Source organism: Talpa occidentalis, unplaced genomic scaffold (assembly GCF_014898055.3).
Source record: "Talpa occidentalis isolate TD23 unplaced genomic scaffold, MPIMG_talOcc4v2.1 talOcc4.7, whole genome shotgun sequence".
Classification (NCBI taxonomy): domain Eukaryota; kingdom Metazoa; phylum Chordata; class Mammalia; order Eulipotyphla; family Talpidae; genus Talpa; species Talpa occidentalis.
The window spans coordinates 48,070,055-48,214,233 of NW_023605083.1; the positions used below are offsets into that span (position 1 = coordinate 48,070,055).

The following is a 144,179-nucleotide window of genomic DNA, read 5'->3' on the forward strand; positions in this document are numbered from 1 at the left end:
CCAATATCAACATCTTTCATGGGATTGGGATTTGATTGATTTTATTTAAAGTCTGGGTAGGTTTCTGACCACTAAATATTTGCTTAATTACCCTAGCAATGAAGAGTGATGCTCTCATTAGCAGGGGTTAGAAGCCCACCTGTGCTCTCTGTTGGGTTTTTTTGTTTTTTTTTTTTTTTTTTTTTTTGGTACAGGATTGTAAACCTGCAAATTGCATGTACAGTTAGGGAGTTGGAAAATTGTAATTGCAGCTCTGATATTCATTATCCCATGAACTTGTGTAAAGCATTTTTTTTCTCTGAGACTTGGCCTATTTGTGCATAATTTGTAGTAATTGGTACTCTACTCCAATACACAATTTCCATATTATATGCTAAGCCAAAAAGTCTTGCCTCATATGCTACTCATTGGCAAAAAGTGATGCTCTCCCAGGTCCTGACACTGAGCATCTTACACAGGGTCCAAAGCAATTGCTGCATGATTAGAAAGCAAGAGAAATCGTATCACTTTGGAATTTGCAAACTCAGAAATCATAAATATGCCACATCTTTTATCCCTGAAGAAAACTACAAGTGACTGCTTTCTCCAGAAGATGGGAAACACCCTGAGTAGAATTTCATGAGTGTTTAGGGAAATGACTATACTATTTGATAGTCTCTACAAGGATAAATCCAGATTTTGAAGGATTTGGAGCTTTTACATTTTCATCAGGGAGAGGGAGGTGCTCTTTAGTGAAAGGCATACTTAGTATTTCTTTAGAATAAAAAAAGTCACCACATGAATAAGGAGAATAACCACAAAAGTTACAAAATGTGTGGAAATACTGACATTTGTAGCTAGTTGATCCACCTCCTTAATATTCTTTCTAAAATTTTTGTCTGCCTCCTTGACCACCTCTTCAAGCAACAAATTTGGAAAACATTTTCAGAGACAGATTTACCATGAAGTAGATGACTTTTCAGCTTCAGGGTCCCTCACTCCCTTGGGTTTCTTGTAAGGCTCTTTACCAACTTTGTATTTTCCTCAATCCCTATCATGAAAGTGAAAATGTAGTGTCTTTATAACTGTGCATGTTGCATTATCAGGATAATTCCTGAGAGGAAAGAACTTCCATGTATCAGGCTTCAATGACAACCAAATTTTCTACTCAGAGCTGATGAATGAATAACTTTTTCCCACCAGCTTCTGATTCTATACATTTCAAACTTGTTTTACTTCAATATTCACATCCTTACCATGCTGGGTTCTGAAAGACATGTACAATCTGCAAGACAACTCCTTCCCTGCATCTTCATGGCACAGCACACGATCAGTTAACACAATGAGAGAATGCCAAAAGCATTTCTGGCAGCTATTCTCACAACAGGTCCCTCCCAAACCATGTTTCATTCTAAATATTCACTATGTACTTCAGGAAGCAACTTGGAACCACATAAACACAACTCACTAAACTCAAACTACATGTATCCCCAATCCAGCTTCCTCTTAGCAAGATTCCCAGCATGACCAGTCCAATACCATCCTATACAAGATAAAAACAGTGGAGGAAGTTGGAATGGAGAGAGACCATGTCCCTAAATGATATGTTTTAAATACTCTACTTTTGGGGCCTCCCTGGTAGCGCAAGGTGTTAAGTTGCAGCACTATGAAGCTCTCTGAAGTCACTGCAGCATGAGTTCAATCCCTGGCCAGGGAGGTGACACACATGGCACAGCAGACCTTTCCTGTCTTGCCCACTGCTCCCCTCAGCAGTGTATTTCAGTCAATCTGCCTGTTCTGCTCCCCATTCAGTCTCTGGTGAATCCTCTTACCCCTGCACCTCCGGCCTGTACCCCAGCTCTTGTATGCATAAACAAATCTTTAAAAATAAATAAATATATACTTTACTTTTGCAAATTTTATACATAGGAACTTGTAAGTGAGAAGTCTTGGGATAGACCTCATTTATTTAATGTTATTTGTTAATTCTGACTCCTAATGGCTCTATAAATGCCCCTTGGTGACACCTCAGAAGAAATAGATGACTGTGTAAGTATATCATATTTTGAGCTTTAGAAATAGCATTTTGGTATTTTTAGTTCCTTTGAATCTGGAAATGTGAATTATGGTTTGGAATTCAAAGAACAAAAATTATTCACTCACCTATCAAATCATCAAAAAAAATACTTATTGAATTCTATCATCATTAAAAGACAATGTTAGATGTTGTGACTGGTTGAAGTTAGGTCTTGCCCTTAAAGAACACAGAGTTTGACAAAAGAATACATAAATCATTATGCAAGACAGACTGCATTGGGAGAAAAAAGGAAATGACAAAGTTGAAGTCCAAGTGGTCCAAGTGGGCTACTTCGTCTGAATAACTTTATAACCTCTGACCCTCAGTTTCCCCTTCTATAAAATGCAGGTAGTAATACTTATATAATTCTATAGGATAAGATATAAAAGTGTTCAACTTTTAGGGGGGTGGGGGTGGGAGGGGAGGGATTGGGGTCAGAATGGGGGGGCTGCAATTGTATGGGGAATATAAAAATAAAATTTATTATTTAAAAAAAAAGATATAAAAGTGTTCAAACTTACCTAAATATAAGGTTTTCTGGAAATAACACTCCTGAGATGCAAAAACAAACTTACTCTTTTATAAAGCTGTTCCTATTCTTATGTTTAATAAATCTCTGTTGAAAGTAGAATAACAAATAATAAAGATAAGTGAATTAAGAAAAAATAAGAAGAAATGCAGGGGTTTCCCAGAAAACTTTTGATGTTATACCTTGAAAGATATTTTGGACACAGTTCAGAGATGTCAGGAATGTATCCGACAGGAAAATTTCAATGAGAAGTGGCAGAAACCCAACTCAAACTGGCTTCAGCAAAAGAGAGAACAGTTGGCTCATGAAACAGACAAATGCAGGGGCAAATTTGGTTCCAGGCTGGCAGAACCCTGGTATCCAAACAATATTTCCAGAACCAGTCTCTCTCCATACTCTGCTCTGCTTTTCTTCCTGTTGGCCTTTCTCCCAGGCAAACTCTTTCCATGCCATGGCAAATGGTCACCTTCAACTCCAGGTTTATGTGGCCAAATCTGCAATCTCTGTGGAAAGAATCTCAGGTTTGGAATATGCTGATGCACCCACCCAGAGGGATGGCATACAGACAGAGAGGCGCTCCGCCCAACCTGAATTTTAGGGACAGAATGGGCGAGGGGCAGCTCCTTAAAAAAAACAAAAAAAAAAAGTAGCTAAGTGAAAGGAGGAAAAAGACTGCTGTGGAATTCTATAAAGCACATTTCAGGTAAAGAAGAAAACAAGAGCAAAGACACAAATGTTTACTGAGTACATACTGCCCTGGTGTCTGGGAGGATACAAAGGTGAACATGATGTGATTCTGGCCCCAAGTAGGAGAGGGAAGGCACGTCTGAAAAATAAACAATCATAAGCCAAGATAGGAAGCAAGTAAAGCCCTACAAAGGTCAATAAATGTCATTTATTCAGCGAAGGCAGAGATCTCTTTCAGCTGGAAGGATTGGACATGTTTTCAGAAAAGATATCTAAATTGAGTTTCAAAGAAATTTGTAGGAAAATATTACGAATACTATTATAGTATTCGTAAGTCATCAAGAAATTGAAATATCTCAAAATCAGTCCTCATTTGGCTTTTGGAGCAGTGGAATTATTTAGAGTTCCAGTACATCCAAATTTCCAGTCACTGCTCAAATCATCATCAAAGGCATGTGAAAAAGGTTGCAGGGCGGTTTGGATAGTGGCTACAGTTACACTGGCCAGGCTAAATCTCCATTTTAAATTTAAGTAATCATTTCCTCTTGCATTCGTTCTTTTATTCATCAATTTAGCTAGATTGCTTTCTTTACTGAGATAAAATTCTCATAACATGAAGTCAACCATTTTAAAGCGTGCAGTTTAGTGCCTTTTGTACATTCACAATGTTGTTTAGAAATCAAACCTATCTAGTTCCAAATCTTTTTTCCCTAAAAGAAAATCAGTACCTACTAAGCAGGCACTCATTACCCCATCCTCAGCAACCTTGTCCATGGCAACAACTAATCTGCATCTGTCTCTGTGGATTTACCTATTCTGGTTATTTTATATGAGTAGAGTTATATAATAGGTGAGCTTTGATCTACTTTTTTTTAACTTAATGTTTCAAGGCTAACTGGTCTCTTGATATTCTTGCCCATTTCTATTTCATCACATGGCTATTTATGTATGGACTTAATATCTAAATCCCACTTCCTAGCAGTCCTCACATGATGGGCCTTGAACCACCTAGTGTCCTCTCACCCTGGTGGTCTATGTCCCCCAGGATCATGTCTTTAGAATTCCTAGGGGCTCTTCTGTATTCATGGCAAATACAGGTACCTTCTGCTTTTTTTTCTTTTTAAAGATTTATTTATTTATGCATACAAGAACTGGGGCACAGGCCAGAGATGTGGGGGGCTGGAGGAGGGGGTAAGGGCGGGGAGATGATCCACCAAAGACAGCGTAGGGAACAGAACAGCCAGATTGACTGAAATACACTGCTGAGGGGAGCAGTGGGCGAAACAGGAGAGGTCTGCCTCGCCATGTGGGTTTGTCCCTGGCCGGCCAGGGATCAAACTTGTGCTGCAGAGGCTGCGGATTGCTTCATAGGGCTGTGCTTATTATTAACCCCTTGCGCCACCAGGCAGGCCCACCTTCTGCTTTTATACAAGTTCTCCTTATGCCACTTTGCTTTTACAAAAGACATACACCAGAACTTGTTTTCACCAAACAGAAGAAATCCAAAGAGATTACTGAGATAAAATTCTCATAACATGAAGTCAACCATTTTAAAGCGTGCAGTTTAGTGCCTTTTGTACATTCACAATGTTGTTTAGAAATCAAACCTATCTAGTTCCAAATCTTTTTTCCCTAAAAGAAAACCAGTACCTACTAAGCAGGCACTCATTACCCCATCCTCAGCAACCTTGTCCATAGCAACAACTAATCTGCGTCTGTCTCTGTGGATTTCTGGTTATTTTATATAAATAGAGTTATATAACAGGTGAGGAAAAAGGTACAAATGGCATTCACATGGGTTTGACCACAGCTGTAATAGATAGCAAGCAACTGGAGCATCAAGAAAACCTCCTGCCCCGCACCTTCCCCAGAACTGCTTCCTACAGCTGTGTATGTTCTTGTCATCCCTGCTTTTACTATATGTGAGTGTTATTTTATTTTCATGTTAGTTTATTTTCATGTTATTTGGTATTATTTGGTAGGTGATTTTGGGGGTCTGGGAACGCTCAAAAATTTTCCCATGTAGGGGCCTCCCCCGTGGCGCAGCGGTTGAGCACTGGGTTGCTAAGCTGCCCGCAGCCTCTGCAGCGCCAGTTTGATCCCCGGCTGCTCCCCCACCACTGGAGGAGGGTCCCACATGGCGGTGAGGGTCCCACATGGCGTGCAGACCTCTCCTGCCACCCGCTGCTCCCCTCAGCAGTGTACTTCGTCAGTCTGCCTGTTCTGTTCTCCTCTCTGGCTCTGGTGAATTCTCTCACCTTCCCGTGCTTCTAACTGTACAAAGTGCTTGTATAAATAAATAAATAAATCTTAAAAAAAAAAACAAAAAAACTTTCCCATGTAAATGAATGGTGATTGCTTCTTTGCTTCCTGCCTTTTTTTTTTTTTTTGGTTTATGAAAGGCTTTATGGGAACACTACCCTCAGATAGTGGGGGGCACATACATTCACTTGATGTGTAATCCTCGGTCAATTAACTGGTGGCACAGTGTGTACTTAAAGACTCCGAAAGACATTCTTTGGCCAAATGGAAGCCCTTCTCCAGAGAAAATCAGGCGAGAAGGATTGCAGATTCACCTCCGATTCTAGCCCCATCTTCTTACCCATTATCACAGAATTTAAACCCTGAAACCTGGAGCCTTAACAACCTGAAAGGGTCCTTAGAAAACATCTATTGTTTTAGATAATGAAATTGAAGCCTTAAGCACTGTTTAAATAATACCCAAGATCACACAAGTAGAGTATCAGAGCTGATATAAAAGCTCAGAAATTCTCAGGCTATTTTCCCTACTCTCTGATATGACATGGTGTCCAATTCTCTCTCTAGAAACAAGAACCAAATGTAAGAAGGCAGCAGGTCTAAAGAAAACCTCTCAACTCTGAAAAAAGCTGACAGGACTCTCCTTTTGCTGTTTTTTCATCTGTGCAAATAATAGAAAGGGTAACACTGCTTTCACGAGAGGAGAGAAGCTGCTGTATGAAAACTGAGAGCAGTTTTGATCTTAAATTATGAGCATATGAATGGACAGACAATGCTTTCTATCATGTATAAATTTGGAGCTTAACCATTGGAGTTATTTTTCCCCGAGTGGGGTTTCTCTTTGTCAATATGATTTATATCTTACTGTTTTATAGCCCTGATGATCTGCATCCCACCATCTCATTTCAGATTGGCTCCCAAGGGCACTGAATGTGAATAACCACAATTGGGGAGGGAACAGGGCCAGAAGACAATGTTTAGGATTCAAGGCATCGAGGGCATCTAATTCAGGAGCAGCTAAAGTGCTGTTCTCTCTCTCCAGAAATATCACTTATAAATGGGAGCTCAGATCTTCTTGGTAGAAATGCAAGCCTGTAAATACCATGTCAGGATCTTGATTTTTTTGTAACATAAAGTTAATGATGCTGAAAATATGCACAATATGTACCCCTGTGGAACACTGAATTATCTTGATGTCTGAACTTCTGGGGATGGTCTATAAAGAAAATAACTCAGAAGTGAGTAGAAAGAGCTGAAATTGTAAAATGCAATTAGGGAGGGGGGCAGGGAAGCCCAAAGGGGAAACAAAACAAAGCTCCGGTGTGCTCATCTGTGTTTTTAAATCTCATCTCTGAAAGATTTACTTCCTAGATTTTCGCCTGAGAGATTCATGAGCATTTTCTTGAGACAATTTATTTTATTCTTTTCAACTTGGGGGAAGGTGGTTTCCAAAGCAGGCCCACTGGACCCTTTTCTCCCTGCAGAGCCACAGCACTCAAACCCTCTCTACCCAAAACAAACAAATAAACCCCCCTCCTCAAAAAAAACCTCTTCTAACTAATATTTAAGCTTCCAAAAGCAGGTTGGCTGCGAGCCTCGCCAGGATAATCATTTGCTCCCTCCTTCAGCCACACATAATACAGTCTTTATTCAGCAAATAGCAAAGTCGTTTCCCCGAAAGTCAAAGGTCACTTTTTGCTGTATTAATAGCTGCTCTGGGAGGGTCAGTGTTGTGCTATCCTACATTTTTTCCAGGGCCTGGAGATGCAATTTCCTACAATCTGCAGGCAATTTCCCACCAATTTTCTTGGGGAGCTAATAGGCTGTGACAGGAGATGGAGCTAGCAAGCAGCAGGCGGCTTCAGAAAAGACAAATTGCATCTCTGCCACCTAACTGGGCAATCTAGATCGACAGAGTTTATAGCTTTGTAGTGTTATTGGGCCCCATGCTAACAGCAAATCATTCACGCTGTTCGCTGAATTTCATATTCCCTTCCTTCTGAATTTGTTATTGCCACATATCACTTTGTAGCACTTTCCCTGGAAATTGCCGTGAAAAGGGGATCACATATATATTAGTGACTTAAATGTCTCCTAAATTGCTTACCAGAAATTATTAGCATTCCATAATTTCTGCTTACGGAGTTAGGGCTAAGCTGGTAATTTTTAAGTGATGCAGGGGGAAGGCTGGAAAGACGAGTCAAAATGGAATGAAGAAGGCGCCATGGCGTGCTGCAGCCCTTCGGCCCCCTCTCTTCTGTGGCAGGTCATGTGCTGTGCACAGTCAAATGCGTTTCAAAAAATGACATGAACGTTTGCAAAACATGCTCGCAACACTGGTTTGTGCTCTGCCTAGACTGCTTTGAAAAAGTTATCAGTTTACTACAACAATGGAAACACTTTCCTAGAATTAAATGGAAACACCACTTGTTATTTAAATCTCTCCTTCCTATTATGTAAATAGTCTCTCTTCCTGTTATGTAAATATGCCTTTAACATAAATCATTTTAAAAGGATAGGTAAGAGAAGGGGGGAAGGGAGGTCTGATCAAAGAAATATCTAATTCCTGCATCAATTCAAACATTTTTTAAATCAATTTATAAAAGACCTACTTTGTGCCACACACAGCACAAAAATGCGTGAGACAAGGGATTTCACAGTCTAGTGGAGGAGACAGGTGTGCAAACAGATAAACTGCAGGACATTATGTCCAGTCGCCAACTTGCTACTTTGAAAGACAGGAGAACAGACTGCCTTTAAGAGTAAACTGAGGTGCGAAGCAGAGCAGCTCAGATGGAGTTAAATAGAGCAGGTCAATAAACAGCAGCACGTCTGTTGGCTCAGCTTTCCTAAAGTGGTTATATTTGAGGGGATCAATATGGAAATAGTGACCGACCGATGTACTCTGTCATTTGCTTGCATCTTGAGACCATCATTTGAAAGTGTATAAACAGTAATATTTTGGAGGACGTGATCTAGGATGTAATGACTCTGCTGTTACTATTAGGGTAATTGCACCCTCACCCTGGTATAAGAAGTCTGGTTAGAGCCTCAGGGTTACAGCCTTGAAGGGAGAGAGGGTGTCAAAGAGCATATGTAACAGAGAGAAGTGCAAAATTCCCTAGTAACACTGTGGACCTCATTCCTAAAACACATCTATCCCCCAAATTCGAGAAAACTAGAATGGTTTTAAGAGAAAATAAAAAGACTTCAGGAAGGTGAATCACTTCTTAAAGATTAGGATACACCTGGTCTTTACAAATTAATGAATAATTGAAGTAGTACCATCTCCCATTTCTCTGGTGTAGCTTCTGAAGGATGGTGTAGTCGCTGCATTTGCTGATACCTCCATAAAGAGTAGATTTTTGACATTTTTGTTTCAGCTCATCATACCAGGTATACAAAAGGTAAACAAAAGATCATCTCAAAGGTGAAAGGAAGAAATTTCAGTGTGAAATCTTTTTAGAACTTGGGATTTATGGGACTGACTTAAGCAGATCATCCTGTATTGCAGGTTTTGAGGACAAGGCAGAGAAGATTCGCCCAAACAATGGAAATTTGAAGCCTTTTGGCAAGATCTCAGCTCTAAGTGATCTTTTCTACTTGCTGGTAGTAAGATCTGAATCATCAACACTTACAATTTGTTCCTATCCTGAGGGTTATTTAGATGACTACAATCTTTAAATCTTTAAACTTTCAATCTCAAGGTGTCTAGAGTTAGACCCATAATAACCCTCCATATACATTGATTGACATAACCAACTAGAGAGAACACTCCCTTAATTAAAATGCAAATACTATAGGGGAACCAAATAAGACATCAGTGTAAAAAAAAAAAAAAAGTAACAGTACAAAACACAACAAAGCAAAAACAGACAATTATAAACCAGAGACATCCTGCAGGGGAGGAGGAGGGAGAGGGATCAGAGGGAGGGAGGGAGGAGCACAGGGGACTGAGGTGATGGTGCACGGGTGCCTTGGGGAAGGAAATTCTATGAGGACTCAACCTGAGGGGGTGGGGGGAAGCAAATATTGTTTAAAAAAATATTTTTTTAAAAAAATGCAAATACTCTCAGCATAAACCAGTCACCAGGTATGTGCCCCACCCAAGGAGGTTCCAATTGAGTAGGTCTGGGTCAAGGTCCCAGGATCTGCATGCTGGATTCTACTGCAGAGCTAGCTTTGAAAACCCCTGGGAAATATATGGGGTGAGAGGAGAGGGAATGAGTACATGCAATCTCTAATCAGGGCAACGGTATGTTATGGGGAAAACATGGGAATAGCCCTCAGTTCAAAACCCCACTTTAAATCTTACCAGCTTTGTGACCTCACAAGGACTTTTTGTTTACTTATCTGTTAGCAAGTGGGTGGTTCTAAGGGTCACAGGAGGTGATGCTGGTGAAGTTCAGCACAGGATGGCCAGAACTTGTCAGGGCACCTTGCGAAAGGGATGCTAAAAAGAAATGGCAGCTTCTTCTCCACTTCTTCCTCCCCTTCACCCACCTCTCCTCCTTTTCTACTTTTCATCCTCTTCCTTCTCCTTCTCCCAAGTCAGCAATGGGTGTGCCACTCCCCCAGTCCAAGGCACCGTTGACACATGAAATGCAAAACCACTCCCAGTGGTTCAGCTCAGACACCACTGGGTATGGTGTTTTCTCTCTGTCCTCCCTCTTCTCTCTCTATCCTTGCACTTCTCTTGAGCATAACTTCCAAATAGGAGAACCATTACAGAATAATCTTATTCCAGGAGCGCATGCCTCAGTTCTCTCGTCATTCCTACATATAATGGCTTTTGATAAGATTCCATACCACTTCTTGTATGCTACACTCACTCCTCTCTTTCCATAAGTATCACAAAAGTGAATCCTAAAGTTAATACCTCTGGAACCATAGGACACAAAATGGCATCACGGAGCATTTTAAGAACTTAATTCAAACTTCAAGAGAAAGAATTAGGTAAGGGCGACAATTTAGCTCATCTTGTTTCTGTCAGAGGTGAGGACAGCTTAAGGACTTGCTCCAAATCACACAGCATTTCATGCTTCTCAGTCTCAAAGTTTAAAGGAAAATGCATGGGTGCATTTTCAAGGCCTCCCATGGACTTAGATGCAAAGTGTTCACACATCATGACTTTTCTGGGGGCACCCAAGAACTAGGATTGAACTAGTAAAGGTCATCAGTGAGACAAAACATACTCTTTCATTTCTGTTTAACTTTTCCATGTATGTCAGTGCCTGAATCTAAGAATATTTAGAAAGAAATTAAGTTGAATAAAATTAGTAAGGCTTGCAATTTTTCATAATATGAATAAATGAGATAAAATTAAAAATATTTCCTACTTAAATTAGCACTGTCCAGTGGGAAAGAAAATTAGTTTATCCTTAGTAGAAAGATACATAAAATTTTACTATAATTCAGCCCTAAGGAATTTTTTAATTACCTCAGTAATGAAAAATGTAAAATTACTGTGAGTGCGTGTGCTGGGATCTTTCAACACCCATTCCTCAGCTTTAAGCCGCTTGCTATTTTAATATCTAATTTCATAAATATTATATTTCCATAATGTTTGGCCCGTCAGAAGACAGGAGAGAATGCAAGATAATATCTAGCAATAATTTATCCTCAACAAGGAAAAAATGGCAATAGCCATGAATTGTACAGATCCAAGTGAGCTTAAATACCAGCCAATCATTTCTTAATCAGGAGCAGTGACAAAAATCACAAATTCCATTGCTGCTGCTCTGTCTTCAGAATTAGGTCCAACAAATCAAAACTAACGACCTTCACTAGTTTGTGTGGTCTGGCAAAGGATTAAGCCAAAAAATAAAATATTTTCCCAATCAGCAAATGTTCCTAAGAATGGATTGGCCAACAACCCCAACTGCATTTCTTTGAATTATATCTTGCATGCAATTCCATTTTTCCAATGATCCATTAGTTAACCAGAAATACTGTACATATTTTAATGGGTTAGGAGACCTTAAGGGAATTGATGCATCTCCAATGAATGCCTCAGGAGACTCTGGTTTATTGCATAAAAGATAATTCTTTCCTGAAAAGGAGCAAGCTTCATTTGAAATTAAGATTTGGAGATCATAAATGGGATCAATTGAGCCAAGAAGTCTTTTGTAACGTATGGCACATGGGAGGCAAATGAGCATTTGCAGGTTATGGGTTGAGTAAGGGGAAAGTCTATGGGGAGACAGAGAACGTCCTCCCTACCTATGTCACTGCAGAGCCTGGACACAGGATGTTTTGTGAAGGAAACTTAAATTTTCCTGATCAACGTGCCACACTAATGAAGTTCACTTTTGAGAGACAGAGAGTGGACAAATGCTGGTCATGTTCCAGAATATCTTGACATAGCTAACCACCAAAAGTTATTAGCTTATTGTAAGCATAGCCAGTTTTTAAAGTAATGGAGTAATCCACTGTGGATTGCAGCAAGGAAGAGGAACAAAGGGTGTGAAATGAACAGATGGATTTGATTTTAAACAAATTAGACCCATGACAAGGGAGGTAACAAGTCATTTTTCAGTTTTCCATGCTGTGGGTTAACTTTCCTTTGTGACCTTTCCAGTCTGCTCGCTCCTTTTTCCCTTTACCAGGATCTCGGGCCTTATTCATTATAAACTACTGTCTCTTGCTTCTACTAAACTGATCAAAAGAGAGAGAACAGGGATTATTTTACCTCCGAACTCTTCTCCTAAACACAAGAACAAATGTTTAGATGTCGCAGCATTTGTAGCTCAAATTCTGACAGGACGCAGCCGCCCATGCTGGCACCCACCCAGGCTGGCGCATGACGTGGGGCATCTGCATCCCTTCCACTCTTTCTGAATCCCACCCCTGCCTCCCTGTCCCAACTTTGAGCAGTCAGTGGCCGAAAACTGCAGGAGGCAGCCCCTCTGCCAAGCCTGAGCTCTCTAGTTGTATTCAAGGCCTCAAAATGCCCTGCTGCTTACACCTGACTCCAGCAATGCCCATCCCCACACTGCTAACATCAACTAGAGCTTGGGAGGGGAACAGTGGGGGCGCAGAAATTCACAGGGAGGTGAATAACTGACCCCTTTGACCTAAAAGACAAGTCTCCTAATGAATGCTTCCCTCTAGTCCCACCACAGCATTACCAGTGCGATCTGTCCATAATAAAAACCCCACCAGGTTCACACAAAACATTAAAGTCCCCACTCTGACTCTGTCTGCATGATCACTGAACCCAAACACCCACTATTTTTTTTTATAGAGGCATGTTTATTTATTTGTTTGTTTGTTTGTTTATACATGCACTGGATACAGTCAGAAGCACGGGAGGGTGAGAGAATTCACCAGAGCCAGAGCGGGGAGCAGAGCAGGCAGAAGGACTGAAGTACACTGCTGAGGTCTGCGCACCATGCGGGACCCTCCTCCAGTGGCTGGGGAGCAGCCGGGGATAGCACCTGCGCTGCAGAGGCTGCAGGCAGCTTCGCAACCCAGCGCTCAACCGCTGCACCACAGGGGAGGCCCCAAACACCCACTATTTTTGTCCAGGACTCACACTTTGCTCTTTTCTCTTCCCATTATTGAAATATTACCTCTGAATTTGCTTAACTCAGTCACAATCATTTAGCAAAATCTGGAAAAGTCCCTGATTCACACCCATTGGAGCAAAAGTCATGGTTTACCCCTTGTCAAAATTTCACCTACTTCATGGCAATGACTTCCACCCACTTCCACACGATTTCTGCTAAATCTATCCTATCTGACCTGTTCCATTTATCAGTTATAAGATATGACTGGCATGACACTTGTGTATTAAGTATAGAAAAACAAAATAATCCAGTGTGTGAACAAATATCAAAAAAAAAAAAAATGAGTGTTATAGTAGAGAGGAGGCTTGTAGCTTGTTTTTATCCTCAGAATGAGGGACATCGAGGCCCTGTCTTTTGTGCTGTCCTATAGTTAGATGCAAGGCAAAAGGCCTAGTTGTGCTGAGGTAGGAGGATGCTCCTACGGTTTCAGAAATGATGTCAGCCCCGCTGATGAATTGATGAAGATGGTCTGTCTTCCACATCTCCCAGCTATGCCTTCCTCTTCCCTACACAGAAGAAAACTGTCAGTCTGATGCTCAGTTTCATGGTGATGCAGAATCCAGAAAAGATGTAGCAAAAAAGACAAAGGGAATGTGGAATACTGTCTGCTTGCAGATCAGTTCTCGGCACATGTTTTTGACAGTTTGGAGGAAAAGTTACAAGGCAGAAAGGGCTGAACATGGGGTTGACAGAGGACAGGAGGAAGGAAAAAGAAATGGTACATAGGTGGGGTCAAGGAGATTTTTCAAGTTGAGCAAGTCACAGGCTTTGAGAGCATTCAGGGGAGGTTAAATTTGGACAACCAGAAGCCGTTGTTGAGAAATGTTGTGGATCTTGAGAGCACAAATTGACTTCATTCAAAATGGTGTGTGCTTTGGGGTGTGGGTCTCTGGAAACACTCAGTATTTTCATCTGGGTGGTAGTGTAACCTTAAGAATCAAATGTATGGGCCTCTCCAGTGGCGCAGCGGTTGAGTGCTAGGTTGAGAGGCTGCCTGCAGCCTCTGCAGCGCCAGTTCGATCATCGGCTGCTCCCCGGCCACCAGAGGAGGGTCCCACATGGTGCGCAGGCCTCTCCTGCCGCCCGCTGCTCCCCTCAGCAGTGTACTTCGGTCCTTCTGCCTGCTTTGCATCCCGCTCTGGCTCTGGTGAATTCTCTCACCCTCCCGCGCTTCTGACTGTACCCAGTGCTTGTATAAATAAATAAAATAAATCTTTAAAAAAAAGAAAAGAATCAAATGTATACCATCCCCCCTCCCCAGTTAAATATTTAGAATAAACTAATACATTAAATTATTTGATGTTTATCTGAAATCAAATTTAACTTGTTGCCTTGGATGTGTGTTTGCTAAATCTGGCAACCTGAGAGTGGTGGTTACCTAGGTGTAGACCAGGACCTGTGGGATTGAGTTTGTCCCAGTACATAATAGAGATGACTGGGGGAATTTTTTGGTAGTCATGGCTTGGGGGCTAGGGAGGTGCTACTGGTTAGAGCATGGCAGGGATGGGCCTCCCCTGATGGCACAGGCGGTTGAGCACCGCGCTGGGAAGCCATCCACAGCCTCTGCAGCACCGGTTCGATCCCAGCCGGCCAGTGAGGGTCCCACATGGCGCAGCAGACCTCTCCTGTCTCGCCCACAGCTCCCCTCAGCAGTGTATTTTGTCAGTCTGCCTATCCTGTTCCCCACTCTGTCTCTGGTGAATCCTCTCACCCTCCCGCACATCTGGCCTGTACCCCAGTTCTTGTGTAAATAAATAAATCTTTAAAAAAAAAAAGAGCATGGCAGGGATGCATCCTATATGACACAAGACAGTCCCCACAACAAAAAAATTGTCAAGCCTAAATGTAAAGCCTAGGTGTAAAAATTCGTCAAGCTGACACTGATATGTTTTTACTGTATGTATCTCAATCGACTTGACAAAAAATAATCTGAACCAATAATAAAATTATATACCCTGCAACATTAGTAACCTTAAAATGAACAAACATTTTAATTACATGGGAGAACATATCTCAACAATATCAGAGGAAAATAATTTGACTTTTTATACTACACTTGTTTGCTGAAACTTCCTACATTTGAGTTCATGAGGAGGTTGGGCACTATGAAGAAACAGTATTTTGGGGGTTGCATATTTTCCCAACATTTACATAAAACCTATGGCCATAGTCCCCAGACACCCCAGCAAACTCATAAAGACATCATGAGATATTTTTCTTTTAAAGGAAAACATGGAGGTACTCAAACCTGCCAGACATTTTACAATCAACTAGCTTGAGATACTAAATAGTTTTAACCTGAGATTGAAACTGGGCCCCACAGCGTGGACTTCAGGACAAGACTGGCATTTTCCCACCGCCCCCAAAGCAGCCGGAGCCTTGGAAAAACATGGTGGTTTTCCCGCCTGCACCAAAAGTTGCTGCCTCTGGGGAGCCCCTCCCTCAAGCACCAGCCATTTTCACACAGTTGGGGTGAGCTAGTCAATCAGGCAGATATCAAGTGGGGTGGAAGGATGAGGCCTGAAAGAGGATATAAGGCAGGGCAGGAGCCCTCTTGGGGGCTCCCAGAGGCCTTGACTCCTCCTTCTGTACCCAGCCTCTGAAAGAAGGAAGGAGCAGTTAAGGCCAAGAAAAGCCAAACAGCTTTGCAAGGACAGGGCGGCTGCACCTGCCTCCAGGGCATGGGGGGTCTCAAAAAAGCTGTTGGTGGAGATGTGGGCCAATTACTCACAAAAACTGTTTACCTGATGCTCTGGCACTGCCATCCAGCGTTGCTGCCTCTGTTGCTGTCTGGTCCCGCATCCAGGGTAATCCATCCCCACCTTCAGGCTGTGGCTGAGACTGTGACTGTGGCTGTGGCTGCTGCAGCATCATCTCAACGGCCCCGCCTCTGAGCACCTCCAGCTGCTGTGAGTTGCATCCTGGCCTGTGGGCGTGCCAGGAGTTCCAGGCCCTCCTGGAGGGACAGCGCCATCTTGAAGGAGCAAGATGTTTGGGACCTATATGGGGACACTATCTGGGGTGAATTAGTCCACCTGTGGCCCTAGAAACTCTGTTTCCTGCTTGTTAAATAAACCCCATTGCTGTTCCCCGAGCCCGAGTGGTCTTACAATTGTACACAGGGGTGAAAACCCACAGCGGCCTGTCCTCTATTGGGCACCAGCCTTGAGGGGTTATAGCACCCCTGCAGCCTTGTTTCAAGATCACAAAAATCAGTATGAGACAGGAAATGAGCAGTGGTGGTATTTAATCTGCTTCCAAAATTTAAGAAATTGTGAAGGTCCCAACTGGTGCCCATATCGCTTTAGTAAGAGTGGTCATCTAAAAATTTTTTTCAATTTATGTGTATTTGTTTAAATTATTACTAAATTTATGGGATACAAGTATGATTAAGTTGTTTGGAGCTAACTAATAAGCAGAACTCAGGTATTTCTCTTGGCCTGGGGTCCTGGGAAAACATTATAGGGGGCCATATACAGAGAAAGTAAGGGAAAGTCTGCTTCAGAGAAATGAATTATTATATAAATTCAGCAGTACTTATACAGCCTATATCATACTATTTTTGCAGTTTTTGGAGATAAGTCTCTCCTTTTTCAGAAAAAAGGATTGCCTTATTCATCTTTGCCCAAAGACAAGAAATGCTAGATAAAAAAAAACCTATGGAGTACAGGAAAATGCCCTTTTATTTATTTTTAAAACCACTTTCATTGAGTTATGATTGATACACAAAAATCTGTATATTTAATATAAACGTGTACAACATAATGAGTTTAGAGATATGTGTACACCCATGAAACCATGGCCACCAAAATAAAAGGCTGTCTTAAAGAAGGAGATTGTTATTCCTAGAAGAATGTAGCTAATAATGTGGTTTCGGGCAATGAGGTAAAGTATGAAAACCCACAGAGTAAAAAGGAAGAAAATTTGGAACAGGATGGTATGAGAGGCGGATTTTGTCCCCCGTGTCTTGTCATGACAATGCAGACACAGCTTCTGTTCGTGAGAGTGGCCTGGACTTTGTGTGAGCACAAGGTAAAATTCCTTGGGCTGAACATACAGCAGCTGATGTGACCATCTGTCTCTTAATCACCAGTGGAAAACAGTCCATTCCTCCTCCAATTAGCGTAGAATTTTTCAGTTGTGTTCAATGCATTGCCACAGATAAGCTTACTTAGCAAACAGCTCGGACATCACCGGACCCCCAAGCCTGGCTCTGGTTCAAATTCCCTGGCTCCCCAAAGGCAAGTAAGTCTGTTCCCTTTTGCACAGGGCAATATCCCCTTGACCTTTTGTGGTATTCCATGGTTGGTTGTGTCATATCTAGTCACTGCCTAGTGCAAAGGGAGAAATGCCAAGCTGGTAAGGAAATGAGTCAAAATGAATTGAAATTACCAGCAGAAACTGATGAGGAAGATTCAAGCTGCAGCAAAAATCAATGAGTATAAAAATGGTCTTCCCAAGAAAATCAATGAAACTGAAATGGGCTGACCATAAAGAAGAATTCTCTTATATACATAGGCCATGCTTGACCTCAGCTGTACTAGGCAACTCAGTATATTGGTCCAGCTTGCTGAAAACGGCATGAGTTGTCTTCCTTTGCAGTGGCACTTTTCAACTTTAATGTGCACATGATTTACTGGGGATCTTGTTAATATGCAGATTCTGACTCAGTAGGTCTAGGGTGGGGTCCAAGGTTCTACATTTCTATCAAGCTTCCAGCAGATATGGTGCTGCTGATATGTGTATGACACTTTAAACAGCAGAAATCTAGTGGAGTGTGGCTTCTCCAAGTGTGGTCCCCAGTGCAGCAGCATAGCAGCATCTGGGAACTTGTTAGATTTTGAAACTATCCCAGATTGACTGTGACTATCCCAGATTTGTTCTGTGAATCAGAATGAATCACAAACTCTAGGGATAGGGATTTGAGTTTTTAACAGGCTCTCCAGGTGTACTCTCAAGTTTGGGAACTACAAATATTTTAGATGTAGGTGATATTTTCATGAAGCCTATGGGTATCTCTCCCATGAAAACTTCTCAGAGTAAGCAAACCTAAGATCTCCTATCTTCCTCTGAAATCATCATTCTTTAAATTTCTATTTTATGTTTGACATTTCATATATCCTTGTTGTCCCCTAAATTATATCAACAACTATTGTCTTTTTAAAAAAAACTCTATTGGGCCTCCCTGGTGGCACAGGCAGTTGAGCGCCGCACTGTGAAGCTGCCTGTAGCCTCTGCAGCGCAGGTTCGATCCCGGCTGGCCAGCGAGAATACCACATGGCGCGGCAGACCTCTCCTGTCTCGCCCACTGCTCCCCTCAGCAGTGTATTTCGTCAGTCTGTCTGTTCTGTTCCCCGTTCTGTCTCTCACCCTCCCATGCATCTGACCTGTACGCCGGATCTTGTATAAAAATAAATAAATCTTAAAAAAAAATAAAATAAAAAACCTCTATCAGGAGCTATTTAAAAGCAAGGTCCTAAACTTACTCATCTTGGTATCTCCGGCTTAGCAGTGTTTTCCAATAGCACATGGTCAAAAACACATATTGATATGCTGATGATATTATAGACTCACATTGAAGCCAAATATAATTAAATGGGGAGCAGGGAATCAGTTACTAGTTTGAGCATCCTCTTCAAGTGAATAAAATGTAGGTATTCCCATCAATTATCTTACACTGCAAAGCAAACTAAAATAGCAATATTCTTTTATTAGTGCTTACAGTTTCTGTGGGTAGGAACTTGGAGCCAGCATGGCTGTGAGCTTCTGGTTGGCTAGGATGTTTAATGAGGTTGTAGTCAAATGTTGGCAGCTGAAGTAAACCAAAGGCCTGACTGGGCCTGAAGGATCTGCTTCAAAGGTTGCTCACACCCTTGGCTGGCATGATGGTGCTGGTTGTGAGCAATAGCCTCAGTTCCTCTGCACAGGACTAAGTGACCCTTGACACAGAGGAAGCAACACACAAAGAGACCGAGGCAGAAGGTCCTCTGCTGTCATTCTCAGTATTCTACTGGTCACACATTATCCCAGATCCAGCATAGGAAGGAACTACACAGGGGCCTGAATACCAAGACGGACACAGGGATAACAGGAAGCCCTCTTCAAGGCAGGCTATTGTCATGTGTACCTTAGGGTTGCCAAAGGTACTGCTCTCAAAATCTGCTTCTCACCTCAGTGTCTCTCAATGTTGCCCTTTCCAGTCTTCGGGAGAATTAAAAATAGTAAACCAGTTCACAAGTAAGAATTTTAAGGCAAAAATATATTTATGAAAAAAAAAAATAACAGGAGGGGATATGTGATTTTAACAAGGTCATGGAAGGAGTATTTGGGCTAAATGTCTAGATGGAACTTCCATGCGACAACCGGGCAGAGGGAGCTGTTTTTGCAAAGGCACTGGCCAAACCTGAACAAGCTTGGCATGCTTCAGAAACTCAAAGAAGGTAGGCAGTAAGGAAACAGGAGGGGGGTAAAGAAACAGGGAGGGTCAGTTAGAAGAGGTAAGCATCCAGAGAGGCAGGAGTCCAGAAAGGCCAGAGCTTGGTGTCTCCAAAGCCAAGAAATGAGTGTTTCTAGAAGGATAGGTCATCAATGGTTTTAAAAGTCGCTGAGAGGTCAAACAAGAATAACAAAGAATTGGCCGATGGATTTGGCAAGGAGAGCCTTGGAGACTTTGTCAATAGCAGTTTCCACAGTGTGACTGGGATGCAAAGTCTGAGGAGTGTGTCGAATTGAGATAGGAAGTGAAGAAATGGAGGCAACTGTTGTGGAATTATTCTAATAAGAACTGATATGATAAGAAGACAAATGGGCCAGTCCCTCAGAGGCATGGAGTCAAGGAAACATTTTTGTTTTGATTTTGGGCGTTGGGTTTTGGGTTTAAGATGAGTGATAGAATAACCTACACGGTCTGCATGACGCTGAAAAGCATGAGGTAAGCTATAGAAGTCAGTGGAACAGAGCAGTCACGATATGCACTTCCCACCCTTACCCTTGTGACTTAACTTTATGTAGGCCAGATTAATTTGACAACTTGGGATATTCTGGTTCCTGACTTAAGTGGGAATTGTAGTTTATTTGTCAGCTCTTTTCATTTAACCCATAAGTAGCTATTTAGCATTTAGAATCTAATCAATGAAGTTTATGGGATAAGGAGATGTATTTTCTATGCAATGCAACTTTAAATTCCCATTGGTTTTGATCTTCTCCTTTTGTACATTCTCTGCTTATTCATTTTTTTATATTTTAATTTTTTTAAGATTTTTTATTTTATTTATACAAGAACTGGGGTACCGGTCACAGACACGGGAGGGTGAGAATATTCACCAGAGACAGAGGAGGGAGCAGAACAGGAAGACGGATCAAAGACACTGCTGAGGGGAGCAGCGGGCAAGGTAGGAGAGGTCTGCCAAGCCATGTGGGTTTCTCCCTGGCCGGCCGGGAATCGAACCCACACTACAGAGGCTGCGGATAGCTTCACAGCGCAGCACTCAAACTTCTGCACCACTGGGGAGGCCCTTATTCATTTTTTAAAAAAGATTTATTTATTTATGCATACAAGAACTGGGGTACAGGCCAGAGGTGTGGAGGGTGAGAGGATTTACCAGAGACAGCATGGGGAATAGAACAGGCGGATTGACCGAAGTACACTGCTGAGGGGAGTAGCAGGTGGGTCAGGTCTGCTGTGCCATGTGGGTAGCTCCCTGGCTGGCAATCGAACTCATGCTGCAGTGGCTGCAGATAGCTTCATAGTCTGCATCTTAACCCCTTGCACCACCAAGGAGACCCTCTTCTGCTTATTCTTTTTTTTTTTTTAAGATTTATTTTATTTATTTATACAAGCACTGGGTACAGTCAGAATCGCGGGAGGGTGAGAGAATTCACCAGAGCCAGAGCGGGGAGCAGAGCAGGCAGGCTGACTAAGTACACTGCTGAGAGGAGCAGCGGGCGGCAGGAGAGGTCTGCACACCATGTGGGTGCCTCACCAGGTGGCTGGGGATGGAACAGGCTGCAGGCAGCTTAGCAAGCCAGTGCTCAACCGCTGCACCACAGGGGAGGCCCTCTTCTGCTTATTCTTAAGGGGTCCCTGTCACTTTGTGCCTGGCATGCTCACAGCCCCTGCTGTGCCCTGTCAAGGGTGTCACCAATCAGGATCTCAGGGGGTGTGGGGATTTTCCAGCAAACTAGTGAAATAATCACCTTTTATTTACTTTATTTAAATATATATGCCAGAAAAGAAGGGTTCTTAAAAAAAAAAAAAAAAAAAGCTGGCACTTCCCATTGTATCCCTGGAGGCCCGCAGGGCAAACCACAAACCTCCTTAGCAGCCTGGATATTCCACACCAGCTGCTTCTATGTTCCCCCCATTGTCTTTTATGAGTATTTTCCTTTCCTGTATGTGCCAAGACCTGGAGAAGCTTGGAAAGTACTGTTAAATGAGTAGTAGACAACGAGTAGGTGTCCACAGTCAGGCCAGACCTTTCTTTTTCATGGAATCCTCCTTGATGAACACCTGGGCATCCTCCCAACCCCCATCATTAGGCCTGCTTCCTCCCTTGGAAAATCACTATCCTCCTTCAGCTCAGAAACTCTGTATAGGGCAGTGTTATATTTAGCTTTGAGTTGCTAAATATAACAGAGAAGTTGCTAAATACCCCCAGAGAAGCAGGTAAGGGAAAAGACCAGTAAATGTAGAGCCACTCATATAGTTTGATTAATGTCATATTCCAAGGGTTAGCACAAACCCCACTCAGAAAACCCTCCTTACTCCAGGGACAGCAAACAAGGAGGTGAAGAAGCCTAATCAGGAGTCCACCGTCCGGATTCTGCACGTACTTCAAGAATTAGCTAGATGGGCACAAGCGTTTCTAAATTAGCATAAGGTATTATGTTTAAGTTTTTCATTAGGAAAGTGTTTTTAAGCTATATGGATGGCTAGGATAATCGTATATGGTGCATATACGAAGCACCACAATGCTGCTTCACCTCAATGTGGTGCAATATGAAGCACAAAGCAATAAGCACCCAGAGAGCTCAGCAGCCCAATATCTTCTGAGCATTCCCCAGTCCCAGAATACCATGTGGTTCCAAATCTACCCGTTACCTGATCAAACTAGACTTGTCAGTCCTTCCATGCAGGGTGCCGTTCAAAATGTCCAAGAACAAAGAATGCACAAAGCCTAAGGGGAGGGTTCTATGATGATTTGAATTTGTTTTCCCACGAAAGAAAGAATTCTCTGACCAGACCACCTGTGTCAGTTACCTGGTGCTAGGTAATGAACCACCACCTAAACTTAAAGTCTTGAAGGGGTGATTTATTAATCCAGCCTGTTGATTGCCAGGCTGGATGATTGTTCTGCTGTCTTCGTGCAGGTAGTCACCTGATGCTTGGACTGGTCCTGTCTTCAATCACATCTGGCTTGGCGCTGCTTGTCAATGGGGCCACCTCTGTTGTTGGCCTCATGAACACTCAGCCCTCAGGTTAGACTTGATCTCACAGACGGTGATCTCGGGTTCCAGAAAGTGTGAAATTGGAAGCTAAAAGGCCTCTAGAAAAACCAGCTCAATGAGTCTGTGACTCTGTATATCCATGATGTCACACTTCCATGTGCTGATGGCCAAAGGGTCTCAAGAGGCCAGCTCAAATTCAAGGAAAGGAAAATATACTTTGACTCCTTTTTTTTTTTTTGTGGGACCCTCGCCTGCAGCCGGGGAACAAATCGGCGCTGCAGAGGCTGCAGGCAGCCTCGCAGCCCATTGCTCAAATGCTGTGCCACCAGGGGAGGCCCTATACTTTGACTCTTGATGGCACTAGCAGCAAAATCACACTGCAAAGATGAGTGACCACAGAGAGACAAAGAACTCCTACCAACCTCTAAGCACTTAACAAAAGAGTCCAACATACTAGGTTCAAGTGAATTCTTTTTGTTTTTTTTTTAAATGAGGAATGTTGCTAATTCTTTTTTTAAGATTTATTTATTTATTTGTACAAGCACTGGGTACAGTCAGAAGCGCGGGAGGGTGAGAGAATTCACCAGAGCCAGAGCGGTGAACAGAACAGACAGACTGACAAAATACACTGCTGAGGGGAGCAGCGGGCGGCAGGAGAGGTCTGCGCACCATGTGGGACCCTCACCCAGTGGCCGGGGATCGAACTGGTGCTGCAGAGGCAGCTTCACAGCCCAGGGCTCAACCGCTGTGCCACGGGGGAGGCCCTCAAGTGAATTCTTAGCTAGAATGGATGCAATCCCTTTTTCAAACAGTTGACTTGTTAGGTTTGAATTTTGAATTCTCCTGGACAATCTTCTTGTTAGACCTAAAGAAAACCTTTTATTTTTTAACAGAATCATTTGGCTGATAGAGTTTTAAGTATTTTAAGTAGGAAAAGTACCAGCCCTGGCCACTTTGGAATGCTTATGCTTACATCATTAGTATTATTTGCAGCCTCCATCTCTATAAAGTTTTAAGATAGACCCTCCTTCACCCACACATGAAATCTGAAGCACGTCCCACTTTGCTATTAGGACATTGCTGCCCACCTCCCTCCATTTGTGCCTCCTCATGAACTGAATGGGACAATGACCCACGAGTAAAAGCTGTTCCACTGGAAGATTGGAAGACAATGTGCATATTTCAATTTACATGTCTATATATTTAAATTTTATACACCTATTCATAATCTAAAAATAAAATAAGGCTAATGTTTAGAAGCAGTTTTAACAATACAACCCCTACATGGTCTACCTGTTATACAGAGGGAGTCCTACTATACATGGGTAGTCTTTTCAGATTTTTTTCTCAGTTTTCTCTATCTCTTTCTGTCACGTGATGGTTCATTTTCAGTGCTCAGTAATATTCCACTACATCACAATGTTTAAACTGATAAAAGTTGCCAAATTGTCTTTCAAAGTGACTGTACCATTTTACATTCCCACCAGGAGTGAATGAGAGTTCCCCTAACTCCAGCTCATCACTGATTTTTGCATTAATTTTAATATTTAAATATTGCAGTAAAACAAAATTTATCTTGACCAATGAGTTTTGTGGCATCGCCTTAAACTTAGAGACTTCTAGGGCGTCCCTGGTGGCACAGGCGGTTGAGCGCAGTGCTGTGAAGCTGTCCGTGGCCTCTGCAGCACCAGTTGGATCCCCACTGGCCTCGGAGCAATCCACATGGCGATCAGAACTCTCTTGTCTCGCCCGCTGCTCCCCTCAGGAATGGATTTCGTCAGTCTGCCTATTCTGCTCGCCGCTCTGTCTCGGTGAATCCTCTCACACTCCCACACCTCTTACCTGTACCCCGGCTCTTGTATAAATAAAAAAATAAAATCTAAAAAAAAAAAAAACTTGTAGCCTTCTAGCCTCTAGATTCATTGAAGTTTTCCTGTGAATGACTTAAAAGATTTTACTTATTGGCAAGTTACAGAATTGTAATTCCTAAAGCTGAAATAGCAATAAACCAGATAGAGAAACTCAGAATATAGACAATGATAACAAGAAAATCTTGTGGAACAGCCTACGGATGCCACCAGCTAGGAGAACTTTCCTATTCTAACTGGATTGTCATTGATATTTTTGTGACTGTGCAAAAAGGTCTCACAATTACACACCACCAGCCATTTAATAACCTGCTTTGAAAACTGTCAATTGCCAACATAAGGAAACACACGCTACATACAATGAAATTTCTGTTCGAATCAAGTCAACGGCTTACTTATACATATTTCTGTATCTCCCAACCTAACTCAAAGAAAGCAATACATGCCTCAAAGTCAAGTCCAAATGGGATGTGTTACCCATTTCACCCATTGGTGATTATCTTTTTTTTTAAAGATTTATTTATTTATGCATACAAGAGCTGGGGTGCAGGCCAGAGATGTGTGTGAGGGGTGTGTGAGAGGACCCACCAGAGACAGAGTGGGGAGCAGAACAGGCAGATGTACTGAAACACACTGCTGAGGGGAGCAGCGGGCAAGTCAGGAGAGGTCTGCTGTGCCATGTGGGTAGCTCCCTGGCCGGGGATTGAACTCATGCTGCAGGGGCTGCGGATAGCTTCATGGGTTGCATCTTAACCCCTTGTGCCACCAGGGAGGCCCAACTTGGTGATTATCTTAATGTTTTTCTGCCAGGAGGGGAGAAAAGGCCAGAACTGAAATCCATTTCAGCACTTTTCTAGTGTGAGTCATCCAGTTAACAAACTCTTCATCACCTCGCCCTCAGAAGATGTGTTGAGTTGTGGCTAATGGGAAAGCATCCCTCAGATACAGATGCTAAGAGGAACGAGGCTGACAAGGGCAGCATGGATGCCCTGCTGAGCTCATTATACATGAGTATTGCTCTACAAATGTGTTTTATCACACGGACAGGTTTGTGGTAAAATTTTGAATAGTTTGTGTATTTTGTACTATCATTGATAGCAATTAACATTTACTAAGTACAAGTAATCCAGTCAAGATTAAAACCAACAGTGACTCTCTAGTCAATTTAACCTAAATAATTTAAGACTAATGTAAGTATAAGAACCCAGAAAAGCAGGCTGAATTGAATTTTGTTTACAAAAAAGACAACTGGACAGGTAAAAATTTGTAATTTGAATGAACCAGTATCTTTACATAGCAACTCCTCAGAGGAGAAAGCCCTTAAAAATACTCATTCCTTTGTTTAAGGGTCTCTTCTGCTGCTAATTTTTCCACATGCATTCAGTACTGAAATGTTCAATTGAATTATGGTCACAATATAGTATTTTTTAATAGTATCTCACTTACCTGGGAAGGATTCTGCTCTGTGGATGTTAGGGACTACCAAGAGATTTTTAATTACTTAGAGAGTATGTTAAGATTCCCAACTATTTCACCCTGAGTTCCATGTCTTCTAGAAAGCAAAACATCTAAAATGGATATAAGTTAGTGCACTGTTACCAAATTTTAGACACTACTGCAGAGATTAGAAAAACGCTGCCCTTTATACTCTTTGTACTGAAAGTACAGGACACATGTATATTCTGGGTGTCAAAATACAGCCCAAAAGAAATGGTCATCATGCTGTTGAGTATCAGTCTAGACACTAGAAAGACAAACACTGACAAAACGAAGTTTGCACACTGTCAGTGTGGCTATTGTGGAAAGCAGTAATCACTTGAACTCTGTTCCTTAGTTATTATTTGTTAGATAAGATGTTGGAAGAACAGACATCTTCGCTGGGTGGATTCTGTTATTCACTCTTCAAACAAGAGTCTTTGCAATCCAATGATATGTCATGGGACTGTACAAATTGGCATTTGCAGATATCAAAAGGATGCCTGCCACCTAGAGAGACGCCTGAGTTTACCAGCAGTGCTGGCTGTCAGAGGCCTTTCTGATCCTGTTTCCATGGAAATTGACATTAGACAGGTAGAGGGGAGGGGAGTGATGGGTTGTGTTCTTATTTCATTATTTCAAATGAGATGTTTGAACCTTTTACCTTCTTTGCACCCATGTGAAACTGGTTTCCCTGGCAACAGAATCAGAGATGCCGCCGCCCACAAGAGCTGAGAGCAGAAACTCTTCCTTTACTCATCTCTGAAGACAGCACCGAACTGGGGAGTCTGTGAGGCTAGGATTCCAGCATCAGCTGAAGGGTGTCGGGAAGAAAAGCAATTAGAAGTGACCTGAAACTTCAAAGGAAGGTCTTAAAGAAATACAAAATTTTATTTCCAAATCTGGTCATTCAAGTAAAATAAATATGCAAGTGGTGACAGTCTGCCAGACCTTAAAAACTGCCATCACTCCAGGTGACTCCTAATCCTGCTGGTCCACACAGCTGCTTTCCCTGTGGCTCAGACCACTCGCTCATGCATTTTCTTATACATCATACTCACTTTCTTACAGGGGAATAGAAGAAATAGGAAAATTGCAGGCAAGACCTCATTAGGTCATTTTTTCCTCATAGATCAATGTTTCCGCATACTGAGTGATTTACTTTCCAAAGGATTATAGTTGTTTTTAACAGGATTCTCATTGCAGAGGGTATGTTAAATAGAGCTCGTGGTGGTACGAAAATGGCTGTCTGCTTAAAAAAAATAATAATATACAAGGGACCATAGGAGAAAGAGTGGTCATTAAACTAAACTATTAAGAATGGTTGCACTTTACATTCCCAACGTGAAGTTATGTGTCATGGCTGTTACCCCTGCAGAGTGACGTGCTGTGGAGTCAGTAGATTGGCCACGTAAATTGAAAAGCAAACTAATGTCTTTTCAAGGAAATCACAGAAAGAATTGGTTCTCAAGTGGAAAACTCTAGACAATCACCCAATGAATCACTTTTTACCCTGAGAACAAGAGCTTTGTCTTTCTCATCAACTTTTTTTATGCAGAAGTAGGATATGGGTCACTTCTTACAATCAGAGAGAAAATCAGAAGGGCGTTGGCACCTAGTCCAAACTGGAGAGCTGATGGTTTGTACTATGGAAAGAGAACAGTTTGTTCCTTTAATTTTGCCACATAAAATATTACACCCAAAATGTGTGATAAAAATAAAGCCCTTGACTGAGATGCTCATGTTGGGGGAGGTAATGTAAGAGGAAACAGATTTCATTTTTTAATGCAAACAAAAAAGCCAATTACGGAAATAAAATAGGCTTACAATACATTCACACCCTATGATCCAGCAATTCAATTTTTGATGCTATTCCAAGGAAATAGCTCAAGAGAAGAACAACTTTTATAAAGATGCTTAATGCAGTATTTTTAGTTAAAATTTAGTTTAAGTAACATTGCAGAAGTAGACCAATAAATGGTGGTGTAGAATTTGATGTTGCCAACAAAAAGAACTGAGAACTGTGCCGAAATATGAGGCGGGGGTGGGGGGCAAGGACTTGTGAGAACTCAGTTATAGAATAAAAAATGGCATGGGTACTACGCTTACCTACGGATGCACGTAGGAAGATTTAATGGAAATACATCAAAAATAGAAATATCAGGACAGAAAGGATTTTTTTTTAATACTTTATAGTCCCTTTCTTCAATGATATATACAAAAAGACAGGCTGACTCACTCTTGCACTGGCTTTGCATGTTGGCTTACCGCATCTATTTCACAGTATACAGTAGTTGCTTTACTATATACTTTATTTCGTTAACTACATGCAGAGTGAGGAAAATAAGATGTACTGAGAAAATAGGATAAAGAAATGAGTAACTTCTGCTCACATCAAAGGCAATGGCCACAGCCATCAAAAAATTGCTGACACCTTTATACTTAATGAAACAGATGGAAATTTTGTTCTAAGAAATGAGGGGTATCCTCCCAACCTAAACTATTTGGTTAAAATCCATTTACCAACACAGCTAAAGTCTTCACAGACCTTCATAGACTATGCAGAGTAGACAAACACCAGTTATCAGCTGACTTGTCAGGACAGAAAGAGGCTGATCTGGGTATGCTGCAAAGTGGTCCCAAGTTTCTTTAGAAACTGCCTTTTCAAAAAGTGACATTTGAGTTTTGGTTCTTTCCAGGGAAAGATGCCAATTCAGAGGGTCCCGGATGCAGAGGACTGACTCCACAAGAAACACAAACGCACTTGAAAGCTAAACCAGTCACTGATAGTGCCAGTTACTGATGTGCAAGCTTTTCAAGTCCACTCTGAGCTCGTCCACTCCTTGCCACAGGCATTCACAAGCAACAAGGTAACCACAGGCTGATAAATTCAGTAGCCTGCACCTAAAGTGGCAATTTCTCAAAATGTGATCAGTACCATGTCAAATTCTCCAAATTGTCAGTCTCAAAACATTTATAGAAATTCTTATATAAATTTATGATTGTTAAATTTGTTAAAATCGTCAACCTCTCAAAAAATGGTATCTCATTAAACTCTGTAAGAAAGGCATTTTTATTCTAACGTTGCAACTGAAGAAAGATCCCAAGAGGGGCTGAGGACTGTTCCAAGGCCACAAACAAATGATAACTCTGGGTCACACCTGGGATCTGTACCTGATTTAGAGTTCATTCTAAGTGCAGTGTTCTTCTAACACACCAGGGCCCAGTGGGCCATTTCCAATTTGCATTCTCATTAAAAATAGGCTATGATTCATGCAATCACAGAACTTTGCATTTTAACCAACAAACACTGGTGGCTTATAGTTGCCTACATTTACCTTATTCCAAAGGTTTACAAGCATGGAGGACGCTAAATTACACCTTTGAGGCAAGTGACAAATAGTAATTGTAAATAATTAATACACTTCATTCCTGAAAACTATAGATTCTTAATATTGAAAAATAGAATATACACATTTATACACAAGCAAACCTATCTTGAGAAAATCAGACATCCACCTTGTTGAAAAGAACCTATCAAGGATCTATGAAAGCTTTTCTGGAAATAGTCTGTCAATAGAACTGACATCTTAAGTATGGAGATAGATTGTCAATATGCTGACATTCTCAGGATATGATTCTCAGACAAAACTAAATGGGAAAATTAGATTACCATTTACTGCCTCTCACTAGCATATATTTTAAAAGAACAGGGTGCCTGAGCTGAGACATGCTAGCATTACCATGCTTTGCTAGGAGTAGTTAGATGGGTCCAGTATTACTGGAAGCCAACTTAACAGTGAATCATATCAAAGATCTGAAAAATTATTCTATCTTTTGATCCAGTGACTCTACTTCTTAGAAAAATCGTAAGGAACAAAATAAAGGAGAGAAAGTGACACATCAACATTTTCTTTACAAAGACTATCTTAATATCTCAGTGTTTGAAACAACTACATACCTAACAAACGAGAAATGGTCAAATTATGGCAAACCCAACATTCCAACTTGTGAATAAATTTTAATATAAAGAAAAAGTAAACTAAATGGCAAAAAAAGGTCCCCAAATAAACCAATTTTCAAATGGACAGAGAATGGATAGACATTTTTCTAAAGAAGATCTACAAATGGCCAACAGGTACAAGAAAATGTGCTCAACATCACTAGTCACCAAGGAAACACAAATCTGTTTCCACAGGGAGATATACCCCGCAGCTGTGAGGATTATTACCAAAAATACAAGAGAAAATACCAGTGAGGATATGGAGAGAAAGGAACCCTGGTGCACTGTTGGTGGGATTTTTTTTTAAATTTTTTATTTACTTATACAAGCACTGGGTACAGTCAGAAGCGCGGAAGGGTGAGAGAATTCACCAGAGCCAGAGGGGAGAGCAGAGCAGGCAGACTGGCGAGGTACACCGCTGAGGGGAGCAGTGGGCGTGGCAGGAGAGGTCTGTGTGCCATGTGGGACCCTCGCTGGTGGCCGGGGATAGAACTGGGGCTGCAGAGGCTGCAGGCAGCTTCACAACCCAGAGCTCAAGTGGAGGCTGCGCCGAGCCACTGGGGAGGCCCCTGTTGGTGGGATTTTAAAGTTGTACAACCACTATGGAAAACTCTATGGAGATGTCTCAAGAAGTTAAAACTAGAATTCAGCAATCCCACTATTACATATATATGAAGGAAATGAAATCATTTCGAAAAGCTATCTGTACCCCATGTTCACTGCGGCATTATTCACAATAGCCAAAGTATGGAAGCAACCTAAATGTCCATTCATAAGATGAACAGGTGAAGGAAATGTATGAGTATATAGTACAGACAAACGCAGCACTCAACAATAGGGTTCCTTTGTGAGGCAATTCTGTCACTGTGTGAATATTCTCGCAGTGTGACTACACAAACCTACACACCTATGCCACATGGAATAGTCTGTAGGGACAAGTCCATCAATGACCAGAACATAGTTAAGAGATACAGAGCTATACAAAGGATTATCTGGTCTTTTTAAAGAAGGAATTCCTGACATTCACAACAAGATGGAAAACCTGAAGGGCATTATGCTGAGTAAAATAATACATAGAGCAAAGGACAAATATTCGTCGTGTCACTTATAGGTGATAACATTTTTACGTTGATCTCAGAAACAGAGTGGAAAGGTGACTGCCAGTGGCTAGGGAGTGGGGGACAGAGGTCGGTAAGAAAGAGACTTTCAGTTGTATACTGAATAAGATCTGAGGATAACACAGTATTGTAAAACTGAAATTTGCTGAAAGGGTCAATATGTGTTTCTACAAAAACAAAGCAAGTATGCGAGAAGTGACAGATGTTAACTCGATGTGGAGAAGCCTTTCAGAAGATATACATATATCAAATCATCACATTGCACACTTTGTAGTGAATTCCTCTTTCAGGTCTTGCCAGCAAACCATTGTCTCATCCAAAAGCAAACAGTCTGATTTCATCAGACTCCAGATAATCAATGATGAGATCTAACCTTCAGGAAGTGCCATCAGAGAGAGAATGTCCTAAGTTTGGGAAATTATAGAGCATGGGGGCCTCCCTGGTGGCACAAGGGATTAAGCACTACACTATGAAGCAATTCACAGTCTCTGCCGCACGAGTTTGATCCCCGGCCGGCCAGGAAGCAACCCACATGGCGAAGCAGACCTCTCCTGTCTTGCCTGCTGCTCCCCTCAGCAGTGTATTTCCGTCGGTCTGCATGTTCTGCTCCCCACTCTGTCTCTGGTGAATCCTCTCACCCCCTGCACCTCTGGCCTATACCCCAGTTCTTATATGCACAAATAAATAAATCTTAAAAAAAAAAAAAATTATAGAGCATGAAGGGAGAAAATGCCCCTATAGCAAATACAGGACTATTTCTTTAACCCAGAATCCTTTCAGATTTGCTACCCCTTTTCTCTTTGAGCGCTTGAGTAAGAAACCATACTTCCTAGTCAATCATATGACTACCTGACAAAGAACTGGATTTCTCTGTCCCCACTGCTGGGTAAAGTGGGGTAACTGGACTGGCCATGAATGTGTGAGCTGCACTGCTGGTCAGGGTCTCCGGTCTTGGGTGGGGCCGAACCAACCCTGGTGGCCTGGAAGCCACCGTGTTGTTCAGCTTCTTCTGGAGCAACTCAACCTCTACCCCACTATTACAGAAAATAGGGAAATAAGGAAGGGAAGGAGAAATGAGGAAGTAAAACGCTAATAAGTCAGAGTCTGTACAATAGAATCCTACTTCATTATTCAAGAAAAGGAAGAGCGAGAAATCAGCTCCAGTAATTAAAGTTTTGCCATTCGCTTAATGAGAAGAGAAAATATTTAACAAACTGTATGTAAATATTATTTTGGCAAAAGGCAAACAAAACGTTAGTTAAATGTATAAAAACAAGGAGGTCTGGAAAAACAAATGAAAAATATTAAGACAAACTGCCAACAATTTGCTGGATTGTAAGAAAACAAGAACATTAAACATTCCTTAGGTGCTATTTTTAATCAGCCAGGAAAACAGGCTTAAAATTATTAACCATTAGTTTCTAAAATATAACAGTAAATAATAGGTGTAGAAAGAATGAGCTCTGTAGCCTTTATAGTAGGAAACACTAACTTATTAAAAGCTCAGGGTTATAAGTTCCATCTAATCAAGGAGGAAAGGCATGTCCATAAAGATAAAAACCAGACAACTGATAGGCAGCAATGGCTGTAGCTGCAGGAAAAGCCTTGGGTGGGGTTGTCTTAATAAGTTAATAGAGCAAATAAGTACAAATGAGAAAACGAGCTGACATCCAACCTTTCTTTTACAGGTTAATGAAGTCTACAGTTTTGTGAACACCATTGATCTTAATACTAAAGTCAAGTCCCCTACATTTCTTGAAATGTAAAGCTTGTGAAAGGAGCAACTATATTTTTAAAATGGCTGGACCTTCCTAGAGAAAAGAATATTCTGTTTTCCAATGAATCGCCAAGAAAAACCAAAGGTTTGCTTTGTAACCTCGTATCACTAGAGTATCCTAAACAAAAGATTGGCTCTCAACAAAGTTATTTTAGCTTCCCCAATAAAACTGTCGTTGATATAGCTTCACCTCCACGCGATTCCTAGACTTGGGTTTCCAGTAACTCAGGAGGGTACTGGTGAGGTTCCAGTCCACGAGAATCCATGACCAAATATATTTATAAAATAAGAAGTGCATTTTAATACTTCCTCTACAAATGTTTGGACTTAAGTCATAAAACCCACATCAGTGATCCCAAAGTGCTGATAAAAACAAGAAGGAAAAGGCAAACCGCTTATTGGTACTAAAGCCTTTACTGTAATAAACCAAATATATTTACAATTTATACAAATGTTTAACCTTCAACAAAAATACAAAAAAACATTTCACAAGATGCAAAACCAGGAAACAAGTTCACTGGAGACACCACTGCTCTACCAGGACGGAACGTGAAGGGAAGCGCAGGGAACAGAAAGGTCGTCTCGGCAGGTCACACAGAAAGAGCGCGGGCTCCGCCCGGTCAGCAGGGTCCGTTCCTCAAGCCTCAACCCTTGGCCCCTCTGTCCACCTCGCCTAGGCGTTCCATTTGGTCTAGGCAGTGGTGACCTTCTGTCGACGGGCTTGTCACCGCCACCTCTTTGTAGACTCAAAGTAGTTTTGTGTCAAGGCTTGGAAACAGGTTTTCGTGGTTTTTTCTTTTAAAGTTACAACTTCTCTATTTCTACAAATTCAAAACATTTTGGCCCAATTCAAGTATAAACATTCAACCACATAATGTTTCAGTAGATGACTTCATAGACTGTGGCCTTCTTGTCCCCTGAGCCAGTGACTATGTACTTGTCATCCACAGAGATGTCACAGCTAAGCACAGATGAGGACTCTTTGGACTGGAAGAGAAAACAGTAGGCTTGTGTTTAATGTGGGACGGGGGTACACAGGGCCCACTCCCTCCAAGCCACCTTCCTTTACTTCAGCTGTCATTCTAGGTCAGCCACAGACTCACCTGGAATATACTAGCTCCATAGGGGGTCCGCCACGCATTGAGGAGGTTATCTTTCCCAGTACTCACAAACCATTTACCTGGAATTAGCAAAGGAACAGAAGCGTTTGACTAGATGGAAACTCCTACTGAACTATTAGCCTTTTACTCAAAGTCTGAACTTTAATACTGCCATGTCCAAGTTGTTGGGCTATGACATCACTGGAAAAAGCAGGCTTTAAATCTGGGCTCCACTGTGAACCTTCTCAGATCTTGGGTTGCATCAGAGTAGTAGCAGGGACTGCGTCAACCCATTAGCCACCAGGTAAATAACAGGCAGCATCACCACTCAGTACATAGGTCCTCAGATGTTGTATTTAGTCTCCTAACTGTTCCTTAGTCTTCTCATGATAAAATGGGATTAGAAAGGAATAAACTGCCGTTGACATATAAAACATGGTAATAAGTAACAGTGACTCATCAATCAACTGATTGATCCATCCATCCCATGAACTAGTATTTGACTCCATGTGAACTTGTTCCCACTTTATCTACTCTGCAGAGTGTAACAGTCTGGGTGCAGCTGAATATTGCTGTCTCTGCCCATGATGACTTCCATAAATTCCCACCCACCCCTCTTTCAAATGCCCCCACCCCACCCCCACCCCAACTTCCTCCCACCAAAACCAAATGCGTCAAATTCTTGTATTAGGCAATTTCATCACCTACAGACTTTTCTCAAATTGGGAAAACAGACTGAAACAGACAGCTCTATGCTCACAGGGACATATTAAGAATTATTGCCCCCAGCTGCTTAGAGAATAACATTTTTTCCAGATATGATCTCTCCGATGCTTTTTGAGAAGTATTTTCCACTTAGGCCATCAATGTCTTCCAGTTTCCTTTCAGTGGAACTCACCACAATAAGCAAATTTGAGGGACAGCACGCAGCTCTCGTGGAGATGCAGCTGGTACTTGTCGGGCTTGTTTACGTGGAGGACTTCCACGTTGCTGCTCTCCATGCCCACAGCCAGCCACTCCCCCGTTGGGCAGTATCCAAGGGAGAAGATCTACATCAAGCAGAACACACTCAGTGGTTATTTTGCCCAATAAACTTAGGAAGTGAAATGGGAACAAATGGAGAAAGGCAGCCAACGGGGGGTGGGGGGTATGATCCCAGAATCCCAGACTGTGGTCAGATCCACACGCCCAGCACCCCAACCCAGATAAGCCAAGTGTTAAAACCTTTGCGAAACAATCAGAAAGAAGTGAAATACTTCATACGTGATGAAATTAAAAGATTATCCTTAATTATAATGGTTTTCATGTGTGTCAAAAGGCGTTCTTGTGTTCTACAGATGCTAACTGAAATACTTATGGGGAAAAATGATATGAGTCTGGGATTAATTGAAATGATCCAGTGTTTGGGGGTGGGGATGAGAGAGAGAGGAGACAAAATGGTGCTAGGCTACTAACTGTTAAAGCTGTGTGGTGGGCATGTGGGGTCTGTTATATAATTCTCTGCACTTTCACGTATGGTTGAACATACTCTGTAATCACATATATACGTAAACATACTTTCTAAATTTCTGTAAGCAGTTTTTAAAAAATAAAGGCAGACAAAAACAGTATCCTCACACCAGAAAAGGGGCTATCACAGACAAGACTGTAAGAAACTGAACACAATGTTTTAACAGGGACAGGGAATTCAGAACAAATTGACTTTTCCCACTTTGTTCTACTTTTCTCAGTAGAATTTTTATTATTCAAAAGAACAATTTTACCATCAGAAAGCACTTAAAATGGCAAGAACTCTCTTCCCCAAAACAAGTCTGATTCACTCAACATCTAAATAATTTTCCCCATCCAATCAAAGCTGCCATTTCTATTGTATTTCACTTTGAAACTCCATGCAACTAGGCAGCCACAAGTCCAGCTTCCAAAAATGAGTAATAAAATGGGCTATCACTGAGATCCTCATCCACTGAAGCTTCCTGATACAAGGGAAATGAATTAACTTTCAGAGCTGTTTTGATTTTACTCTGTATGATATTCCTCTAGTTACACGTGAATCAAACAATCATCTCTCACTCTCACGTGAGATGCTGAGGAGAGGACAGATCAAACACTGCAGAAGGGAACCTATCTACCCTTCAGCGCATGAGTCTCTTAAATGAACCCTATGTAAATAAAACAGCTTACATGTCTTAACCCACAGGATCTCAGGAACTACCCTTAGCACCTCAGGGTGTTTCTTTAAACTGGCCTCTCAAATTCTAGCCTGTCTGTGCAGCTATTAGTGTCCTGGGGTGGAAGTTTCCATGCTGCACAGGAACGCAAGCCCAGGGAGGAAGAGCCGTCACCTGTGAGGTAAAGTCGTGCTGCTGCAGCTGCCGCCCTTCGCGCAGGTCCCAGGACCTGACCGTGTTGTCCAGGCCGCCCGTCCAGAGCTTGGTGCCATCATTAGAAATGTCAATACAGCTGGCCCCGTCTGTGTGGCCCTGGAATTGCCTGATAAAACAAACCAGATTGAATAATGATTTCCTGCCAGAGCTCAAGGTAAACACTGTTGTGTTGTTAGTTTTGGACTCGGTGTGTGTGTGTCATCTCTTCAGTGTCTGCTGATGTGCAAGATCAAACTAACCTTCCCCGGAGGAGGCAGGGAAACAGCACCTGCAGATTTTCTTTTTCTTTTTTCACGATCCAAGTGCTAAAGAAATGGAATGCCATTTAGGTTGCGGTGCAGAAGCAGTCAAATATGTTTCTACAACTATTCTTAAAAATCCGTCTGGAAGGTAAAATTCCTCCCAGGTCTGGAAAAGTGTTTAAGTGTTAAAAGAAGGGAAAAGAAGACACAAACACCAAATCCCGCATGTATTCCTTAAAGAGAGAGGAAGGCCTGCCCTTTAGAGCTGTCTGGACTGCATTGCTTCAGTATAAGCTCCGGGTCCAGAAGTACTCGTGTTTCCATGAGAGAATCAACACAGTGGTGCCCTTGATGCCAACAAAGCATGAGCTCATGTGTTTACTCAACCTTGCTTTCTGTATTAGAAAGAGCCCTGCATTAGGAAATCTGGACTCCCAGAGACAAATGGTCATGCTGGCCTCCTGACTCAGAAGCACTCAACAGAGACAAAGCTAATTGCGGAGGCCACCCCATGCGCACCCCTGTAAGACCCTGCCTTGAAGCTGAGCACAAGGTTGCTCTCTTAAAGGGGAACCTCATGCTTCTGCCAAAAACAATCAACCCAGAGGCCTGCTCATTGCAGTAGCTCCGCAGGCATTAGGCAGGGCTGGCAAGGCTGGGGCTGGGAGGCATGCAATGTAAGAAACAGGAGAGCTGGAGGTTTTGGGGTCCTGGACATGGTTTTGCGTGCCAAGAGGGAGCTAGCTGGGGGGCAAGAACAGGTGAGAGTTGGTCAGGGGCCCAATCATTAGGCAGGCTCTCTTAGATAACTACTTGGGAATTTCAACACCAAGAGAAAAGTTTCCAGGCCTTTCCTCCCTTCAGGTCCCCTCACATTTATTCTGACAGAGCTCCAAACTCTTAGGCTAAGCCTGGAATTTAAAAAACAGAGAAGAGGAGAAAAAGCATCACTGTTGCACTGAATTGCTAGACAAGATGTGAGTCTTCCTTATGGCAAGTTAATCCCCTGTCTCAGGGCACTCCCCACATGTACCATTCCCCCCACTGCTGCCATGCAGGTGGCACCTCAATGTCCCGATGACCTGAAAGCCTTCCCCAATGGTCATGCAGGCGTCACCTTTTGAAAGGGACACTTTTCTTTCAAACAGCTTCTGAAACCTCCTCTTCAATACCTTCTGACTTTTTATTTCTAGAGCTCAAGAAATACTTTCAGTCCTCAACTATAAATGTCTTCCTCAGATAACTTTCAGTGCTTGACAGGAGATCTCCACCCCCTCTGGCCACATATCTCAGTGCTACTCGGCTCATAGAAGGCAGATTCTACGATGCTGGATCTCAGCAGATGCAAAGACCCTCCTGCCTGCTGCATGAAGCGACTCTTAGCCACATGTGGCCAGCCCAACAGAGAAAGAGGTCTGCGGAGTGCTACTGTATATTGCAGCCAACAGGACTGACTTCCCAGGGCTGGCGTAGAGCAGGGTCAGAACAGACAGGACAGCAGAATGCCCGGAACCCCTCACAGCACCATGGCACCTGGCTGTGTGACCCTGAGCAAGCAAACCTAAGCTCTCTGCACCTCAGGTTCCTCCGCTACAAAACCGGGTACAGATGTTATAAGGATGAAAAGGATTAATATTTGAAAATCTCCTAGAATTGAAATTTTCAAAGGGTTATTTGTTAAGTTTTTAAAGAAAGAACAACAAATACTTGCTGGCTAAAAGTCTGAAGAGGCTTTCCGATTGGGCTCCATTTGTCCAGTTTGCTTACCCTGAGTCGCCCAGCAAGTGGCAAGAAAATAATAGCTGCCACACCAGGGACAGAGTCTGACTTGGAGACACACAACTGGATTTCTACAGAGGCGGTGTGAAGGGAGTGTGAGCTGCTGGTAGGATTTCTACACTCCACCCCTTCTGTCTGGGACACGGGCACGAAGCAGAGGAGGTCCGCTCACTACTCCAGGAGCTGAAAATTGCACCATAAACAAAGCCTGCTTCTGAAGAATGATGGACCGTGAAACAAAAGGGCTGAACGCAATATAGTTTTGCCCTTGATGCTTTGTTTTGGATTTTGCTTTTAAATTTCTATAACCTGTCTGGTATGAGCGCCGACTCCTGCTAAGGGAGCGAGCTGGCAGGGACCAAGAAGAGACATGAAGGGGCAGAACCACCCACTGCGGCTGCTAGGAAGTCAGATTCCAGGAAGCCGGGCGGAACGACCCCTGGACAGGGCTTATTTAGCTATTGGGAAACACAGATACTTTAAAACCCTTTTATGGGTGAAATTCGTGGAACTACCTCTTGTAATGGCCTTTTGTTGATTTTCTGTTATTCTTTATCAGTCTGGCTTCTGTTCACACAAGCTTCTTGCCAAAGTCACAAACATCTACGCAAGGTCCCCAACTTAAGTTTGTTTTAACTTGACAGTGCTATGTGAGTGATTCACATTCATTAAAAACCGTGCTTCAAGTCTTGAATTCTGTCTTCTCCCAGGCCAGAGATATGACGCACTGGCCTCGTGCTGCTGGGCTGCAGTGACAGCGAGACATGGCCTCTGGGGCTATGCCATCATGAGGCTGACCACTGTGCTCTACAGATTGTTTTTCACTGACAGTACAGCATTCAGTAAGTTACATGAGAAATTCAATGCTCCATTATATGATGGGCTTTGTGTTAGGTGATTCTGGCCCACTGCAGGCTAATATAAGTCCTTGATGGGTTTGTCAGGACTCAATCCTGTGGTAAGAGAAGGAAGATCTGTAGTACTCAAATCCTTCCTATGGCCACATAATACCCAGTACATACCCTATTGGCAAAAGCTAGGTATGTTTTCAAAGCAGCTTTGGCTAAAGAATGGGAACCTTAGGGAGGTACAAATTCAGTCTGAGTGACACCCAAACATGGCAGCAAGAATGTAAGCCCCCAGGATAGCAACAGTTTTGCCTATGCACTCTCCTAACCGGGGAGCAGTCAGAGAAGCAGGGGGGATGGGTCTGCTGGCCAAGCATTCAAGGAGGGAATCCACCTTTGCTCACCTCACCAGTGTCTGGTTGTGCAGGTCCCACACGGCGATGTTGCCGTCGCTGCAGCACGAGAAGCAGACCTTGGAGTCGGGGCTGATGGCCAGGGCGTAGCAGGCGGGGGCCGAGGATGTCAGCTCCGCCTTGATGCGTGGGGTGGGAGCCGCCAGGTCCCAAATGGACAGAGTACTGGCTTCCCCTCCCACAATGAGGGTGCAACCGTCGGGGAGCAACTTGCAGGAACGGATGTAGTTATCTCTATTCTGTGGAATATAATTCAATTGCTGTAATGCATTACCAAGCAGTAATAATGCCATATTCTCTCACTGCTATCTCGGTTTTTGATTTGAGAAGTGGCATTTCATATACACTAACAAAGCAAGAGTTCTGTAGTAAAGACTGGGATCTGATTTTAACTGTCTCCTGTGAAAGTAAACAGAACACATTCACAGGACTGCTAGGGCATGCGTGAACGCTTGGATAAACTGTTCCTGATGTCTAATTTCCTGCTAGCAGACAGAAATTAAATTACCAGTAGGTGTAAGGTAGGTGTACATTGTACTTCTCTATGAAAAAAGCACTTTCAAAACTCATTTATAAATTTCTGACCTCATCACCATCCATTATTTACTCTTTGGAAACTGCAGACCCTCTCCCTCTGCCTTGCCCTTATTTTGGTTTTTATTACCCTTAACTCTGATCTAAGGGCTTACATTGTCTTCATCAGCCAGAAGATCCTTGTCTAAGAACTTAACAGAGTTGCTTTCTCAAGCTATAACATGGCTGTTGATATATTTAAGCTTCTTAATACAAAGGCCAAAGAAAATGATCAAAGAAGGCATTTCTTCATCAAAGTCAAGACATATTTAAAAAGGTAGGACCTAAAATGACTCTCCCTACCGAAAGAAGTAACTGCTATCCTTGAACCACAACCTTTAAAAAAAGATTTATTTATTTATTTATTTGTACAAGAACTGGGGTACAGGCCAGATGTGTGGGAGGGTGAGAGGATTCACCAGAGACAGAGTGGGGAACAGAACAGGCAGACTGACGAAATGCACTGCTGAGGGGAGCAGCGGGTGAGACAGGAGAGGTCTGTCTCTCCATGTGGATTCTCGCCAGCTGCCAGGATTGAACCCACGCTGCAGAGGCTGTGGACAGCTTCACAGTGTGGTGCTCAACCGCCTGCACCACCAGGGAGGCCCTGAACCCCAACTTTTTATCATGCTTTAACCATGGGCTGTCATTCAAAGGTCAGAGAAACTTGGGACATCCCTGGTGGCGCAAAGGGTTAAGTTGCAGCACTATGAAGCTATCCACAGCCACTGCAGCACAAGTTCGACCCCTGGCAGACCAGGGAGGTACCCACACGGTGCAGACCTCTCCTGTCTCACCCTCTTCCCTCAGCAGTATATTTCAATACATCTGTCCGTTCTGCTCCCCACTCTGTCTCTGGTGAATCCTCTCACCCCCCACACCTCTGGCCTACACCCTAGTTCTTGAATGCATAAATAAATATATCTTTTAAAAAAAGGTCAGAGAAAATTTAGGCGCATGAATTAAAAAAAAAAAAGTGTTATAAAATACTCCCACTACTACTATATGAGTTAGACTAGACTTAAGCATAAGTTTAACTGTTTAAAGTTGCAATAAAAGGAGATATTTCAAGTTATTTGACTTAAGTATCTATGATCACAAAAGTCTGTTCCGCTAAGACAGCGCTACTCTTCTTTTTGGAAATGCTCTCTGGAATCCTGACCATTTGCCAAACGGCCATCTGCAAGAGCAAAGTACAGGCAGACACCACACTGGGGGCAGAGCAGTCTTTAGTCTGCTTAAGGACAATGGTATGTGGTCTGTAAATCCTGGGGTTACAGTTCAGAGGCGGGAACTTGTCCTAGCATGTTCTATGATCCTGAAAAATGCAAAATGGTGTTCTCCTACCACCAAGGAGTGGATCAGGTGCCGTGGGAAAGCATTCCCACCACTGCTGTGCTGCAGGCAGCTGCCCTGGTTTCTTGCAGTGTGATCTATTAACCCTTTCCTGAAGTTAATAAAACACAACCAGCTCTCCCAGATCTCCCTGAAAACAGATGCTACTCAGAATTGGGTTTTATGCCACATTATCAAATGTTTACTATTCAATATTTATCCACAGACATCAGGAAATTAAAAGTTGAGTGGATTGCAGGGATCAGACACCAGGCTTAGCTGCGTTTTCATCCATTAAATGGGAAACTCCTCTTGTATACACATCCAAACAAGGAGAGCCTCTGTAAACTACCATAAAATGTTTTTTTAAAACAAATCCATCAGCTCTGGGATTTAACCACTGAAAAGAGCAACAAATGAAACCTTCCCATTTGAAGGGGTGGGGGCAAAGGGGGAGCTAAATAGCTAACACAGGAAACAGAATGAGCTTCCATTTCCTCATAATGGGAATGAAACCCAGGCCTGGACAGCTATTTCCTTATTGAGTCTCTAGGGAGAAATTATCCTTGTGCACTGGTTCCTGTGCACTCACCAGACAGTCGAGCTGAGAGACGGGGCTCTTATTGCCGGGGTGGCTGATGTCCCAGACCTTGACGCAGCCCTTCCCCCCTGTGTACACGTGTCTCGTGGGGTTGCTGATGGTCACGGCGCACACCACCTCCCCGTGGTTCAGGGTGTTGATCTGACGAGCGTGTCGGGGGATTCCGGGTCCAATGAGGGCATCGGGGGGGAAAGGGACAGGCTGCATCTGTCCATCTGCAGTGACGTGGAAGGAGTATGCACTTTTGGGGAGGAGATGATTGAAGAACAGGGTGAAGGACAGGAGAGAACACAGAAAACACAAACAATAAAACAGTCATTACCTCAACAGGTTCTATGAGAAAGACAAAGCAAAGGTCTTTTTGTCGTCTCCTTTTGAAATCAATATAAGTTGAAGAATTTATTGACAGAGCAAACTTAAGTAATAGAAAATAACAGGAATAATAATAGAAATATGGGGATACCAAAAGACACATGAGTTGTATTTTTACATTTTTAAACAATTTTTAAATGGTGTTTACCCACTGCATAAAACATTCCTTTAAATCCCATTATAAAACACTAAATGTGCTCCCAAATTAACATAAAATACCTCCTTCCATGTACCTTGTGTAATTGTATGATTTCTTTACATAATTTACAATGATTGTTTTCAATGTTAAGATGAAGCCCTTAAGAACTCATAATTACACAGTAAACAGTATATTTCAACACGAACAAATAAATACCGTTCTCTAAACGTAGCAGTTTAAGGTTTAGACTTAAGCTGTCTTTTGCATAACCAAGAGAATAAAGGAGACTCTTATGTCAAATTGCTTTATGACAGATTTCAAGTTTCCTTTTCAACAACCTCCCTGTCTACCTTAGCCACAAAGCCCATTTTTATCGAAGGCGGCAAAGCTCCCACCGAAAAGACTACTCTTCCCAGCTTCCCATCAGCCAGGTGTCCCATCTTCTCCCTGATGAGGCAAATGTAGGCAAAAGCTATGGGGTAACACTCAAGTTCACACCCTTAAAGGATGGGGACTCTACTTTCTGCTAAATTTTGCTATGAGCTTACACTGCTCTGAAAAAAAGTTTATTAATTAAGAGAATTTAAGAGAAGGAGGCATGCCTGCCCTCTTCTCTTTCCGCTCTCTGCACTATGAGCAAGATGACTAGAGCTCAAGTTGCTCTTTTGAGTCACCAAGTGACTCTGAAGATGGTATTCCTCCTGGGGTGGAGGCAGAGAGGAGAGGATGCAGAGGTCCTGGTGACACCATGGGCTGGGATCCCTGTGCTGGGTTGTCTGTGGCCAGTGTCTTTGTGGGAGAGGGAAATAAACTCCTGTGTTATTTAAACGATTATTTCCTTCCTCTGCTAAATATAAACAAGTCTAATTGTAGTGCACAGCTCTGTTTTCATGCCAAAATCTTAAAGCGGATTTTTTTTTTTCTCTAATAAGCACTGATATATTACAGATATTATAAAACATGCATGAGGAGGATGGAAGAAACAAAAGTGTGACTATTTCTGCCCCACGTTCTAACTGAAGGAATCATGCCCACATCACTCTCAAAACCACTGCTTACATTTTCTTCGACTCTAAGGCATTACTAGAGGATCTACATTATCCCTTTAGTATACATTCATGTATACAAACAGTAAGTCAAGTCTATAGAGTTTCCGCTTTCCTAGTGCCCTCTGGGTAAAATCCAGCCCTTTCTGCAACTTGTTATATTGGCACCTTGCCATCCCTTCACAGCTCTAAAGACCAAGGTTATTAATACAGAACTTAAGTCTTCACTTTAATGAGAACTCAAATTTTATAAAATAATGTAGCAAGCACAGAACTGAAAACTGATATATTAGGTCTCACCAGCTTGCACAAAGAACCCACATACTTCCGCAGCCTGAAAGTAAAATATATGCTATTATTTTCCCTCAGTAAAACAAAACATCAAATACATGAAGATTTTTAAAGCATTTCCCCATCCCCCAAAGGATAAAAACACAGAGATCTGTTATCTCCTGATAAATTGGTTCTGATAATATTAAAAGCCCTAAATCCTTAATGTTACTCTTAATTTAAATAATTGAGCACACTTAACGGGAATCACCCAGAATACCTTGGGAAATAAATACGCATATAAATCAACTATAGCTTGAAGTCCTTACGTCATCGAACCACTAAATCTCATTTTTTATCCAACGTATCCATCCTTGAGTGTCCTTAGTAATGTATCAAGTCCACACACTATTTCCACACACGCACATTACAGTTCACTGAACCTAGTCATCTATTATGGGATATCCAGAGTTAGACTCAGGGGGCATTATTTGGTCCTTGAAGATTATTTTGTCCAAGAACTAGATGTTGTAAGACTACATATAAGTCCATATATGTTCCAGGCTGATTCTTCAAGATTTCGTGGCAAGTAATGTGATCAAGGTATCAGGGACCACGATTGGTCTGAAAATAACAAATGGATTATTTTCATTTGTTGAAGCTGGAGAAATGCCCAGTGAATTTTTAGATAACAATCAAGGTGACCATATTTTGGAAGACTGGTGGCTGATGTGGGGATAAAACCTGCCTCTCCAAGCCTATATGCTATGAGAATCATGGCACCCATGAAGACTCATTTCTCCCTGTCTGCCACAAATCGAGGTGGGCACCTCCAGGTGGGCAAGGTTTCCATCAGGCACCCTTTTCCACAATTCCGGATTTTCAAGGAAAGGAAATTTTCTCTTGCTTCCATTGGAACTTGATTATAATGTTAAATGTTCCAGATTAAAATAGATTTACAGAGTACAGAGGGAGAGCTGCACACTCTTCTCTGGAAGACACCCACCTCTCTCCCAGGTGTCCTCTTCTTTAAAGCACACAGGAAGTCTGTGATCATCATACTGAGGCAATTTAAAATTGATTCACAGAGCAGTGAACTGCTGCCAAAGCTGTGAACATTCGCCCACCCCAGAGGAAACCCACATGGATGTTAATACATCAGTCGCAGTGGGCCTCAGAGGAAGCTGGCCAGGTCCACTGTGCTGGAGATCATGATCAAATGAACAAGCCAGAACAACGTGATGGACTGATGGACCTAAAAGAGGGGTCAACTGGAAGGAAAAACCAGAGGGGCAAATGAGATGGTCGGGAGATAGTTACTCTCCTACAGGAAGAATGTCTTTGGAAAAAAGGCCACATATTGGCACATCATGATGTCATTCAAGAGATCCCAGAAAGAAACTTGTCTTCTCTACTAACTGAAGAACTAGGAAAAGAAACATCAACCAGGAGGAGGAGTTAATAAACTTAGAAGACTCTCACACCTGAATTTGGAAAGAAGCTAGCCACAAGACAATGTACATGGTACAGCTGCACTTCCAGAAGGCAAACAGACAAAAATAATTTGCCTGCTTGCGGTACTAAAAGTTGGGGTGGTGGCTTCCTCAGCAACTGGAAGTGACTTAAGAGGGATTTCTTGGTGCTCTTGGTTTAAAAAAAAAAAAAGCACTGAACTATATACACATGATTTTGTACTTTTCAAAGTGCATATCTCAATTGTAAGTTTCACCCATGTGAAACACTCAAGTTAAGAACCTAGATCTGGTGTTAAATGGCCCTGAGATGCTGAGTCCTGGCTAACTGGCATTGCTAACTACAGTTTTCCTAACTGGTCTTATTATCTGTGATGTGTCCATTTCCTGATCCCCTTCCTGCTGGCGCAAGGGGTTAAGATGCAACCTATGAAGTTGTCCGCAGTCTCTGCAGCATGAGTTCAATCCCCGGCCAGGGAGCTACTCACATGGTGCAGCAGACCTCTCCTGACTCACCCGCTGCTCCCCTCAGCAGTGTATTTCAGACGATCTGCCTGTTCTGTTCCCCACTCTGTCTCTGGTGAATCCTCTCACCACCCCACAACTCTGGCCTGTACCTCAGTTCTTGTATGTATAAGTAAATAAATCTTAAAAAAAAAAAAAAAGAATTTTAAAAAAGGGGGTGGGGCTTATAGAGGTTGTTGTAAGAATTAAAAGAGGGAACAGCTGCAAAACTGCAAAACACTTAACCCGGTGCTTGACACTCAGGGGTCTTTAGGAAACAACAGCACAGTTATTAAATAGCCATGAGCACTAAAGAGGAAAGTGCAGGCCCACGGAATCCTATCTCACCCAGTGGACAAGTGTGAGCTTGGGGATTTCAGGAAGGGAGGAAGGTGCAGGGCTGGGGTGAGGAGAGCTCGGGGCAAGGACGAGGCAAGGACAACCAGTGCTAAGAGACAAGGGTGTGGAAACAGCACTTGGCAAAGGGGAGAGGGAAAAATTGTATGGAACTGTGGCAAATTGAGGGGCACAAAGAACGAGTCCCAGAAGCCCTCAATAGGGGCCACAATGCTGAGGCACCCCATCTCCCCACAAACATCACACCCAGGAAAGCTCCAGAAGACTGAGTCCCAGCCCTATCTGGCTTTCTGAATCCAATTCTGAAATCAGGCTCTGATTTCAAAATCTAGTTATAGAATTGAAAGGAATTAAGCCCTCTGGATTTCAGTCTTAAAAAATGAACAATATCAACCTATCAGAGCAAGGGACCCTTTATTTATTGGGAACATAACAAAGGTGAAGGAACTGCAACCAGGAAGAGTCCCCGCTGGAATTCCCTGCAACGGCAGTGGCGGCAAACTGGAAAACAAGAGTGTGTCCTGGGGAAGTGGTTGTTTTTTCCTAGCAGACTGGCTCCTGGAATAACGCTGTGCTGTGTTCTGTGGCCAGAGGAAAACAGGTGTTAACAGGGTTGCTGGTCTGCTGGCAATAGGAGCAGCAGTGGCAGAACCCAGTAAACAGCAATATAAGAACCACGAACCCTGGAGATAACAACTGTGGCCAAGTCCCTGCTGCCAGTGGCCTTGACACTCTCCACCTGGCATTTCTTGCTGTATCTTAGCAGGTATCAAAAATCTAATCATGTCAAAAATTTCACTCATTCTACAAGTTCTTTAAGGCTTATCAAACTCTTCACAACTTAACGTGGATGAGCCTCAGGTCATGTATTCATGCATCCTAAACTTTCAGACACGTGGTACAAGAAGCCAGTCCCCTAAAATACGGCATGCTGTCACATCCTCACACTGCACACAAACTACTCCCTCCTGCCTAGAAGAGCACCACCCCCCTACTAGGTGCAGGCTACTTCTTCCCTACTTTCCTGACCTGCACAACCTCCCAGGCAGGATGAGTCCTTTCCAGGGCCCAGGCTCATCCTTATAAATCTCAGGATGGCATGGATCACACTGTGAACCACTGCAAGTGGTTACACTTCTCATTCTGGAGTTCTTTAAGAACAGGTGGGATGAATTCAACAGTGAGCCTACAGCTGCCACTCAGTAAACATATCTGAATCCCTTAAGTTGTCTACTGCTACCTAATCACTTACAAATTGAGGCAGAAAAGGTTGCTCTGGCAAGGAAGTAAGCTATGTTAAGAAGGTGAAGCGTTCTTTGACTACATGTGTTATGCCTGCCCACTTATCCCAAGGAATTCCTAGGAGTTGCACCAAATGTTGCTCAGAGAAGGGATCAACTTTCCCAAGGGGGATAAGCTCCCTAGAGAGCCCATCTGGAGCAAAACAAAAGGCACTAAAAGCAACCACAGAAAGAGTGAAATCGATGCACCTTCCTGAGACAGCAGGACCCTTCCTGAGCAAGTGCCACAGATGTGGCCCCACGACACATGTAGCCAGCTCAGCCCTGTGTCCCCACACTAGAAAGCATACAGCAAAGTATAAGAAGTGAAGAGAAGTAAGTTAGCATTTCAGTGTAGTCATTAATAAGACTATATGTAACTTATTTGGGCCACAGTTCCCTATTTTTACAACGTACCCTGACAAAACTTACCCGAAAAACATGAAGGCAAAGGTTTGGACTAAATGAAGTTATGTGGGAAAGCACTTCCAGAAGAGTATAAAGCACAATACAGATGCAACCTGTGGTTCCCAGGGTATAGGAGCCTCTGTTATTTAGAGAAGAGGGGAAGGAGTTTGAGAAAGGGTAACCGTCCCACTCAGAGTCAAGACTCCAGTTCAGAAAAGCCTCAGCTCAGTGATCAGCAAAGCCTTTGGGACAATGAGGGCCAATCAGGATGGAGACACAGGCTTAAACAAAACAAGGAGCAGAGGGCAGGGCAAAGTCATCAGGGCTTCACAGCGCCCTGAGGATGGAGACCTGGAGGGCATCTGGCTCATTTTAAGATAGATGAGAATAATGTGAGCTAACATTGTGGAGGAGACTCTTAGTCTCAAGAACTGAAACAGGAGCTGCAGGCTGCGGCCACCATAGGGCATGAATGGGTTTAAAAACCAGCCGCACAGCAACAGCCTGGCTCAGGGACAAGCACGCACGCCTAGCCAGCAGCAGCTTCCCTGAGTGCACAGTCAAGGGGCCTGCCCTGGCCTCACAGTGGTTCAGGTCTGGAAGCACAGGCCAGGGTATCCCTTTTGATACGACACCAGACTGAAAACACAGCAAGGTGCCTGAAGCTTAACCAGCACCCACCAGACAGCTGAAAGTATAAACAGGACTATCAGGCTGGAAAGGCAGTGGGTATAAGCTGAGGGGGTGAGAGAGCTAAGATTCATTCAAAATCAGATCCTTGGATACAGACTCATCAAGACCTTCTAGAAAAACTTTTGAGGACAGACTCATCAAGAAGACTCATCTGGACTTCTGGGAAGAATTTTATTGATCTCTGCATAAACTGCAGCCTAAAGCTGCCCCGTCCTCCAGCCCTGCCTCTGATGTCACCAGATGATGGGCACCATCAGCCTGGGTCCAGCTCCCTGAGAGCTGCTACTGCTTCTGACCCTCTGCACCACCTCCTGGGTGCTGTGACTTCTAGTGCTATCCAGTATGGTGTCGTCCAGTACCAGTGTCTGGCACTGGCCAGCCCCATCTTTGAATAGGTGTTGCTGGCCGTGCTGCCACCTTAGCAGCACCGCACCGCCAGCTGCAGGAACTCGTGGAAGGGATGGCGCCACTTTGAATGAGCGGCCTTTATTTGGGATTACAAGACAGTATCCAGGGTGAGACAGGTGGCCACTTAGAAACCCTTTCCTTTTGCTAATTGCCTGTTTGTTAATAACCTCCATTGTTGTGCCCTGAGCCCCAGTCTTGGCATATTTAAGTTTATCCTATTTCAGAACTAGTATAGCGAAGGTGGTGGCTGGGGGATCATGATGTGGGGTCACCAGAAAATCACAGTCTAACATTTCAGGAAAAGAAAATAGGACCTCAAGTACCTAATTCATGTACTTGCAATAAAAATCTCCTTCTTTATCAAGGTAATGAACTTTACCTTTAACATGAATAAGGTCTGTCTGTACATCTAACCTATAACATCAAGAAAATCCTTTACTTCTTTAGCAGGGTTGTTTCAATTTGGTATTCTGGGATTCTCCCAATAGCAAATATGCAGGTCAGGGTGCAACTCCTACTCTATTTGCAAACAGCATTTCTACATTAATGGAAGTCTTTAGTAACAAATTACAAGCTGGGGATTTCAAAGTATTAAGAGGAAACTTTTTGCTTCCTTTTTTAGTTGAGTACACTGTTATTCTAATTTTTTTTTAATAAATGCAGAACTTCTTAAAATGGATATGAAAGAAAAAACTACAAGACAGATAATACAAGAAGAGATGGACTACTTGATAAGCTAGAAAGTTCTCTGGCTAAAAGTCAGCATTTATGATTCTGAATTCTAGGCCCTATTTCCTCCAATTTCAGGCTAAAAAGTAAAACAAAGAGAAGTTTAAAATACTGCTATTTCAAGACTCAATTCAAAAGTCCCAGCAAAGGAAAAAAACACTCCAGGCGAATATATTATGAGAGCAAGAAGTATACAAATTACACTATGTATTATTATAAACTGAAAGCCATTTCTGTAAACGGGAAGAACACAGAGAATGACAGGGAGGGACAACTGTCCAGCTGCTGAACATAACTCCTAACAAAACAAAGGGCCTCACACCTCCTTGTAATCTCAATAAATTAGCTACAAGTTCCCAGATGACCAGAGGGCAGAAAAACAGAAGTTAAACTGAAACACACACAATGATAATAAGGCACAAAGTAGGCATGTCACTCTACAGCTTGTAACAGATCAAAAACAATCCAGCATAGTAAAAAGAGGACAGAATTAATTTTCTAATCCACTAAATAAACCAGCTGTGGAATCTAGAAATGGTCAATAAAGGAACAGAAGCAAGATCAGGAACAGAAACAGTGGGGGAGGGGGGAAGGAACTGGCCCCTGGACTGGCTAGAAGCAGGGATGGTCTCTATTCACCACTCAACAGTTTTCCTTAAGAGGCAATTTTACCCCAAATGTAGTTAAGATCTTCTTGCCCTTAGGCTCCAACTCCCAAAAGGTACTTTAATGATTTATTTAAATACTAAACAAGTGGGTGGATGATTTCTCAATTACATGTCTGGCATTAAAACACAGGGTGAAGGAACCTGGAGCTAACCTGGAATCTTAAACCAAGCTATTATTAGTCTGAATTATCACTGACCTCTAGGTACTGGTGTACAGAGCAGGTAGAACACAGCCCCCAAGGACTTATGAGAGGACAGCAGCGCCACAGGCCAGGGATAAATCTGGGGGGCAGGGGGGAGAGGGTTGGGAGGGTGTGAGGCAGGACAGAGACATGTCAACCTGACTCAACTTTAGGATTTCTCTTACCAGTGCATTCCCCAGAGATCAGGAGAATCAATTTCCTAAAACTAGGCATGAATTCAAGTTGTGGGCCAAACAATACCCATTAATTCTCACCTTAAGGGTCTGAAAACCAGTCAGGGTTCCTTCTGCAAGAATACTACTGACTGAACTCTGAAATGCAGAATGTGAATCTCCTTTGGAAAGGCTGACTCCCAGGGTCTCACACGACCCTGTGCTGACCCTCCATCTAATCAAGGCAGCAAACATTTGTCTATTACACACACACACAGACACACACACACACACACACACACACACACACACGGTTATAACTCAGGGTCAAAGTGTGAAAAATGTCATAAAATGTTACAACGTGCCCCTGGGGAGAGATCATATAGGGGAGGCATCAGCAAAGGCTTCTCAAAGATTGCAGCCACCAAGGTGGTCTCTGAAGGACAGGGAAACTGCCACAGAAAGGGGTAAGATGGGAAGCTGCTTCAGGCAGCAGGAGGAGGAATCTTCAAGGAAGTTATTCCAACTGGCCAGAGCACAAAATGCAAAAACATAGAACATGAGACTAGAAATGCAAGCTGGGGTGATATTAGTGCGTGCCCCATCAGGTGGTTTATTTTATGCAGTATCAGATCTGAGGCAAGAAAAAAAAAAGGACTGAATCAGGTAGGTTTTATATAAAGGGGAAAACTCATCTAGCTCTTATGGACAAAAGTGGGTATGAAAAAAGTGAGGGTTTTAACAAATAAGAAGACTAGACAAAAATAGGAAGGAAGAACCAAAGGCTAAAGTTTGGACTCAAATGTTAGAGAAAATGGTGACGATGCCTTTAGTGAAGACAAATGTTAGGAAAGACTGGTGTGGAGCCAGGGCGACAAAAATGACCAGATGGGCTGGGAAACCCTACTGAGATCTTAGCATAGTCATCTTGTTCCATATTCCATTTTGAAAAAAACAAGGTAAGACCACAAGGCCTTTGCTTATGCTGGTTTCTCTGCTGAGAGGTTTATGTGCTGATTCTAATGTAGCTCAGAAAACACTTCTGAGAATCCTTCCTTGGCCCTCCCAGACAGGATCAGAACATCACATGCTTTCATAGAGTTCTTCTCTGTCATCATCCTTATCTCAATTACACTCATCCATTTACTTTTTGTGATCTTTAACTTAATATTGTCTCTCCATCACCAGGCTGTGAGCTCCTAATAGAATCCTCTATGTCTATACAGCAGGTTTCTATAAAATATGTGAAAGAAAAAATAGACTGTCTAGACCAGAGTGAGCAGAGTGTGTGGGAATCTAAAATTACAGCCTACAAGGGAGGGCAGAAGCAATGGACATATTCAGCCGGAAGAGAAGCCCTGTGGTGAGATGGTGGTCTCCAAATATCTGAAGAGCTGCTGTTGAGTGTGATGGATTAATAGCTCACTGTGTGTTCCCAGGGGGTAAGCAAGGCCCAGGATTGATGAGCAAAAGTTCCAGGGAGACAGCTCTCAGCTCAAGGCTGGAAGTTTTCACACAACCAGGGAAAATGAATTGTTCCAGGCAGGAGTAGTCCCGTCACTAGACATGTTAGGTCAGAAGTGGGTGCACAGCTATTTGGTAAAGCTGTCATAGGAGCCTTGAACCCCAGATGAGCATTTATACTGCAGGCACTTTTAAAGACCCTACAGTCCTAACTGCACTCTTCCGGCAGCTGCTCTCCTAGCAGGCACTTGTTCATTTACATATGAAAACCTCCAGTCCCCTCAGTGCAGGCAGCTCAGAGCATACAGTCCCTTCCACTAGCAAGGGCCCACCTTCTCCCTCTGCCCGTGGGCCTATCCTTTCCCATACATCCTTCAGCTTTCAGCACCTCGGCCTCACCCCGAAAGCCTGTCCCTTCCTCTCTTTTGTTACTCCTAACAAGCTTGTTTGTCACCCCCTGCTCTGCTTCACATCACTTGTCACCGTTAATCAAAGAGTTAATTTTTCTTGTTTAATATTCCCCTGTCCCTGCACCACTACCCCTCCCCGGCAGGAAAGATGAAGAAGGGTCTTTCCTGGAGAACACCCTGTCACAGGCACAAAGTCCACACGCAGTTCTCACTCCATGCATCAACAGCCATCCCTCCTCCCCACCCACATAACACCCCAGTTGCGTTTCTCAGAGGATGACTTTTGTCTTTACCACCTTGTTCACCCTGCCGTGGACATACTGGTGACAGAACCAGTTCTCTTACGGCTGCTCTAAGTGTTCTGCGAATGTTTGCCACTCTCTGCAGTGAGGTGAGCTCATCCACTGAGAGTGAGCGGAGAAACACAGAGCACTGGGCAGAGTGAGTTCATGACTGCTGACTGTTGTAATAAAAAAGTGGGATTTGAATTTTGCATCATTTTCCCCTGTTCCTCTGTGTTGTTATAATAAGAGCATTAATTTTTGACATATTGGGGAAAAACAGGTCCATCATTCCCGAAGGTTGGAGAAGCACCACCCAGGGCAGGACAACTTTTCTAAATGAAAAGAACACCAAGTCCTCTCCTGTCATGCTAATTAATCCATTAACATAGGGGAGTAAGTAAGACTGCATGGCCCAGTCCCAGCAAGGATGGGGAAGTTCATTTTTCCCTCTGACAGTAATTCATTCCATTGCCCTCACGTAATGGGGCTCACCTCAAACTTGAGAGAGAGGAATCCTAAAAAACAAATTTTAATGTTCCAGAGAGCAGCGACTGCTCTGATTCACGGAACAAGAGCTATTTTGACTCCCAGCTGGGAGTCTCACCATTTTGCTGCCAAGCCCACTGTCCTGGCCCTGGGGCTCATCCTAGCCTACCTTAGGCAGCTGTGAACACAAAAACTCCAAAGTGCTCACACGCCAAGGACATGAATATTTTGGCTCCACAAACTATGACCCTAGTAACTGTCTTTCACTCAAGACTTCAACTTTGTGTCTGCTCAGATATTATCACACATTACGAGCACACACATTTGTAAGGAATGGAATGTTACATAACCCAACCCCGCATCCCGATCTTCAAGACTAGTGCTGTGTTCACCGCTTCCCTGACCTCTCCCATCTGCCTCACAAGTCACATTCAAGGCGAAGTCCTGGCAGCTGGACACACCCCCAAACCCCTGGCTTTCAAACTGGTTCCCCCTAATGGTCAATGGTCAGTTGAATTTGACCTTATTTGACTATTATGTCCTTGAAGACTCATCAGTTACTGTTATTAGTCTCTTACCAGAGCATTACTGATTTGTTCTTTTATCCACTCATAAGTCAGCAGGACACACAAGGACTAACCTGCCAGCAACAGCAGATAAGAAATAGCCAAAGCACGCTGGAGCAGCCCGGACTGGAGACAGAGGGACTTGCCCCAGAAAACACACAACACATTGTTCATGGATTTTCAATCAGAAGAGATACCAGCTGAGCGAGTATGTGCAACACTGTCCTGACCCAGTCCCGCTCTTCCCCGGGCCTACATGTCACCTCAGTTCTTAATGTCTCTATTTCCTAGTTGAGATAACAGCCTCGTTTCCTCATGAATCAAATTATGATGGAACCAATATTAATAATGCATCGAAAGTGGAGCGATGGGAATGTGCTCTCCTAAAAGCAGGTGATGCGGTAAGGAATCTCATTTCTCTTCACGTGGGTTGATTTGAAACAAGGCTCCAGTCAAAACCACACAAGAAATGACCAGATAATTGAATGGATCACTCAAAATAATGCAATAACACAAGCAACTCATAAAGAAGCTAAAAGCAACCACATGACTGTAGAGGACAAAACAAAATAAAACTGTAAGGCCTACGACATGTACCTCTAATTAGTGGCAAGGAAGAGTATCTGCTGGGAATTCTGCTTTCACAAAAACTGAGATCTTTACCAATTCCCTGAAATCATGTTTCTAATTAGTACCATCACGGAAAACAAGTGCTCTGAAGTGACCCTGGAAGAATAACTGACAGGGTTTTTCAAATTCTGAATGCTCTTTTCCCCTTTTCCCCGGTCTTTCTCACTTCCCCACAAGGCCACTTCGCTGCCTGTAATTCTGAACCTCTCAGGATAATGCACTCATCAAAATTTCCCTTGGGGGTCAACTTAGGATGTTGGCATCTCCCCCCAAATCTGCCCCTCACCCAACTCCCATTTCCACTAATACAAGGAAAAGGTGGCACGAAGCTGGGTAGATAACAACACATTTCAAATTTCTAAGATTTCTGACAGAGCTTGCCGTCCCTCGCACAGCACCGCTGAAAACCTCAAGGTGCTACCCTCTTAAACAGGTGGCAAACCAGAGCAACTTTCTGGAGGGTCAAACAAGGAGGGTCTACCACCTCCAGTTCTTGCCTCTCTCTTTGTGCCTACCTCCAGCGGCTTCTATCCAGAAATAACTAAAAGCATGAGATCACCCACAGTGAGAAGACAGAGGCATGACACCTACAAGGGGCCTATTTATAGAAAGTGTTAACACTCCTCAAGAAAAGACACTAGAAATCTCCTTGGCAACGCCCAAGCCTGTGCTCCCTTTGGAATTCTAGTCTGCTGATACCGGTGAAAACCACGGTGTTAGAGGTACTTACGGTTTCCCACCAGGGATTCCTGCCAAGTTTGGAGGGATCGTAGGTACTCTCATGTGAGGGGGAGGATCAAACCCAACCTGGAAACAAAACAAGGCATCGTGAACTCAGTGTACGCAAGGGAAGTGCTTTACGAACATCTACATGACATTTCATCAGAAACGTATAGCCCCCAGAAGCAAAATTAACAGGAACAGGAGGCAGAGTTCTTTGCTGGGGGCTGTGCTAGTGTGGCAGTAGAGCTGGCAGTATCTCTGGCCTCTCCCCTATAAGTGCTAAGAGCAGCCCCCAGCTGTGAAAATCACGTCTCCATATATCGCCAAACTTCACGAGGGGACACGATTGCCCTCAATTTCATATCACTGATCTAAGGAGACACTTGAGGATGCAGACATAGATTCTTTGTTTTCTGCACCCTGATGACCTCATCAAGTCCCTCAGCTGCCCAATTTGCTTGAAACTCTCTTGCCCTCCACTGCACTTTCAACCAGTGCCACATAAGGGAAAAAAGACAATGAACTTTAGCATCACCTCAAACAACCGGAGATGATGTTGTTTGAAGAGGGGAGAAATGCATGTGATATATGTCAAACAGCCCACAGAAATGATACAGGAACATCTATTTGCAATGGGTGATGATGGATTCCTTTTTCCAGTTGCAATCAATGATTACACAGTTTTACCCTTCCCATGCAATTTTCTATCCTTCTGGTCAAAAATGAGGCAATTTGCACAGTGCGGAAGGCTGGGCAAAGACACCCACCCCAAAGTTTCACAGCCCTTTGGTCTTTCGGCCTGTCAGCTGAGTCACTTCTGACACCTAAGCCACGCTATTGGGTCTGAAGAACCATGCAGGCACAGAAAGAGAAAGTTACGCCTTCTCAAATATTTTTTCCTAAGAATTAAAGAGAAAAAAAAAGTACTCAAGAAAACGAATGAAAAGGCTTCTGTGAGCTACTTGACTCATTTCATCGCCTTCCAAAAAAAAAAAATCTACTTTGGTGGGAGAAAACCAGATGTCCCCTGAACCGCCGAAGCAGCTCCTAAACACTGCCTTTTTCATCCACAAAACAGTAATACAAAAAGCGTTTGGCGCTGACTTAATGAAGCAGCATGTTGAAAAAGGCAGTGTGGTGGGAACACAGGGCCTTTGTTCTGGTCCCGCCCACAGCTCGGCTCCTTGGGGGGCCACCCCTTCCAGCCCACTGAGCCAGGCACCTACCATCGGGGACCGCCCGTAGGCCACAACGGCGGCGGCGGCCGCAGCGGCGCTCATTTGAGGGGACATGTTGTGCAGGCTGGCGTAGGCGGCACCAGGGCTGGTCAGCTCCCCATTCATGCCAGCGTGGGGTACCATCCCGAAGGGTGCGGGGTACGGGCCGGGCACCGCCAGGGGCGTCCTCAGGCCGGCTGCTGCAAGGAAACACAAACCCTCGTGACTCAGCTGGTTACTCAGCCTGACCAACCCAGCCTGACCAACCACCCCAGGGTCATTTTTTTGGTGCCATTTGACAGGGGAGGAGGGAAGCCCAGGGACGGCCGGGGACGTCACCTCCAATTTATACATAGGATCCCTTCCTGCCGCCAGAGATAAATTCATCTCAGGGAAGAAAAGACCTCAGAGAAGCACTGCCCTGGCATCTCCTCGTTGGCACACCTGGCAGCACTGGGAAACCAGGGGAATCAAGGAGCGTGGCCACAGCCAGTTCACAGAGGACCAACCGAGGCACCGGCACTACCTGTCTGCCTGACGATCTCAAAAAGAGGCTTTTTTGAGTGAATCTAGGATTTCTCTTTCAGTCTCAATTTGGCATTCTCTGATACCAATTCCCAACAAAAACCTGATCCTGGATTTATGTAAAGCAAGCACAGGTTTAAGAGGAATATCCTCATGCCTATTTTCAGTGAGGACAGAGTGTTCCTTTCTTTCCCTTTACCAATGAGGAATTAAAAATTGAAAGTTATGAGCTTACTCGTGGGCTGGAGTCTCAGTGAAACCCTCCCAATTTCTACTGACGGAGAGACCACCGATTCCTGAGGGAGCTACCAGCACAAAACAGTTGACTAAAGTACGCAAGAAGCACACTGGGCTGGTCAGGCGGCCGTCTTGGTCAATATTAGCAAACTCAGACACACAATGATAGTTTGGTAAGGAGCTTACATTCAGAATAATTATCAGGAACTTTATTGAAGTCCTGAGGATTTGGATTATTTGGAAATAAAAGAAAAGCCAAATGTAAACAGTGGGAGACCGAACAGGGTGCAGCTGCTGAAACCCAAGGGCAACATCTGTTTCTTATCATGGCTTTTCAGAGATAAGGAGGAGGGAGGCAAGCAGTAAGCGCATTTCATATTCATGGGGAAATTGCGTCATGAGATGAACAGAGAATGAGTCAAGCCGGGAAAGGGAAAAGGCAAACGAAGCACAATGAGAGGGGACACTCTACCCGCTTGGTTCACGAGGGGGTCCATGGCTGGAGGCTTGCCGAGCCCTGGACGGAGGCCTGGAGTCGCACTGGTGCCCGGCGTTGGCATGTCGCTCCGAGGCGTCGGTGTGCTGGATTTCAGAACAGGCGTGCTGGCTTTTTCATGCTGGTATCATTAAACAAATTAAATGAGTATTATTTTTAATCCAAGCCATATTACACAATTTATCACAACAGCAGCTGGGACACTGGGCACCTTCTAGCTACTCTCTCAGCCAATTTTCATAAATCCACACAATGTTGACAGCATTAACTTGTGAGCGAGAAATGTTGACCTTTCCTCTTACTGCCAGAATTAAAACTCCAGCTAGAGACAGAGAACATGATCACACTTCTTCCTCCGCAGATTTTATTTTAAAAAGTATTTTTCCATCAGCCTTATGGACTTTGGATCTATGCCAAGGTAAGAGTGATGACTACCCAGAGAAAAGTTACCGGTCACTCAGAAACAACTGTCACCAGGAAGGTCTGGGGGAAGATCCTTTTCTAACCCTATCTTTCAGTAGCAGTGGGACTGAGACTAATGGTGAGATATCATGGGACCATCAATTTGATTATGGGAAGCAAACCAGGGTCTCAGAGGACAGTCCCATCATTTTGTTTGAGAGATATGCCTAAAACAGTTGTAACTCTTTGGAGTGTCACCAACCACTTGCTTTCATAACCAGCATGGACCTACCAGTGCCGGGACCTTTGAGAGTCATGACAGTATCAGGTTTCCAGGGCACCTTTTTCTGCTTCTCAACCTTTCGTGTCCTTTAAATCATGGCCTGAGCAGAGCTATGGGGTAGCAAAGAACATGGGCTAGAAGGAGACCCCAGCTTTTTTGGGTCTTGGATCTGATGAGCTGTATAAACTTGTTAAGTTACTTGAAATTTCTGCCCCATCAGTTAAATGATAAATAATGTCTATGTGGCCTGCTTAAGAATTAACTGCAGGATTCCTATGGCTTGATTATTGCAAGTTATGAGATGATACTTCTACAATGTTTGTTGAATGACTAAAAGCATAGAGGGCTCTGAGGCACCACCCTCACTCCATCAGTTCTAGACTTCTCCAGGTGCTGCCCTATGCACATCGCCATTCTGACCACCAGCCCAGTCACAACACTCTAAGATAGGACATCCTAAAAACAGATAAAATGGCCAACTTAAGAAAAGAGGACTTCTCAGTACCCAAGAAGTTTCAACTGCTTGCTAACTGGCAACTTCAGGGAGCCTGTGCTAGGAACATGGTCTCCAATTAAGAAGGCAAAGGACACGGAAGCTTGTTCTTTCTCTCTAATTGGACCCAACACAGACAATTGAGGGGGACAAAGTAAACACTGGATGGGGACAAAGAGCAGAAAGATGAGCTTCACTTTTAAACACTTAAAAATGTAACACTCATGGGCCTACCTGGTGGCGCAAGGGGTTGAGCACCACACTGTGAAGCAATTTGCAGCCTCTGCATCACAAGTTCGATCCCCTTCTGGGCAGGGAGCAACCCACATGGTGCAGCAGACCTCTCCTGTCTCACCCGCTGCGGCCCTCAGCAGTGTATTTCGGTCTTTCTGCCTGTTCTGTTCCCCACTCTGTCTCTGGTGAATCCTCTCACCCCCCCCCCATATCTCTGGCCTGAACCCCGGCTCTTGTATGCATAAATAAATACATCTTTAAAAAATATATATAACACTCAATCAATAAAGATGCCACATTTTAAATACACTGGGGTCCCCTGGTTCACAAAGAAAAATAAACTGCTAAAAAGGCATGCGACTGGACTGATCACCTACCAAGCTCATTTCTTTGGATTTCAAAGAAGTGGAACTTCCTGAGGAGGCTGTGGAAGCTGGGCTGCTGGAAGCGTCTTTCTTTAGCAGGCGGTTTTTGTCGATTCCATTTTCCCTGGGTGAGTGGGCGGGGCTTGCGCGAGGTGAAGAAGGGTCCTCAACAAACAGAAGCAAAGTTTTCATGATTTCACAGTAATGGATGGAACTTTCTTTTCCACACTCTACTTTAACACTCATTCTTCACATAAAAGGAGAATGCTGGAAAATTCTTTAGGTTTGGGGGGTGTGCACCCTAATAACCTTTTTATAATTAATAGGATGGCGCTTACAAACACAACCATGAAAACATAGAGAAAAAAAAATGAGGTACATATACTTCCTCATGCTCAAACACTTTGCTGAGAATGCATGGGAAGGGAGCACCACACACCCAAATTAGGAATCCAAACTGCGTAAAAAAGCAAAACTTTTTGTAAGAAATAAAAGTTCATGCCAGTCAGATGATTACTGTTTCATCTATGAGCAGCATCTAGTTCTTAATGTACAAAGTTCAAGAGATGGAAACACAGGGATTCACAGGTCACAAGTCACTCTAAGAATAAAGTCTAATAAAGAGAACAGTTACCTCATTAGACACATCCACAACTAGGTTATCATCACTTTTGTCACCATCGCTGTCCTGGATAAAAGAAATTTTAACGCCATTTATTGAAGGGTTTGAAGCCCAGTGAGATTTCTATATTTCTTCAGAGAAGACTGAAAAGTACCAACAGGGACATGTCTACGTGCTCTCTCAGATCGCAGCCTTAGGAACTAAATCTTCTCCCCCTTCTCATCTGACCTGGGTTACACAAATCCCCACAGAACTTCTGTTGCAGCAGCATAAGGGTTACACAACCACAATTTGCATACAGGTAACAGCAAGTTGCAAACACATGGTGCACAGTAAGGGTTCAATAAAGGTCTGCAACAAATGAACCTCCCGGGGTATGTGAAATCCCAGTATCCTCGTTATCAGTTTTTTTCCTACTGGATTTCAAATTAAGGACACAACTTTATGTCACTGCTATTATATGTAGCCCCTTGATGATGGCCAACCCATCTGGTGCTCACAGACAATTCGCAGTTATGGAGCAATCCCATACTTGACTTAAACTATGTTCCCGGTTACTGCAAAAAGAAATAAAACAAAGCAAAACAGGAAACTGAAAACAACAAACTAGCTACTTGCTGGGATAGAGTACCGAGAGCCAATCTCATGCTAGGAATAAACCTCCTCAACAATCAGCTTGGAATATCTGGGGAAAGGGGGAGATAGAGGGGACAACAGTATCTGGAGAGCACGAGATTTCTGCAGCAGGGCTTTTATTGTCTTTTCACAAAGCCATACAATTTGCTAATTAGATGATACATCAAGGTTGCACTCAGTTTGAAAAAGCTTCAGGCTGAAGGTGTGATCACTCCTACATCAAGGTCAGGGCAGGCTGAAAAATTCTCTTTTCTTAGCCAAAGGCCTTATGTTCTCTAGTGCAGAGTAATACAGTGGGCATTCGGAAAATGTAGGCTGTCACAATGATCCAAATTGCTGAAAAGGGTTAGGTCGCTAATTTATGATCAAAACAATCCTTTTACTGATATTGCTGTCAGTTAAAGAATACACAAATAATGTTTAAGAAATATTAGTAATAGTGCAAATAGCACCCACATTGGTATCTTTTGTGGGCCCAAGGCCAGCTGGAAAGTGAACCCTCAACTTTAAATTCAGGTCTTGTTTTTTCTAACAGTACCTAGAACATTATGTATGGGAAAAACAATTTGCTTTCTCAATCATGTGTTACTGCATTTAGTCACTGCTATAAAGGCACTGTGCACTTCACTAGCAACAACATTAAATTACAACCAATGCAGAGACTGGGCAATTCAAAGCAAAAGTCTATTGGGAAAAAAAAACAACAACCTTGTAATAAAAAATGAGTGCTGAAGAAAATTTGCCTTATCTTAGTAAATTACACATAAAAGTTCAAATGTTTCTAGGTAGTAAGATCCCAAGGGTGGTAGTATTGAAAAAATATAAGCACAAAGGAGTTCCCTTGTAGGTAAAAAATTATAAGATAGTAAATTTAGTGTACAAACTGAACTTGCAAAAAGTAGCAGTTTATTCCAACGGAATTGTGAAGTGAGTACTCAAACATTCTGTAATTTGAATCTGAGCTTTGTAATGGGTCTTTGTGTATACAGAAACCATCACGGCACAGTACATACCTATAAAGTATAAAGATCTAAATCTGAGGCTTTTGCCCCAGATCTTTCCAAATCATTTCAAGAAGTAGCCTTCAATCACCTATATATGAGACATGCCTAGTACAAGCAGGTAACAAAAGTTATAAGACCTATGGGTTTCACATGACTCATTACTAAATACACACAAAAGTCCTATGCAGAACAATTCAGAAATGCATTATCTGCCAATTTCCAAATTTCTTCATATTGTGGACCTTCTGACTGATTTACAGCTAGTGACATAAAAGTAACCACATGTGATATTGGCTCCAAGCAAAAGGTTATGTTCTAAAAAGGTTTGGACAAGAATGGGAGGATCCAAAACCTGGGTTCTAAGGATATGATTCTAGTGGAGAGTGTGCAGTGACTGAACTCAAGCAAAATATTCCATCCAGGCCCTGGGTTCACAGCTTGCCTCTAAGCTCTACTGCTCACTCTCTGACCTGGGACAAATTATACAAAAGCTCTGTGCTTCAATGTCTTTACCTGTAAAATGGAGGTAATGGTACCAAATACACAAGTTTGTTTTAAGAGTTAAAATAATCTGTGTAAAAAGCACACAGTAGCTGGCACTAACCTGAGCTGTTGCTCAAGAAATGTTACTCATTATCAGCTCTAGTCTTGAGCCAGCCAAAGGAGGCAGAGGTCCAGCATGAAAGGCCCCACTTAACCTACACATCGGCCAGGCAGAAGTGGAGCTCTTCCTCTTCCTGCAGAAGCAGCAGGGAAGGGGACGAACTCCACATTCTACTCACACAGTATTCCTGAGCGTGCACCCATGCAAAAACAGACATCTGGGACACATCAGAAACGCCATGTGCAAAGTTTATGGTCCCCCGAAACAAAGCCAGAGCCAGTGGTTTTCTGGCTTGGTCTGCTCTTGAGATTTAGCTAGACACGAGACATGTCCTCACCCCATTAACCAGTCCTGTGATCTCATCTATAGGGTTTGAAAGAGATGTCTCCAACCTTTGTTCCACTTTGAACACAGACTTACACCACTAAAGTGCTCTCTGTGGAAAAGGATGAACTCTGACTTAAGGCCTAATAGAAGCCTGAATCTATTACCAAAATAGCATCCAAAAACCTACTTTTGTGACACCCGAATTCTTAACTGAGCACTTTAGCAGGACAAGTTACCGAATGTACAGGGCCCAGGACAAAATGAAAAAGCAGGCCCTTGTTCAAATACTGAGAATCCGAAGATGGTGAGAGCAGAGCTTTAAACCAAGGTGAGGCAGGGTCACTTAAGGAGCAGGACTGAGCACTGCAGAGATGGGACACCCATGGCACCTGCCCCACATGCTAGTGTCCGATCCTGTGAGCGAGTAAGGCAGAAAGCTTAAAATGGGCCTCACAGAAGGTTCATTTACAGACCTAGAAAGAAACAAAACCCTACAATGTAGGCATCTATCCTCTTCTAATATTATTTAAAGGGATATGGAATTATCACTAAGATCTTAGAGCACACTTGAATAATCACTCAGAAGGTGAGCAAACAAATATTAACTTTAAGTCCTTTATTTACTTACGTAATGGCTGGAGTCCTTATCATCCACCTTTCTTTTTTTGATGTCGTTAGAAAATTCAGGCCCATTTCTGCGTTTATCTGTGCCTCTTAGACTGTCTGGGACCAAGAGAGAATTACTCTGCAAGACAAAAAAAAAAAAAAAAAAAAAAAATATCAAAGATTTCTTTCCAGGTCTCTTGAGACATGTGAAAACCCGACTTGGATATAAAAGCTGTTATAAAAAGGGAATACCTACATGGCCTTTTATACCATTTAATGTGTCACTTCTAGAGACTTTGAAGGCAAACCTTGACAGAGGTTTAAACACTTAAAAGGGGGCCCTGACCACGCAATCAAGTCCTCCAAAGTTAGGCTCTGTTTGCAGGCCCTACACACACTGCTCTTGTTCTGTTTACTGTTACAGAACAGGGAGCTTGCCGTTTATATGTGGATGTGGTTTTTCCTTCCCCACTGTGACTTCCTGATCAGGAATATGAATGGCTTATGAACAAAACCTGAGATTTGTCTATTAGACACATTCTGTGGCTGTAAAGTCAGTGTGTGCCACTCTGCAGAGACAGAGAGCGGTGGGATTAACAGCATGGTTTCCTAAAAGGCAAATCACATTTTCCACAGCAACAATGAAGGAACTCTTTTGAATTCTTTTAATTTATTGTTGAAAATAAGATTTAGTGTTCCTTGCCAACAGCACTGAAATTTAAGCTCCAAAGAGGGAATTTTAGTCAGTGAATCTTCAACAGTGAGGCCTATTCCCACACACAAAAAGCAGATCTTTTCCACAAACCAAACAGGACACCCTCTTTTGCTGAGTGTGAACTGCTGACCCAAAGAAAACAGGCATTTTATATATTTGGGGTCACATGACATGTTCTGACATCCCTTCAATTTCATTCTCCCCTCTGGCTAAAGCATCAGAAGGCATTACAATGAGTTCTTTTAAGTGTGGGATTAGCATATGCAAGGAGGCAATTTGTTCAGTGATGTGTTACTGCCTTGAACAAAGCTGAAAGAGCTTTGCAAAAAGCTCAGATAACCCCAATTTCTGAAGATGTTGGAGAACTAAGAAGGGGGTGTCTGGGGCCAAAAGACAAGTATTTTACCTTTTTCTGTCAATTTAAAATACAGAGAGGGTGGGGATAAGCTAAAATCAGGCCACCTCTAAGGCAAGGGAATGTACCAGAAGCAAATATTTTATGGCACATTTTAAAAACCTTCAAGGTTCTTCATCCCAAACCAGCCAGAGGAATCCAACCAGGTGGCTGGCTCTCAACACTCTCCCAAGAAAACGGTGTACCCCAGCCTGCAAGTGTTCCCCTCTCAGCTACACATGGGAGGAAATCAAAATGGGGGACCAGAAGGCAATCTGCAGCCTCTTTGCCCACTTCAGGGGCTGAATCCAAGTGAGCTCACTTTCATTCATGACCTTTCAGTGCACACCATGCCAGGACACTTACATAAAAGACGACGGGAAGGACCAAGGCAATTCAATACAGAGCAGCTCGGAGCAATGTCTCTAGCAGTGTGTGCAACTGAAAGGTGAGCTGCTTCGATCCCTGAACTTACATGAAAACAAACTCCTCCCACCCGGGCCCAAAGCCTGCCAGAGCACGCAGAGACTTAATAAAACTGCAAAGTGCTAACTGGGCTAGGGAGGAGAGCAGTGGCTTGTGCCCAGGTGTAGAAAGTGTCCAAATACACCTGTCTATGTTCTAGATTCTGACAGCCACAGTCTCGAGGAGGGGATGCATCTCAGGCAGGGATGCATCAAACTCAGCGGTACACCTGCCACGTGCCCAGCAGGAGGCAGCACAGAGTAGGTGTCCAGCAGCCATTTAAAAATCTCCCTCCACAGGGTCACCTGTTAACATCCTGCTGTTCCCAGCATTGAGCATCCAACCCACTCAACCATTCAAAGACAGCCTTTAGTTATTATTTTCATTTTAATGATGTCAAGTGGGAATGCAAACACCAAAGTAAAGTATACTTCTGTTACATACAGGGCAATTTCTGTTAGAATGACATTTCTACAGCTGGACCTGTAAGGCTGTCAAGCTTGGAGGCTCTGCCTGTGTGTGTGAGAAGTTACTATTCTAATTCCTGCTTGAGCAGTTTCATTGAGGTCTATAATCTGAATGGGCTTTGAAAAGCGCTGCAAGTTCCCCTAAATTTGGACAGGGCTAGTAATTAGCACTCCTGCTTATCTGAAAACTGGCCCCATTGAAAGAGCAGACTCAGGCAAGTTACAAAACAAAATGTCTCATCAGATCCTCTATGCTATAAAAATGACTCAAAACAAGGTGGCAGCACGTGCAAAGGGGCTGGGAGAGTCACAGCACAGCCCGGCGCTCACTGCAGCCTGACACCTGGCAGACTTTCTTCATCAAAGCAGTTCCACCAGAAACGAACCACTTCCTTTTACCCTTGTTCCCAGGAATCAAGTTTTCTGTGAGCAATTGCCCTCTGACATCTTGCAGCCAAGGCTGCTTGCATTGCTGTTTTTAAGCCAGTGGTTCCACCCTGAAGAACTTTACTGTGAGGAACAACTTTTTGGGTTAACTACTGCCTAGGTGGCCCTTGTCTTTGTGGTTCCTCCATCTGTGCCCCAAATATTCAAGTGACTTCACGGGTGCTGTCTTTTTTTCCTCGGTACCATCTTATGTTCCTTATGGCCTGGGGTAGAATAGTCGTTGTAATGCTCACTATGAGCCATTTTATACATATTTTAAGAATGAAGAGATTATACCTGGAGACTAATTAGATATCCCTTGGCTGCTTTAAAATTTAAGGTTCTATCTTGGTATTTGTTCAATATGAAGTAGGATAAGACAGAATCCCATTTAACATTAATATTTAACATTTAGTCCATGCTTAAGAGGTAAAAGAATGAAACCAAAGTTGCTTCATTTTAAGTTTTTAAAAAGTCATGTATTCTAGATACTGAAAATAATTAGAGTCAAGCCACTGAAAAAGCCAAAGCAATCCTAAAAGACACATCCATCTTCCTTGTCCCCTCCTCCTTTTATCAGGAGGATGTCCAGAGGAGAGAGCTGCCTGAAGTCCAGAAGCTCTTCCCTTTAGGTCAATGTCTTCACTACCAGAAGAGTGATTTTTAAACTCAATTTATGTACATAGGATACTTGCCCTCATATACTTGGCCCCAAATATTTGTTATCTAAAAGTCACACTGACTCTTTAACTTACTAAGCTTCACATTCTAAAGTGACACAGAAATGCCTGATACTGCTGACAGATCTGCTGTGACCCCTCTAACCACAGTCTCTCTCCCCCCACCTCACGATCCCCCCCACACACACTCTTACATTTTACTTGCTACATGCCACCATACCAAAAATTTGAACATTTTTTTTACAGACTGCTTTAAGATGAGCTGGAAGAAAAAAAAAAAAAAAAAAAAAAAAGCTGAAATAAATCCTGCCATTGATAATCCAAGACTTCACACTACAAAAGCGCTCTACAAAAGCGCTCAGCATAGACGGACAACGCTGACCTGACACGCACAGTGCAGGTTTCATGCACTGTCAACCTGAGAAACAAGAGTTCCACTTCTTCTGGACCTACTCACCACCACAGACTTCTCTTCCCAGATTCCATATTTTTAAGGATTTTTAGCTACCAAATAGTATCCACATAAAATTCATTTTTCAAATATTTATTTGCCACAAATAATAAATGTTTGTGAATCAGATTTCTGGATCAGCACAAGAATGACTGTTACCACATTGACAGACTCTAATTCTAGCCAAGAAATTCAATATTTTATTTCACCTTTCAGCTGGTAAAATTTAAATATCTGCCAGGATTTTTCAAATACTGTGATTACTGGGAAGACTTCTATATGAACGTCCTGAGGACAGATGTCCAGACTGCATATGATTTTCTTTGCTTTAAAATTTTGTTAAGTACTAAACAAGATCATCTTATTTACATCTTCTACATGTACTCAAAACAGGAGGTATGCAGCCCACGGGAGGTATTGCAAACCTGAGCACACCAAGGTGTCAAACCTATTAAAATTTCAAAACAAACTGAAATATTAAAGCCACAATGGCTTTCTGCCCCTTAAGTGTTGCACACACTAATGGGCAGAGAGCCACACACAAGCTTTACAGGAGAGTCTTATCTGACATGTCTCTAAAGAAAAAAAGAGATTTCTTCTGGAATGTTTAGTAACAGAGACAGAAAGAGGGTCCCCCCCAAAATCCATTAACCCAACTGGCATACCTTCTCTCCATTTGTACATAAACTACATGTAAAATGACCAATTGAGGCAAGAACAGACGTAACATGCTCTGCAAGAGGCGGCTTCTACCTCTTAAGAAAATCTTCACGAACGTAAAATCTCAATGGGCATCTTCACTGACAGGTGAATTATTTGCTACAATTACTGTCTGCTTCCAGAGGATCAGATACTTCTTGTGTTAGTGGTTATGAGAATGAGGAAAGGGTTAGTCAGAAAAGAAAAAGTAGTGGCTCTTCTGATATTTCAACCAACCTGGGCACACTACCCAGAAAAGTCAAGCCCAGAGCAGGATTTCCCAGCGCAGAGTGAACGCTTTTATGAAGACACACACCAGGGCGTCCCCTGATGGAGTTCAATAGCTGCATGTTAACTAGAGTTGTGAGAGTACTTAAACCTAGTAAGTAGAAGTGGACAATATGTTCACTCAAAGTAAATCAAAAATTAACATCCAAATGCAATTAAACCACACCTTTAGGTGAGAATGTGTAATAGAAGCAACGAGGCCACAGAACTCAGAGAGCCTCCATTAAGTCCAAAGACAATGTCAAGATGTCAATGTTCTACGACCTTCTATCCTGACCATCTAGGATAGTGACATTTCTCTTATATGCTCTGAATACCCTCTCACGATTGAGGGAGACCCAGCTGCTTCAATAGGATGAAAACCAGTCATGATTGTCTTGTTCCACAAATTTTACTTTTCTTTAGCAATTTAACAGTAATGACTGTTCATGTATATTGAGATATTTTGGATGGGAAACCCAGAAAATATGACAGGAAGTTTAAGGAAAGGTTAGACTGTCAGTGCTACCAGAACACTTGTTACAGGTCTTCGTCTATCCTGAGACTTCAAAGCAACTCTGCCAACCACAGTTAGAGCCACCAGCAGCAAATCTGTGACGAAAACCCACTTACAGATACAGCAGAAGCTAGGCAGGTTTCCCTAATGCGAAAATAATGCACATTATTCAAATGGATTTCTTTAGCTGCCATGCTGATTCCCCTTGGGAATGTTCTCCTCCCCGCAGGAAAAGTGTTTGTGTCAGAGGTACAGATTGGAAACTCATGACACCTCATTTATCCTCAGTTACACTAAGGCAGTGGGAACCTAATTTGCTAGCACACTCTACACTGACAATTAACTTCTCGGTGAACATTAAAACAATTAGGTAACGACGCAGCCCGTCACATCTGCGTGCCTTCCCCATCTACACCTGGTACCAATTAAGCCATCACCCTGCACTGCACTTTTTGCTGCAGTCCAATTGGTCATTCACAGATTCTGCCTGACATTTCGCAAATGTATTTTTAATCCACGAAATTAATGGGATCCCCACTTGTCAATGGCAAAAAGTGGAGACGTGCAGAAATGTGTCCACTTGGCAACCACATCTTAGAAGTCCTGGCAGTGATGGGGGACTGAAGGGTATACACTGATTATTTAAACAGTTTAAGTGCAAAATATGGAAAGAACCAGCATGTTCTTGCACCTCAACCTAAGAACCCAACATTGGGGAATGCAGATGGGTGACTCAGTGAGGGAGATCTCAGCAGGGAACACGTAGAAAACAGAAGCTGGTGGCTCTTAGGCTGGAAGAGGTGTTGAGCCGCAAGATGCTTTGGACATGACTCTACATCCCAGCTTCTCCTCCCACCTGCCTTCTCCAGGTAAAGCAAAATAAAACAAAAACTTTGACGCTGACAATACAATTATTTAAAAATCATCTTAAAATGACTTCATAGCATCTGAGGACCGGATTTCCATAATCAGGACCTTGGTCACAGCAAAAATTAAATGTGTGCATCAAACCTTTTTAAAAAGCCTGTTAAGTTAGCTGTTACTGTTCCTCTTCATTCTCCTAGGAGATACTTTCTAACGCAAGAAAAGGCCCTGAAACAGAAGCACTGGTTTAGCACTTAACTATGAGTTACTTGGACATCTGCAAGTGCTGCCTTTCACTTCTGCACAACTGAAAGACGGAGAGTTTGTTGCTTACTATGCTCTAGAGAAAAAGATGAAAATGATGAAGGGGCCAAAAGGAAAAGAAAACAGAGAAAAACCTGCTCTAAAGGGTGGGCATTACGTTTTCTAATTGCAAGAGACCAACTGAAGACCAAAGGTGATTTTGGAGAGAGAAAATATTCTCTACCTGCTTTTTGGCTTTTTAGAGAAAAGGTGCTTTCCACTGAATTCAGAGTGAGAGAAAACCTGAGCATTTTCCAGTTAGACAGGTATCTACCTGGTGGTTATGGCACCAAAATAGACTTCCACCTGGTACAGGCACACACTTCCAAAAGAAAACCACGGGTTCACCCATATCACAGCAGTGATACCCATTTCCCAGGGGATCTATGTTTTGTAAGCACAGTCAAATTCTGCTCAAAGGGCTTCAGAACTCTGAGTATTTTCTGTGCCTTAATATTGGAATCTGGCAGGACTCATCTCAGTTTTATTTTTTATTTACAAAGCAACTCTTTGACATGAGTCAGGTAAAGAAAGACACATTCCTGAATATTTAGGTGAATACACCCCTTATCCTAGTCCTGGCTGACCTTCGACGCATTTGAATATCATGAGACTGACCAAGTTCACAGGAGGCTGGAGTCAGCTTCACAGCCCTGACATAGCTATAAGCATCATTACTGATGCTTACTGACCTATAAGCATCAGTAATGATGCCTGTGTTGGTTCTATCACCCCTCCTCCTCCATGGTCCTGAAGAGCCACTAGAAGTTAATGATACTCAAAAAAGCAAATTTTCAGAAACAGACCAACAGTAGTCTCCAAAGTAAGCCTCATGCCTTGTTTCCTCCTTGTCCTCTCTCATAGTGTTGAGTGTCTTTTTTGAGAAAGTGAAGTGACAGGTGGTGCTTAACTACGACCAGGTCCTACCTCCGCCAATTTATAGTCAAGTAGACCAGCTACAGAAAACAAAATAGAGACACCACCTTATATTACATCAAGTAGTGGCTATCAGAACTACTTTTAAATAAGTTCTAAATACAAGTCCTTGTTAATTTTGAAAGTCAGTGATGGGGATGAGACAACTGTGTCCTTCAAAAGGACAACATCAAAATCTCTACGTCCATTAACTATCACCAGAGGCACCCAACCTCCTTGAGCTTAATATTTTACTGATAAAATGAAGGTTGCATCATTGTGACCTCTAAAGCAGATAGTGCCTAGACTTTCTGGGGCTAAGAATCCCTTTTGAGAGTTTGATGAAAACATGATCTCTCCCCAGAATCATCCAAAAGAGCATGGACTCACAACATACAATTGAATATAATCTTTGAGGGGTTCAAGGAGCTCCTGAGGCCCATCCATGAATCCCAACTAAATCTACAAGCCTTTTCTGCCCTGGACTCTTTCAAAGACAACCCCTAATTTCCTCCTTTTTCTAAATGTTCCAAATAACGATCATATGGGTTCAGTATTTCAGTGTTTTTCATTCAACAAACTATCATGACAGTAAAAGACATCACCGCAAACAGCAGCAAATATCTGCAGTAGTTTATACAATGCTTGGCACATAGTTTAAGTGCTCAATAAATATTTGTTAAATCAGTCAGTATTTAAATACTTCCTATCGTATTTACATACAAGGCGTATAACACCTTTGCAAATTCCCTAATTCCAGGCACTTCAAGGAACTTACTTAAAAGATATTCCCACCAGCCAAAATTTAATACAATTCATTTATAAATTAACAATTAACTGAAATATCTTGTCTTTATTACAGAAGAAGTCAAGGTCTTTGTTGTCATTTCTTATTTCTTGGCTCAATACTAACACTCAGGTAAGTAGGTTATGTTATAAAAATGTTTTGGAAGTTAGAAAAACAGTAGTCAAATCTTAAGTTGAAAATAGCAAACTAAACTTGAAAGTTTCTAGCTTTATCCTTCTCTCCTTTCAGGGAAAAAAAAAATACCATATTTCCACTCTGTTCTTAGACTTCTCTTTTCCTGGGTTTTACATTAAAACTCAGTTGTTTTCCTAACATTAAACCTTAAACTAGCAAATAGAACAATTCTGCGCTGAAAATAAAAAGCCATTAACTATCTACAAATCACTTTCAGACTCACAAAGATAAAAATCCAGGCATACCCACATTCCCTCTGGGTCTACCCTAAGTCCTTGATTTTTACACTTGATATGAACAGTATATTTGCTCAATATGAAAAAAATTTTTTAAAGGCAGGAAAAAGGTGATATAACAGCCTGGAATTTTTCAGAACTCTATAGTCTTATGTATGGCAGAGAGTCTCAGAGTTTGATCCAAGGAACCCACAGATTCCCCCGAGACCCTTGCAATCTTTTCGGAGTCTCTGAGGGCAGATTTTCTTCCTATACTTCAAACAACAAACAATGCACAAACTAATGAAAATTTGACTATCCTCTTTGAAGCCCAGCATAAACAATTTGCTAACATGCAAAACAAAGTCACTCTTCCAACTACATCTTTTTGCTTTTGAGGAGTTATTTTTCATTTCTATTATTTATGTTAACATTATCAAGTTAAGCAGCTTTCTGAGTGATTTAAAATTTCTTCTGTCTAATCCAGAAAATTTTCAAAATATGTAATCCATATAACCCACGTTGAGCTCACCAATAATATAGTTTAAGGATGTAAAGATCCTGAGATCTGAACACTGGCCAACTATTCTTAATCAGTCGGAGCAAAATCAAAACAGCAGCACAGAGCAATCAATTGACTTTCTGCCAAGTCAAATTCAACTCCATCATTTGAACCACTATATTAAAAAGTTAAGTGCTGTAATATTTAGGCACTAATAATACACATCATCTTGTTAACCCACTATTTCTCATATTCACTCTCACACAAAGTTTGAAGAGCCATTTTATTTCACATAACTGCAGCAAAATTCCAATCATATGGACAGTGACCAAATTAAACCTTTCAGGTACAATCTGGGGCAGCTTTCTGATTTTATTTCGTTGTCATCATCATGATCATTAATATTTTCTGCAATATTAGGCAGGAAAAATTGTGTGTGTATATTATTCTGAAAATACTCATTGAAATTAAGACTTGTCAAAAACAACGTGAAAAAGGAGACACGAAATAACGTATTTTATATCACTGGGTTGTCAGAAAAGTCATGACACAATTTTGCTTGAAAAACACAGACAACCCAATTATTTTATAAACTGGTTTATGCAATGGACCCACCACATTTTGACTTGAATTCACTGACTACTAACTCAACATGTGGCTTTAAAACAACCTTAAGCTGCCTAAAAGCTAATAATAAGCATTTTGTACCTCTTTAAAGAGACCACTCATCATCTTTCTTCACCCCACCCTCACTTCCCTGTGCTTTTATTTTCAGCCAAAAATACAAATAGGAGGTTAACAGACACTCAGAAATACAGACGAGCAGAGATATGGAAATGCCTCACTAGCTGGAGCACAGACACCTCTCCTAACTCCAGTAACTGGTCCTTCAGAGAAGTGCAGCCAAGCTCCCCTCTCACAACTGTCTAGAACTGTAAGTTTCTAGTCTTATACCTCCCTGTATTTTTGTTGTCTTTCTTCAGTTCTTTGAGAAAGGGCTTGTGATATGTGTGCCTCCATATCTTGAACTACGGAAACATTTCCTTCACCATCTGACATATAGAAAACAGCCAATTACAGTGATTGAAGGTGCAACAGTAATAGAACAAAATGTCAAAAGTCACATCCCAAACTAAACGAAGTTCAATGATGAAAACACACCGCAGACTAAAAGACATGGGCATTTCTAATCACCTTCTGCCATCTCTGTTCTCTGGTCTAGAATTAGGGTTTTTAACTTGACACTATTCAGTGAACTTGGCAGAAAAGATGGCAATCTACAGGGACACTGAAACAGCAACACATAAAGGTCACCCCCATAAATCAAAGTCAGTTTACTGAAGGCTGTACTTGAGAGTAGGGTATTTTATCCCTGGCTATAATTTTTCCCGTCTCCTTCCCCTCCCAACATTTTCAAGAGAAAACTTAAAATACAAAAACTTTTAAATTAACGGCCCATCCTTTACCAACACCCATCCCCCCAAAACATCCTGCACTATAAAGATTTGTCGCAAACAGAATTTTAAAAATAGCCACTACTTTACATAGACAGGTTAAAAAAAAAAACAAAAACGAAACACTAAACTTCTCAAACTGCAAAGATTTATCAAAATCATAACCACAGAGTACCAGAATGATTTAAGGTCAGTATCCAATTTCTGTTTAGCCAAAGGGAGGAATGGAGGCAAAACCATAGGTTATCCTAGTTGGAAGGAAGGGGGCATTTCTCATTCCATCTGGTCCACAATATTGAGAAGCAAATTTCAGGTGTATCTTCCCACAGCTCAGGCCCATGTAAAATCCCACAGCCTTATTTAAAACGGGTGAGAAGATGAACATGGTAAGAACAGAGCCCAGGCTGCCGAACTGCCTTGTTTTTAAGAGTTCACTCTGACGCTCAGTTCTTCCGCTAAACTTTAAGTTCAAGTTCACGCTCCAAGGACAAATATGAAAAGAAATGGATGTGAAAGCCTGGCAACTAAGTAAGAAGCGTTTGCAGAGGACAATGAACGGTTTAGGTAGAAATAACACATTACTAACCAATTTCACACTTGGACTGTGACCTCTTGCCTATAAAACTGATTTAAGGTAGAAACGAGTACTCTGTTACACTAGACAACCTGAACTTGGGAGGCAACGTTAAACTCACTTTTTAAGCGGGTCTGGGGCACACAGAGATCAAGGTGTATTTCCTTGTGAGTAATCAGAGCCGATAGCTTTGCCTCCAGATCACGTCCCTCTCATCTAATTAACGTTTTAGAGCAAAGACAGGAGGAAAAACTAAAATACCAGGAAGAAATGTTCCTATTGTTAAAAATCAAAAAGCCCAGGTCACTGAGAGATGGGGACTGAGCGTCGTGCCTGCGTTCTGGAAGGCGGCGTGGGGCGCGGGGCCGGGGGTGCATGTGCTCACGTGCAGCTGGCGTTCGAGTACTTACCGTGCCCGCTTCTCTGTCTGCTCCCGAGGTTACCAAGAAACGCACAGACATGCCCGTTCAGACACAGAGGCAAGAACAGAAATAAAAAAAAGGGGGGAATAATTAGAACACAAGCCCCAAACAGTTTTAAAAATGGCTTTTATTTATATAAGTCATTGCACATTCCTAATACAGTGATTTCCTGAAAATTACAGTATTTTGTAAACATAAGATTTACAGTTTAACCATACACAAAGCCTATTTTTTTTTATTTCTTGACAGAATAAATTACTTTTCTTCAAAAAATTAGTCAAGTGCAATTTTGCCCAATATTTAATGCATACTAGAATTAAAGCCTATGAAACTAAGTAGTAACAGATGCAATTATCAAACCTTTCATTTGATCACATTCACTTTCAAATTTAACTTCTTATTTCGCCCCATTTAACAACATTACTTTCTTTGAAAATTACCCAATTAAGCAGTTAACAGTTTTCCATAATATGGTACAGGCCACTGGCATTAACTAGGCAGCTGCCAGGATGTCAAGATGCCTGCAATCTAAAGAGATCGAGGAATCTACAGATGCCCAAGTTAAACCCTGGAAACTTCCAGGGTGAAATGTGTTTCAGTGGCCAAGCTTTGCGACAGTTCCTCTTAGCTCATTGTTTGCTCTGTTTGGGTTGGGGCTTTCTTTAGCGGTGCACACAAGTTTGCAGCACTGTATGAACATTAGGACAAAGTCCTAATCTGGCTTGCCCGGCCGCTCACCTCTGTGGTGCTCTGCATCATGGTGCTTCTTGTCATCTTTTATTGCCAAGTGAGACTGCCCACTCAGAGCACTGGACAGTGCCAGGAGGCCAGCACTGCCCCCGAGGGGTGGGATTCCAGGAGGCTGAAGTCCCGAAGGGTGAGGCGTTAGGGGCACTGGGGGTCCATGGCCATGAGAAAGATGCTGAGCTTGCAACTGCTGCTGCTGTTGGTAGTGGTGGCAGGAGGAGAAGAAAAGAGGGAGGTAGCAGAGGTGGTGATGGTGGTGACGGAAGCAGCGTCCGGGGAGGAAAGAAGTGACATGACATGACAGGATGGAGGAAATGGAACAGGGGGTTCAACACACACAAAGGACAATGGAAGAGACAGAAGAGGAAAGGGAAAAAATGTGATTAGTGTTTTCAGTTCATCAAAAGCTTTCACCCACTCAGTACCGCTCCCCATCTTCCCCCCAAAAATATAGCCCTCAGCTCTGCACTGTCACTTTTGGGCATAACGCACCCCTGAGAGAACAGCTGTTTGTTATTAATGAGCCTGGCGAAGTCAGCAAGCACTCACATCACGTGTTATTTCCATCTCTACGCACCCCCAGGGGTGAAATCCAGTAAAGTCACTGGATCTGAGCATCTATAGATTTGAGACTGATCCTGATTTCAGAAAGACTGAAATGGGGAAGGCACAGGTGTGCACTGTGTCCAACACACACACACAGCAGCTACGCTGGAAGTAGTGAGCAGCGAGGTGTCGCCACTTCATTCTGACATTCTTGCCTTAACTTGCCACGGTGGTATGAGACAAAAGCAAAATCAAATCTTTTTAACAGAACTCAGAAAGAAGAACTAGCATCTCTTATGCCTCTCCCACCCTTCACCCAGGTACCTGTGTGTCCTTATTTCATCAAGCCCTCGCTGAGCTGTGAGGAAGCGCTGGCAGTCCCATTTCACAGAAGGAATCAAGGCTCAAAGGTATGGACTAAGTCTTGAGGGTGGAAGGGGGCTGGGAGGAGAGGTCTGTACTTGACACATAAGACATCTCAGAGGGCCCTGACAGTTGAAGAAAACTCAGAGAGGACATTGTGCTTATCCCTTCCTCTGTCCAGAGTGCCTTGCCCCAAAGGCACCCCACCCCTGTGGGGAAAACAGCAAGACCCAGAGAAGCCAAGCCCCCTGCGGGAGGGCAACCATGGCAACCCAAGTCCCTGTTCCCAAACACCTTTGCCTCTGTGCTTAACCCACTTCAGAAGTTATAAATCCGTTCACGCTGAAAAGCACTGTTGCCTGCATATATATTTAGGAGCATCATGTATGAAATGAAAAAGCATCCAAGAAATGAACCCTGCGCTGTCGGTCCTGCCGCATTTCAGCCGTCCAAAATAAAACTCGTTTTTGATGCGACAGTAAAAACAATGAAAGCTCAGCTTCTAAGGTGGAATGGTGAAGAAATTCTTAAGATTCAGAATTGTGCTCACTTTCCTGGGACTCAATTACTCATTTATTTATTACTCCCTTGCGTGTACTGAATATATCATCTCTTCACGCCAGAGCCTCAGTAATTTCCACCTGACCACTGATCTTTAATTGAATCCGAACCGTGGTTCTCACCCTCACGAACAAGAGAAAACGGCATCTTAAAACCAGAAATTGATTTCTGCAGTCATTTTACAGTAAATTTTCAACCACTTCTAGCATCTTTAGAGAAGTCTTTATGAGCCAAAACCTTCCCTCTCACCTCCCACTCCTTCCCAAAGAGAGCAGAGTTCTAACCCGAGGGAAGGTGGAGGGGCGAGGTCTGCGCAGGCAGCACTAGCTGTATTCCTGGAAAGTATTTAGAAACTATGCATTCACCCACCTGAGATCAATTTCTTTACTCATAAGATCACCTTCCTGTCATCTCAAAGATACTAATTCTTGCTCTGTCACCTTTTAAGAGCTGGGCAATAGCAAGACATAAAACTGAGGAAGCTGGCAGAGGCATCACGGTCCACTAGGCATGCTCATTAGCACTTAATTAGGAACTAGACACCTGCCATAAGAAATGTGCTGGGAGAAGGATGAGGAACAGGTCTGCCCTACCAGCAATTACTATCATTACATGGAGAGTAAGAGCTGTGTCCGGCTGCTGGGGAAGCGCAGCGATGCATGCACAAGCACGCGCAGCGGGGCAATTAAGCGCGGCACTGATTAAAGAAAGATGAGAGGGGCTAAGCAGAGGGGAAGGGATTTAACTACAGGGTGGAGGACACTATCCTATCATCCCTCCCTGCCTCCTCCAATCCCCCAAAATTCAGAATGGAGTCACCAATGATTTCAGAGGTGGGATTTTAAGTAAGAGCAAAGGCATACTCAGGTAGTATTTGGATACACAAGGAGGAAGTAGAGATTTTCAACTAAACCCAAGTTTGTTTTTTAGAGATGACTGGAAAGCATTCCCTAATATGTTATTGAAAGGAAAGATTGACTTATATAATAAAGGGGCGCTTTGCCACAGCTGTGCAGTAGACCCACATGGTTAAACCCCACATTTAGGCTAATAACTATCAACAGGGGTATCCAACAGCCTAACTGCCATGGACAACTCCCCCTCACACCCCCTGCTCTGACTTTATAGGCCCCTTGAAGAAACAGCTCAGTGTCCATGCCTAGAATCAGTTGGATTCTTCCATCCTTAGCTTGTCATCCTGAAAGAGACTACTTTTTTAAAAGCAAAATGCTATCTATCCAACAAAAAGGAGTACTGGGTAGGAAGAGGACAGATCACAGCTGTTGAGGACAATGCAGAGCCAGAACAAAGTCCATTGCCTGCCATTCTCCTCCCTTATCCTGCCATTCCGAGCTCACTGGTGATGCTTTTACATCCTTTATCTGGCCTCGACTCAGAGCACACCTGAGCAGGGAGGGGAGCATCAGGACTTCCACCTCACAGATGAGGTGTGAACAGAGGACGAAACGCCAAATGTTTGGGTCCCTAGGACAGCATTCCCTCTGGGTCCCCTAGGACAGGGCCCCAGCCACCCCATCATGTTCACAAGAAGTTACAGATGGAATGCTCCTGAGTATGGAAAACAGGAAGGCGATTCCCCAAAGACCTACCATTTCTCTCCCTCCACAGGTAACGTGATGCTTTTGAGGGTCTGTAGCGTGTACACCCAGCCTTGCCCACTGGACATTCCTCCCTAGAGAAGCCCACCTTCAGCGTGCGGCCTTGCTGGCAGTGGCAGACAGGAATTTGCTCTTGGGTTTATTTGCTCTTGGGGTAATGACCCCCATCCAGCCCCCACGTCCCGATACACTGTCCCTACACCTGAGCAAGGAGGCGCTCTGTTGCACCAGCTCTATTCCACATAAGATTATGGAGAACACTCAAGTCTGAACTGGTGACTTTGGCTGCTCTCAGGAAAAAAAAAAAAAACTTAACAGAAAGTGTTGTCTCTACATCATTTATTGAAATGACAAGAGGACCCACATCTAGGAGAGTGAAACAATTAACTCCAAAAGGGCAGCGCACCTGCCCCACGATCCTTGGAAGGACATTTTCCCTCAACGAGGCCAACCTGAGGCAATCTAGCACCTGTCACCTTCACCAAAAGGAAAAACATATTTCGGTACAAAAGTGACACTGAGGGCCTCCCTGTTGGCACAAGGGGTTAAGATACAACCTATGAAGCTGTCCACAGCCTCTGCAGCACGAGTTCAATCCCTGGCCAGAGAGATACCCACATGGCACAGCAGACCTCTCCCGACTTGCCCGCTGCTCCCCTCAGCAGTGTATTTCAGCCAATCCACCTGTTCTGTGCCCCACTCTGTCTCTGGTGAATCCTCTCATCCCCCACACTTCTGGCCTGTACCCCAGTTCTTATATGCATAAATAAATCTTTTTTTAAAAAAGTGATACTGACATTGCTTTACAGTCAGCAAAACCTCAGACCATCCAATGGCTCCGCCTACTAGGGAATTCACAAGCACCAGTCCTCTCTAGTCCAAGCCCACACATCTCATCAGGACCTATACACTGTTTTTCAACATGACAGCAAGGGTGGGAAATCCAACTCCTTCTCCTTCGTTAGTTTATACTAATTAGTTAAGTTTTTTTAAGGGAATACGTACAAATTGATACAGCACATAACAAGCAAGAGTTTTTTTATTAAGCTATCAAATAAGGTACTTTTGATGAGCAATGCGGTTTTTAGCAATATAGTTGGGTTTTCAGGCTATTGATCTACATGGGTGATTCTCAAACAATTTTGACAACTCCTCTCCCCTTTCCCCACCCATAAGCACTGGGCAGGAGGATCTGTGGACATTTATGTGACAGTTGGCAGGTGGAGGAGCTAAGGGAAGTGTAGGCTACTTTCACTACTATCAGCGAGTGGACTGAGGCAGAGATATTGTGAACCAACCTGCAAAACACAGACAGCCTCCCACCTCAGAGAATTACTGAACCCAAAATGCCAACTGTGCTGAGCTTATGAAATTTTGGTCTAGAACTAAACTAAGCTGGTATTCTGTACCATTACATTCGAAATCATATTCTTGAACAGCAAGGACCTTGCCAAATTATTGTTTAGAAAATACTCTTCAACATTCAATTGTTCACTGTCCCTTCATCACCATTAGAACACCTTGTCCCAAATCAAAAAAGTGAGCATCTAACTTCCTGAGTTGACCGTCCTAATGATTTCAAAATAAAACAAATGAAATTTTCCTATCTTACCTTAAGTCCAAATTAGTGGGTATACCAGAAGGGAAGAAGGAAACAGGGTGGGTAGATCAGGCAAAAGTGTCAATTTTTTTTTATAAAGATATCTGGTGATGGATAGAACTGTACTTTTCGTGGAGAATTTAATGTGATTTAGTCAGCAATGACTTACAAATGATACACACATTAAACTTATATAAAGTCATAATGCAATGTTACTGCCATTAAAAAATATTTTTAAAAACTACGTATTTTATGAAACGTTGAGGAAAGTTACACCAGGAATGTTTAAACATTGGTGTTCTGGTGCCTCAAATGGGATTACAAGAAGGTTTAGGTGGAGGGATAAGGAGATAAATGCACTTACTCTTACCCAAACAATTTGAATAGGCTGGGAGTGAGACAAGAAAAACAAACACCAAACCCCGAGTTAATGATACCGAAAACCCACAAGGAATAAAGTAACCTCATCCATGTCAAACAACAGCCACCCATTCAGAATTTTAATTCACATATTACCTAGTACAGCTTGGGCCAATTATGTTACTCTAATGAAACCGACTTAGCTGTTTACGTTCAGAGCTTTAATGTAAGAGCAGAGTAGTTTCTATACTTTGTTTTCTAAAACAGGAATGGCATGTGGTTTGTCACCATAGAGATGCCCATACAACTGGAAAGGACAACCGGAATGAAAATGAAGGCCAACACCTCAGCATCCCCAGATGGTAACCTAAGTTCCTCACCACCAATCACTAAATCAACTTGAATTTCTAAAATGGAACCCACTTTACAACCTCAGCAAAAACTGTGACACACAGATCACAAACTGAACCCAACCAGAACTAAAACCATGCCCCAAAATAGCATCTCTAGTGCTAAAAGCATGACAGTAAGTGGCATTTATAGAGCTTGGTATTTAAACACCATTTAAGGGGAGAGAGATGTGAAAAGTAGCATTTGTTGACAGTTCACTCCAATCTATTCTTTGATTTTGACTATTTCTCTGTTCTGTAAAACACTCAGTTCTTATCTTGGGAGAGTGCAGTAAAAGAAAATTGGTATGCTACAGTAAACAAGTCGGAGAGTGGGAAAGAGCTAGCTGTCTGGCAGCAGAAACATCACGGAGGCTGCGTTATCTGAAAACCTGGCATTATATGAATGGCCTCTCGCCTGAAGAGGGGCAAGGGTGATAAACAGGCAGAAACTGCTTAGTGGGCCCAAGAATTCTCAAGCCACTTGAAGACAATAAAAAATAATATAACAACCCATTGAAAAGCCCCAGATCGAAAGGCAGGAGTGCACAGAAAATGACACCTGAAGGCAAAATGAATGGCCTATCAGCAGGTGGGCACCAGGAGAAGGCCTAAAATTCTGAACAGGCTCTGAACTCATCTTTACTCTTCCCGTACTTCAGCTCTCACGCATAGGCCAACTCATCCTACATCATCACTCTGCCTTGCTGGTCCATCGACCCTGGAGGACTATTGTTGACTATTGTGGTTGTGACAAAGATCAGCGTCTGGGACTTTAAGGCCTGAATGAAAACAAGTTTTAAATCCAAGAAGTGGATCGACTTCTAAACCATGTAAGGTCTGATGAAAAGCAGCTCGACATCACTCAACATCAGAGGAACACTTATCAAAACCACAATATGGGCCTCCCTGGTGGCACAAAGGGTTAACACGCAGCACTATGAGCTATCCGCAGCCACTGCAGCCTGAGTTTGATTCCGGCAAGGGAACTACCCACATAGAGCAGCAGACCTCTCCTGGCTCACCAGCTGCTCCCCTCAGCAGTGTATTTCAGTCAATCTGCCTGTTCTGTTCCCCACTCTGTCTCTGGTGGATCCTCTCACCCCACCCCCCACCTCTGACCTGTACCCCAGTTCTTGTATGCATAAATAAATACATCTTTAAAAAAAAAAGATGATGGAGAAGATGTAGACTGGAGTTCTCTTTGCCTACTTTAGAAAACAGTCTGGCAGTTGCTCAAAAAAGCTAAACTGAGTTAACACACAACCCAAGAGTGATCCCAACAGAAAAACCTGTCCACACAAAAACTGCACATGTATTTTCATAGCAGCATGATTCATAATAGCCAAGAAGTAGAAACAAGCTAAAAGTCCACGGTGATGAATGGATATACAAATGTGGTGTACTGACACAAAGGGATATTATTTGTCTACACAAAGGATTGCAGTACAGGCTATAACATGAATAAACCTTGGTAACATTTTGCTATGTGAAAGAAGCCAGGTACAAAAGGCCACATGTCATGATTCCATTTACATGGAAAGTTCAGAAAGGCAAATCCTTACAGACAGGAAGAGAGGTGGTTGCAGGGGGTTGGGAAGTGAGAGGAGAGCAAGAAGAATGACTGCTCATGGATACGACATTTCTTTTGGGATGATGAGAATGTTCTGAAATTAGATAGTGGTGATGGCTGCACCAGTCTGTGAATTAACTGAAAATCACCAAGTTGTAGCTCTTAAAAGTGTAAATTTTACCATATCTTAAAAAAACAAAAACATGGAAACCCTGAACACACAGGGTAACTCAAAATGGGGTGTTCTATTTCTATGTGAAGCTTTTTTTCCCCTCTAAAAAGGGAAAATAATAACAATGCCTTTTTCCAAAAATCAAGTAAAAAGATATGAAAACATGCAGGGGGAAAAGTAAACAATGCTTCAACAGGTTTTCTAATAACTAATGAGCATGCTGCTATTCAGAAGAACCCAGGATAGATAGGGAAGCCAAGCCCTCAATCAGAGACGCTCAGTAAAAAGCTAACTTAGCCAAGGAGAAGCAGGATGCATTAAGACTTCTTTGCTCCTTCCCTTCGAAAAATTGATTTTAAAAAAGGTCAGACCCTCACACTACGGGAATTTAAGACGAGGGTATGACTCTTAAGTATAAAGTCACTAGAGCTATTGTAAAAGGTCCACGTTTGTTGGAGCCATTTCATTTTCTCCTCTTGGTAGCAGGCTTCGCATTACTCTCCAAGGGTGAATTTGCTTTATAAAGAAACTTACAGCTGGGTTATTGATGGGCTTTCCAGGGATTAACTGCATACTCCTAAGAATAAGAGGCTAACCTCATCCTCTTAAACTTCACACACCACAATCCTATAGATAGCTGACAGCTACAGCCGGAGGAGAAAAATAATCCAACATTTTGCTAATCCGTAAACCAATCATCTCATGCAACAATGGGGAGCCCTTTTGGTCTACAACTCAATCTCTCAAGGACAGAAAGCTCCTTCTACAGACACATCAGGAGTTTGTATTCAGTCATCCCCTACACAAACATAGCTATTGGCAGACACAACAAATGATCTTAGGACTTCTTTTATTTCACACTAAGTTCTTTTAAAGTGTGCACAATTACAGATTTGCCTATGAAATAGGAAAGCACACATCTGACCAATATCCAGAGCCCCTACACTAGCACTGACAGAAGTAGTAACTCTGATTCCTTGAGTCCATGGAGTCCACACTGCTATGTAAAACTGCCCACATTTCCATACCTCAAAAACATGGCAGCAGCTATCAGAAACCTGGCCTTTCATGGTACAAGACAGTCTGCACTGGTCATCTGGCCACCCTCTCAAAAGCCTCTCTCCTTCCACTTCTATAGCAATGACCCCTGCACCGTCTCAGGCTGTTTCCCCTTCCTGTTTGCGTTAAGTAAGGAAGCTAACCATGACTTAACCTCAGTTTTGCTACTGGATTCTTTCCATCTGTTCCTGAAATGTAACTTACCCCTCAATTTGGAACTTTAACTGTGTTCATCAAAAAGTTAAGTGGCAGTGGATTTTTTTACAACCGTGTCCTTATTAAAAGTAATTCATGCATGACAATGTTATGGCAGGAGCAGAGTATGTGGATAGGTCTAATCTCAGACATGATGTACACGTGACCCCAAGAAAAAGACAAGGAGGTGACACACTGATTGGCAATCACCCTTCACTGAGGCTTGGTGACCTGGGTCCACAGAACTGCTATGAGCACACCAACAGAACTGCAATTCAGGCTGCCAGGACGGCAGGCTGGGTGAAGATGGCCAGGTAAGGTCTTATCTCGACAAAATCCAGGCAAGGGAGGTGGTATTTATCCACATGCAGAAGGGGACACTGCCAGAGGCGAACTGACTGGATGAGATCACAAAGTCAAAATGTGTCCTGCACAAGTGTCCTGCTCAAGCCTCTCCAATCCTGGGCCCACGCTCTGTCCAAGGTAACACAGTGCCCACACTCTTAGAGAGGAGAGCACGGACAGCATGAAGCTGGGCGGCAGGCACTTGGTTAGAAATAGAGAAACAACTTATGCAACCGTTTCCTTTAAAAAGACAACCATGCCCATCTTTACTCAGGAGGTGGGGAAACTGGGGTGGAGGGAACAACCTGTACCCTGAGAGGATGGGAGTGGGTTACAGTGCATGCATCTGGCACAGCAACCGAGCCAGCTTCATGACTGGCTTTAAGGCCTGGGGCATGGCACTAGCTATAGATTAGAAGCCAAGTCAAACAAAAAATCTGTGTGAACAGGTATATATTTATCTATATAACCCATATGAACAGAACATGTCTATTTATATGATATTTAATATGTGGTGTAAACCTAATTAAAAGATAATTATTTAGTATTCCACTCTCAACTAAAATAAGCCATTGTGTATCAGAAATGGGCAAAGGTAGCTCTTAGTTCCAAACTCCCCAGTGGAGTCGGTCCTGAAGAGTCCCTCAGTCAGCCCTCCCTGTCTTCAGGTGGCCATTAGCTTTCCCACAAAGTGTTATTTCATGTAATAATCTGGACCTTTTAATAGAATTCCAAAGTTAAAAAAAAATCTGAGGAAAGCTGTTTAAATTTTGAAGGCTATTCAGATGCAAAGAAAAAAAAAAAATCAGGGTCTCAAATGAACAAGTTCCTTTCCCACCATGAACCTGTTTGTTTCCTTAAGAACAAGTGAGCTGTGGGTCAAACCAAACATACCCTGTCCCTATTAAGATCTCTGCATCATTAAATACTTATCATAACAAATAACATTTAATAGCAAAAGAGTTTATAAAAAGCAAAATTTAAAAAGTAAGCTTGCAATTATTCTCTCAACAAAGAGGGAGAAAGCCGACCTCTCTTCCTCCTAAAAGAACATCCACAGACACAAGTTCAGTTTACCTAGAAGCTTGGTGTCCTTGAGAAGACTGAACTTTTTCCAGGTTTGCTAAAGAGAAATATCTTTAGCTCTGTCAAACAAGCAGTAAGCTCCTTGATTGTACCTTAAAGGGAATGAGAATGTTTCGGCTCATTTGCATTTTAAAGGGTACTCTTTCATGATCTTTCACACTTGTAATAGATGTCTAAACCGTTAAATTACTATTTCTTTTCTTAGCCTGAAAGTCGATGCAGACGAAGAGCATGGCCTCTCCCATTGTTCTTTACCCTAAGTCGGTCCCTGAACAATACTGACAGCTGCTATCAAACCGGGCTGCATTTACTCTGCGCGCAGCTGCTGCTTGTAGGAACAGACAGCCTCCCGGTGCCTCCTCCCCTCTGGGGAGACAGGTTGACACACTGCTTGTTCAATGAAGGGGTGCAAAGGTCCACTGAATTGTCAACCCAATTTTATGCTACTTCGATTCTGCAGGACGCACACAATTCCTTCTGAGCAAAAAGCAAGCATATGCTAAAGCATGAGACTTAGAGTGTGGGATAATTATCGATCACGGTAAACTTTAGAAGAGTCTTCTGACAAATTAAAACAATGATCCAAAAATTACAATTATAAAAACTGCACATGCTAATCCGATGAAGACACACAACTGGCGTTAAGGCTTAACGCTGCGCTCAAATTCACTGACTTGGGCTATTGTTGCTAGCTATCAGGGCTAATCTGCCTTTATAATCTCAACATGTTTCCTGGACCAGAGCCATTCATAAAATTAGCCATTCATCTGCCCTTCTAAAACGACCTGCAAGCTTCATTTTCTGATTCAACTCAAAATGAGTTGAATGGTTACTACCTGTAAACATCTAGCTAATACAATTTCTCCTTTCTGAAATATAGAACTTGGCACTTATCTTTGAGAACTTTAAAGTATGAGTTTTACCATTAAGAAATGATATGTAAAAATTTAGAGCCTATCAGAAAACAAACATGTTCCACAAAGTTTAACTGGGTACTTGAGAACTGTTTTGCATATGTTTTCCTTTAATCAAAACAGGCTTTTCCATCCTCATTCATTTGGGTTAAAAAATTCTGTGCTCCAGTTACAAGCACAATTTGCTATTAGTCTTTGCTAATCAAACACGGTACATGCAAAAGTACCAGTGAATATTTGATTTGATCTCTGAAATAAAGCAATTCATTACACAAGAAAAGGGTACAGAAGGCAGCAGACAAATGCAGATGTAATTGTGTTTTTTGTTGAATGTGATTAGAGAGCCCACTAAGTAACAGTCAAAAATGTGATAGCAAGGGGGGAGAAACACAACGGCTGGGTCTGGGGGGAAGAGGAGGAGGGGAGAATTGTTTATGCAGAGCTAAGCTGTCAAGTGTAATAAAGCAGCTTGAATAAAATTTAAGCTGAAAATCCACTGAAGCTCCCCATTTCAGAGAGGAAAAAGCTATTAAAAGGAAATGAAGGTCACCCTCCCAGTTTATTTCACCTAATTGACTGCCAATAGCTTACCACAGGCAACCCGACTGCAGATCTGCAATTGAGAAACTGATGAAAGGAGAGTTTTCAAGCTGAGGCTCATTCTTTAATCCTCCTTGGCTCTTATGTTTTTTCTCCATCTCCAGTTGGGATGTAATTTTAAACCCTGATGGATTAACTGGTTCCATTGTCTGTGGCCGTCATTGGACTATGGCACCCTTAATCCGTACAGCAGCATGTCTAATTATCATTACAAAGTGTCTGAGGGAACTATAAAGACCAGCAGGGCATCTTCTCACAAGCAATTAACATAAATTGATAAATGAGTGATTTGAATCTGCTCAAGGCACTCACATATGAATAAAATCAGAAAGGACCGTCCCTTGTTTCAGCTACTTCTTCGCTTAGTCTGGAAGGCCAGGACACATGAGAAATGTCCCGGATCCTGCACTGGGGGGGAAGAACTCATGCAGGGGATGGACCGCACAGTTCACCAGGCTCATTAATGCACAGCAAATGACTTGTGATTGACAATCAGTTGCCAGCAAGGAACACTAACTGAACTCAACACAGGAGAGCAGAAAATCTGGTGAAAGGCCAGAGTGCACTAGGGCAGACAATTATCACTTCTTCCACATTCTTTCTATTGGGGTGCCACTTAAAAATTCATGAAAGGAACAAGAAAGAGAAAGAGCAAAGAGTTAGATAGGTTCTAATATCCTAGGAAAGCAAAAGGCACAGGCAAAGATAACTAAATGAAATAATTCTGAGCCCTGTTTTGAACTCTTTGTGATCTAAAGTTGTAAGATAGAAGTAAGGAGTACTGGAATACAAAGTATAACCTAGAGCTTTGGCTTGACTAATGGAGCAAGAGTGGTTTTAAGTGTTGCAAGGTATCTTTTTTTCCCATTAAAAAGTAAATTTATTTTTCTGCACCTCCTAGAAAATGTTTCTCCAATCATTTATGCTCATCTCTGTCCCCTACATACGTCAGCGTGCCAGAGGGCCCCCTCCCCACTTAGCAAAGAGGTCAGCTATTAGTACACTACATTACGGATATAATATATAATCAAGCCATCAAATGAATAAGAAATGAAAGCTGGTTATACACACTGTAGGAGGTAGACCTGGTAGGCCACGTACCCCGATGATAGCATTCAACTCCGCCATGGTCACCTGCTTGGCACGTTCCACAGCCTGGGCCACCTGTTGTTGATGCTTTGAAAAGAAAGAGAAGTGTTAGTGAGGTGACCTAGAGCGTCATCACGTCTCCTAACAGAAACTACAGAAGTGAAATATCACCTGCGAAACTACAGAAGTGAAATATCACCTGCAGTGCAGACTAAAATGTGAGGATTTAAATACAAAGTTTCTCTACCACACATTAATTCACAGAGCACATACACAATAGGAAAAGGAAACCAGAGAATAGTCCTTCCCTTGATTTCTAATCAATACCAGTCACCACTTAACTGCTGATGGGGATTTTTGGCTCAGAATGATAGAAAGTCAGAAAGGACATCAAGAATGGTAACCTGTGCCTTTAGAAAATAATTGTACAGGATTTAGACTAGAACCCTGTTCCAAAGGAGTTTGCTAATGCTGAGTTTAAACAGGTAGTTTACAGTCCTTTGAAAACTTATGTTCTGGTATTTAAATTTTAAAGAGTAGGTTTGCAATCATTTCACTGGTCAACAAATCCAAACCCATTAGTAATTTTTGGAAACAATGAGAATTTCTCTCCTTTACTTAGCCTTTAGGATTTTCAGCCTTCACAGTGGAAAGGAAGCAGCCACCTCCCACTCCGCTCACTGTTTAGTTCAAATGCTGGTAAGTCAATCTGTACACCTCCCATCTCAATCCACAAATAAAAACTAAACTACATGTTTACTTTGGGCAGTATGGGACTATAGTAGAAATCAGGATTACCAAAGTCTAACAAACAACTAGATTTAAAAGGCAAAAAAACCTAAATTGTAACACCAAGCAACTATTATGCTGGAAAAAGCTGCTGGAAAAATAACAGAGATGAGGGAACCAGCATGGAGCAGGAGATGCCAACTACAATAGACACCAGTATTCCAGCAATCAGCCCAATAAGCAACTCTTGCTACCTCAAGCTATATGCATCCTGTACACGTGTAAAGCACAGTTCAGCATTTATGAGCTAGTACCCAAAAATAAAGCCAACCTTAGGACAAACTAAATACATCGGTTATGAGTCAGTTCCATAGATTACTCATATAAAGATCTCTTCCCTCTCAAGATATTAAGATATGACTGTAGCTTAATAAAATGGTTTGTGTATGTATATGACTCTGTAATACAACATAATATCAACACTTATTTATTGTTGAGAGTTATAGCATCCATGCCCTTCATGGAAAGCATTAAGTCAACCTGACTTGATGTAAAAGCACAAATGAAATCTCTGCTTCATGGTCAAGTCAACCCTGATGGAACCAGTTTTTAAATTCATGGTATGAAGAGCTCTTTACAGAAAGGACACTTGAATCATCAACAGCTACCAAACTTGTACTACTCCTCACCAAAATCAAAAAAGCTTTATGTTTGATAGTCATTTTGCAGTTTTCCACAGGAAAAAAAAACTAATTTGAGGATGAGCTATTGTCACTACTTCTACAGTGTGCCCTCAGATATGTGAGATGGAATAGCAGGGGGTTTACACACTTCGGCTGTAACAGATGTTCTTCACACTTGTTCCTTGTGATAAAATTAACATCTTAAAACTAGCTAATTTGCAAACAGAGAAGCAACATAATTGCACTTTAACAGCTGAACAGTTTTACTTACTTCCTGAGACAGAAATGGGATGACTTGTGCACAAATCGTATTCAATCTCTTGGCGATTTCAGTCTATAAAGACAAAGCCATATAAATGTTTAGTATACTTCATAATCAGTTCAGAAAGATAAAACTTCATACCCAACATTTTAGACCTCCACTACCTTACTCATGAGGGCATTAAATTGCTTTCCTAAGCTATGTTACTAATATTTATCTTGAGATAAACAGTAGATATTAATCCCACTTGCAAAGTAAGACATAATCGCACGCTTTATTGGTTACTTAAAGAAGAGATAACGGGTAGTTTAATTGAGTTGGAAGATCTACATGGTTTAAGGCTACATGATTATTTAACCTGGTGATTGCAACACCCCTTCATACACTTACTTGATTATGGTACACTGTGGCACATTTACATAGTGACAGGGAGTTCACTTAAACTGGTGTCAGGAACCAGTGGGACAGAAGCATTAGTCTAGCTTTCTAGAAGAGGTCACGAATGAGCAAAAAGGAGCCCACAGATCCTCCTATTTGCTCCAATTATTGCAGAATTGAAACAACTGTGAATTTTACTGTTAGTAGCCTTCACCAAGTCTCAATTTTTCAAGGAAACATGACTGAAAAAGAATTCAAGTCCAGCGACAGACAAGTCAGAAGTTCTGAGTAACTGTAAATTTCACCACGATTCAGCATCAAATGTAAAAATCTAACAAAATGTGTCCTAAATCATCACAGGCTGTTCTCAAGAAAGTAGGAAAGGTCTCTGCTCAGCAACAAATCCACAGCAGTCCTGCTGGCTCAAGGGATAAACTAGCAAGGGATAAAGCCCACCTTGTTTCCTAAGGAGGGTGGGGGCCCCCACCCCTACACTTCTAATACCCTCCAGCAATGCAAAGCAGCTCTCTCTGCTTTCCTGATTTTGAAGAACCAGTTCTGCTTTTTTTTTTTTTTTTTACAAAAAAAAAAAAACACCTAAAAGAGTCCCAGCACTGACTTTATTTCATCATTTTCTGTCAATACTTAGTAATGCCGCTTCTGTTTACTAAATTAGGCAATGAAAGAGATCACAAGGAGAAGAAAATTATGAAGTACACAGTTCATGGCCTGAGCAACAGATAAAGAAGAAAGATAAAGAAGAAACCTCAGGAACTGTATAAGCAAATACATTTTTTTTTTTTTTTTTTAAAAGAGCTGCCTTTGGGCCTCCCTGGTGGCACAAGGGGTTAAGACGCAACCTATGAAGCTATCCAAAGCCACTGCAGCACACGTTCAATCCCCAGCCAGGGAGCATCCCACATGGTGCAGCAGACCTTTCCTGACTCTCCTGCTGCTCCCCTCAGCAGTGTATTTCAGTCAGTCTGCCTGTTCTGTTCCCCATTGTCTCTGGTGAATCCTCTCACCCCTCCCCCCACACCTCTGGCCTGTACCCCAATTCTTATATGTATAAATAAATCTTTAAAAAAAAAAAAAAAGCTACCTTTTGTCCTATTAGTTGATTCCAGTTAACTGAGTGACAAGGTCTTGGAATTCTGCCAACCCAACTCAATTCTCCCTGACCACCAATGAAGTAGGGGTACAGACCAAGTCTTAGAAGAACAAGAACATACTGGAAGGGGAAGTGACTGGTGGAGAGAACCCCATGACCTTGCTTTAACCAGTGAAGCAAACATCTATGCAAAAAAGATGCAGCTGTACCAGGTGCAGAAACAAAATTGGGTCAGCCCCACCCAGTTCATTTGATCACGGTCACCCTCTCAAGCTAAGTCAAGGTCAAGGCTCTCCTCGAAAGCATGGACAAGCTTTTCCTTTGCAGTGGGGTTCCACATTATATATTTGGGTATATGTCTTCTGGGGGTTCCTAGACAGGTACTTGCTCCCTGCTTCCTACCTACCATACATCCCAGCAGCATTCTGTACCTCCTCCTTCCCCAAATTCACACTTTAAGTTTTCCAATTTTGAAGATAATATAGTTTAAAATATATAGCTCACCTTGAGCACACACACAAGTGTATATATAGACATACTAAAGTTAAAAGAGTAAGTCCATCACCTGGGGTAAGCATGGGTAAGCATTGGGAGGCTGTGGGAAGCACCAGTCCAGGTTCTCATTACACGTGTGCAGAAACCCAGAGCGAAGAGACACTTTACTACCAAGGGGGTCCATTTTGTGTACTATTTTTCTGTAATTTGTGATTTCAAAAATGTGTGTCATGAACAATCTCCTGCTCAATAAATACAGCTATGAATAAGCACACCATCAATATAGTCTACTACATAAGGACATTGGTGCTTAAACTCTCCTGCTATCAGTGGATATTCAGGTTTCATCTAATTTTCCACAATTATAAACTCTGTCAAATAAGCCTCTAGGAGGAATCCCTAGAAGTGAAATCACTGGGTCAAAGGGTATGCACATTTTTTTTAAATAATAAATTTTATTTTTATATTCCCCATACAATTGCAACCCCCCATTCTGACCCCAATCCCTCCCCTCCCACCCCCCATGTATGCACATTTTAAATTGCAGTGTGCTGATAAAATGCCCAGCAGGACAGCTTGTCAGTTTATGTGACCACCAGTTACTGGGAGCTTGCTCTCCTAAGCCTACATACTGGATTTTGTTGGTGTTTAAAAACAAAAACAGGGCCTCCCCTAGTGGCACAGTGGTTGAGCGCAGGGCTGCGAGGCTGCCCGCATTCTCTGCAGCTCTGGTTCGATCCCTGGCCGTCCGGCACACAGACCTCTCCTGCCACCCACTGCTCCCCTCAGCAGTGTATTTCGTCAGTCTGCCTGTTCTGTTCCCCGCTCTGGCTCTGGTGAATTCTCTCACCCTCCCTCTCTTCTGACTGTACCCAGTCCTTGCATAAATAAATGAATGAATGAATGAATGAATAAATAAATAAATAAATCTTTAAAAAAAAAAAAAAAACTTTTATCCCTCTGATTAAAAAAGGATCTCATTTTTGGGCCTCCCTGGTGGTGCAAGGGGTTAAGTCTCAGCACTATCAAGCTATCCTCAGCCACTGAAGCATGAGTTTGATCCCCACGCAGAGAGCTAACCCACATGGTACAGCAGACCTCTCCTGTCTCACCCGCTGCTCCCCTCAGCACTGTATTTCAGTAAATCTGCCTGTTCTGCTCCCCACTGTCTCTGGTGAACCCTCTCACCCCTCACACCTCTGGCCTACACCCCAATTCTTGTATGCATAAATAAATCTTTAAAAAAAATCTCATTTTTAATTGTATTACCTAGATTCATCCTAAAGTTAAACATCTTTTCATATATTTACTGGTATACTTTTTTATACTCCATTTTTCCATTAGTATTCTTTTTTTTTTTTTTTTTGGTAGTTCTTTCCATACAACAAGTATCGAATTTTTCCAGTTTTTCCAACCCCACCTTAATATGGATTTTTTGGGTAGATTTATTTTTGAGGTGGTCAAACTAAAGAATGTTCTTCCAATGTTCCTGATCTGTGGATCAGGATTACAACACCTCAAGATTACAAAAGCCTTTCTTAATGTCATTTTAGTGCTGCTATTTTTTAAACTAGTAACAATTAGGTGTGTTATTACATACAGTGTCTTCAAGGTAGACTCAAACATGGTCAGACAACTATTAAGACCAGTTCTGGATAGAACTCAAACCTTTAATGACGTTAAGGTAATCAAAACCGAAATTCAAAAAGTTGTCTAGATTAAGACAATGTAAGTTGGGCTAGAGTAAGAAAGACAAACAGGAGGAAGAAAATTAAAGATCAAAGCTCAAAAGTCATCCCATTTGTCCTGAGAATTCTAGGTTTCTAGAGAAAAAAAAAAAAAAAAAGAGCAAAGGGGAAGATCTTATCCTCCTCCCTCTGCCAGGTCTCTAAGGCCTAATCTCAAATCATCCTGACAAAAGTGAGCCTGATGCTGAGCCAGAAAACCTAAAGTTCAAGTCTCACCTCTGGTTTATCTTCAAATTCTTCAGATTGCTCCAGCATTTTCTCAAATAACACCATTTCACCCAACTGCCTTTCACTATAACGTTGATGAAGAAAAACATCCTGAACCTCCGCTGAAGGAAATGACATTATCGACGTTTTTGGAGGGACTACTTTCCACTACGAGTCATTCCATTCCATTTAAAGCTGCGTTCCAAGAAGCCATGGGTAGGGTTACGTGAGGACTTACTACACAAATTAACAGTTGCACCTACACCTCCTGGCAGCTTGGAGAGACAAGGATTTTTCCTGACAGTGCTTTGTGAATACTAAGACATCCCCATCATGCCAGGAGGTCTTACACGTTTCTCCTTTCCCTTAAAATAGACTGGACGGCGGCATGAAAAGTGATGAGAATTCCTTAGTATTATTCTTGTTTCAACACACGGGTGCTGAGGTAAGGCTTTTAATGTAGCACAAATTATGAAGTTGTAGTGTTTTCCATCCATACTTCTATTCTTGACCACAGAGTTTGCAAGTAGGTTAAACTGGATTTTTGATCTTGCTTGTTAAGCAGGTTTATTAAGTTCTATAACCTTTTCAGACTGCACTCTGCCTCTTCCAGAGGCTAGACAATACCAATGAAAAAACTGGAGTCTAAGTGTACTTTCCACTTAGAGATCATTTTGCTTGCCAATGACCAAGACAATTGGTTCCGCTAAGTCATAACATTTATAAACTTTCTCTGTGCCTGTATTTTGAACACTATAACCCAAAATATAAGGAAACATTAAGTCAGTGTTCAAACGTTACCATCAAATCAGATGTGCATGGAAAAACCTGAGTGCCCAGAAACTCAGCCAGCTGCTAGTATCAGGCCACTTCATAGACAGCAACTACCCACAGGGACAGCAGAAAGCAGGAGTCCAAATTACCTTTCCAGAACGCTTTTAGTCTCCCGGTCAATGCCAGCTGTCCCCAATGCTTAGCTTATGATAACAGTTGGCCCTCATAATCCAAAAACTTGGTTTTGCATCTCAACAAACCAGAACTAGGTGTCCTCAGTTAAGTTGCTTTAAACGTGGGGCCCCATGGCCTCTTCCCAAGGCCTCTTATCACCAATTTACTTCAGCCTTTACCACAGTAAAGTAAGCTAATATGGAAAGGACAGCTGTTATTACCAAGAGTTATATTCTGATCTTGGCCCTTCAGGGCTTACCTCAAATCCACTGAGAAGCTGTCCTTCCCCAGGACTCCAACAAACTCTCCTCTAGGCCTCCCATAGCATTTGTAAGGTCTTCTACAGCCTTTACTGTCAATTGGTACACTAAACCTGTGCGTTTAAAATCACATCTTACATAAAGCGTCTGTACAGTTTCCTATCAACATAAAATGGGAAGCAAGAAAATAAGAGTCCTACTAAAAAGAGTCCCTGAGCTGAAAGGTAATCCTTATGCACCCTAAACTCAATGACCAAGATGCAACCAGACAAATCATTACTATTGTTATTATGAAAAGGCTGGTTACAGTAAGAAATCACATCTTTGTAATTATAAAACTCAAGTACATGTATATTCAACTGAGTCAAGTATGGTCAAATACTTCAAAGGCCAGGGCCTCCCCGGTGGTGCAGCGGTTGAGCGCTGGGTTGCGAAGCTGCCCGCGGCCTCTGCGGCGCCGGTTCGATCCCCGGCTGCTCCCCGGCCACCAGAGGAGGGTCCCACATGGTGCGCAGACCTCTCCTGCCACCCGCTGCTCCCCTCAGCAGTGTACTTCAGTCCTTCTGCCTGCTCTGCTCCCCCCTCTGGCTCTGGTGAATTCTCTTACCCTCCCGCGCTTCTGACTGTACCCAGTGCATGTATAAACAAAACAAACAAATATAATAAATAAATAAATAAAAACATGCCTCTATTAAAAAAAAAAAAAAAAAAGAAACTAAAAAAAAAAAAAAAAAAAAAAAAAAATACTTCAAAGGCCAGTAATGAATCAAACCCTGTTGTATTTTGCAGGACTCATAAACTAAAGACCCGCCCAAACTTAAGAGTTTTAGGATTTTATGATTCCTAAAAGCTCAGCTCTACCCATTTTCATACTCCTTACACCTTGTTTAATTATAAGACTGAAGAGTCTCCTCCCCAATGTCTGCCCACTTCTCCACCACACACACAGGAATATATAATGAATGCTGTTTGAAGCTCAAAACAGGGCGAGGTCTACTTAAGAGTAATTGTCATAGGTCTCAGAGCAATTCAGTGGCATCTTGCCCAAAGTCAGCTCAGGGAGGGGAAACTCCACCACCATTAAATTGCAAATTGATGGATCATTAAAAAAAAAAAAAAAAAAATACTGCTTATACTGAGGTCTGGCAAACTGATCTTCTGGTTTCCTTGAACCAAGGAAAAACCCAAGAGTTTAAAAAAAAAAAAGAGGAGTGTTGGTAAGAAGTGTCTGGCAACAGATAAACAGCAAAGAACATGAAAACAAAGCACTCACAAGGAGATAAATTAATCTGTAAATCCCTTCTGAAGTTTCTGAATCTGTGAAATGATGACATTAAGTACATATAAAAAGCTGTTCAACACCACCAGCAACCAAACAAAATGCAAATTTTGTTGTAAGGTGGGTCATTCTATACCAGCTATTTTACCAAAAAAAGAAAAAAACAATAAAATCCAAAAATGATGAGTCCTCCAGGAAACTGGAATAATCATACATTACTGGTGACAGCATAAATTGGTACAGTCGTCTTGGAAAGCAACTGGGCAATGTGTTTCAAGAGCATGAAATTATTCAAACCCTTTGGTAAGCTTTCCCACAGCTAAGAATTTATCCTAAGGAAATAGTTCAAATGAAAAGCATCCCATCCAAGAAGCTGTTCACTGCAGCACTAGTTTCAAAGTGAAAGAGAAAAAGTCAGGTAAAGATGTAACAGCAGATCAACACATCTGCAGAGTTTCTGGAAAAAACTGAACATTTGCTCTCCTGATAAATCAGCTGTAATACCAAGCAAGCGGTAAAATATACCACGCCAACCCAAAGGCAGGGCCAGTAACCATTAAAGTCATATTTATGATAATGATGCTTAAATGGCAAACACATTTACTAGATGAAGCAGAAGGGGAAGAACAAAGATGGGGTGTTAGTGCGCCGTGTGTTTTGAAAAACACATGCATGTGGCCGAAACTGTAAATCGAAATAAAAACCTTGATAAAATGCTGGGGTGGCAGAGTTATGGGTGACTTTTATTCTCCTCCAGTGGCCCTGTGAACACCACTCTGAATGCACTGTTGCAAAGTGGTATTAAAGTAGGATAGGAGTGGTCAGGCCCACTGTGTCTGCAATGGGCAGCAGCCTTGAGTCACAACACTGGCAAGCCCTGAAATCCTCTGGATCATAAAGCAAGATGAGAAGCCACATTCTCTGCTTAATCCTTTCTCCAGGAAGTAGGAAACGGGGACATACCAGAAACAAAGCTGATAACGCAGTCATGTTTTGCAAAGCAGTAGCCCAACCAGGACTGCAGCAAGCTTAGGGTCATTTCATCCCTCGGCCAACAACTGTAGCACAAGAAGTGGCTGCAGTCTGTCAATGACAGGGCCCCAGACCCTTGCTGCTCTGGCACAAGTGCTCTGCCCAGCTGAGTGCCTGTTTTAAGGGAGACCTTGGCTATAAATTGCAAACCTTAAATAAACAAGTCACAGCCAAACTGCACTTTAGTCCTCTCTCCTTCACAGGCAGAGAGAATTAGTGCACTGGCCCTTAGATCAGAGAACCTGGCTCACTGGCAAGAGCAAAATCCACAAACACACACCCACAACAGCTCTATTTCCTGAGGATGGCATCTGCTAAACCTAGGGAAAAGCCAAGGTCTGTGAATAAAAACCGTGACCCAAAATGATATATACACACACAGCAAATAACCTTCCAATACTCACCCTCCCCTGTCTGGGGGTGGAGGGGCACTGACCTTCAGAGCATCCATTAGTCACCAACCATCTCCCATCACCGCACCTTGTTTCACCAATATACTCATGAAAAGGTCATTTTATTTTGAATTCTAACACATCAGAGCGGCTCTCTGCTTAAATTATTATGTGGATAAAATGACTCACCACGTGTTGGAGAAATCCAAATGAAAAGGGCTTGGGGCATCTTTAGTTGAGGCTCTAAAGGGTGATGCCGTCACCAGTGGGTCTCAAACCTTAAGAGTGCACCAGGTCATCGGAAAGGCTTGTTCAAACATAAAATGATTGGATTCCACTCCCAGGGTGGGGTGCTAATTCAAAAGATCTGGGGCCCAGGTAGCTGCATTTCTAACAGGTGGTCTGCAGCTGTGGACCAGGGACCGCACTTTTGAGACCTCCGCCCCTTATTAACCACACAAGAGCTGAGCGCACATCAAGTCCTCTTACACCTACTGTCTAATCGCCTCAACGCCAGGTCTCCTGTGAGAACAGACTGAAAGGTTAACTTGCCTAGAGGTCAGAAACAAGCAGCCAGCAAGGGGAGACCTGCCCTGCCTCTCCCCCAAAGTCTTGCCACAACCCCTGGTTGCCTCACACACATTTCTTCCCCAACAAGACCAAAGCAAACAGACAAACCGGGGATGGATGAACACATTTGCCCACTGTGGGAAACCTCAAACAATATACATTTAAATGATTCCACCCATGGCAGTATGATCTCGCCCCTTCTGAAACCCTATGATTAAAACAAAACAAAGAGCACCAGATGACAGAAACCCTTTAGTGGCTCAATTAATCAGAACAGAAGTCACCAATTACTGGCAGATAATAACTTTTATGTTCCATCTTTCCCTCATTTGGCAACTCCAACAGCATCCTAAACCTGAGCCCTTTCCAACTGGGCTGACTCTCCTTTCACGGCTCCTCATCATACGTGCTCACAGCTTCTTTGAAAACAAGGAGGGGTTAAAAGAAAGAAGTAGGGGTGGGGGGGATAGCAACACTAATTGCTCCCATTCTCTGGCTTCTCACAAGGCAGATTGCAGGGGCCTGCATCTCGGGAGAAAGCTCTCTGTATCTTTGTGGCAGCTCTCAGCAGAGCAACTCAAGTGCCCTTAATTGTTTATGTTCTTAATGCAGAGCCTCTTGAATCCATTCATTTTTAATAGCAGGCTTGAGTGTGGGGCCCATCAAAGAATGACAAAGCAACTCTATTCATTGGTTCTGTTCCTGCAATGATGGTCTTTTGATTTATTTGCAAATGACAAGCTTGGCAGCCCCACTTGAGGGACGCCCTCATTTTTTTTTTTAAGAACTCAGTTGCATTTTCCAAGATGAAGTTGAGTCTGAAACGCTGTGTATTTGTGTAAATTTTCCCCCTTCAGTTCCTTCTAATTAATGACTTAAATGTTTTGACCCAACTGTTGCCAAGCAGAGCATTTGGGCTTTCATTTGTCATTTTGGTAAAGATGCATCCTTGACAAAGCATCACAGCTGTTTCAGTGCCTACGCAGCACATTTCCATTATTCAGAGACCCTTGTTAGGAGTTCAGAAAGTACTGTTCACATGAAATCGTGCTGAATTGTCCATGATGGAAAAGACTTTTGATGACCTTAAAGGAAAAGGCACTCTGATGGGCCACTGAAGGTTTTCAACAAGCTCAGTGGGGTGGATCACCGACCACCACTAAGTCATCAGCTACTGTCCTGCACAGGGAGAGCTTAGAAAGCAAGCCTCTCTGGGAACACCCCCCAGCCAGCCAACACCTTTCACCCTCTTCACAGGTCTGAGTCATTAGGCAGCTCGTGAGAAATTAGATAATATCATACAATAGCAGGATCAGTGGGAGGAAGTCAACTACATTGCCACGGTGTGAAGGCTAAATGTACGATTACAAAAATAAAACATGCCTACTTTGTAAAGGCCAAGTAGCACAAGAACATGCAAAATTCAAGCTACCTCTGAAAACTGGGTAATGAAAAGGTTTTCTCAAGATTTGTAAAATTATTTTCCTCCCAATAAAATTTGAAACATTTCTTTTTAATTACAGCTGCCTTTTAGGGTGTCTTCGGCTGGCCCTAGGTACTCTCAACAGTATCCTCGCACCTTCCATCCATGACAACCACCCAGGGCAACCCTGATCCGTAGCTTTAGCATCACCATCACCCCTCCCCGGGTCTTCATCACTGGATAAGCAGTTTGGTATGACTGTTTCCCTAGCAGGTTGTAATCTTTGTCAATACAGTTGGAGGGAGAGGAATTTCCTGTCTGACATGACCATGGCATAGGGGTTCCCCAAGTTTAATTCAGCTATAACTGAATGTCCCCCCCACCCCCCGCCGGGCACACAAATGACAGTTCCCACTCCTCTTCTAGAGCAACTTCCCAGGGAGAGCAGCTAATTCACTAGGAGAACCTTGTCATCGATGTCATGTGGCCTGGTAGCAGGATGGCCACAAATTACATATGTGTGCAAGTTGCTAAGCCCTCTCCCCCAAAGCCAGGAAAACCACAAACTCAGTCTGCACCAGGAAACCTCATTGCTAAGCCTCCAGCTCTTCCCAAGCTGAGCTGCTGCAGAGGTGGCCCTTTGACAAAGGAAGACAAGGGTCCCTGTCTTCCCGGATGGAACCTGGGATTCTCTTTTCAATCAACCTCTAGGGTCTAGAAATCTGCGAAGCTCCATTATGCAATTTACCCTACGGGTAGCGAGAGACAGATTGTAAGGGCAGGAGCTTTACTGCCCATTGGCACTGGAATCCACCTCTGCCTGGGTACAGTGCACACTGCTGATTCCAGCAAGTGCCAGGGGGGCGTCAAAGGTTGGGAGCCACTGAGGTAGAAAAAGAACTTACGCACAATGAAGTCAAAAGCAGAGTAAAAAAATTATTTCTCAAAAGCATTTTGGATCATTATTAAAAGGAATCTGGGATACTGGCAAAAACCTCAAAGCATAAGCTTTTGGATAAGCTTTTAAAGGTATTTAGAAGATGCTAAGAACAAGGCTCCAGATGAGAGACTTCACTGTTGTATTAAAGAGTTACAGATGATTAACTCAGCTATGCAGGTGGAGGCAAACCAAGTACTTCTTAGGAAAAAAAACACGATCACTGCATCCCATTACAATGTACAGAGAACTCTAAGGGCAAGAAAAATAACCACCATTCCTCCAAGTTAAAAATCAAGTTACTTTGATTTTTGGGGAACTTGGGGAACCCCTACTTTGAAAAAAAAATCAAGTTACTTTGATAAGAGCTTGAAGTAGTGAGCTGTATGTGATCATTTATTCAGGGTTATATGAATTAAAATATATGTAATTAAAGGTATGTCAAGGAAAAGTCTCAAGTCCCCTTATGAGTCTCCTTATGCCCATCATGTCAATTTACAATTTTTAAATAATCCAGTGTTACAGTAAATTGTCTAAGATATAAGGGGGGAAACATTAGTAAGGGAAAAACAACTGAGGTCCTGGAAATGGGAACCATTTATAAACCTGGAGCCACCAGAAGTTATCACTCCTAAATCACCAGTTATTTTGCAAGTGGACAAATCAATTTATGTGCTTGTGTGTTTTTAAAAAGCATTCTAGATATTCTTCCATTAATTATGTGGGTTCAGGACATGTCAATTTTCGTTTCCCAGAGCACCAGAAACCAAATTTAACCCCTGTATTGTGTTACACTGGTCTGCATTCATGCATGGTTCCCACAGGGCTGGGCTGGCTCAATAATGCTGAACTCCTTCTGGAAGAACAGAATAGACTTCCTGCCATTTGGACTGTGAAACACAGTAATCCACCAGGGAATAAAGGTCAATGTTGCACTTTTGGTCATTACTGAATCATTTGAGATGATCTGTGGTGAGGATGAGAGGAAAATCGAAGGCTGTGAGGACGCTGCAAATGGCTTGACCTCAGACCAATTTTCATCTCCATCTGTCTAATAGACATGTGGATAAAAAGCCCTCCCTCCTTCTGGCCCACTCGGCTGTTTTCAAATCCACAGCAAAAGCCAGAAACCAGTTAAACAATACATTAACAAGGGGAAAGAAACTTCTAAGGCCCAGGCTGACACTTATTCCAGTTTTAGGTCATCAGCTAAAGTTTGCAGTGCAATTTTCCAGTCTGCAAACAGGACTGCAAAGTAAAAATTCTATCTATAACACGAGGAATTATGTGCAGTGCAAGGGCATGTGCCAAAATCTCCTTATTTGTACATGCAAATATATGCACACTTACACCTCCACCCCCCCACCAAAAGACATCCACACAATTTCTATTACGCCTGCTAACACACACACAAAGGGGACAGCAGTTCCAAAAACTGCATGCTGCTGAGAAAGAAATCTTTTTTTTCAAGTGGCCAATTAATGCTGCTTAACCATTATTAAGGCATTTCAATCCTTAAATACAAAATATTCCTGGGAACCCAGAGCCTAATTATCATTTAAGCCATGGAATAAATGTTAATATCCCTGACTTTATACTAATTCCCCCCTTTACTGGTTTGGTAGGGCTACTTTAAGGTAATGTTTCATCATATATAAGTTTAGCCCCCCACCCCAGTCTATCAATGTCAAACAACATCGTGTCAAGCTCAGATTCAATTCAGGTAAGTGCAACTGCCAAATTTTCTTGTTCCCAGACGGGCTTTAAGATTATTTTATTGCTTAAAATTTAATTTGTTCCAACTCGTGTCTCCATGACAACGTTGGCTAACCCTGCAAATCATTTGGGTAATTGGATATCTTATCTTTCTATTGCTCTCAAATCTAATGATCCTGCTAGAATTGTAACAGCCAATCAAATTCACAGTCCTCCTGAGTAATAGACTTGGAAGAGTAGCCACATTCATCTCCTCTCCACAGCCACATTAACCAGTATGCGACAAACAGTGGACCCTGGTCCTCAAACTATAAATGGTGTCAATACCAATATCCTCACAGCGCAAAGTCCACTCAGATGCCCCTTCCCTTTTAGACTGCTTTCATTTGACAAGCAACAACTGGTATTCATTTATATAAACCTTGAGTTATTTTAGCACTCAGGGAACCGAACACTGACGAAAAATTCTACCAACTAATGAGAAAAAAAAAATTGAATTAAAAAGCACGGCTCCTTTTGGTATATCTGACCTTGTGGCAAAATAAGGACCAAGACGATGACCGCACAAGGTTACAGGAGTGACACTGGTTCCTCCCGAGGTTTTTTTTTTTTTTTTTTTTTTGAAGATTTATTTTTATTTATATAAGAACTGGGGCACAGGCCAGATGCATGGGAGGGTGAGAGGATTCACCAGAGACAGAGCGGGGAACAGAACAGGCAGACTGACAAAGTACACTGCTGAGGGGAGCAGCGGGTGAGACGGGAGAGGTCTGCTCGCCATGTGGGTTGCTCCAAAGCCGGCGGGGATGGAACCGGCACTGAAGAAGCTGCGGACAACCTCAGCGCTGCGCTCAACCACCCATGCCACCAGGCAGGCCCCCTCCTCTGGAGTTCTTTAAGTGGGTAAGCCACTTAACAAGTTAGTCAACAAATATAAATGGATATAGATTTAACAATCCATTACAGAAACACCTATGGTTTCTGGATGTGTTACCCTCCCCCTCCATCTCCTTCATTTAATTCTTAAATATCATGGCACCCAGCATAGTCAATTTTCATAAATTGACTATGAATTTTCATAATCTTGACATAATCAAGATTTCTTGTAAAACTCAAGTCAGTAGTTCCCCTCTTGAGTCAGTGGTGTGATTTTGGCCTCTGGTTAGCTAAAAAGTACAGAAGTTGGATACATTTCAGTGGTCCAATTCCAATCTTCTTGGTAGCTGTGCAAGGAGATTGACTCTGCAGGAGCTCATGGCCCAGGGCCTGTATGAGAGCCAGCCGGCTTACAAATGGAAAAGGCTTCGGAACCCAGGCCAACTGGCAGGCTGTGGGGTTGTCAAGAACCTCATACTTCCCCAAATACTCAGGACATCAGGGTCACTTCTCAAGCTAAACAGAGTCAGCAACATGGAGTTTCTCAGCATACTCATGTTAGCAGGCGGCAGAGCTTTTAATAAGCCATTGTGAGAGCAGGTACTGGGCAAGATTGGTCTCAACTGTGCTCTCCTTTATGCCAAATACTTAACAAAGAAGTATTCTACACAAGAAGTATCTAAATGCATCATGCTTGGCAATAAGAGTTAATAGCCTAAACTTCCAGTAATGCATGTCTAATCCCAGTAACCCTTCTATGCTCCCTTGTGCAATTTTTTTTTTTTTTTTTGGCTCCCTCAGATATTTGCACATAAGCAGGAACTGTGAATGTGACAGTCTACAAAACCCCCAAGCCCATGGAGTACAAGTATAACGCCACAATTATTCTATTCAAACTTTTGCACAGCACTTTACAAGTATTCATAGCCAGAACTTACATATATACCTTATCAAGGCATATACACAGGTCTTATAGAAACTTTTCTTTCTCCAACCAAGTAACAACGGCAGCTTGTAATTCTGCACCACCACCCCCTTCTTCAGGATGACAAATTCTCACTTCAAATTCAGAGTTGGATTTTCCACATTATATTAAAAAAGAAAAATGGAAACACACCTTCCTCTCCTTTATTCTGCCAAGATTCACTTTGATAAAACAAACCAAATCTTCTCTGTTGCTCATCCATCCCCTTATATGAAAAAACTCAACGCAACTTTATTCTCACTGGTAGTTGTATTAACTACTTAGTACTTAAGGCTCTGGGCTTCCAAGGACACATCTTGCTGTTGGGCCTAAATAAGGCATTTTGATTCCTCTAAATGCCACAGACAACAGTGGGGTTACCAACAGGGGCTTTATTTACCACACGCACACAGGCACACACACGCACACACACAAATTCCCTTTTGAGCCTAAAAATGAATGCTTCTAATCTCAGAAGGATGCAAATAAAAGACTGTCTTGAAGAAAATTAATGAAATGTGAGCCATCCAGATCAGTGAGGAAGCTGGGCTAGGAAAGATGGGCGCCATAGCCGAGAATTCCAGCAGCAAGGTACAGTTTGAAATGGATCAATAATAGAATTTAAGAACAGTCCTGCCTCACAGTGCCCAAGAGCCAGGCACCAAAGTCCCTGCTCCTGAATACAGAATCCTGGCGTCATCCCCTGTCCCTTCCAGTCGGGTTTCTCTTTTGAAAGGTGGAACAATTAATATCCACATAAAGGGGGCTGGAAGAGCTCCTGCAGCACAATTCCTGGGGCACATGAGAGTGCAATGGCCGGGGCTCTGACTTACTTTAAAGTCTGGCACGAGCTTCAGCTACATTAATAAACCCAAGAAGATGACTGATGAAAGCCAAAAAGCAGCAAGAGACAGTTGAGAACTAAGTGGGCACTGACTGCAGGATTCCAGGGAGCTCCAGCCCAGTGGTCCTTCCTGTCCTTTCTTCTCTCCATCCCAGATCAGGATGCAGATCAATGTTAAGGCCCCTTTCCCAAACCAAAAGCAACCTTTTTTATTTTCACTCACTAATCCATAGAAGCCTTTCAAATGGCACAAATAAAGGCAGCTGCATTTTGTTCTCTAAATCAATTTTCTCCCTAGCCATCAACTAGATGTTCCCGCACAGAGAAAGAACAGCCCTTCCCTTCTAATTCAAAAATCCATACTGCCATTGCCCTTGCAAACTGCTAAACAAGCAGTATCGGCAAGTCACTTGTGTTCTGTAATATATTTACTGCAAATCCCAATGGCTCGCCTCCTAATGCAGTTTTCTATTGTGTCTGTGCGTGTCAATACGCTGGCTGGTCACCTTACTTGTAAGAGGCTCTGACCGGCTGTTTGCTCAAGGCATCAACAGGGCGAGGACGAGGGACAAAGGCTGTGGTTGTTGCAGGTCCCAGGCCTTGGAAGCCTCCTCCCTCCACATGCAGAGGTCCCCAAAGAGGTTTTGTTTTCTGGGACTTCACACCCCAGTAGTACCCAAGGCCACAGGGAAGTTAAACTCCCCACTGGGACAATTTCCATCCACACAAAGTCCAAAGTGGGGGACCACTTTGCGCAATTATTTCCTGGTTACCTACCTACCTACCTACCAAGAGAAAAGCTATTTGGCCCAGTAAGCATGGGGATCACATCTTAAAGGTACATCACAAAGGTCCAAAAGGTAGGAGAGCTTGGGGAGGGAAGTCTGTTCTTCTTTAAATTACAAATGAGCTTTCCACCTGGCACCTGAAAAAGAAACCTTAATCTCATATAAAGATGGGTCACCTATAGAACCATGCCAATAATACAAAGGACAAGTCTAGGAGGAAAATGATTTAAAATGTTATTATTAGTAGGTAAAAGGAGGCTGTAGGTCAATCAAAATACAGATATCTACTGTGGCAAACCAAGAATTAATGACAAATATTACAACTACATAAGCCTGCAGTTTCTCTAAGTAGAATGCTTTGAACTCCTATTTAGGTATCAACCACTACCCAAATGAGGCCATGGAGGAAAAAAAATTATCAACAACACAAACTAAGATGGAATTTCAAAAACATACTTGCAGAAAATCCTTCCTTCACATATCAGTCTAAAGGCCTGGCCCTGTAACTAAACTGCCAAGTTTTTCAGAAGTATTTATTTAGCTGTAGTGGGGCAAAAGCTTGCTATAGGATATATAACAGGCAGATATTACAGATTGTTAATTTACAGACTCCGTGTATGATACAGGTGGGTATAACATATGTGTTCACTATGTATTTCTTTTTCCTTTTTAATTTCATAATGAAATGTCCGAAAGGCAATGGGACTATAAAGACGATCAGTAAACAGGAAGGTTTAAGATTCAGCGCTATCACTGCAATGGCCTGAGTTTGATCCCCTGTTAGGGAGCTAACCCACAGGTACAGCAGACCTCTCCTGTCTTGCCCACTGCTCCCTGTAGCAGTGTATTTCAGTAGATCTGCCTGTTCTGCTCCCTACTCTGTCTCTGGTGAATCCTCTCACTCCCCACACCTCTGGCCTATACCTCAATACTTCTATGCAGAAATAAATAAAATCTTTTTAAAAAAGACTATCAGTAAATAATCAATGAGTACAATCATTAAGAAACCTGGTGACTAGGTCAAGTTTAATACCTTGGAAGAAGCTTCTAATGCAACTTATCCACAGGGCTATGAGAGGCTCTGGTTGTCCTTAGAGGAAGCAGCAGCTCCAGGCCACTGGAGCTCCAGGTGTGTATGCACTCTCAATTCACCTGAAGCCAGGCCTCTGTAACATGCTAGAAACCCAAATATATCACTATAACTAAAATCTTTATTAAGAAACCATAGTAGATATTATGACTACAAATTACTTTTCCAAAAGAAAAACTGAGCGAAAGTGGTTAGATGAAATTGTTAGCACTCAACTGGAGTCTGTCCATAAAACTCCAGTGAAATGTACAGGTTTCATTTGGTGTCTTAACAGAAGGACCCCACAGGTACTTTTGACTCAGGTTTTTAATCTAGGTTCTATGGACCTGGATATACTGTGTAAAAAAATGTGTAGTACAACAATTTTTTTTTTTACCAAGTAGCCTCCACCTGATTTTCAAATGGGTTCAGGATCCAAAACAGTTACAACTTCCAAGAGGACACTACATAAACAGCATTATCAGCCACCCTGCTGAACAAGAGCCTACTCTGTAGAATTCACTGGCAAAGGAGGAGATGTGCTTCAAACTCAAGCTTCAAGCAGACTGAAGCTAAGCTGAGGTAATAAAAGAGGCATGTGAAAAGCAGCAAGAACAGAAAACAGAGCAAAAGTGATGTGACAGTCTCTTATAAGGGCAGTCACAGAAGATCTTGAAGCAACAGGCAGTGCTGCTACTTGAACTGGACCTTGAAGGGTACTGAGGAAGGCCATGTGAACTTGGACCAAAAAGCATGGACTTTTTATAAGCAGGAAAACCCGAAACATATTTAGCCATGCAGGAGAGATCAATTTGGCTGGATGAAAGGACCTGGAGTTAAAAAAGGAAGAAAGTGACCAACAAAGACTGGAGGGGGACAGTAATTAGGGCAGACACAGAAGGAGTGAGAACAGGCAAAGAGGAAGGAGCCAAAATTACCAGGCAAACAGTGGAGGTCAGAAGATGGGGGCTAGTGAAGACACTTTGCACTCACTACCTCAATGATGCTTGTCTTCCAGGGTTACAGGCCCAAGAGTGCTGACCGGTTTGAAATGTACAACAGGCAGACCCTTGGGGCTACACGGGAGAAGCCAATGAGGTGCCCTAAGACTATGACAACTTCTATCTTCTTGGTGACACATTTTCAAACTGACTACTGACAGGTTGCACAAAATACCATTGACTGACTAGTTAGCTCAGTAAAGGCAATAAAAGAAAACCTAGTCTAGAATTTCATGTATTTCAGCAGTTTAACCAATTGTACAAATTGGACACCAAGTTCAAAGGCACCTAGCATTGTTAAAAACAAATGATTCCACCTCCCTCATCAACTCAATCATCAATGTCTGATAAATGTCTATTAGTATTTGGGAAATAGTTGTACACGCAACTCAACCCCTTCCAGCAGAAGCTGTGGTATATACACCAACCACTTAAGTGTTTTTTTCTCTATTAAAAAAAAAAAATTATTAAAAAAAGATTTTAAAAAATTCAACAAAAATGCTTTTATAGCCAAAATAACCTTTCCTTCTTTATATCCAAATGACTTTTACCAGAGCCTTATCCTGCTAATTCGGTGGTCAAGGAATGACTAAATATGGGTGCTCTGGGGTGGGTGGGGTGTTGTGATGGACATCTGAGGAGGTGTAACGCTGTTCCTCTGAATCATACACAATATTGTAAACTAACGTCAGCTCAATAAATTGATTGATTATAAAAAAGAGACTAGCAAATAATACTCTAAGAAATACTTTAGAACTGTGCTTGTTATGCCTAGGAAGAAAACATTGGAGTAAGGTGTTAACAGTGTGTTCACAATTATGATTTTATGTTACTTCAAATCCTGTAAACAGAACTAAACTTTGTAAAAACTGAAATGTAGGGCCTCCCCGGTGGCGCAGCGGTTGAGCGCTGGGTTGTGAAGCTGCCCGCGGCCTCTGCGGCGCTGGTTCAATCCCCGGCTGCTCCCCGGCCACTGGAGGAGGGTCCCACATGGCGCGCGGACCTCTCCTGCCACCCGCTGCTACCCTGAGCAGTGTACTTCAGTCCTTCTGCCTGCTCTGCTCCCGGCTCTGGCTCTGGTGAATTCTCACCCTCCCACACTTCTGACTGTACCCAGTGCTTGTATAAACAAAAACAAACAAACAAACAAATAAATAAAACATGCTCAAAAAAAAAAAAAAAACCTGAAATGTAGTATAATGAAATACAGAGCTCTGTGAAATCACGGGTTATTTGATACAGGTTTGTATTGATGTTTCTTGGAGTTTCATGAAAAGTGTTACAGTGACTAGGTGATCTACAAACAATTCTGAAAATATTGCCTTGCAGACAACTTTAGAAACCATTTTTCTGAAATCATGCAAGTCACAATAAATGAATTCTCAGTTTATGTTAAAATTTCAATGCAAATTTTTTTCACTTTTCAGATTAAACCATGCCTTAGAAGAAAATTAGAAAATCTCTACCACCCAAGAACCCACACCTACACCTACATACACACTCACAAGCTCTTTTTAAAACACCAAGCCATATTTATGAAGCCATGCGCATTTTTTACCATATAATATTTAACAATCCCATTAATGGAAACTATTTTGAAGGCTTAATAAATGCCTCAATCTTGTCAAGTAAACCAACCAACAGCTGTCTAATATTTAATTCAAAACCATTATGACAAATATCCCAAAAAGATACTAGTTCTGAGAACTTAAATTTTTAAAAATCAAAAGCAACAGTAAATAACAGAGATGAAGGTGAGTGGCAACTGAGTCAATCAAAACCTTCCAAGCAGTCCAGTCAGCTTCTTCCTTTCCTCCAATTTGACTCACTTCTGGAGACCATAAAAGTTGAACAAAGCAAAGAATCAGGTCTACATACCTTAAACTGGTTCCGTGAGGCAGGAGCTATACTTCTAGTTTAACCACTACACAAGATGACTTATTCGAATCTTTGCTAAAGGAACAGATTTCCTAATAAACACTATTTGGAAGAATATCTCAAGTCCTTTGGCAAAACTCTTCACCTGACATATACAAGGTATAGGGTTGAGCAGGGACACTAGGTCAGTGTGGAAAGACAATTACCCTCTTGAAAGTGAACCAGACTTTAGAACCTGCCTAGTCTAACTCTGTTTTAACAGAGAGGAAAACCTCAGTCCAAGTAACCTGTTAGTGACTCAGTCACAACTGAAGTCCCTAAGTTAGGCATCTCGAACAGCTGTACGCCAAGAGAAATTCACAAATACCAGCAGCTCCCAAGGGGATGTTCCACCTCTCCTCTGTCTAGAGAGGCAAGAGGAGGGTGAGTTGTGGGAGACAATGATCCCCCTCTCACCTGACTCAGTCTCCCTTGCCTCACCCTAATCCTGACACTGTCAGAGCCTATCTTAATATAGTATTTGCTATTTTGTCCCTTCTTAGAGTCTTCTGGCATTAATTTTGAATTTTAAAAAATATTCTTTATCTTGAGGGCTGTTTTTGGACATTCCCTTAAATTCTGTGCCCAAAGCAAATGCCTCACTGACCTCACCCTAGTCCAGGCCCTGGAGAGAAACACGTAACTAGCTCTACTGAAGAGGTCAGGCAGGACGGGTGAAGTAACAAGGAATTTACCCTACAAAGGATCATCCTGCCCCCTTGAATCTGGACACTAAACACACAGGGAGTTTATCTCTTTTAACTTACACTTGCACAGCACAGGCCTGGCTAATGGCACTGAAGTTGGTGACCACTCCAATCTTTGATGACAGCTACCCTCTTTGTATTACAAGGTTAGTAACACCTGGTGCAGCTTAACTCTAAGTGCCTATACTCCAGCTAGTCATTTTCCAATCTGATAGTTGGACTTAGAAAACAATTCTCAAAGTGAGAAACTGCAGACAGAAAACATACCTGACTTAAAAAACAGGAAGGTAAAACGTGCATACAAACAGTAACAGAGTCAGATCTAAGGAACTGACCCACAGGTGAATCCCTAACAGTTCTATCTAAATACTTTAAAAATACTATTGGAGAACTTCTATTTTAATTTAAACTTTAAAGCACACATCAAGGGCCTCCCCAGTGGCACAGGGGTTAAAGTCTCAGCACTATCAAGCTATTGCCAGCTACTGCTATGGTCTGAGTTCAATCCCTGGCCAGGGAGCTGACCCACATGGCACAGCAGAACTCTCCTGTATTTCAGTAGATCTGCCTGTTCTGCTCCCCACTGTGTCCCTGGTGAATCCTCTCACTCCCCCAACACACCTCTGGCCTGCACCCCAGTTCTTGTATGCATAAATAAAAATAAATCTTAAAAAAAAAAAAAAATAAAGCACACATTACAACTGTGCAAGCAGTTTCCCACAAGAAGATTGTGTGGAGCCTGGGAATGTTAAGCACTTCTCAGGTTTTACTCTTGTTCTCTCCTTCCCAGCCCAGGACCAGAGCTGCAGAATGCATTGCTTTTCTTCCAAAGCTTGTTCTGTCATTTATTTTTCAAATTCTTCACCCCAAGTGCTCATTCTACCTGCTTTTCAGAAGAACACAGGCAGAGAGAAAAGTGAATAATCAAGCTCAATGCATCTCTGCCCTTCAACCCCTAGACCTGACAACAGTTTTCTTTGATTCTTAGATATATTTTAACCTACCAACAGTACTGCTCAACTAAAACTTTCTCCCTACTCATGGCCTCCACAGACCGGTCAGTATGCTGATTTTCCTAACTCTTATTAGCTACCAGCCCCAACGTGTCTTGTATAATGTGAAGTTGGCCCATTACAGCTCTCTTGGAGGAAAGTTTCCCCATCACTGTATTTTTTCAGAGCAGGAGAGACATAAAGACAGTGCTGTAAGAAGACTTGGGTCACTACATAGAGGCCCAAGGGTGATTCAATGTCTGCCTTCATCATCTCAATGGTAGCAGGCTGGGCACAAGGACGGAGCACTGAACTGGGGACCTGGGGGACCCAAATTTGAGCTTCAACAAATGGTTGGCCTTGACAAGTCCCAGACTCTGAACGTGTACCCACAGCTGCTGGCAAAGCAAAACACCTACCCAATCCATTTCACAGGGTGAGGCAAATCACCTTTGAAAATTGTTAAATGCTGTACAAATTCAAGCCACGAATGACAATGTATGATCTGGCTTCATCAGTGCTGAAAAGACACACAAGTGGGCTAAATAAGGCCTTTGCGTGCATTTACAGTGCATCTTTGTCCCCAAAATTAAGAAATGAGGTAATACCAAGCCATAAGACAGGAGAAAAAAATTGTATAAAGAGCACACTGCCAAACACACTAGGCACAGCCCTTTCACAACTAAGACTCACAATAACCTGCTATTTTTTAATACATCCTAACACTTTGAGGGTATCAAAATTGTCATAAGTTTTTTATGAGAAGCCTCCACCTCTCATGTACAGAGATATCTAGAGTTTACCATGTATGGGGAGAAAGATGGGCAGACAGAAATCTAAAAAAGACTCAAAGGAAAAAAAAAGTCTTAATGCTACAATTAAAGATAGAAGTATCCATTACATTCCCTATTCCATGGACTTTTTAGTAACCAAGCACAAATGGAAACAGGGAAAGCAGGGAGAGGCTTATCAGGAAGCTTTGACACAACATAAACATGGACTGTGGGCACCAAACCAAGAAAGGAAACCACAATTATACCATTCTTGATTTGGATGCACTTCCAGACAGAGAAGTCAGTGGTGAGATTTGACAGCGAAATCTCTAAAACCCATTCCTTCAACAAACCCGCTGAAAGGTGGAAAAGGAGAGCGGTCACCACACTGGAGACAAATCTTAATATTACAGCTCTCTCTAAGGAAAGTTTCCCCATCACTGCATTTTTTCAGTAACAAAGATGTTGTCAGAAATGACAATTTTTTTTGTGTCCCCTGATGATGCCTTCCTAGCATTTGGTTATAAGCCATAAAGAAGGACTAATTTCAGCCTGTCAGGAGTCTTGCTAATGCCCAGTTTCCCCCTAGAGAGAATTCCTGTCAAATCTAATGAGAGCTCCGAAGGCCCTCTCTACAATATAATGAGCACTTAGGCCACGCCGGTGATCAGGCGGCAAAAAGCATCAATTTGAGCCTGGCTACACCCTGGGGGCCAGACGTCACCAGTTTTAATAAGAATTATGATTACTAGCTGCACCAAATGCCTCCTCAGAACTTATTATTAATGTGTGACATTCAAAAGGATGTTTTTCAAATGTAAGGCCACTTTCTCCTGAATTATAGCACTGCTTTGCACACCACTCTAGTTAAGGGTCTGTCAGCATTTACAATATAAACTAAATTTCAGGGAGCTTAAATACCCTACAATAAAGAACATGACATCTCTCGGCTTTTCACCTTTCTCGTATTATTGAGCCAATTATACACAGCATTTTATTAATGCATACAGATCCACAGATGGACACTGTATACCCACAAATGCTGATGGAGCAGAGAAATTCATTAAAAGACTATTTTCCCACCATGAGGTCTCCTGACCTTCTTTGCCCCTTCTTCCTCCTTCCTGTGCAATAAAGAACAAACAGATCACTCTGCCACATTACCTAAAGGATCCCAGAAGAATGACACACCTCCTCTAGCTCCCCAGTAAATCCAACACCAGCATACAACAAAACACAAGAGGCATTCCCTTGTAAAAGATTAGGTGAAGTTACTAAATCCTCGGTGTTATGAGGCAAAGAAAAAACTCAAGTCTCCTCTTACTCTTCCAGATCATTTGATAGCAAAAAATGTGTCATGAGGGTGAGTATTAAAAAAAGTGGCAGGATTAGAACTTCTAGATCAAGTTAACTTGCATAATTCATTGAAATGACCAAGGTCTTCTAGTTTGATGACTAATAAGTTGCAATTGCCTCAATCAGGCACTCGCCATTTAAACACACAAAAACAAAGACACAAACCGAGCTAGAATACCAACTTTGGGAATCCAAATTTAAAAAAAAAAAAAAAAAAAAAAAAAATCAGTATTTTTAAAGGCCCAATTATATTAATGAAAGGCGTTGAACTTAACTATCCTTCCAAATACATATCTAAGAACAGATCTAATGTACACGATGACAACTTAACATTATGAAATCTATGATGAATTAAAAATCAAAGAGTGAAGAGTTACAAAAGCAGAATTCAACTCTGAAACACACTTGCTTAATGAAAAGTCTTTGAATATACGGAAGATCTGAAGGCTGAACTAATCAATTTCTCCACTGTGCCCCAGCCGGTCAGCCATGCTCTTTAATTTAATGAAACAAGAGTTTGAGATGAAATAGCACATATACATCAAGTAAGAATTGTATTGTTGCACTTTGAAATGTGTCCAACTGTGCAACTTCATCTGATGATAATTTTTTAAGAGGCAATCGATTTCTAAAAGACTTATTGTACCAGCGTCTTGATGAAAAAGTGAATGTCAGCATATCTCCAGAATACTTACACCCTGCCATTAATGCTTTCTTTGGCAGACAATGACTACTCAATCGAGGGTCCTCTGGGCTGAGCAATCATTTAGCTTTTCTTCTCTTATGAGGTCCTTAGTGCCTTGTTCCAGCTCAATACTCTTTTTATACACCATTATAGTAGCCATAAGTGTGAATTTTATGGGAACTTGCAAACTCATAGTCATAGCGAGAGCGTTTCCAGTCACTAATTCATGCTTTTAAAACCACGAGGACTGAAGCAACTCCCAACATATGCTGGCCATAAAAGGATTTTTTTTTTTTTACTTCCAAGCCTGTATCAACTGAAATTTTTTCCAAAAAGATGTTTGCTAATAAGCTACTAATCCTGAGTGTGGCTTTATGTCGTCCCAAGGCACAAAGAAAACTCCAGTCATATACCTTGCTTAACCTTATTAAAGAAACTCCTCCATATCCTCCTTTCTCCCACAGTTCCACGCTTCTTTCCAAACCAGCACAAAAGCACGCTATTCTGAACTACAGAACTCTACAGGATCCCCAGATCTTTCAAGTGGAGAATAAATCTATCCAAGAGGAAAAGTCAACTCAGGGTCTCAATTCCTCTCTGCCTATCAAATGGCTAGTTGGCATTTCCAAAGTACCTCTCCTCTAGTTATTTAAACAACCCCTGCTGCAGAACATTGCCACCAATTCCCAGGAAGGGAAATCAATGCAGAAAAATGGCATACCAATCCCCCCCACTCTTAAGGACAAAGTCAGCATCATAAAATCAGGACTGGCTTCTCATTTCACCTTGAGATTTAACTGAAGCTTACCTGTTTATGCATTTCTATATTTAATCCATACGACATTTCATAATACTGTAAAAAAAAAAAAAGCAAGCATTTCATTAAGTCATCTTGTGTAATGCTAAATACACATATCTGCTAATATATGAAAAGGAAAAAAGTCTCAACTTTGATACCTACCATCACATAGTGCCTCTGCATTTCTGTCTTTTCACTTGCCAGTTTCTCACATTCCAATTTAAGGCTACAAAAACAAAACAGGCAACTTAATGTAAACATTATGTCACTTGTTTTAACATCTGCCTCACATATTTGCACTTCAAGAAAAAACACACCCATTTGGAAAAGCCACATACTATCTAGATAAGCACCCAAAAGCTCTGTCCTTGCATTTTGTAGGGAAAAGGAAAAACAGTACCAAGTATCCATTCAGCTACTATTCTTTTCCTTCTTGATGTCGACGCGCTCAGATGCCATGAAGGAAAAATGTGCGGACACCTCGGATCTATCAAAAGACTGATTTCTCTTCGGGGTCATCTGTTCACTGCCACTTCCCTGCAGCCAAGTTTGTTTTTCTGAACTCCACGAAAATCTGGCCCTTGCACAATCTTCAGTCTCAGGCATAGGCTGTGCCACCTTTGCCAACTCAAACAGTCTCTATTTTTGAAAAATGTACCTATAAAGTTACTTCTACAATTGTTGGTCCCTTTTAAAAACTCTGGTTTTTAAACCCCTGCCAAAATATGTCAAGTAGCTTCTGCAATAAAGTGGATTGAAATCCTCTCTGCTTAGTAAACATGGTGTGGGTAGGTATGCCTCAAGCCCTAGGGATTTTTATCTTCAAGTAGACAAAAGGTCAATAATCCGAAAGCCTCTGACAAAATAGGGAAATTCACACCCAAACATCTGTGTGCTTTTTCTTAAGCACGTCAAAAAGAAAAACTACCATATTACAGTTATTTCTTAGCTCTAGTCACCTAAGACTTCAAGGGAACAACTACAATTTCTGGAAAGTCCACTACGGACAGGTGCCTGACAAATACTTTTCACATATAAACCTTTGGAAGTAGGTCTCATCAGATGAAGAAACTAAAGCTGAGATAAATGAGACGTAATCCCTGTCCTATCCAAACTCTCCCAGAATGACACCAAAGCTCTCCCATATGCACTATCCACCTCCCCCTCACCACCACCAAAGATGAGCACAGCTAAAAAGCATCTAGCCTTCCATAATGGACTTTGTCTCAAACAACCCAAGTCTAGAATGGCAAAGAGCTATTTCAACACTGGCTTTGCCCCCCAGAAACCACCCTCCAGGGGTGGGGCATCGATGGACCTAAGGTTTCAACTCAGCCTGTTGCAAAATAATAAAAGTGCAAATATTGACGGTTCTCATGCATCAACCAAACACGCGAAAAGAGACTCCCTGGAACAACAGCAAACGGGCAAAAGGGAAACAATGGGAGGAGGAGGAGACAAGGGAAGAGGCAGCCCGCGAAGAGCCAGGAAAGGGGGTACGGTGAATGACAGGTCTTAACTATGACTCCACACGCCACCGCCTGGACGCTACTACTAAGTACAGCCGCCACCACCGGGCTGGGTGACAAGGGGCACGAGGCTGCCGGGGCCACCGACCACCGGCCCGGCCTGACTGGTCACGCACCTGTGATACTGCGCCTGCAAGAACTGGAATTCCTCTTTAATCCGGTCCAGGGACTCCGGGATAGTGAACTTGAAGGGTTGGCCTGCAGCCTGGTGCGGCGTCTGGGGGCGACCAGCGAGAAGGACCGGGATGCGGGCGGATGCAGAAGGCCGTAAAAGCGAGTACGAAGAAGTGGGTGGGGCATAAGCAAAAAGCAAAAGTTAGAAGAGGTGCAGAACCCAGCAGCCAACTCCAGTTTGCACTTCACTCTGGGAAGGGGAAAAGTGAACCCTCCCCGGCCCCCAGCTTCCAAGGAGGTTCAAAACCTCTTCTTGCCTCCAGGTCGGGTCGCAGCAGCAAGTGCGCTCGGGTCACCCAGCTGGAGCAGTGGGGACTCCCCAGTAACCCGGGAGGACCACGCCAGACTAGTGTCTCCGTCGTCACCCCCTCCCCCACAGGGGTGAAGGTAACCCCGGGACCACGAAGGGACACAACTCCCTAACACTCCCAGTTCCCAGAGTCGCCGGGGCCGCCGCCGGGCGCGCCGGAATGGGGGTCGCATTGACATGTAAATAGGCCAGACGAGAAACAAAGGGGGGGGGGAGCCCAGCCAGCCTCAGGGAAGGGGGAGGATGTGGCTGCGGGAGAGAAACCCCAACCTCCCCAGGCGCCCCCGTCCGTCCAGTCTAGACGTCAAACAGGAGGCGGCCAGGAGACAAGGGGAAAATTGAGAGTTCCAGCCCACTCCCCACGGAGCGGAGGAGGGGCAGGGGGCAGGGACCTCCCCCGCCCAGCATCCTTGGAGGCGAGGGTTCGCCCAAGCGCAGACGCACCCGTCTCCCTAGGGCCGGGAAGAGCGCCTCCCCCCCTCACCACCACCCCGCACCCCCCAGCCCCCCGGCCCCCCAGCCGCGCCTCACCGGGTGCCGACTCTGCGGGAACATCGCTCTGGTGGCGGCCGCAGCTCTGCTCCCGGGGAACTCAATTCTCCGCTCAATTTCCAACTTTAATCCCGCCGAGGAAAATTAAGCCGGGAAGCCAAGCAAAAGACGGGAGCACCGGGGGCGCGCGGGCCACGCACGCAGGCGCGCCGGGCGAGGCGCACCGGCCCCTGGGCGCCGGGCGGCTCCTGGTCCCGCCGGTGCGGGCGCGGCGCTCAGGGCCACATTACGGGCACCCCGGGCCCGGCTGCACCCAGAAACTGCGAGGCGTGGCCGGCGCCCAGACACGGGGCGCGGGGGCGGCCCTCCTCCCCGAGGGTCTCGGCCTCCCGGGCGGCGAGGTGCGGGCGCGGTGACTCCGGCCGCCACGCACCCCTCGGCGGTCCGCGTGCGCGGCACCCGTCCAGGGCCAGCAAATCCAGGCGGGCTGCTTCCCTCGCTCTTCTCCCGCGCCGCCTCCTCGCCGGGTTGTCCCCGCGTCGCCCCGGGCGGGCGAGGGGCAGGTGGCGCGGCGGCCCAGCGAAGCGCGCGACGTTCGGGGTGGACCCCGCCACGGGTCGGGGCCGAGCCTTCCTCCGTCGGCAACTCGCGGGCGCCGGGTCCCGGCCTCGCCGAGAGCTCAGCGCCCGGCGCTCCGCAGCCTCAATCCAGACGCGAGCGCGGGGGGCCGCCGCGGCGAGGAAAGTGCGGAGGGCGCGCCGGGAGGCGGCTGGGCACGCCCCGGCGCCGGGCGCTCGGTGTTCTCCGCGCCGGCACCAGCCCTCCGGGCCGGCCGCGACTACTCCGCGGAGGGCAGACCCCCCGCCGCTCGCCGCTCCGCGAGCCCGGGGCGCATCCGGGGACGAGCCCGCGCGCCCTCGCCCCGCGCTGCCGGCCGCGCGGCGCCGGACCCTGCTGGTGCGCTCGCCCTCCTCGCCCGCGTCGCCCGCCGCGCACAGGGCGCTCCGGCCCGCGGCAAAGTTCTGTCACGACCCGGGGGGCGACATCCGCGCGGCGCTGGGGAGAAGGCGTCCGCTCCGCCGCCCGCCCGCCGCCGCCGCGGGCCAACTCCGCGGGCGAGTCCCGAGGCGCCGCCGCGGGCCGGCGGGGGTCCGGGCTGGGGCGCGGGTCCCGCCCGGCCGCGGGTGGGGGTGGAGCAGCCGGCAGCCCGGAGGACAGGGACGCTGGGTGCCCGCCGCTGCCGCCGCTGCTCCTCCAGCCGCCGCCGCCCGCGCCTCTCGCGCCGGTTACATTAACACGCGGTTTCACACTCCGGAGCTCACCAGCGCCGGCCCCGCCCAGCCCCGCGCGGGCGGAGGGCGCGAGTGCGGAACCGGCGGGGGACGTGGGCCCGGCGGGCGGGCGGGGCCGGCCGGGGGTGGCGGCGGCCAATCGCGAGCGCCGCAGCCAACGTGGGGCGCTGACGCGGCGCCTCCTCGGCGCCTATGGCCGCGCGCGACGGGACGGGTCGTCCCGCCCCTCCCCCCGCCCCGCCCCTCCCACCTCTCCCGCTGCCGTCTCCGCCGTCTCCCCCGTCTCCCCTCCCTCCCCCCTTCCCCCTCCTCCGCCGGCCGCGTCCTCCCGGGCTCGGGGAGGAACCGTTCCAGGAGGAGCCGCGGGACGCCGAAACCAGCCAATGGGCAGCGGCGAGACGCGGAGATTGGCACGGAGGCTGGGAAGGTCGGTGGGAAGGAGAGCCGCGGGGCCGGGCTGTCAATCAAAGTAACGTGGGGCCGGCGCGGGCGCGCGCGCGCGCGCGGGGCTGCGGGGGCGCGCGCCAGCGGGAGGAACCGGCGGGCGTGCAGCCGCGCGAGCGAGGGGCTCGAGTTTGCAAAAATCCCGGCCACTTGTTCACTTGTCCCTTTCGTGAAAACCCTCAAATCTCCATGAAAGTAACTCCTAGACTAACGGCGTAGTTTCTTACGGGGAGGAGGATGGGGGGGCATTTTGGTCGTGGGGAGCCCAGCGCGTCTTTCGTTGCGGTCCCTGGTTGGAGGCGCCTCTTGAAAGTGAGGTTACATTCAAAATTTTCTCGCAGGTTTGTTTTTCTTGGAGCTGCCTTTTCGCAGCTGCAGGAGGAGCGCACTGTGCACTTGGTGGGGAATGCACACATGAGACGGTTTGCCTGGTGCAGGTAACAGCATCCCAAGACTTGTAATACCTGGTCCCCACCTTTGCACCCAAGGGGGTAGGTTTTGGGGTTTGCTAGTCAATTGCAAACCACTTTGCAAGAAGGGCGGCCCGCCTACGTTTGGCGGGAAGGCTGCCCAAGGAGCTGCCAGGGTGAGGTACGCGTGTCCCACTCGGGGAGGCGATGCCTTGCCCCCGCCACGAAATATCGGGTGCGTGTCTTCAAGTCCCGACTTGGGTGTATTAGGGGGTCGGGGGCTGGCTGAGAGCTGTAGGGTCCTCTGAGCAACAGGATCGCGAGTCGATTCCAATTCCTGGAAACAAAGGGAGACAATGGGATAAACCAGCGTTGAGACCTGAAAAACCGGCCCTGCCCACCCCACCCCCACGGCTCGAGGGGTCCTCCGGGGCCGAGCTGGGTGGGAAGCCCTGGGTGAGAGACGTGGCCGAGTTCTTTAGAGTTGAAAATTGACTTAAAAGGGATTTTGACATTTTTAAGTAAACGGAGTATGCTGTGTAAGCCTCCAGATTTTTTGCAGTTTTTCTAAATACACCACGTTAGCAGAAAACCTTCAATATCACCGCATTGATACTTTTTGTTTAAAAAATAAATAAATAAAGCAGTTCAGTTGAGCTATTTCCACATGACTGGGGAGTGAATAATCTGTTTTAGCCAAAGGGTAAAGGAATGCATTCACCAGTGATTCCTGAGAAAGACGTATCTTTGACAAGCATTCATATGCTGGAACCGACTTAACAAGTTTTTGGTATTAATAACCCCCATGTTTCCATTATTTTACTTTCAAGAGACTTACAGTAAAGCATTTATTGAAACAGAAATGCATTTTATTCGAAGATTTGCTTTTACAGAGATCTTTTTCTTGAAATATGAAGAGAGTAATTTTAGATAATACATTTCACTGTTGGAGTTGTTTTTAAATATGTATGATATTGATTTGTCTATAATTGCATCAATCCCAAATATCAATTATAAATGAAAAATTAAAGGAGCGATTTTAGCCAGTCTGCACAAGGCCATAGTAAATTCTTAAACAAGTTGGCATTACGGCTTTGCAGTGTTCTCATTAAGTGGGGTTGGGGAGAAGGTTGTATTATTCATTTTGCTAACATGGAGAATAAAAAGAGAAGCACTGTGCCTCTTTCCTTGGTTAAATATGATGACAAGAGCAGGCTTGCTCCACTGACAGCGCTTTTTGAAGTCATGATCCATAGACAACTAAGCTTTGTCTTTTGGCAACCTGTGGTGCTCAAACTCTTCATCTAGTGTTGTGCCACTTATTTCAGTCTGTGGTCAGTTCATCCCATAATCAGCTCCAGGACTGTGTAGAAAGTGCTTCAGATGCTATAAAGATGCCTGTGCATGTTGGGTCATCTGGGGCAAATGAGACTTCTCCCTGGCTTACCCAGACTTTATTTTGATTTGCTGGCATTTGCTGGCCATTAAGTTTAAACAGAGAAATTAAAATGGTACGTTTTGAGACAGGAGCAAAGGTGTTGCTCTTTCTCTTCTCTCCTCTGAAAACCACTGTCTTTACTCACTGATTTTTTAACTTTTATTGAAGCAACATTGGTGTATAACATTACGGAGCACAGAATTACATTTATAACATCAATACAGCATTATAAGCGACATCAAGCACCTTGTCTTTAAAATTCTTCCAACAATGCTGTACACAGCAAACAAGTCTACTCACCAGATTTCCCAGTTTGCCATGAGTCAAAATTGAAAATTCTCTTTTTCCTTGTGCTTCCTTACCATTAGAGTTTGAAACATGGGCCTTCTGATTTCCTATAATGTAGTGTCTGGAAGGAAAAAAAAAAAAGAATGATTTTAAAATTGGAAGACCTTTAATTATGTGCAAAAAAGGTGGCCGGTTTTCTGTGCTCTTTCTCCTACAGCACATCCTTGAGAAGGGGGGCAGGCTGGGCCCTTTTTCAAGGTCATAGTTTCTCTGTGATTGTCATGCTGTAATAATTATACTACACAAAACTCTCATCAAACTGCATTACAAATGATGGTGTTTAAACAATCAAGTAGCTTTAATCTTATGTTTTAAATAAATAATATATGCACAGATTGCCTACAGCCTGTTTAAAAGAAAATAGTCCTCATGAAATCTATAATTTTGGCTTCTATTTAAAGTCTGTTAACCATACTCTTCTTTACCTTTAACATATTCATATGTTGATGATGTTTTTACATGAAATAATATTAAGAACTTTGCTTCCAAAGGAAATTGTCTCTGGAAAAAAGTTCCCTTTTTATCCTCAGCAAAAGAAACGAGAAGATTGCCAGATTGCTTATTTTTTCATTGATGCATATATGGGTATATTTCCATTCATACGTTGCTGATTATCAACTGTTCAACTTACCAACAGCATAATTGCAAAAACTAGTTTTCGTAGATAGTATAGTTATAAAGCACAATAAAGCATGGACACTGGTCATAGAAATTATATGTCTTTTAAGTCTATTACTTTTTCATCTGAAATAAATAATGCCAACTTTTAAAAGAGCACTTTTATCATTTTCACTTTCTTTTAGCTGAGTGTTACTGCTTATACGTTAACTCGTTTTAACGAGAGTTTTCTTAACCTTGCGAATGTCAAGTCCAGAAAGAAATTTTTCCAGCATTGCTTTCCCCCACCCTTTTACAAGAGAAAAAGATGGGGGTGGGGGTGGGGAGGGGGTGGGAAAACAGAGAAGTTTAAAAAAATCAGTAGCAGATCCATGCAGCAGTAAAACCTCAAATAAAATTCCATCCAAAGAATCTCTTGCGGTTTCACACAATATGGTAAAATTGGAGATTGCAGGAAACCAACTAAATTAAACTGGGAGCATTTGAAGAGAAACGAGTAGATTTTATGAAAATGACACATTGACTGACCAGTATGCTTTTTTATCAACAATTTCTTTGTTAAGATGCAGATCAAAAGAACCTGCATATGTTTTCATTTTGTTCTAACTAGAAAATTACATCCAGATGTTTAATAGGCATTTGGTTGGTTTTTCAGCATTGATTAGATATGTTGGTTCTGTTTGCTTACAAGTGTAGCCGGATCATTAGCTAATGCAAAGAAATGTTTGCTGTGAGTTGCTAATTAGGGTTTTTGGAAACCCTCCATGCTCAAGAACAATTTGTACGGTGGCCAGAAGAACTTGTGGGACTTGGAGAAGTTGTTTTCCCTTCTCTGTCAGGGTGGGAAGCAGCAGACAGCTCTAGTTCCCTAATCTCCCTTTGCCTAGGGGGATTGCGATGCTCTCCCCGAGGATTAGAGTGCAAATAAATTAGGAAGAGACCACACAGGCACTCCCAAACACTGAGATAAATGTGCTCTTTCTGGAATAACCACCATCCTGTCTTAGGGGATGGGGGGAAGTGGAACATCTAAAATGCTGAACATTAACATGTGGAAGATGCTTGGTGCTAATGTTATCAAATACACAGCCTTTTTAAGTATACTTTAGAGACAGATGGGAAAGCCCTTTATGATAAACGAGTGTACTTGAATTCATTACTGTAGTACTTATAATTAAAAATATCTCCTTTGCAATTTCAGTACTTTTATAGGATACAAGAGACCAAGCTTGGGAAAGGGAAGGCTGGGAAGAGTGAAAGGAGGAATTTTGGAGCCTAGGATGAGCCTGGGAGGATATGCAGCCTTTGCTTTCACAGACCGACCACCCATTTGTTTACCTTGTTAAGGCCCAACACTCCTAGGAGATTAGCCATTCACATGGTATTCAAATAAACTGTTTGAGAAATTTGAAGCAACAGCGGGTAAAAGTCTTAGCTGGCTAATCACATTTTTTAAAATGCTCAATTGTCCATAGCTTGCAGAAGAACTAACTCCACCTTAGCCAAAACCAAATTTTGTTTAATAACTGTATTTCTAGAGAGGAATCAGTCCAAACGAGGCTGTGTGTTTAAGCCACCACACTGTCTGTTTATACTTTTTCACATATACAGTATACTTTTCACATATATAGGATATCATGTGAATGGCTAATCTCCTATGTGTTAATATAAATTGAATCATTTGGGATTTTCACACCAATAGGATGGATTCATGATTAGTTTTCATTGAAATAATTCAAGCAGAGGATCTTTCCGTCAGAGCTTTCCAAGTCCACTAGGGCGATGCCCTTGAAAAGCAAGGACAGTATTTGGGGGCAAGATCAGATACTTCCTGGAGCTCAGACCATAATAATGGGTCTATTGAAGTTGGTGCCTCCCCACTCCCTTTTTACACCCATTCCAAAGTCTGATAAAAGCTGAGATAATACACTTTTTAAAATTCTCCCCACTTAGCATTTAGCTCTGCAGAAGATAAAGGGCATCTGGTAGACAAAAGAAAAAAAAGTAGTTAAAGGAAACACCTTTGATGCCCTGTCCTGTAGATTTGCATAACAAGAGCAGACCTTGGTCCCCTAATTCTCTCTAATGATCCACCTTGCTGCAGACTGGGCCTGCTAGGAAATCTACAGTAAACTGAGACCCCCTTCAAGCTTTTGCTTTGGCAGTTATCATTTAAAATAGCTTTTCTTTCTGAGAATTTCTTTGAAAGGTTAAAGTCTGAGTTCTGCTAATCTGCTGGATCTTTCAATATTCTTCGTGGTTGAAGGCACGTGAGCTAGGAACTAAAGGTGGCTAGAAGGCAAGTGCATATTCCTGATACCTACGCAGTTTCTAGAATGGAAAAGCCTTGGCCTGGACAAACAAGTGAGAGAGAGAATGTGGGAAGATTATACAAGACAACTGTTCTGGCTTCCTTAAAAAAAAAATCAATGTTATGAAAAGAGGGGCAAAAAGTGTGTGGGAGTGGGAGAAGGGGGCAGTTCTATTACTTAAAAATAAAGACATGATGAAAATGCAATGTGTAAATCTTTCTTGGCACCTGGTTCTAAATACATATCAGTGACTAGGACACTCTTGTGCAGTTTTAACGTGGACTGGATATTAGGTAACATGGATTTCTGGTTAATCTTGTTTTAATGTGATAATGTTGTATAGGAGGATGTTACTCTGAGAAGATACATGGCGTGACATGCATTTTCTTTTTTTTTTTTTTTTTTTTTTTTTTTTTTAATTTTTTTTTTATAGAGGCATGTTTATTTATTTATGTATTTATTTATTTGCTTGTTTTGTTTATACATGCACTGGGTACAGTCAGAAGCGCGGGAGGGTGAGAGAATTCACCAGAGCCAGAGCAGGGAGCAGAGCAGGCAGAAGGACCGAAGTACACTGCTGAGGGGAGCAGCGGGCCGCAGGAGAGGTCTGCGCGCCATGTGGGACCCTCCTCTGGTGGCCGGGGAGCAGCCGGGGATCGAACCGGTGCCGCAGAGGCTACGGGCAGGTTCGCAAACCAGTGCTCAACCGCTGCGCCACCCGGGAGGCCCGGCGTGACATGCATTTTCAAATGATGTGTGGAGAAAAAGCAAATTAGACAGAAAGTCTACAGCTAAAGAATTTGGGAAAAGAGTCTGTAGCTACACATTTTGCTATTCTTTCAACTTTTCTGTATGTTTGAAATATTTCAAGTTAGAAAGTCTGGGAAAACAATTTTATTAGTTTCATTGCCCACATCTTGTTTTTCACATGTTAAGTGAAAATTCCCTTCCTAGTTAAAAATTTGGCTTATAATAGTTCTAGTTTAGAGGAGTACCAAAAAAAATGGTCATCTTATTTTTTCCCAACTTTTAGACAAAGTATCGCCCAGTGCTTATATTCTGAATCTTTTAGTTAATAACTTGTGCTGTTTTAATTTTGTATGCTTTTTTTTTCCTGCAGTGTCAAATGGCCACTCGTTACCAATTAATATAAAATGGAAATCTTTTTTTAAAATTAGGGCATTACATTAGTAATCCTCTAATGCATCATTTTGTGAGCTATCAAGCTCCGAGTCACCAGAAAATCCACTATAAAATAAAAAGGGAAACTGCAGATCAAGAGTAAGGTAGTAGCAAATAAATTTCATTTTAATTTATTAATTACCCATATATATTTGTTCTGCTGGCTTTTCTGTCACTTGAACCTAGTAGTGGAATTTATAAATTGTTTGTTTAATTTTGAAATTTCCCCTCTATTTTGAAATACAATGCTGAAACAGATTATTGCTATGTTCTCAGCTTTAAATATTAATCCTGCAAAGGAATGAAAATAGCACTAGATCTTAGACATTGATGTTATGCTCATCTAGAATCACAGAGGTACATATTTATGATGTGCTAATAAATAAGTAGCTTTCTAGAAAAGTTGTGAAAAGTGACAAAACATAATCTGAGTTGACAGTTGAGAGGCCCCACCCAGCAATTTATTTTTCTTTAATGGAAGATACTTAGCATGTTTTGTTTTTCCTATCAACATTATGTTTATTAAAAGGAAAAATCTCTGTGACAGTGATAAGCAGATCCTAGTGTATGTGAACAGATTAAATCTACAACTTCCAATGAAAAACTCGAGTGTTTTAAAGGGAAGCAAACATGAAAATACAGGAAAAGCAGACTTTCCACACACAGTGACTAAACAGCGCATCCAATATTTCCAGTCACCTCTACGTAAGCAATGATTATGTAAAAATGAAAAAATAAAAATAACTACTTCATCGTGACAGAAAAAGGCCCAAGGGGACAGAGTTACCATCCTGGTTTCCCCCATTCACAGCCTCCACACTTCAGAAGAACTGGCAAGCTACAATTGGCACTTGAAAAAGTGTTATAAAACACTGACAAGTATTAGAGAAATGTTGATTAATGTAAACAGCCGCAAGGAATAATACCTTTCTTAAAAAATCTGCTTCAATTAGCATTTCTATGGTGACAGGTATCTTCAGGTTACTCCAGGGACTGTTTCAAGAAGTTAACTTGCGGGCCTCCCCGGTGGCGCAGCGGTTGAGGGCTGGGTTGCGAAGCTGCTCGCGGCCTCTGCGGCGCCAGTTCGATCCCCGGCTGCTCCCTGGCCACTGGAGGAGGGTCCCACATGGCGTGCAGACCTCTCCTGCCGCCCGCTGCTCCCCTCAGCAGTGTACTTCGGTCCTTCTGCCTGCTCTGCTCCCCGCTCTGGCTCTGGTGAATTCTCTCACCCTCCCGCACTTCTGACTATACCCAGTGCTTGTATAAACAAAACAAACAAACAAATAAATAAATCATAAATAAATAAAAATACATGCCTCTTTAAAAAAAAAAAAAAAAGAAGTTAACTTGCTTTCATTGGAAAGAGGGGGTGTCATCTTATTTACAGCTTTAATTTCTGAAAGTTTGAAAAAGAAATTGGTAGGTTAAAAAGTCAACAGATCTTCTAAAGGAAGAAAATTCTGACACATGGAAGCACCTGGGGAGAGGGGGATGTTACATAAATGGCAACATCAGCCGCACAGCGACAAATACAATAGGATTCCACTTGCTTGAGGTACCTGGTAGACTCATTGACAGAGAAGGCAGAAAAAATAGAGATGGCCAGGAACTGGGGAGAGAGAGAAAAGGGGAGTTTGCAAGTTGGATGGAGTTCTGTGTCTGGATGGTGGTGGTACCACAGCAGCGTGAATGAGCTCATGACACTGAGTTGTGTGCTTAAAAATGGTTAGGATGATAAATTTTATACCACTGCGTGTTACCATTCAGTGAAAGTTAATAGGATTCCTTTCTCAGCCATGCACAGCTTTGTGGTGGATTCTCATCCTATGTCCTAAAATTGTACATACCTTTGTATATTTACTGAGCACTGATTAAGTGTCAGACACTGTTCTAAGTGCTTTCCTTATATGTATTAACTGTTTTGACCCCCAATCATTTATTTTAGGTCTGTAATATTATCAGCTCTATTTTACTAATAGGAAGCCTGAGGGTGAGTCTTTTCCTAGAGGCAGGTGTGGGGGCACTGGGTTTCGCTGGCCACTCCAGAGCGCTGGCTGGCATCCAGTAGCCGCAGCTGAGTACTTAGTTACCCACACAGTGCCATTTTTCACTCTCTTCTCACTAGCTTGAATCCCGCACTGATCTACTGATAGGAAAACATTGATATGTATCTTGCCCACAAGCCTGGTAGGATTTCTTTTGGTGCTTGTAAGGTGAGGTAGGTACTTTAAGAATCTGTATTCCTGTGGAGCTAACAGGACTGCCTCAGGCTCTGAATTGTATCCACCAGCACAGAAATGCAGTCACCTTCAGTTGTGTAGGTATCTGGTAACATCCAGTCTATATCCCAAATTACATATGGCTCAGCAAATAAAGATGGGCTCAGTAGTCACTAGAAGCTGAAGAATGAGGGCAACTGCAAATCTTAATATCAACTAGGTCAGCAAAGCAGTGTCCTGATTTACAACTTTGCTAATGATCACATTTTTAAAATAAAAGTAAAGCAGGGAGACGTAGATGGTATTATAGCATTATAAATAAAAATGCTTTGGGAAGTCCTGGTAACAGTAGACAAGTAATCTATGTCCTGATAATGTATTTGGAAACATTTGGCCTGTTGAACATAAAAGGATTTGTTTCTACTTCCAAAACCCTCTTAAAATCGATGTCTTCCAAAGATCTTTGAACATGAACTATAGCAAGAATATTTATTTTTAAAATCTCAGTCTAGTTATCTTTTACACACAGACACTCATTTACACATACCAAACCCATAGTGGTACAACAAAAAGAGTGGTAGGCTCAGAGATAGAGGGTCCTGAGATGGAATTCCTGTCTGACTCTTACTTATATACGTATTTATATATCTTACTGTATGACATCAGACTCACTATATGATTGAACCATATGAACTTTCTAAGGACTATAGATTCCTTCCCTGTACAACCAGGATAGAAACACAGGTCTGGGCCTCCCTGGTGGCACAAGCTATCCGCAGCCACTGCAGCATGAGTTTGATACCCAGCCGGCCAGGATATCAAACATGGCACAGCAGACCTCTCCTGTCTTGCCCGCTGCTCCCCTCAGCAGTGTATTTCAGTCAGTCTACCTGTTCTGTTCCCCACTCTGTCTCTGGTGAGTCCTCTCAGCCCCTGTACCTCTGGCCTGTACCCTAGTTCTTGTATGAATAAATAAATATTTTGGAAAAAAAACAACAATGCAGATCTGTTCAGGTGGTGGTTTGGATACCAATTATTAGCTAAGATAACATAGTATGATACTTAACATGCACTTGGTCCTGAAAATTTTTTCCCTTTCCCCCTTTTGTCTGGCCTTTATTGAGCCACCCTAGATCATCAGGATCTGGGTAAGTACCTCTGTTCCTACTCTGTATCCTGGAGTGGTATGGATTATGCAAGTGTATTCTGTGGAACTCTAGCCCTGTCATGGCCTAATAGTCTGGGGCCCAAGAAATTTATCATAATGATGAGCGGGATAAGTCAATCTTCAGAAAAGGCAGAAGCCACACCTTAAATGCCATGCTATTTCCCACACATTAATACTCAAAAAAAAAAAAAACAACAGAGGGACACCATCTATTTGGAAGTAAAAATGCAATATGGAAGCAAATGATAAACAACACACCACAGTTATTGTTGGTTGCTGAATGCCCTGTGTTACCCATTTAGATAAAACAAGAAAAAAAGTGGCTAGCCAGTGAGAGGTTAATGGATTAGGTCTCAAACAGGCTCTTCTTGACTGCCATACCATCTCACCCAATGAATATGAAGTTGTACATTGCAAAGACCTTCAGAAATGCATCCAGACATTAGGGAGTCAATTAGATATTAACGGAACTTTTTTTAGGAATGTGATCTGGTCTAGGATTTCTTTTGAACTAGGAACTTTCACTTTCCTTCTGGAGACTTTCGTTTCACATCATCTATTTTATTAGTGATGGCCGAGGTCTCTCAAATCTGTGAATAAGGTTTAGTGAGAATTGATGAGCCCTGGCTAAATAAGAATCGTAATGGCTGTGGGTTGCTATTATGTGGTGGAAGTCAAACTCAATTATCTTTAAATTCAACAATTCTCTGTCTACCAAGAGACTCTTTAGGACCTCTTCTATGTGTCTGTCTTCATTTGAAATCAGGCCTACTGAAGAAAGACGAAAAAACTGAAATACAAAACCTTCATTTAGGAAGTGAGTGAGAGAAAAAGAGAAGGCATTTTTCTCTCTAGATATTGCTTTTTCTAGTAAGGAAAAATTAAACCATCAGATAAACAATTTCATCTAAAAAGCACTCATGATTTATAAAACACAGTATGCTTAATGTTGCTGTCTACATAGGCAAATTCTATCAGCTTTTGCATCCTTATTTCTCTCTTCCCCCACGGCAGCTATTTAAGGAAAAATTCTATTTGGGAAGCCAGAACAAAGCCTATCTTTATGCTGCGAACAGTGTAGCAGTCCCAGGGTTGGAGGAGGGAAGAGGAAGGAATAATGAACAAGGAGAAGGTGGTATTTAGTTCTTAAATTTCACACAATAAGAATTCCTTCAGTGTCAAATGGGAAGGCATATGTAGAATTTGCAGTATGTCAAGTGTTATCTAAAGTATTTAAACAAATCCTTCCAAATATATCCCTCCTTTTCAATAAGCATGTCCACATAATAACATGTTAGCAGGCATTACGACCAATATGGTCCAGAAGGTCTGCAGTTGCACTGAGATAGAATTGGGAAATTCTTTTCTAGGAGTGAAATACTCATTTCCATCATCTTTTTGAGTTGAATATAGCAGCCAAGATGGTACAGAGGGAAAAATGGAGGTGGGAGTATTGGTTGTGGGTGGAAGAGATTAACATCGGGAATTTTTATTTCCAGTGCAACAATAGCCTAAGATGTTCCTTACGTGTTTACATTTCTTTAAAAGTATTTTGACAGTTGAGCCTCCCTGGTGGCACAAAGGGTAAAAGCATTAGCACTAGGAAGCAATCCTCAGCTACTGCAGCATGAATTCAATCCCCAGCCAGGGAGGTGACCCACATAGCGCAGCAGACCTCTCCTGTCTCACCTGCTGCTCCCCTCAGCAGGGTATTTCAGTCAGTCTTCCTGTTCTGCTCCACACTCTGTCTCTGGTGAATCCTCTCACCCCCCAACCCCACCCCCGCACCTCTGGCCTACACCCCAGCTCTTGTATGCATAAATAAATAAATCTTTTTTTAAAAAAGTATTCTGACAGAGTAATGCATTCTCAAGAGATACCCAGTAAGAATCTCAAACTAACTTTAATTTCCCTTGGGCCTCCCCAGTGGCGCAGCGGTTGAGCGCTGGGTTGCGAAGCTGCCGGCGACCTCTGCGGCGCCAGTTCGATCCCCGGCTGCTCCCCGGCCACCAGAGGAGGGTCCCACATGGCACGCAGACCTCTCCTGCCGCCCGCTGCTCTCCTCAGCAGTGTACTTCGGTCCTTCTGCCTGCTCTGCTCCCCGCTCTGGCTCTGGTGAATCCTCTCACCCACCCGCGCTTCTGACTGTACCCAGTGCATGTATAAACAAAACAAACAAACAAACAAACAAATAAATAAATTAAATTAAAAAAAATGCCTCTATAAAAAAAAAATTATTAACTTTAATTTCCCTTAATTTAGCCCAGTTATCTATATAGAAAGCAAAGGCCACAGTTTTCCATATGTAAACAGAATCAGTAAGGAAACAGCCTCTTCAAATTTTGGTTTTTAGGACCTCCCCCCAAATATGCCATTTCTCTATAACTTGCTAGTGATGGCCTCTACCAAGTCTTTAAAGTGAATGCAAATTCTTTGTAATGCATTTTCCTGGCCACGATAACTCTTGTAGGGACTTAGACCTACTTGTGACTCTCCAGCTGCAAACCCTCTCTCTCCATCTACAATGCATTCATTCACCTAGCCTGTTGCTCCTCAGAAGTGGACATTTTTTAATCCCTTGCTCATTAAGACTTAACTGTCCTGTGTCTCATTTGAAGGGTGGTTAATACCAGTTTTGGAGCATAAGCCACCCTGGCAGTGAGTTATTGACCAATATGTTTATTTGGATCTATCCAAAATCTAAGTTTTCTTCTAGACATCAAGGATGGAAGGAATGATATAAAAGGTAATCCCTCTTTCAGAGAGCCTAGCATATAAATGGGAAGTAAAAACGTACACTGCAAATGATGAATAATTATAAAATCTGACAGTACATGCTAAAGATCTATTACATTCAATGAGCCCTGTAAGAATTAGTGGAGCATGTGTCTGATATGACATCATGAGGCCTTCAGTTGCTCCCTGGGGACTCAGATTCTTCCAGATAGCGCTGAGCCGTCATGCTCTGCTCTTGGTCAGGCACAACCGAATACTGCCATATTTCATCATCTCGAACAAATAGAGACTAATTTTACTATTGGAATATGCCACATATCTGTGGTCTCACATAAAAACCATGCACACATCTTCATGTCAAAGAATCTGGCTACTGAACCAGGCTGGGGCAATTGTTGCTAAGCTTTTCCAGTAGTTTTTATTTTCATTAATTTTATTTCATTAATTCCTTCTAAACCCTCACTGGCACTGAAAGTATAAAAGTTTATAGGATGAAAATGTTAAAGATCTAGTCATCAATTTAACTTGGCCTGCACTTGGTGGAAAATGGGGGCAAAGAAGACTATCATTGTTCAATTTTAGGAATAAATTACTTTGGTCTAGCTCCTGAGACATTAGCATGGCCTGAGCATAGTTTGGGGACCATTTTCACACAGTAACTATAATCAGGGGACTTTCCAGGTATGGTAGCTGCTTGAAGGGAGGTGCCTGTTGGCACTGTATAGCCATCGTCCTCCTCATTTTCTAATCATCATTCCTGAATTCACTGCTTTAAGTCCTTGAAATATGGATTCATTTATTCTTCACAATGACTGTGAAGTCAGTACTATTACCGTTTCCTGTGATTTGGTTAATTTTATGAGTCTACCTGACTGGGCTAAGGGATGCCCTGAATTAATGGCTTACCACAGATCTCACAGCTAGTGCAAAGCAGAGTCACATTGCAGTCACCAGCATGCCTGCCCTATCTCAGGTAGATGACTGAATACCCTTCTGAACTGAGGCCTTTTCCCTGGGTGTAACTGAAGGAGCTGGCTTTAGAGAAGTCCAGCTGGGAGATGTCAGGCGCTCCTGTTACTCAGGAGCATCAGAAAATCCTGAAAGGAAAGGATTTCTCTTGAGATCAGGGATGGCAGTAGCCACACAGCAGTGGCTCATTTTTGTACAGGTACAGGATTTGTCGAGTTGAACAATAGCTGCTCCGATTCTTACCTGACGTCTTTTTCTTCACTTCCAGTCCTTAAGGAAATTGAAACAGCTTATAGCAAGACTTATTCTAAGGCCTCTGTGTCTTTGAGAAATACTTTGGGTTGAGTTTGGGTGGGCACTTTACCACTGGAAGGGGAGAGGACATATGGTTGGAGAAGGTGCCTGGTAGTACTTTGCAGAGGGCATTTCAGCTCCCTCTCGTCACAAATGACAGTGCCAGGAAAGTCCTTTTTGCCCTCATACTTTTGCCTCCTTCCTACCTCTTCTTGACTACTGCCCTCACTAGCCTTCAAAGCCCCAATATGCATATTTTGGTGGGAATTATTACTGCTCATTAAAGTTCAGAAATCATGTCCCAGCTTTCTCATTTTCACTTCCTGCTCTCCTAAAGGACCAGACTAACCTTCCTGGTACATTCTGAGCATGCTTAGACTAAAGAGGTGAACAGAAGTGGAGCACCTTGCTAAGGAGTCTTGGTCTTTGCCCCCATCCCTCTCCAAATGAACTGTGGTGCACTGATTTGGAGAGGAGGTAGGAGTGGGAGCTAGTTATGACACCTACTCAGCTAGTTCTTTCTTTCCCACTTGGCTGTTGTTCAGAGAGCGTCTGATCTCTCTGCCAGCAAAGATCCCTGGAGGACTAGAGTGGCTGTGATAGGAGCGGTGTGTCAAACTCTTCCCTGAACTTCTAATATCAGGAGGACCATGTTAGGTAGTGCTACTGCGTTAATATTAGCAACTGACATGAGCTGGAGGAGGAGAGGCAAAGGTATATAGTTCCATCAGAGCCCAACATAAGACTGGTTGTACCTTTGTCAATATTGAATCAAGAGCCCGTAAAATATTTCATCTTCTCTAATCCAATAATTCGACTGCTGGCAATGTATCCCGAGGAAACAGTTCAAAGACAAGATAATTATAAGTATACCTTGGGCCCAGATCATAGTTCCTAAATGCTATTATCCAATAAAAGACATCAGAGCTCCTTGGAGAACTAGCTGTTTCGGAGCTGGGGTGAGGAAACCTACAGTTGTCAGATAGTAAAATGGTGTTTAGAGGCTGAACAGTTTTGGGTGGGGAGGTAGTGAATTCTGCTTTGGGTTGAGTTTGAGGACATGTACAACTGGAGATTACTCGACAGTTACTATACAGATGTGGGTATGGATGGAGACCTGCATGTACATGTAGATTGAGACATAGGCAGTTCAGGTGGATAAGAGGAACCAATCATTCCTTGATCACTTTGCAGAAACATTCTCTCAGATGCTTGGTTAAAATATTTCTGGATCCTACCCAGAGAGCAGACAATTGCATTTTAAAGATGTTCCCATATCATTTTTTTTTTTTGAGGCATGTATTTTTATTTATTTGTTTGTTTGTTTATTTATACATGCACTGGGTACAGTCAGAAGCGCGGGAGGGTGAGAGAATTCACCAGAGCCAGAGCGGGGAGCAGAGCAGGCAGAAGGACCGAGGTACACTGCTGAGGGGAGCAGCGGGCGGCAGGAGAGGTCTGCGTGCCATGTGGGACCCTCCTCTGGTAGCCGGGGAGCAGCCGGGGATCGAACCGGCGCCGCAGAGGCCGCGGGCAGCTTCACAACCCAGCGCTCAACCGCTGCGCCACTGGGGAGGCCCTCCCATATCATTTTTTAAAGCACATATCAGTCTAGGAAATATTTAAAGAATTGTGAAAATGCAAGAAGTCATAATAGGAAATTGGGAGGAATTACAGAGGCATGAGAAGTAAGGTAATCCTGTGAATACAGTGTCTCATAACCAAGATGGCGGTGCTCACTACAAAGCCCTGTGCAGTGCTGCTGAGAGGGCAGAGGGGTGCTGAGAGGGCAGAATGGTGCTGAGAGGGGAGAGGGGTGCTGGGAGCATAATGTGAAAAGGGAAACCATAATAGAACAGAAGGAAACATACATAGATGATCACAAGGTAGAGTATTTCATAAGAATAAAAGCAATAGGAGACAAAGTATTGCCAGTTTTCACTACATGGATGTCAAAAAAAAATCACACACACACAAAAAACTAAAATGAGGAATGGGGCAATCTTGTAGCGTGTATGATCCAGTAAAGTAATATCACTAATACATGAAACTTTTATAATCTGTTCTGAAAACTATGAATATCCTAGTAGAAAAATAAGCAAACACATGAATAGGCAATTGGCAAAAGGAATACAATGCCTATGAAAAAATTAATATGAAATACATATTAGATCTTTTTAGACTGCACATATAAGTGACATCATCCTGTATTTGTCTTTCTCTATCTGGCTTATTTCACATAGTATAATGCCCAAAATGCCATTTTAAATTCCTCAAATCGGCAAATACTTTTATCCAAAAAGTATACTAATAATCTGGGGCAAAGAGAATCAGAGAAATTAGCAAAATTATTCACTGTTAGTAGAAAGGTATTTGGCACAAATTTTCTGAAAGGCATTTGAAGTTAAGTATGAAAAAATTTGAAAATATTTCCACCCTTCAACTTCAAAAGCAATTCTTCTAGGAACTTATTGTTTACATTTATGTAAAAAGATGATCCTTCCAGTATTATTGGTGATATCAACAAACTATTACAGAAACAACTCGAATGCCCAGCAGCAATGATTTGATTCAATTGATTGCAGAAGTCATATAATGCCAGATTTTCTAAGGCCTTTCCAGAAACACGTTTGAGCAAAAGGATCCCAAATCTGGGCACCAAGCAGGAAGGGAAGTAAGCATTGTAAATTGTATATGAAGTGGAGATGTGCAGAAAAGGAGACTACTTGACTTTTCTTTTAGTTCTACCACTAAAAATAATCTTAAAAGAGGGCAAGTGAAATTACAGCTGCCGATAATCTCAGATGTAGGACGACAGGGGCTGTAGGGACTGCAGGGAAAGGAAGGGCGTGGGCTCTGTCTCTGGGATCAGCTGTTCCTCATCTGTGAGCAGCTGAGCACCCTGAGCCAATCCATTTACAACCTTTGCTTTAGAACATTAGCAAGAAAATGTTTATAATGGTTAAGTGGAAAAAAAAAGTATGTTATGTAATCATGTACTTGTATATAGTGGTGTGATACTGACTTGGATAATACTTGTGTACATGCAGCTTTAATATACACAGAAAAAAAATACCGCAAGTAAATCAAACTGTGGCTTTATGGAAGTCTTATGATCACAGGCTGCCTTAGCTTTTCTTTTTAATATTTTCAGCATTGTGGGCCTCCCCTGGTGTTCAGCAGCAGAGCCCTGGGTTGCGAAGCTGCCTGCAGCCTCTGCAGCGCTGGTTCGATCCCCGGCCGCCTGCGAGGGTCTCACACGGTGCGCAGACCTCTCCTGTCACACCTGCTGCTCCCCTCAGCAGTGTGTTTCATTCAGCCTGCCTGTTCTGCTCCACACTCTGTCTCTGGTGAATCCTCTCACCCTCCTGCGCTTCTGACTATACCCAGTGCTTGTATAAATAAATAAATAAATAAATCTTTTTAAAAAATGATTTATAAAAAAATATTTTAGCATTATGAATATAATCCCATGACAAATGATGAATATTACTTTTTAAAACAACCAACTAAAGTTTACTTTGAAAATAGCTTGGTTCACTTTTTTTTTCTTTTTAAAGATTTATTTATTTATTTATACAAGCACTGGGTACAGTCAGAAGCGCGGGAGGGTGAGAAAATTCACCAGAGCCAGAGTGGGGAGCAGAGCAGGCAGAAGGACCGAAGTACACTGCTGAGGGAAGCAGCGGGCGGCAGACGTCTGAGCGCCATGCAGGACCCTCCTCCGGTGGCCGGGGAGCAGCGGGGGATTGAACCAGTGCTGCAGAGGTTGCGGGCAGCTTCGCAACCCAGCGCTCAACTGCTGCGCCACCGGGGAGGCCCTTGGTTCACTTTTGACCCTCAGAAAGGATGTTCCTGAAGAGCTCAAATGGAGACCTTTCTGGCAATAGTATCGTCAGCTCTCAATCTAGAGCCAGGTATGGTAACCTGGTTATTTATTATTAATATCATTATCATTTATTTCTTTATTGTTTTGTAAATGTTAAGACTTTTGTGCTCATCACATTGCTGGGGAGGTAATGGAAGTGTGATGCAGGGAGAGCTTACCCATTTAAGTTTTGAAAAGGTTTCATTTTTTTCATAGTTAGGGTTGTTAAAGATGACTGTATAAGTATATGTCATCTCGAGACCTGGAAACGCTATTAAATAGTATAAATCCATGTGCTGTACTTCAATGGTTGAAATAGGTTGAAAGCTGTGAAAAAGTTGCTGTTCACACAGGTACATGAGCAATCTTAACCACTGATAAGTTGGCAGTTTGCCCCTGAGCTTGAGAACAGTGGTGCGCACACTTTGGAAGTCAGGCCAACAAATCTTAGGAACGCAAATAGAGAGTTGGAAACCTGTGAAAGCTTTTCTTCCCTTCACAGACTTATATAGCAAAATGGATTGCTTTGCAATTGTGAAGGGGAATAAAGAATAGGGATGAAAAGAAGAAAAGAATGTGTTGGCTTTGTCTGCCAGTGGCTTGACAATAGGGTGATTTTTTTTTTTTTGATGCAAAGTGGGATCTTAATGGGCGCTCACAGTTGGCTTAGGCAGACTCAGAAAGCTCCTCTTGTCAGGCAGCAACCTAGATAGAAGGACCCATTGTTTTCCACATCTGAAGTTATCATTCTTGCCTTTATCCTTTCTTTGGACCTTTTAGTGTTTGCTGAATCAGAGTATTTTAATCCCCAATGTGGTGACTTGGTGTAATTTATCTCATTAAGCCTCTCCTATTTTCTTCTGTTTACATGACTAATATTATTGTGTTTTATAGCGCTTATACCAACAAGCTACTCCTTTGTCCCATTGTTTCAGTTCTAGGCCAAAAATCAATAAATGAAGTTTTATCTTTCAGATCTTGTACTTCAACTACTTGTCATTCAGTTTGTATAGATTGCACGAAGAGCATGTTCCTTTGAAAACAAAGCAAGGATTCATTTTTATGACTAAAAACAAACAATTACCTTCCTGGAAAAGTCCTGTTCATCTCTTTTTATGAGTATAGACTGGCAAAGACTCAACTTACAAGGGTGGGGGGGAACAGTATATACTTCCTTGTGAGTCGAAAGCCCAAAGTCCCCTAGCAATAACGCCCTGCTCCCTTACTTGTATTCCTCCATAATATATAGAGTACCCTAGAATCTGAGAATCTGATCACTCAAAGACACCCAATGAGGTTAGCTCTTCCAAACCCTCGCCCTTCAGCAAGATCAGAGGCAAGACACACTGAGCCAGGCAGAAGAGACTCAGTCTTGTTTTTAAATGCACAGGAAGGAGATCCTTATTGAACTAATCACCTACTTGAAATATCATGTCGGGAAATTCCATTTCTAAAAACTCAGCCTAATACAAACTTCACCATTTCCTCAGTAACTCCTTTTCTTTTCCAAATTGGAAATAACCCCATAACAGTCATGTGAAATCAACAACTTGTTTTTTTTTAAAGCATATTCTTTTTTTTTTTTTTATTTTATAGAGGCATGTTTTATTTATTTATTTATTTTGTTTGTTTGTTTTGTTTATACAAGCACTGGGTACAGTCAGAAGCGCGGGAGGGTGAGAGAATTCACCAGAGCCAGAGCGGGGAGCAGAGCAGGCAGAAGGACCGAGGTACACTGCTGAGGGGAGCAGCGGGCGGCAGGAGAGGTCTGCGCATATGGGACCCTCCTCCGGTGGCTGGGGAGCAGCCGGGGATCGAACCGGCGCCACGGTGGCTGCGGGCAGCTTCGCAACCCAGCGCTCAACCGCTGCGCCACCGGGGAGGCCCTGAAATCAACAACTTGTTAAATAAAAACTTCTTATAAGACGGTGGCTCTCAAGCTTTAGTGCACATCAGAAGCTCCTGGTTGACAACACAATTACTGGCCCTTCCCCCAGAGTTTCTGAGTTGGGGAGGGTTTGAGAACTTGGATTTCTACCCAGCTGATGCTGGTGGACTAGCACACCACTCTGAGAAGTGATAATGTAAGACCAAGGGATAGGAATGCTAAGGAAAACTAAGAAGTAATTAAAGGCAGAAACAAGTGGATTAGCAACTAGTTAGGCAAATTAACCTCCCTCTGAAAAATGGAGTTAAGTGAACTACATAGAAGCTGCTCAAAGCTTACTGTGTTCTTTGCCATCACAGACTCAACTTCCAGTGGAGACTGACAATGAATGGTAGTTTAGGTTGTTAACCATTAACACAGGGGACTGTGTGAGCACAGGAAGAGAGCTCAGTATTCAAGTTAAGTGGGGAAGAAGCCCAGAAATCATCCTGCAGAACTCAAAGTCTGAGGAGTATTTTCTGAATTGATTTTTAAGGAAGAGAAGGCATCCACGAGAGGAAAGGGCTCAGCATATACTCTCGCAGGAGAAGGAACTAATATAGAATTAGAGGGGATGTAGAGTTTTCATCAAACAGCAAGTCACTGAGTTTTCTCAAAGGGGAGACAAGCAAAGAAGGCAGTGATGATAGAACTGCAGAGGAAGGTAGCTGCTAGATCATGAAGGAATGCCAGAGCTGGTTTAAGGAGTTTGGCAACAGGGGGACTCGCTGGTGGTACAAGGGGTTAAGACACAGCACTGTGAAGCTATCTGCAGCCACTGTATCATGAGTTCCATCCCTGGCCAGGGAGTTAACCCACATGGCGAAGCAGACCTCTCCTGTCTCTCCCACTGCTCCCCTCAGCAGTGTATTTCAGTAGATCTGCCTGTTCTGCTCCCCTCTCTGTCTCTAGTGAATCCTCTCATCTACCGCATCTATGGTCTGCACCCCAGCTCTTGTATGCATGAATAAATAAATCTTTTTTTATTTTTAATATTTTATTTTATATAATTCTTATACATCATTTTTCATCTCTGTACAATGTATGCGTTTTCATTTTGGTTATATTCCCCATACAATTGCAACCCCCTCCCCTTTATTTTGACTCTAGTTCTTCCTCTCCTCGCCCCTCCTTACTCCTCCCCTCCAGTGTTTCTCTGGTTTATAGTTGCTTGTTGATTTTGATTATTACTTTGCATTGATTAATCTTTTTCCTGGTCTCTTATTTAGGTTTTCTAAATTCCTGCTATGAGTGAGACCATCCACTATTTTTCTTTTTCTTTCTGACTTAAATAAATAAATCTTTAAAAAAAATTAGGAGTTTGGCAACATAGGTATACCTCATTTTATAGTACTTCACAGGTACTGTATTTTTCACAAGATCCTCTACTAGTAATAAGTTCACCTCTGAAGGCTTAGATGACAGCTATCATTTTTTAGAAATAGTTTTCTTTTAACTTTTATTTGCATTTATTATATGCTGCATTTATTCCTGGGCCTTGAGTTTTGGTTTCTTTAGTTTCTCCTGGGATATCTTTTTCTTTTGTGTAACCTTCTCTTCTGGTTTAGAATTATCCGCCTTTTCCAGTAAAAATCATCTCAATGTGGCAGGAAGAGCTCATGTATGGGTCCCACTATGAGCTCTGTAAATTCTGCACCCCATCTTGGGGGGTTTGTTCACCTGAATGTGCTTGGTGGTCAAAAAATCTACATATAAATCCTTCAGTTCGGTATTACTCTGCATTTTTAAGCACATGCACTAAAAGTTCAGCACTTACTGGGTCACCAATCCTGAGTCCAGCCCTGCTGTTTGACCTGGACAAACTTACTGACCCCAACATTATGAGGGCAGAAGGGCACATGTTGCTGTGAAGTGACATCCTTCACCTACTTGGTGGCTTTTCAGATTTGGCTACTCTGCATGACCTGGGCATCTTCACCAGTGTTCTTAAAATGAGCACAAAGATTTTAATTCCTTGCTTTGCATTATTTTGTAGGGTTCTCTGGGTCAAGTGAATAGCTAGCAAATCATTTTCAGAGATCACTTCGGTGTACTTCTAGAAGAGAAAAAAAGAGTGGCTACTGTGAGAACTCTAATAAAGTATTTCTACATTAAGGTATGTACTTGTTTTTTAGACATAATACTGTGGCACACTTGGTATGATACAGTATAGTATAAACATATCTGACATGCACTGGGAAGCCACAAAATTCATGTGACTCACTAGTGAGACATTCACTTTATTGCAATAATCTGGAACCAAACCTAACCTTAAGATGTGCCTGTATTCTCTTTGACTTAGGAAACATTTCCTTTTGGTACCACCTGTCATGGTCTCGGATGAAAAATAGGGGCTTCTGTTTCACCTTGTGCCAGCAAACCCATTCAGAAAATTCAGCAAGCATTCCGTGAGTTTAAGAAAGTTACTGGCGGGCCTCCCTGGTGGTGGAAGGGGTTAAGACACAACCTATGAAGCTGTCCGCAGCCACTGCAGCATGAGTTCGATCCCCGGCCAGGGAGCAACCCACATGGCACAGCAGACCCCTCCTGACTCACCCACTTGCTCCCCTCAGCAGTATACTTTGGTCAGTCTGCCTGTTCTGTTCCCTACTGTGTCTCTGGTGAATCCTCTCATCCCCCACACCTCTGGCCTATACTCCAGTTCTTGTGTGCACAAATAAATCTTAAAAAAAAAAAAAATTTTTTAAAAGAAAGTTACTGGTAATTTGAAGTTATACTTTTGACAGTGGGGCATGCTGAGCCTAACACAGTCTTTTTCTAATATCCTGCTGTCTTCTGGCCTCTGGTCTCTTCTGAGTGAGGAGCCCACAATTTCCCTTCCCTGTTCACACATCTCCCCTCCAATATCCACCACTCCACCCTGTCCCTATTCCCTAGAGCCCAAAAAGGGTGATGAAGGTGTTTTCTTACAAAGGTAATTTTGTCCACAAGAGGAATTCTCATACTAACTGCTCAAAGAATAAATTTCCTCTACCCCCTAACAAGAAAAATGGAAACAGTCATGCCTATCTCACAAGGTGTTTGTGGGAATTAAACAGGGTCGTGCATCTGCTAGCTCCTGGCATGTAAGAGTTCAAGAAATGTTACCTCCCTCCCCTCTGAATTATTTTCATGAGATTTGAAGGAACAAAGGGAAAAGCTGAGAGAGATTTTGAGGTGGGGATAAGGGTAGATAAGCCAGGAAGGTCATCTCCTTGACCATCACCCTCCAGAATAGTGGAAGAGATAATTTGCCAAGAGAAACTGAAGAGGTGGAGGGGCCCAGGGCGGAAGCCAGATGAGTCTGGTTTATCTTGGAGTCTATCCAAAAGGGTTTAGTTACTAAAACAGCAGCTCCTCTACATAAATCCTTCAGGTTCTTGAAAAATATTATTAAATCACTCCTACATCATAAATAATCCTAATTTTATTAATCTTGCCTCTCAGGCCAAGTTGTAGCTCCTGCCAGACTCCCTCTCCTCCTGAGCTCTCAGCAAGGGGGCCACGGGTAAGGTCTGGCCTACTCTGTTATTAGGTAGCCTGCAAAGGAAACTGGCATTCCGTGATGTCTCTGACCCCTTTCAGACTAGGGCCTTTCTTAGAAATCTTGCTTACGTGTAGGCTTCAGAACAGGAGGTTTCTTAGCCAGGTTCTGCATGCAGAGGCATGGGAATTCAGGAATTCTGTTACTTGTCCACTTGCATTTGCCTGATAGCCTGTTTGACTTAATAATCTTTTCTTTTTCAAACTCCAGGGTTGTTTTTTTTTTTTTTTTTTCCTTCTTCCAGAAGAGCTGAATGATGGCTCTCTTCCATTTTGCTGTGGGCCGAGGATATTTCTACCCAATCTTGTGAAAATGAATGGTTATGATTAGTCAAGGCCAAATTGTATCCTCTAACACCTTGAGAAGCCCTTTTGCTCTCCTGCCCAACGGCCCCCACCCGCAGGTCTCTATTATTTTTTAAAACTAGAGTTTCTCATAGCTTCTCTTTCCAAAGCAAAGGTGAAGAATATCAACACCTGCCTCTATTATGTGGATTGTTTGGGGCTAAAAATACTAGTTTAGGAAATATGTGCTTAGTTCCTGTTAGGCCACTCGATGTATTCAGAAATCTTCTTTATTACATGTTTTAGTTTTATGACTTCATATTTTCCCCAAATATAAAAAATATTTGTGTTCATTTGTAACACCTGAAGATCCCCCTCTACCCCAAAATGAAAAAAATGTAAACAAAAGCCATGCATGAAGTTCTTCCACTCTCAGAAACCCCTCTGTTAAGACTTAATGCATTTCCCTGGTTCTGTTTTCTCTGCAAATGTTCATAGTTACCAAATGAACTCACAGTTTTGAAGCATGGTTTCTACTGAGGCATGAGCATTTCCAAGTCATTAAAAATTCTTCAAAAGCACCCCTCCAAGTGGCTGTGCCATGCCTTAACTTAATCATTCTCAGATTGTTCCACATGTAGACTGTGTCCAGTTTTTCACCATATAAATGCTACAGTGAACTGCATTGTGCCTTGTCCTTGTATATCTGAAAATCCTTAGAAGTAGGATTACTGGAAAAATCGAATCCTGGAACCTCACATTAGTCTAGACTGACATTAGTCAGCCCCAGGTGTTTCATCTTAGATCACATAGCAAAATGTTCAGTAACTGAAATAGCAAAAGGGTTGGTTAGATTTTGCCTCTAGAGTGGCTTGATGGTATGCAACTGGAGGATAGCATAATGATATTGCATTGTAATTATGACATGGGGATATTCCAAGGGGGTAATAATAATAACAGCTGACATTTATTGAGCGGTTAATATGTGGTAGACCCTGTCTTAAGTGTTTTACAGACATCAACTGATTTAATCTCATCATAGCTTTGGAGTTACATGCTCTGATTATTGCCATTTGACAGGTGGGAAAACTGAGGCACAGAGGACTTAAACTGCAAGGAGAGTTGCTGATCCAGGACTCAACCCCAAGCATTTTGGGAACAAACCCATGCCTTTAGCCATCAATGACACTGATAACCAAGTGAATAAGATTCCTTACCCACCTACACCACAAGGCTTCACTGCGAGGGCAGGGGGATGAGGGTGGGAGAGGAGAGGGTGACCTCGCTGCTCACTGCTGGATTATGACCCTCCTTTCCCCCGGCTCTTCTCCTTCCTTTGCTAGTTATGTGCCTCCCTGGGTGAGGAAGAGAGAAGCCAAGCTGCAGAGCCCCCAATTCTGTATCTGAAAGGGAAGAATAATATGTATCAGTGTGGTCTCTGGAAGCTGCTGATCCAGGAAGGAAAAGAGGAAACAAAAAAAAATTAGGTTTTGGTTTTATTTTTGTTTCATTTTTGATTTTGATAATTATTCAAGTCTTTGGCTTGCCTATTTAGAAGCAGTATTCCCCTTCCATTTTCACCAGTTGCATTTAAGTGGGTTCTCAGCTCACCTGTTGGTACAGTGCCGGATACGAGCTGCAGAACAGGAGTTACCGTAGATCCCCGTGACTGTGAATTCTCAACGTGGTAACTAATCATTTTTGATACTGTCCACTGCAGATCGCCTTGGTTACAAATGACCTCCAAACAACTTCAATTTGGATGGCTC

General features: G+C 42.8%; 1 protein-coding gene across 6 annotated transcripts; it reads right to left on the reverse strand.

The window, feature by feature from the left end:
• Window positions 1–33,186: 33,186 nt before the first annotated feature.
• Window positions 33,187–117,860, reverse strand: TLE1 (TLE family member 1, transcriptional corepressor). Of its 6 annotated transcripts, none has more exons than XM_037494264.1 (20): window positions 117,397–117,860; window positions 116,498–116,598; window positions 115,015–115,078; window positions 114,862–114,906; window positions 89,595–89,657; window positions 87,924–87,998; window positions 75,432–75,636; window positions 74,682–74,698; window positions 63,404–63,520; window positions 60,217–60,270; window positions 59,595–59,747; window positions 57,782–57,926; window positions 56,557–56,747; window positions 55,338–55,414; window positions 42,058–42,307; window positions 39,549–39,796; window positions 36,234–36,381; window positions 34,790–34,940; window positions 33,895–33,971; window positions 33,187–33,778 (listed from the first exon to the last, which is right to left on the reverse strand). In XM_037494264.1, the coding sequence occupies exons 1-20, from the start codon at window positions 117,418–117,420 to the stop codon at window positions 33,671–33,673; spliced, it is 2,313 nt and encodes a 770-aa protein (XP_037350161.1). In that variant the 5' UTR covers window positions 117,421–117,860; the 3' UTR covers window positions 33,187–33,670. The 6 variants fall into 6 exon arrangements, with proteins under 6 accessions (XP_037350161.1, XP_037350165.1, XP_037350163.1 ...); XM_037494268.2 differs by having other exon boundaries at window positions 56,557–56,744; window positions 75,432–75,633; window positions 117,397–117,570; XM_037494266.2 differs by having other exon boundaries at window positions 75,432–75,633; window positions 117,397–117,570.
• Between the last annotated feature and the right edge of the window lie 26,319 nt (window positions 117,861–144,179).

Bases quoted from the DNA above. Each gene is read 5' to 3' on its own strand.
- TLE1 (XM_037494262.2), bottom strand. From the start codon at position 117,420: ATGTTCCCGCAGAGTCGGCACCCG. The intron at 116,599-117,396 runs GTGAGGCGCGGC...GGTCGCCCCCAG, and splicing joins TCCCGCAGAGTCGGCACCCG to ACGCCGCACCAGGCTGCAGG. The intron at 114,907-115,014 runs GTAGGTATCAAA...TTTTTTTTACAG, and splicing joins TGCAGAGGCACTATGTGATG to TATTATGAAATGTCGTATGG.